This window comes from Argopecten irradians, chromosome 9 (assembly GCF_041381155.1).
Source record: "Argopecten irradians isolate NY chromosome 9, Ai_NY, whole genome shotgun sequence".
Lineage (NCBI taxonomy): Eukaryota > Metazoa > Mollusca > Bivalvia > Pectinida > Pectinidae > Argopecten > Argopecten irradians.
In genome coordinates, this window is record NC_091142.1 from 38,563,315 (window position 1) to 38,674,693 (window position 111,379).

Sequence of the window (111,379 nt, forward strand, 5' to 3'; positions counted from 1 at the left end):
TGTTTGTTAAAAACGTTTGAATGGAAATAACCGTAACAATTTGTAATAATACTTGGATTTATTTCGTCTTTTTTGTTAAACTTATACAATTTGATTTAACACAATTTTTGCGTTCCCGCACTCCAGTACTTATAAAATGCTGTGAAACCTGAATGAGAATAGAAATCAATTGTTTCCACACGAAAGTCTTACTTTTATTGTCTCTTGGACATACATGTAAGGTTTATAAAGATAAAAAAAAACTAGATATTTCTTGTTCGTTTGTGAAAAATAGAAGATGCAAAACACTCTATCGAAATCAATTGATGTGTTTTCTGTATTGTACAATAATTATTTCTTATACTTGTGCACATATCATCTTGCTAAAGTCAAGAAAACAAAGATTTCTTTCAATTTTCCTCATATACATTTTTATGGCTTCAAAAATAGTTTCTTTGCAGGAAAAACAGAGCAGGATCCCAATTTAGATAATGACTTCGACTTCATATAGGTAATTTTTAAAGATGGTTAGTTATCTATTATATAGTTACCTGTTTGATGTGTATTGAAGGGGAAATAACCGTGACAATGTAATAACACTTGATTTCATTTCATTCTCTTTGTTTTAAAAAATGTACAATTTGATTTTAAAAAAATGGAAGTTCTGTTCAGGCTTTATTAATTTTACGGCATCCCTCAGGCAGTACAATTAAACTTCTACTTTCAACGAGAATAAAATATTAATCTGGCAGCGGTGGGATTCGAACCCACGCCTCAATGAGACTTGGTGCCTAAAACCAGCGCCTTAGACCGCTCGGCCACGCTACCTGTACAGTTAATGATAATTTCCAATACGTAGAAAAATAATTTTACAATTCAAGTTTGATATTGCTTTTTTTTTCAAAATTCTGAAGAAATATTTCTCAAAATTCATTTGTAGATTTCCTCTTTTTGCCTAGTTTATTCAAGAGGCTTTTCAGGACTAATTCGAAACAAGGGCTTTGGCATTATATCTTAGAAAGAAGCGGTGGGGTATTTCTCAAACTTAATATCTCTCTTTCTTAAACTTCTTTTGAAATTACTTTCATATACAAGTAAATGTATTAGGCAATTATTTTGATTTAACAACCTTTTAATAATCTTTTTAACAATCAATTAACGGTTATTTCTTAATGCAATCCTTCAAAACGGCACCTAGACATTGTCAAAATTCAATATTGTATTTAACAATTTACATATGATTCCAACAATTAAATAGAATGCAAAGGTTATTACATGGACTTAAAGATTGTGATGCCTGTTAAAATGGCTTTAGTATATGTTGCTGGCTAGGTGGTTTCTTTCAATTTTCCCTTGTGTATAGGTTTTGGGTATATATCTATACAAGGCCACATCAAAATAGCCATTTTGCAGGAAACAGTATTGCTGCAGAATAGGAAACAGCACAGGATCTCACTTTTTAGTGATGATGACTTCGAATTGACATACGTGATGCAAGAAAGTATCTTGTTTGCAACGTTTGAATGGAAATAACCGTAACAATTTGTAATAATACTTGGATTTACTTTCGTCTTTTTGTTAAACTTATACAATTTGATTTAACACAAATTTTTGCGTCCCCGCACTCCAGTACTTATAAAATGCTGTGAAACCTGAATGAGAATAGAAATCAATTGTTTCCACACGAAAGTCTTACTTTTATTGTCTCTTGGACATACATGTAAGGTTTATAAAGATATAAAAAAAACTCTAGATATTTCTAGTTCCGTTGTGAAAAATAAGAAGATGCAAACCACTCTGTCGAAATCAATTGATGTGTTTTCTGTATTGTACAATAATTATTTCTTATACTTGTGCACATATCATCTTGCTAAAGTCAAGAAAACAAAGATTTCTTTCAATTTTCCTCATATACATTTTTATGGCTTCAAAAAATAGTTCTTTTGCAGGAAACAGAGCAGGATCCCAATTTAGATAATGACTTCGACTTCATATTAGGTAATTTTAAAAAGATGGTTAGTTATCTATTATATAGTTACCTGTTTGATGTGTTTGAAGGGAAATAACCGTGACAATGTAATAACACTTGATTTCATTTCATCTTTTGTTTTAAAAATGTACAATTTGATTTTAAAAAAATGGAAGTTCTGTTCAGGCTTTATTAATTTTACGGCATCCCTCGGCCAGTACAATTAAACTTCTACTTTCAACGAGAATAAAATATTAATCTGGCAGCGGTGGGATTCGAACCCACGCCTCAATGAGACTGGTGCCTAAAACCAGCGCCTTAGACCGCTCTGCCACGCTACCTGTACAGTTAATGATAATTTCCAATACGTAGAAAAATATTTTTACAATTCAAGTTTTATATTGCTTTTTTTTCAAAATTCTGAAGAAATATTTCTCAAAATTCATTTGTAATTTCCTCTTTTTGCCTAGTTATTCAAGAGGCTTTTCAGGACTAATTCGAAACAAGGGCTTTGGCATTATATCTTAGAAAGAAGCGGTGGGGTATTTCTCAAACTTAATATCTCTCTTTCTTAAACTTCTTTTGAAATTACTTTCATATACAAGTAAATGTATTAGACAATATTTTGATTTAACAACCTTTTAATAATCTTTTTAACAATCAATTAACGGTTATTTCTTAATGCAATCCTTCAAAACGGCACCTAGACATTGTCAAAATTCAATATTGTATTTATCAATTTACATATGATTCCAGCAATTAAATAGAATGCAAAGGTTATTACATGGACTTAAAGATTGTGATGCCTGTAAAATGGCTTTAGTATATGTCGCTGGCTAGGTGGTTTCTTTCAATTTTCCCTTGTGTATGGTTTTGGGTATATATCTATACAAGGCCACATTAAAATAGCCATTTTGCAGGAAACGGTATTGCTGCAGAATAGGAAACAGCACAGGATCTCACTTTTTAGTGATGATGACTTCGAATTGACATACGTGATGCAAGAAAGTATCTTGTTTGCAACGTTTGAATGGAAATAACCGTAAACAATTTGTAATAATACTTGGATTTATTTCGTCTTTTTGTTAAACTTATACAATTTGATTTAACACAAATTTTTTGCGTTCCCGCACTCCAGTACTTATAAAATGCTGTGAAACCTGAATGAGAATAGAAATCAATTGTTTCCACACGAAAGTCTTACTTTTATTGTCTCTTGGACATACATGTAAGGTTTATAAAGATATAAAAAAAAACTAGATATTTCTAGTTCCGTTGTGAAAAATAAGAAGATGCAAACCACTCTGTCGAAATCAATTGATGTGTTTTCTGTATTGTACAATAATTATTTCTTATACTTGTGCACATATCATCTTGCTAAAGTCAAGAAAACAAAGATTTCTTTCAATTTTCCTCATATACATTTTTATGGCTTCAAAAAATAGTTCTTTTGCAGGAAACAGAGCAGGATCCCAATTTAGATAATGACTTCGACTTCATATAGGTAATTTTAAAAGATGGTTAGTTATCTATTATGCATACGTTACCTGTTTGATGTGTTTGAAGGGAAATAACCGTGACAATGTAATAACACTTGATTTCATTTCATCTTTTGTTTTAAAAATGTACAATTTGATTTTAAAAAAATGGAAGTTCTGTTCAGGCTTTATTAATTTTACGGCATCCCTCAGCAGTACAATTAAACTTCTACTTTCAACGAGAAATAAAATATTAATCTGGCAGCGGTGGGATTCGAACCCACGCCTCAATGAGACTGGTGCCTAAAACCAGCGCCTTAGACCGCTCGGCCACGCTACCTGTACAGTTAATGATAATTTCCAATACGTAGAAAAATAATTTTTACAATTCAAGTTTGATATTGCTTTTTTTTCAAAATTCTGAAGAAATATTTCTCAAAATTCATTTGTAGTTTCCTCTTTTTGCCTAGTTATTCAAGAGGCTTTTCAGGACTAATTCGAAACAAGGGCTTTGGCATTATATCTTAGAAAGAAGCGGTGGGGTATTTCTCAAACTTAATATCTCTCTTTCTTAAACTTCTTTTGAAATTACTTTCATATACAAGTAAATGTATTAGGCAATATTTTGATTTAACAACCTTTTAATAATCTTTTTAACAATCAATTAACGGTTATTTCTTAATGCAATCCTTCAAAACGGCACCTAGACATTGTCAAAATTCAATATTGTATTTATCAATTTACATATGATTCCAACAATTAAATAGAATGCAAAGGTTATTACATGGACTTAAAGATTGTGATGCCTGTAAAATGGCTTTAGTATATGTCGCTGGCTAGGTGGTTTCTTTCAATTTTCCCTTGTGTATGGTTTTGGGTATATATCTATACAAGGCCACATCAAAATAGCCATTTTGCAGGAAACAGTATTGCTGCAGAATAGGAAACAGCACAGGATCTCACTTTTTAGTGATGATGACTTCGAATTGACATACGTGATGTAAGAAAGTATCTTGTTTGCAACGTTTGAATGGAAATAACCGTAACAATTTGTAATAATACTTGGATTTACTTTGTCTTTTTGTTAAACTTATACAATTTGATTTAACACAAATTTTTGCGTCCCCGCACTCCAGTACTTATAAAATGCTGTGAAACCTGAAAGAGAATATAAATCAATTGTTTCCACACGAAAATCTTACTTTTATTGTCTCTTGGACATACATGTAAGGTTTATAAAGATATAACAAAAACTCTACATATTTCTAGTTCCGTTGTGAAAAATAAGAAGATGCAAACCACTCTGTCGAAATCAATTGATGTGTTTTCTGTATTGTACAATAATTATTTCTTATACTTGTGCACATATCATCTTGCTAAAGTCAAGAAAACAAAGATTTCTTTCAATTTTCCTCATATACATTTTTATGGCTTCAAAAAATAGTTCTTTTGCAGGAAACAGAGCAGGATCCCAATTTAGATAATGACTTCGACTTCATATAGGTAATTTTAAAAAGATGGTTAGTTATCTATTATATAGTTACCTGTTTGATGTGTTTGAAGGGAAATAACCGTGACAATGTAATAACACTTGATTTCATTTCATCTTTTGTTTTTAAAATGTACAATTTGATTTTTAAAAAAATGGAAGTTCTGTTCAGGCTTTATTAATTTTACGGCATCCCTCGGCAGTACAATTAAACTTCTACTTTCAACGAGAATAAAATATTAATCTGGCAGCGGTGGGATTCGAACCCACGCCTCAATGAGACTGGTGCCTAAAACCAGCGCCTTAGACCGCTCTGCCACGCTACCTGTACAGTTAATGATAATTTCCAATACGTAGAAAAATATTTTTACAATTGAAGTTTGATATTGCTTTTTTTTCAAAATTCTGAAGAAATATTTCTCAAAATTCATTTGTAGTTTCCTCTTTTTGCCTAGTTATTCAAGAGGCTTTTCAGGACTAATTCGAAACAAGGGCTTTGGCATTATATCTTAGAAAGAAGCGGTGGGGTATTTCTCAAACTTAATATCTCTCTTTCTTAAACTTCTTTTGAAATTACTTTCATATACAAGTAAATGTATTAGGCAATATTTTGATTTAACAACCTTTTAATAATCTTTTTAACAATCAATTAACGGTTATTTCTTAATGCAATCCTTCAAAACGGCACCTAGACATTGTCAAAATTCAATATTGTATTTATCAATTTACATATGATTCCAACAATTAAATAGAATGCAAAGGTTATTACATGGACTTAAAGATTGTGATGCCTGTAAAATGGCTTTAGTATATGTCGCTGGCTAGGTGGTTTCTTTCAATTTTCCCTTGTGTATGGTTTTGGGTATATATCTATACAAGGCCACATCAAAATAGCCATTTTGCAGGAAACGGTATTGCTGCAGAATAGGAAACAGCACAGGATCTCACTTTTTAGTGATGATGACTTCGAATTGACATACGTGATGCAAGAAAGTATCTTGTTTGCAACGTTTGAATGGAAATAACCGTAACAATTTGTAATAATACTTGGATTTATTTCGTCTTTTTGTTAAACTTATACAATTTGATTTAACACAAATTTTTGCGTTCCCGCACTCCAGTACTTATAAAATGCTGTGAAACCTGAATGAGAATAGAAATCAATTGTTTCCACACGAAAGTCTTACTTTTATTGTCTCTTGGACATACATGTAAGGTTTATAAAGATATAAAAAAAACTAGATATTTCTAGTTCCGTTGTGAAAAATAAGAAGATGCAAACCACTCTGTCGAAATCAATTGATGTGTTTTCTGTATTGTACAATAATTATTTCTTATACTTGTGCACATATCATCTTGCTAAAGTCAAGAAAACAAAGATTTCTTTCAATTTTCCTCATATACATTTTTATGGCTTCAAAAAATAGTTCTTTTGCAGGAAACAGAGCAGGATCCCAATTTAGATAATGACTTCGACTTCATATAGGTAATTTTAAAAGATGGTTAGTTATCTATTATATAGTTACCTGTTTGATGTGTTTGAAGGGAAATAACCGTGACAATGTAATAACACTTGATTTCATTTCATCTTTTGTTTTAAAAATGTACAATTTGATTTTAAAAAAATGGAAGTTCTGTTCAGGCTTTATTAATTTTACGGCATCCCTCAGCAGTACAATTAAACTTCTACTTTCAACGAGAATAAAATATTAATCTGGCAGCGGTGGGATTCGAACCCACGCCTCAATGAGACTGGTGCCTAAAACCAGCGCCTTAGACCGCTCGGCCACGCTACCTGTACAGTTAATGATAATTTCCAATACGTAGAAAAATATTTTTACAATTCAAGTTTGATATTGCTTTTTTTTCAAAATTCTGAAGAAATATTTCTCAAAATTCATTTGTAGTTTCCTCTTTTTGCCTAGTTATTCAAGAGGCTTTTCAGGACTAATTCGAAACAAGGGCTTTGGCATTATATCTTAGAAAGAAGCGGTGGGGTATTTCTCAAACTTAATATCTCTCTTTCTTAAACTTCTTTTGAAATTACTTTCATATACAAGTAAATGTATTAGGCAATATTTTGATTTAACAACCTTTTAATAATCTTTTTAACAATCAATTAACGGTTATTTCTTAATGCAATCCTTCAAAACGGCACCTAGACATTGTCAAAATTCAATATTGTATTTATCAATTTACATATGATTCCAACAATTAAATAGAATGCAAAGGTTATTACATGGACTTAAAGATTGTGATGCCTGTAAAATGGCTTTAGTATATGTCGCTGGCTAGGTGGTTTCTTTCAATTTTCCCTTGTGTATGATTTTGGGTATATATCTATACAAGGCCACATCAAAATTGCCATTTTGCAGGAAACGGTACTGCTGCAGAATAGGAAACAGCACAGGATCTCACTTTTTAGTGATGATGATTTCGAATTGACATACGTGATGCAAGAAAGTATCTTGTTTGCAACGTTTGAATGGAAATAACCGTAACAATTTGTAATAATACTTGGATTTATTTCGTCTTTTTGTTAAACTTATACAATTTGATTTAACACAAATTTTTGCGTTCCCGCACTCCAGTACTTATAAAATGCTGTGAAACCTGAATGAGAATAGAAATCAATTGTTTCCACACGAAAGTCTTACTTTTATTGTCTCTTGGACATACATGTAAGGTTTATAAAGATATAAAAAAAAAAACTAGATATTTCTAGTTCCGTTGTGAAAAATAAGAAGATGCAAACCACTCTGTCGAAATCAATTGATGTGTTTTCTGTATTGTACAATAATTATTTCTTATACTTGTGCACATATCATCTTGCTAAAGTCAAGAAAACAAAGATTTCTTTCAATTTTCCTCATATACATTTTTATGGCTTCAAAAAATAGTTCTTTTGCAGGAAACAGAGCAGGATCCCAATTTAGATAATGACTTCGACTTCATATAGGTAATTTTAAAAGATGGTTAGTTATCTATTATATAGTTACCTGTTTGATGTGTTTGAAGGGAAATAACCGTGACAATGTAATAACACTTGATTTCATTTCATCTTTTGTTTTAAAAATGTACAATTTGATTTTAAAAAAATGGAAGTTCTGTTCAGGCTTTATTAATTTTACGGCATCCCTCAGCAGTACAATTAAACTTCTACTTTCAACGAGAATAAAATATTAATCTGGCAGCGGTGGGATTCGAACCCACGCCTCAATGAGACTGGTGCCTAAAACCAGCGCCTTAGACCGCTCGGCCACGCTACCTGTACAGTTAATGATAATTTCCAATACGTAGAAAAATATTTTTACAATTCAAGTTTGATATTGCTTTTTTTTCAAAATTCTGAAGAAATATTTCTCAAAATTCATTTGTAGTTTCCTCTTTTTGCCTAGTTATTCAAGAGGCTTTTCAGGACTAATTCGAAACAAGGGCTTTGGCATTATATCTTAGAAAGAAGCGGTGGGGTATTTCTCAAACTTAATATCTCTCTTTCTTAAACTTCTTTTGAAATTACTTTCATATACAAGTAAATGTATTAGACAATATTTTGATTTAACAACCTTTTAATAATCTTTTTAACAATCAATTAACGGTTATTTCTTAATGCAATCCTTCAAAACGGCACCTAGACATTGTCAAAATTCAATATTGTATTTATCAATTTACATATGATTCCAACAATTAAATAGAATGCAAAGGTTATTACATGGACTTAAAGATTGTGATGCCTGTAAAATGGCTTTAGTATATGTCGCTGGCTAGGTGGTTTCTTTCAATTTTCCCTTGTGTATGGTTTTGGGTATATATCTATACAAGGCCACATCAAAATAGCCATTTTGCAGGAAACGGTATTGCTGCAGAATAGGAAACAGCACAGGATCTCACTTTTTAGTGATGATGACTTCGAATTGACATACGTGATGCAAGAAAGTATCTTGTTTGCAACGTTTGAATGGAAATAACCGTAACAATTTGTAATAATACTTGGATTTATTTCGTCTTTTTGTTAAACTTATACAATTTGATTTAACACAAATTTTTGCGTTCCCGCACTCCAGTACTTATAAAATGCTGTGAAACCTGAATGAGAATAGAAATCAATTGTTTCCACACGAAAGTCTTACTTTTATTGTCTCTTGGACATACATGTAAGGTTTATAAAGATATAAAAAAAAACTAGATATTTCTAGTTCCGTTGTGAAAAATAAGAAGATGCAAACCACTCTGTCGAAATCAATTGATGTGTTTTCTGTATTGTACAATAATTATTTCTTATACTTGTGCACATATCATCTTGCTAAAGTCAAGAAAACAAAGATTTCTTTCAATTTTCCTCATATACATTTTTATGGCTTCAAAAAATAGTTCTTTTGCAGGAAACAGAGCAGGATCCCAATTTAGATAATGACTTCGACTTCATATAGGTAATTTTAAAAGATGGTTAGTTATCTATTATATAGTTACCTGTTTGATGTGTTTGAAGGGAAATAACCGTGACAATGTAATAACACTTGATTTCATTTCATCTTTTGTTTTAAAAATGTACAATTTGATTTTAAAAAAATGGAAGTTCTGTTCAGGCTTTATTAATTTTACGGCATCCCTCAGCAGTACAATTAAACTTCTACTTTCAACGAGAATAAAATATTAATCTGGCAGCGGTGGGATTCGAACCCACGCCTCAATGAGACTGGTGCCTAAAACCAGCGCCTTAGACCGCTCGGCCACGCTACCTGTACAGTTAATGATAATTTCCAATACGTAGAAAAATATTTTTACAATTGAAGTTTGATATTGCTTTTTTTTCAAAATTCTGAAGAAATATTTCTCAAAATTCATTTGTAGTTTCCTCTTTTTGCCTAGTTATTCAAGAGGCTTTTCAGGACTAATTCGAAACAAGGGCTTTGGCATTATATCTTAGAAAGAAGCGGTGGGGTATTTCTCAAACTTAATATCTCTCTTTCTTAAACTTCTTTTGAAATTACTTTCATATACAAGTAAATGTATTAGGCAATATTTTGATTTAACAACCTTTTAATAATCTTTTTAACAATCAATTAACGGTTATTTCTTAATGCAATCCTTCAAAACGGCACCTAGACATTGTCAAAATTCAATATTGTATTTATCAATTTACATATGATTCCAACAATTAAATAGAATGCAAAGGCTATTACATGGACTTAAAGATTGTGATGCCTGTAAAATGGCTTTAGTATATGTCGCTGGCTAGGTGGTTTCTTTCAATTTTCCCTTGTGTATGGTTTTGGGTATATATCTATACAAGGCCACATCAAAATTGCCATTTTGCAGGAAACGGTACTGCTGCAGAATAGGAAACAGCACAGGATCTCACTTTTTAGTGATGATGATTTCGAATTGACATACGTGATGCAAGAAAGTATCTTGTTTGCAACGTTTGAATGGAAATAACCGTAACAATTTGTAATATTACTTGGATTTATTTCGTCTTTTTGTTAAACTTATACAATTTGATTTAACACAAATTTTTGCGTTCCCGCACTCCAGTACTTATAAAATGCTGTGAAACCTGAATGAGAATAGAAATCAATTGTTTCCACACGAAAGTCTTACTTTTATTGTCTCTTGGACATACATGTAAGGTTTATAAAGATATAAAAAAAACTAGATATTTCTAGTTCCGTTGTGAAAAATAAGAAGATGCAAACCACTCTGTCGAAATCAATTGATGTGTTTTCTGTATTGTACAATAATTATTTCTTATACTTGTGCACATATCATCTTGCTAAAGTCAAGAAAACAAAGATTCCTTTCAATTTTCCTCATATACATTTTTATGGCTTCAAAAAATAGTTCTTTTGCAGGAAACAGAGCAGGATCCCAATTTAGATAATGACTTCGACTTCATATAGGTAATTTTAAAAGATGGTTAGTTATCTATTATATAGTTACTTGTTTGATGTGTTTGAAGGGAAATAACCGTGACAATGCAATAACACTTGATTTCATTTCATCTTTTGTTTTAAAAATGTACAATTTGATTTTTAAAAAAATGGAAGTTCTGTTCAGGCTTTATTAATTTTACGGCATCCCTCAGCAGTACAATTAAACTTCTACTTTCAACGAGAATAAAATATTAATCTGGCAGCGGTGGGATTCGAACCCACGCCTCAATGAGACTGGTGCCTAAAACCAGCGCCTTAGACCGCTCGGCCACGCTACCTGTACAGTTAATGATAATTTCCAATACGTAGAAAAATATTTTTACAATTCAAGTTTGATATTGCTTTTTTTTCAAAATTCTGAAGAAATATTTCTCAAAATTCATTTGTAATTTCCTCTTTTTGCCTAGTTATTCAAGAGGCTTTTCAGGACTAATTCGAAACAAGGGCTTTGGCATTATATCTTAGAAAGAAGCGGTGGGGGTATTTCTCAAACTTAATATCTCTCTTTCTTAAACTTCTTTTGAAATTACTTTCATATACAAGTAAATATATTAGGCAATATTTTGAATTAACAACCTTTTAATAATCTTTTTAACAATCAATTAACGGTTATTTCTTAATGAAATCCTTCAAAACGGCACCCAGACATTGTCAAAATTAAATATTGCATTTATCAATTTACATATGATTCCAACAATTAAATAGAATGCAAAGGCTATTACATGGACTTAAAGATTGTGATGCCTGTAAAATGGCTTTAGTATATGTCGCTGGCTAGGTGGTTTCTTTCAATTTTCCCTTGTGCATGGTTTTGGGTATATATCTATACTAGGCCACATCAAAGTAGCCATTTTGCAGGAAACGGTACTGCTGCAGAATAGGAAACAGCACAGGATCTCACTTTTTAGTGATGATGATTTTGAATTGACATACGTGATGCAAGAAAGTATCTTGTTTGCAACGTTTGAATGGAAATAACCGTAACAATTTGTAATAATACTTGGATTTATTTCGTCTTTTTGTTAAACTTATACAATTTAACTTAACACAAATTTTTGCGTCCCCGCACTCCAGTACTTATAAAATGCTGTGAAACCTGAATGAGAATAGAAATCAATTGTTTCCACACGAAAATCTTACTTTTATTGTCTCTTGGACATACATGTAAGGTTTATAAAGATATAAAAAAAACTAGATATTTCTAGTTCCGTTGTGAAAAATAAGAAGATGCAAACCACTCTGTCGAAATCAATTGATGTGTTTTCTGTATTGTACAATAATTATTTCTTATACTTGTGCACATATCATCTTGCTAAAGTCAAGAAAACAAAGATTTCTTTCAATTTTCCTCATATACATTTTTATGGCTTCAAAAAATAGTTCTTTTGCAGGAAACAGAGCAGGATCCCAATTTAGATAATGACTTCGACTTCATATAGGTAATTTTAAAAGATGGTTAGTTATCTATTATATAGTTACCTGTTTGATGTGTTTGAAGGGAAATAACCGTGACAATGTAATAACACTTGATTTCATTTCATCTTTTGTTTTAAAGATGTACAATTTGATTTTTAAAAAATGGAAGTTCTGTTCAGGCTTTATTAATTTTACGGCATCCCTCAGCAGTACAATTAAACTTCTACTTTCAACGAGAATAAATTATTAATCTGGCAGCGGTGGGATTCGAACCCACGCCTCAATGAGACTTGTGCCTAAAACCAGCGCCTTAGACCGCTCGGCCACGCTACCTGTACAGTTAATGATAATTTCCAATACGTAGAAAAATATTTTTACAATTGAAGTTTGATATTGCTTTTTTTTCAAAATTTTGAAGAAATATTTCTCAAAATTCATTTGTAGTTTCCTCTTTTTGCCTAGTTATTCAAGAGGCTTTTCAGGACTAATTCGAAACAAGGGCTTTGGCATTATATCTTAGAAAGAAGCGGTGGGGTATTTCTCAAACTTAATATCTCTCTTTCTTAAACTTCTTTTGAAATTACTTTCATATACAAGTAAATGTATTAGGCAATATTTTGATTTAACAACCTTTTAATAATCTTTTTAACAATCAATTAACGGTTATTTCTTAATGCAATCCTTCAAAACGGCACCTAGACATTGTCAAAATTCAATATTGTATTTATCAATTTACATATGATTCCAACAATTAAATAGAATGCAAAGGTTATTACATGGACTTAAAGATTGTGATGCCTGTAAAATGGCTTTAGTATATGTCGCTGGCTAGGTGGTTTCTTTCAATTTTCCCTTGTGTATAGTTTTGGGTATATATCTATACAAGGCCACATCAAAATAGCCATTTTGCAGGAAACAGTATTGCTGCAGAATAGGAAACAGCACAGGATCTCACTTTTTAGTGATGATGACTTCGAATTGACATACGTGATGCAAGAAAGTCTCTTGTTTGCAACGTTTGAATGGAAATAACCGTAACAATTTGTAATAATACTTGGATTTACTTCGTCTTTTTGTTAAACTTATACAATTTGATTTAACACAAATTTTTGCGTCCCCGCACTCCAGTACTTATAAAATGCTGTGAAACCTGAAAGAGAATATAAATCAATTGTTTCCACACGAAAATCTTACTTTTATTGTCTCTTGGACATACATGTAAGGTTTATAAAGATATAACAAAAACTCTACATATTTCTAGTTCCGTTGTGAAAAATAAGAAGATGCAAACCACTCTGTCGAAATCAATTGATGTGTTTTCTGTATTGTACAATAATTATTTCTTATACTTGTGCACATATCATCTTGCTAAAGTCAAGAAAACAAAGATTTCTTTCAATTTTCCTCATATACATTTTTATGGCTTCAAAAAATAGTTCTTTTGCAGGAAACAGAGCAGGATCCCAATTTAGATAATGACTTCGACTTCATATAGGTAATTTTAAAAGATGGTTAGTTATCTATTATATAGTTACCTGTTTGATGTGTTTGAAGGGAAATATATATATATATTGTATTTATCAAATTACATATGATTCCAACAATTAAATAGAATGCAAAGGTTATTACATGGACTTAAAGATTGTGATGCCTGTAAAATGGCTTTAGTATATGTCGCTGGCTAGGTGGTTTCTTTCAATTTTCCCTTTTGTATGGTTTCGGGTATATATATATATACAAGGCCACATAAAAAAGCCATTTTGCAGTAAATAGCAATGCTGCAGAAAAGGAAACAGCACAGGATCTCACCTTTTAGAGACGATGACTTCGAATTGACATACGTGATGCAAGAAAGTATCTTGTTTGAATCGTCTGAAGGGAAATAACCGTAACAATTTGTAATATTACTTGGTTTATTTCGTCTTTTTTTTTGTTAAACTTATACAATTTGATTTAACACGAATTTTTGCATCCCCGCACTCCAGTAATTATACAATGCTGTGAAACCTGAAAGTAGTTCATGGGTTACTATGCTCTAGTTCATAATGTTTATTCCGAGGTGGTGGTGATAAAAAATATACTTATGTCTCGTGCAATTTAAAACTTGTTGATAACCATACCTCGGTTAGATATTATGAACTAGATCACAGTATTCACATTGAATATTTATATGATAGTGTAGAAGCCTATGAAAATCCCATTGTCGTTTTTATGTTAAAATGGTACAAAAAAGCATAATGTCAATGACCTGAGAACACCATACCCGATCATAGGATAACTATTTAATATTCATTATATATCGATATAAATTTAAGGCATAGGCGTTTATAAGTAGATATAGTAACCAATTTGCATTATTTTTGTTTACATAAAGGAGTTTCATACATATCGAATATGTTAATCGGTATAAAACGGGTACAGTCTTTTTGAGTGGACGTCATGTAAGCATAACATGTAGATGTATACATATTAATTTTTCATTCGAATTATTTCAGATAATGTCATTGACCTCCATAAAAAGCAATAGTTTCACTTTTACTATTGCCACATTCTCTCAATATACTCACATACTTTACACATCGTACACTGCTTATGCGGCGTCGTTTGGTCTATTAAGTTTTCGTCCTATCAACAGTCAAGGTCACTAACGGACAACCTCCCGTGCGTAACAAATGATGCGGTATATAAATGTTTATGTTTTAGAAGCTGCGGTATTCTTGTGTTGTGTTCTTGTAACAGTACATCTCTTGCCTTTTGTATATAGAGCCAGTTACTTTATACTGACAACGAACAAACCAGGCGTTTCCTCTCCCTTTACAAACCAGGCGTTCTCTATATTTACAAACCAGTAGTTCCCTCTCCCTATACAAGCAAGGCGTTCCCTCTCCCTTTACAAATTAGGCGTTCCCTCTCCCTTTACAAACAAGGCGTTCCTTCTCCCTGTACAAACCAGGCGTTTCCACTCCCTTTACAAACCAGGAGTTCCTTGTCCATTTACAAACCAGGCGTTCCATTTCCCTTAAAAAATCAGGCGTTCCCTCTCCATTTACAAACCAGGCGTTCCCTCTTTTTTTGAAAAAACCAGGCGTTCCCTATTCCTTTACAAACTAGGCGTTCCCTCCCCCTTTACAAAAAACATTCCCTTTCAATTTACAAACCAGTCGTTCCCTCCCCCATTACAAACAAGGCGTTCCCTCTCCATTTACAAACAGACGTTTTTTCTCCATTTACAAACCATGCGTTCCCTCTTTACAAACCAGTAGTTCCCTCTCCCTTTACAGACCAGGCGTTCCTTCTTCCTTTACAAACCAGGCATTCCCTTTACAAAATGGCCGTACTTAAATGACCTTCGCTGTTAATAGGACGTTAATGTATTCCATCAATCAACAACAATCACTATCAAAATTATCATCAGCACGTCGGAGTCTACCAGAGCGTACAATACTACACCAATTAATAACAATCACTATCAAAATGAACATCAGCAATCGGAGTATACCAGAGTGTACAATCAATACTACACCAATTAATAACAATCACTATCAAAATGAACATCAGCAATCAGAGTATACCAGAGTGTACAATACTACACCAATTAATAACAATCACTATCAAAATGAACATCAGCAATCGGAGTATACCAGAGTGTACAATACTACACCAATTAATAACAATCACTATCAAAATGAACATCAGCAATCAGAGTATACCAGAGTGTACAATTAATACTACACCAATTAATAACAATCACTATCAAAATGAACATCAGCAATCGGAGTATACCAGAGTGTACAATACTACACCAATTAATAACAATCACTATCAAAATGAACATCAGCAATCGGAGTATACCAGAGTGTACAATACTACACCAATTAATAACAATCACTATCAAAATGAACATCAGCAATCGGAGTATACCAGAGCGTACAATACTACACCAATTAATAACAATCATTATCAAAATGAACACCAGCAATCGGAGTATACCAGAGCGTACAATACTACACCAATTAATAACAATCACTATCAAAATGAACATCAGCAATCGGAGTATACCAGAGTGTACAATACTACACCAATTAATAACAATCACTATCAAAAATGAACATCAGCAATCGGAGTATACCAGAGTGTACAATACTACACCAATTAATAACAATCACTATCAAAATGAACATCAGCAATTGGAGTATACCAGAGTGTACAATACTACACCAATTAATAACAATCACTATCAAAATGAACATCAGCAATCGGAGTATACCAGAGCGTACAATACTACACACCAATTAATAACAATCATTATCAAAATGAACACCAGCAATCGAAGTATACCAGAGTGTACAATACTACACCAATTAATAACAATCACTATCAAAATGAACATCAGCAATCGGAGTATACCAGAGTGTACAATACTACACCAATTAATAACAATCATTATCAAAATGAACACCAGCAATTGGAGTATACCAGAGTGTACAATACTACACCAATTAATAACAATCACTATCAAAATGAACATCAGCAATCGGAGTATACCAGAGTGTACAATACTACACCAATTAATAACAATCGCTATCAAAATGAACATCAGCAATCGGAGTATACCAGAGCGTACAATACTACACCAATTAATAACAATCACTATCAAAATGAACATCAGCAATCGGAGTATACCAGAGTGTACAATACTACACCAATTAATAACAATCACTATCAAAATGAACATCAGCAATCGGAGTATAACAGAGCGTACAATACTACACCAATTATTAACAATCATTATCAAAATGAACATCAGCAATCGGAGTATACCAGAGTGTACAATACTACACCAATTAATAACAATCACTATCAAAATGAACATCAGCAATCGGAGTATACCAGAGTGTACAATACTACACCAATTAATAACAATCACTATCAAAATGAACATCAGCAATCGGAGTATACCAGAGTGTACAAATACTACACCAATTAATAACAATCACTATCAAAATGAACATCAGCGATCGGAGTATACCAGAGCGTACAATACTGCACCAATTAATAACAATCACTATCAAAATGAACATCAGCAATCAGAGTATACCAGAGCGTACAATACTACACCTATTAATAACAATCACTATCAAAATGAACATCAGCATTCGGAGTATACCAGAGTGTACAATACTACACCTATTAATAACAATCACCACAAAATGAACATCAGCAATCGGAGTATACCAGAGCGGTAATACTACACCAATTAATAACAATCACTATCAAAATGAACATCAGCAATCGGAGTATACCAGAGCGTACAATACTACACCAATTAATAACAATCACTATCAAAATGAACATCAGCAATCGGAGTATACCAGAGCGTACAATACTACACCAATTAATAACAATCACTATCAAAATGAACATCAGCAATCGGAGTATACCAGAGCGTACAATACTACACCAATTAATAACAATCATTATCAAAATGAACATCAGCAATCGGAGTATACCAGAGCGTACAATACTACACCAATTAATAACAATCACTATCAAAATGAACATCAGCAATCGGAGTATACCAGAGCGTACAATACTACAACAATTACCACGTTCTGAACTTTTTGATTAAAACAAATCAAAAGTTATTGATTTAGTTGAGTATCTCTGCAAAAGACGATAAACAGTGAAATGTCAACATAGATTACCCATGGAATGTTACATTTGTTTGGTGTTGCAACCGTGTCTTACATCACATCAATATAGATATTCTTATGTTATTTTTTTAATTAAGAAACTTTTAATTTTAGTTTTGAAAGGTTGTAACCCTTTAATTGAAAATAGTGAAATAATGACTTCCGTGTTCAATGTGTCCCTGACTTTCATTAACGTCACTGAATGTTTTATTGTGGCCTTGACATAAGCTTTTGTTTGCGTTAAAGGTGAAGGCCACACAGAGAGGATCTTGACGACAGCGAATTCCACATGCACCAGGGTTATTTGCAATTACGGCCCAAAGGATTTGCGAGGTCATATTCACGGATGTAAATATCGGTAGCACATGCCATTTCTGTGGTATCCCTGAAACAGACAAAATGTTTGATTCACAACATAAAAATTAAAAATAAACACTTTACTTGTTTTATACATAACGTGGTAAATATCAAACAGTGCAGAACTATATACAACATCTATTTACACCAAATATGGATTAGCTAACACAACAAAACAATGTAATACGATATACAACGTCTATTTACAAGCAAAGTATTTACACCATATATGAATTAGTTAACACAACCAAACACTACAATACGATATACAGTGTCTATTTACACCTAATATGGAATAGTTAACACATCCAAACACTACAATACGATATACAGTGTCTATTTACACCAAATATGGAATAGTAAACGCAACCAAACACTACAATACGATATACAGTGTCAATGTACACCTAATATGTAATATTTAACACATCCAAACACTACAATACGATGTACAGTGTCTATTTACACCTAATATGAATTAGTTCACACAACCAATCATTAAAATACGATATACAGTGTCTATTTACACCTAATATGAATTAGTTCACACAACCAATCATCACAATACGATATACAGTGTCTATTTACACCTAATATGAATTAGTTCACACAACCAATCATTACAATACGATGTATAGTGTCTATTTACACCTAATATGAATTAGTTCACACAACCAATCATTAAAATACGATATACAGTGTCTATTTACACCTAATATGAATTAGTTCACACAACCAATCATTACAATACGATATACAGTGTCTATTTACACCTAATATGAATTAGTTCACACAACCAATCATTACAATACGATATACAGTGTCTATTTACACCTAATATGAATTAGTTCACACAACCAATCATTACAATACGATATTCAGTGTCTATTTACACCTAATATGAATTAGTTCACACAACCAAACATTACAATACGATGTACAGTGTCTATTTACACTTAATATGGAATAGTTTACACATCCAAACACTACAATACGATATATACAGTGTCTATTTACACTTAATATGGAATAGTTAACACATCCAAACACTACAATACGATATACAGTGTCTATTTACACCTAATATGGAATAGTTAACACATCCAAACACTACAATACGATATACAGTGTCTATTTACACCTAATATGGAATAGTTAACACATCCAAACACTACAATACGATATACAGTGTCTATATATACCTAATATGGAATAGTTTACACATTCAAACACTACAATACGATATACGGTGTCTATTTACACCTAATATGGAATAGTTAACACATCCAAACACTACAATACGATATACAGTGTCTATTTACACCTAATATGGAATAGTTAACACATCCAAACACTACAATACGATATACAGTGTCTATTTACACCTTATATGGAATAGTTAACACATCCAAACACTACAATACGATATACAGTGTCTATTTACACCTAATATGGAATAGTTAACACATCCAAACACTACAAGACGATATACAGTGTCTATTTACACCCAATATGGAATAGTTAACACAACCAAACACTACAACACGATATACAGTGTCTATTTACACCTAATATGGAATAGTTAACACATCCAAACATTACAATACGATATACAGTGTCTATTTACGCCTAATATAGAATAGTTAACACATCCAAACACTACAATACGATATACAGTGTCTATTTACACCTAATATGGAATAGTTAACACATCCAAACACTACAATACGATATAAAGTGTCAATGTACACCTAATATGGAATAGTTAACACATCCAAACACTACAATACGATATACAGTGTCTATTTAAGCACTAAAACACTAAATTACGATATACAGTGTCTATTTACACCTAATATGGAATAGTTAACACATCCAAACACTACAATACGATATACAGTGTCTATTTACACCAAATATGGAATAGTTAACACAACCAAACGCTGTAATACGATATACAGTGTCTATTTACACCAAATATGGAATAGTAAACGCATCCAAACACTACAATACGATATACAGTGTCTATTTACACACTAAAACACTAAATTACGATATACAGTGTCTATTTACACCTAATATGGAATAGTTAACACATCCAAACACTACAATACGATATACAGTGTCTATTTACACCAAATATGGAATAGTAAAGTAAACGCATCCAAACATTATAATACGATATACAGTCTCTATTTACACCTAATATGGAATAGTTAACAACACCAAACATTACAATACGATATACAGTGTCTATTTACGCCTAATATAGAACAGTTAACACATCCAAACACTACAATACGATATACAGTGTCTATTTACACCTAATATGGAATAGTTAACACAACCAAACGCTACAATACGATATACAACATCTATTTACACCAAATATGGAATAGTTAACACAACCAAACACTACAATACGATATACAGTGTCTATTTACACCAAATATGGAATAGTTAACACATCCAAACACTACATTACGATATACAGTGTCTATTTACACCTAATATGGAATAGTTAACACATCCAAACACTACAATACGATATACAGTGTCTATTTACGCCTAATATAGAATAGTTAACACATCCAAACACTACAATACGATATACAGTGTCTATTTACACCAAATATGGAATAGTTAACACATCCAAACATTACAATATGATATACAGTGTCTATTTACACCTAATATGGAATAGTTAACACATCCAAACACCACAATACGATATACAGTGTCTATTTACACCAAAAATGGAATAGTTAACACAACCAAACATTACAATACGATAAACAGTGTCTTTCTACACCTAATATGGAATAGTTAACACAACCAAACATTACAATACGATATACAGTGTCTATTTACACCTAATATGGAATAGTAACACAACCAAACACTACAATATGATAAACAGTGTCTATTTACACATAATATGGAATAGTTAACACCTCCAAACACTACAATACCATATACAGTGTCTATCTACACCTAATATGGAATAGTTAACACAACCAATCATTACAATACGATATACAGTGTCTATTTACACCTAATATGGAATAGTTAACACATCCAAACACTACAATACGATATACAGTGTCTATTTACACCAAATATGGAATAGTTAACACAACCAAACACTACAATACGATATACAGTGTCTATTTACACCTTATATAGAATAGTTAACACATCCAAACACTACAATACGATATACAGTGTCTATTTACATCTAATATGGAATAGTTAACACATCCAAACGCTACAATACGATATACAGTGTCTATTTACACCTAATATGGAATAGTTAACACATCCAAACACTACAATACGATATACAGTGTCTATTTACACCTAATATGGAATAGTTAACACATCCAAACACTACAATACGATATACAGTGTCTATTTACACACTAAAACACTAAATTACGATATACAGTGTCTATTTACACCTAATATGGAATAGTTAACACATCCAAACACTACAATACGATATATAGTGTCTATTTACACCAAATATGGAAAAGTTAACACAACCAAACGCTACAATACGATATACAGTGTCTATTTACACCAATTATGGAATAGTTAACACATCCAAACACTACAATACGATATACAGTGTCTATTTACACCAAATATGGAATAGTAAACGCATCCAAACACTACAATACGATATACAGTGTCTATTTACACACTAAAACATTAAATTACTATATACAGTGTCTATTTACACCTAATATGGAATAGTTAACACAACCAAACACTACAATACGATAAACAGTGTCAATGTACACCTGATATGGAATAGTTAACACATCCAAACACTACAATACGATATACAGTGTCTATTTACACCAAATATGGAATAGTAAACGCATCCAAACACTACAATACGATAAACAGTGTCTATTTACACACTAAAACATTATATTACGATATACAGTGTCTATTTACACCAAATATGGAATAGTAAGCGCATCCAAACACTACAATACGATATACAGTGTCTATTTACACACTAAAACACTAAATTACGATATACAGTGTCTATTTACACCTAATATGGAATAGTTAACACATCCAAACACTACAATACGATATACAGTGTCTATTTACACCAAATATGGAATAGTAAACGCATCCAAACACTACAATACGATAAACAGTGTCTATTTACACCAAATACGGATTAGTTAACACATCCAAATACTACAATACGATATACAGTGTCTATTTACACCTAATATGGAATAGTTAACACATTGAAACATTACAATACGATATACAGTGTCTATTTACACACTAAAACATTAAATTACGATATACAGTGTCAATGTACACCTAATGTGGAATAGTTAACACATCCAAACACTACAATACGATATACAGTGTCTATTTACACCTAATATGGAATAGTTAACACATCCAAACACTACAATACGATATACAGTGTCTATTTACACCTAATATGGAATAGTTAACACATCCAAACACTACAATACGATATACAGTGTCTATTTACACCTAATATGGAATAGTTAACACATCCAAACACTACAATACGATATACAGTGTCTATTTACACCTAATATGGAATAGTTAACACATCCAAACACTACAATATGATATACAGTGTCTACATTGAACAGTCTTTAAGAAGTTGAGAGCCTGTGGCATGCTCTATCTTTCATTTCCTTGCAATTGTGAAATCATTGACTATTTGACATTACTGAAGCATTCTGTCAAAAACCAACGTACCCTATCCGATTATGGGTTGGTCAGGTATCTTTCATTTTCATCTATAGTAAAAACGACATGTGATAATGTACGCAACATCTTGACATTGAAGTTCAAATAGCTATGGTACTCACGCAGCCTTGGAAATTTCCAAAGGCCTCTTCCCAAATGATCCGAAATACCAACATATCGTACATGGTACCTACAAACTGACTGATTCAGAGCTAAGAGAGCATTCTCAAAGTCTTCTTCGCCACGACCCAGAACTACCTCATCGTTATATCCCCACGAAATCCAAAACGGTTTGTATTCGCTACAACTCACCGGCCTATAAACATCTTTAGTCAAATAACGATCATTCTCATATCGTATTGCTACTTTAGTATTGGTTCAGCCGCCCATATAGATGATGTAACGGTTCCCCGAGACATCCTCATATAGCCAAACATGAGCTCCTACACAGCATTTGACCTTGAAGGTGAGTGACCCCTGGTTATGGTAATATCGATAGCCGTGCTGAGTAAGGAAAGTAACGCTTTTAGATGAAGCTATATCAACGTCGTCACCTGAAAAATAATTGAAACATTTAGCTGATGGCATATGATGACAATGTAAATAGTCATATTGGCTGGCTTTGTATTGGACATATAATCATCTCAGGATTAGTAGGTTACAAATTTCGGATCATTAAACAAGAAAGCGTACAAATTTCCGTCAGTTGTTTGTTTCTCTTATTATGTGACTTATTTTGTGTCGGCAAAACTGCCGATTTCAAGTTAATTTAAAAGTTACACATCTTGTGAGCTGATAGGCAACAAATGGTTGGTAAAAAGTAGTAATTATTGTATTTCGCGTAAAAAGAGTGATTTATAGTATATTATAGGCCATTGGGGTAACGGAGCACATATAGCAGGGATACACAAAAACATTTTCTTCCATGCTTGAAAGGGTTATCACGCGGTTGCTAGGGAAAAGATAACTCTGTCTTTAACCGGGGTAGGGAAAAGACAGCTCACACGCGCTAGATGGTGACGTCATCAATACATGCGGCAACCATTTTTACGCACAGCGACGTTCTTCACCATTTCTCGTTAAAGTATGAGAGAAAAAGAATCTTACATGGGCCTGTCAGGTGGACAGGGATATCTCAACCCGAGTGAAAGATTTTGGCTGGTCAACTCGAGGCTTGCCGAGGGTTGATGGTCAAAATCTTTCACGAGGGTTGACCAGCCAAAATCTTTCACTCGGGTTGAGATATCCCTGTCCCCCTGACAGGCCCATGTAAGATTCTAGTAATCAAAACCTGGCAACAGACGGTTTTAATTGAGATACAAAAACACAAGTAGGCCTATACATTTGTAAGTCTTACAATTTATAACATAATCTGTCTGATATCCAGTGATTTCGCCTGTGTTATATTTTTATATTTACATATGCCTCTATATAATTAGTGTAAACGGAACGACGTATGAATACAAACTCAGAGTAGGATCGGACTACTTCTAGTTCACGCTTCTAAATAAACTTTAATTACTTAAGTTACATTTTACTTTTTCACAGATGACAGATTTGCTTTGAATCAATAATAAACTATAAAAAAAGGATTTCGGTCTTCTATTTGTCTTAGGCGGCACAGACAATATCATGCTCGTCATTAGCCTACTCGGTTTGCCTTCTGAATGAAGTGTAAACAAAGTTTCATCGTTATCGGATTCAAAATAATAATAAAGAGTTGTTATAAGATCCAATTAAAATGTATTTGACATCAAAACAGAATATGTGATCTAGCATTGTAACGGTAATAAACAACAAAAAGAATCGCTGGTCGAGGCTACAACCGTGGGCTTTCCTCAGGAATGTTCGCGGAATTCCATAGTTACGTCAGTCACACACCATACAAACACTTGTCTATCATCCGTACAATAAAATAAAAGTCGTGACTATGAAGAATTTAGTCTATATCGCGTATGTAGACCGATACATACATTACAAACATTCAGCAGCTCAACAGTCATACCATTTGGTCAACTGACTATTTCACAGTTACTTTCCTCGGTTGAAAATCAAATGTGGCGGCTCGCTCCATTTCGGACCGCATCACTACCCTGACAACGATATATACCGGTAGTCGTTCCGCATCGGTTATCCAAATTTTTATTCGAAATGGACGTTATTGATATATTCTCAAATTGAAAAAAAAACATAATTTAAAAATAATCTAAGGTGTCATTGTTGTATTTCAAATCAAAAGGCAGCTATAACATTCAACGATCGAAACTATATCTTTGGTCATCCTGACTACCGTATTTCCATTAACTTGGAATTCGTTGTGACATCTAGACAGAGACAATGAAATGACATAACGTCAGGATTTCAAGGACGTGGGTACAAAATGGCGGCCTCCTCCGGATTATCGCTTTACTTTTTGACGTGAGATTCTTCGAATTGTAGGTTGTTGTAGCTTTGTGATAAGTATTAAAATTTGCATTTATTTGATATGAGATTCTATGACACTCGTCGGGAAATTTTATTTTTGCTCACCAAAGCTCGCAAAATTGAAAACTTAAGACTCGTTTCATGAAATTTCATATGAAAAGAACACTCATTTAATATCCTATATATATGTGTATTGTAACAACTTCAAAACCAAATATGAAGTTAGATAATCTTGTATAGTGTTACTCACAGTGGCATTCCACAATAAACAATACCCAGCAGAGAACGTTCCTCAGTGTAACCGCCATCAGCACGTCTTGGAGTGTGGCGGGGAGTCCTTGTACTGCTATTCACCTGCAAAGCTTATCCATGAAATGTCTATGCTAATGCTAAATTGATTATTTATGTCTTAATACACCAACTCAATATGGTGATCAAGGTGTTTAAAAACATTTAATGAATAAATAAGAATAATGACTATAAATTGGATATTAATTATTCAGCATTTTATTTTTGATATTTTTCAGATCAGTCTGATATCGTTTAAGTTGCTGTCATTTTGAAAATTTTCTTGACTTCTTTTTCAGTTCCATTGGTACACTTGGAATGAAAATAGGAAGGAAGCTAAGAATCCTGGATCCAAATAGTCTTACTAGTATTATATTTTAGCAATGTTTCAAAATGTTTGACCTAACAACTATGACTGCCATGCTATGATCGCGTTATAAAGACATAATACAATATCCTACGCGGTATATCATAAAAAAGAAACTGATCAAATAGATTTGAATAAAGAAATAGGTATCTAGGAATCAAATCAATTTATTTTGAAATTAACACACAGGGTTATCTAAGGTCGGCCTCCCATGTATACGGTGTGTTGCGAGAATGAGTGTGTGGTGTGTGTTTTGGGAGACTGCAGTGTATTCGTGTGGTGTCTTCTTGTATAGAAGAAATCTTGCCCTTTTTATAGACGAACAAAATACAACTAGTCAAAATAAAAAATAAAAGGCAAACCCACGAGGTCAAAGAGAGAGAGTTGAAAAAGAAAGTAATTTTTACAGTCTAGAAATTAAATACAACTTTGATAAAATTGAAAAGGCAAATGGGACAGTTCTTACGTACAAAGAAGAAGTAAATTCAGCTCTTTTACAAATATATATATATATATATATATGCCAATCATTCCGAACAATTCCGAACATCGTCGCGACAATCATAACTACTCCCACCATAATGTACCCCCACCATATTGTACCCCAACCATAATGTACCCCCACCATAATGTACCCCAACCATATAATTTACTCCCACCACAATGTACCCCACCATAATGTTCCCCCACTATAATGTACCCCAACCATAATGTACCCCCACTATCATAATGTCTTTTACAAATATATATATATATATATATATATATATATGCCAATCATTCCGAACACTTCCGAACATCGTCGCGACAATCATAACTACTCCCACCATAATGTACCCCCACCATATTGTACCCCAACCATAATGTACCCCCACCATAATGTACCCCAACCATATAATTTACTCCCACCACAATGTACCCCACCATAATGTTCCCCCACTATAATGTACCCCAACCATAATGTACCCCAACTATAATGTACCCCGACCATAATGTACCCTCACCATAATGTACCCCCACCATAATGTACCCCCACCATAATGTACCCCCACCATAATGTACCCCACCATAATGTACCCCCACCATAATGTACCCCCACCATAATGTACCCCCATCATAATGTACACGTACCCCCACAATAATGTACCCCCACCATAATGTACCCCCTCCGACCCTACCACAATGTTCCCCCACCATAATGTACCCCAACCATAATGTACCCCCACCATAATGTACCCCTATCATAATGTACACGTACTCTCACCACAATGTACCCCACTATAATGTACCCCCCTCCGACCCTACCACAATGTTCCTCCACCATAAATGGACCCCAACCATAATATACCCCCACCATAATGTACCCCCACCATAATATACCCCCACCATAATGTACCCCCACCATAATATACCCCACCATAATGTACTCCCACCACCCCCAACATAATGTACCCCCACCATAATGTACTCCCACCATAGCCTTCTTGAGGAGTTCCTGGTTAATCATAATGGTAAGTAGGTTGCCGGAAGCATTAAACAAAAACTTTTATTAGTCCTTTATGTGATCAATGATAATGCTCAAAGAAATAAGTCCTTCAACTTCCTATCGATAAGATTACATAACTATTTATATACATAGCGGGCCGAGAATTGACCATTCCCCTCCGTATAGACTCGTAGTGATCATGGCAAAGGCGTTCCTTCTGATAGTTGTGATTGGAGTTGTTCATTCAGCCGAGGTAAATATAAAATCGATGTACTGAAATATCAGCAAGATTGTCATAGTATAGTCCATTGAAACAGGTTGTAAAACCAAAGTGACTTTTAGTATTTAATAAATTTATTGTACTCGAAATGAAATTGAAATCGGAAAAAAATTAAATGTCCTTTATATCATAATACATCTCTTGTAACAAAATTGTATATAGATTATAGAAAAAAAAATATTAGGATTGCAAAAACCACCACATGTGTCCTCTAAGTGTGCATACATACGAAAACATTGTAATTTTTCTTTTAATGACAAAACCATTGTTAATACTTAGGTTACCATCCCTTATTTAATGTGCAGTACATCCTATTGTTCCCATCCCATCCCAATACTTATGTTACCATCCCTTATTTAATGTGCAGTACATCCTATTGTTCCCATCCCATCCCAATACTTATGTTACCATCCCTTATTTAATGTGCAGTACATCCTATTGTTCCCATCCCATCCCAATACTTATGTTACCATCCCTTATTTAATGTGCAGTACATCCTATTGTTCCCATCCCATCCCAATACTTATGTTACCATCCCTTATTTAATGTGCAGTACATCCTATTGTTCCCATCCCATCCCAATACTTATGTTACCATCCCTTATTTAATGTGCAGTACATCCTATTGTTCCCATCCCATCCCAATACTTATGTTACCATCCCTTATTTAATGTGCAGTACATCCTATTGTTCCCATCCCATCCCAATACTTATGTTACCATCCCTTATTTAATGTGCAGTACATCCTATTGTTCCCAAGTGTCGGTAAGTGTGTCTTTGAAAATCTCTTAAAAATCTAAAATATATCCAGAACACCAAAGTATCCTTTTAAATACTAGTTCTCCAGAGGGAGAATATATATAAACATTAAATAGTATAAATATCCCTTCCACAAATTTTCGGCCTCTTGGCCATCGTCAGGTACATAGAAACACAAGAAAAGTTAGGTGAAATCCATCTTAAACGCTTTGATATCAAAGTGTCTTCCGCTCTTTATTCCTTAACCATGACGAAAGCATGATGGATCTGAAGCCTAATTCATTGCATCTTGAAGGCCGTAGGTGACTAAGTATTGAATAAGGGAAATCATCCCGTAACCTTTCATCAGCCTAAAATAGCGACATGTATAAAGACAACCATCTTATCACTATAAGACACACATTAGTTTATTTTAGGTCCACTCCGGCCAGATAGATATAGGTAATGGAGTGCTAGAACCTATTTCGGTAAAGTACGACGAGAAGAGTCACGTGACTGTTATAACCCATTATGGATCTGACGGGAACACGGTTTTAGTCAGCGACGGAACAACGGTATCTATTTTTTTAAATACACTTAAATACTATCATATTTTGACCAACTTTTATAAATTAATACTTTTATTTGTCAGTGGTTTGGGTGCTATGAACTATGAAATAAAATTAAATGGAAATCTTAAACATTACTTTATTAAGTTTTAAGTGTGAATCGGTTGATGTAGTTTCTACTTATCATCCTTTGTATTTATTTATAGGGTGAATTCATAATCAAGGATGTTGGGATACATCGATGTTTAGTTGGGAAAGCCACATCAGACATGATCAGACAACTGGATGTTGTTTCGTCAGCTTTACTGACTCATGTAACGTAATCTTATTGTATTTCATACTGTAATTTCTGAGTAACAGACAGGTAATTTGAATATATTTTCTAATAAGGGCAACAATCTCTATTTACATTTTCACTGCAGTCCCACTACATTATATGTAACCTTACCAAGCGCAGATGGCAGTCATATTGGTTGCCGTGTTTTTGACATGCGTTGGTGTGTAGAATACATTGGGTGTTCTAGGAAAGCCAATGGAGCGTGCTTCATGGAATTTGCCTCTGTCCAGTTGGCATTCACATTTGCTATGAATGCTAACTAAAAGACGTCCAATGCTTAAATAAGTTTTTTTTCGTTTTTATATAATTGCTCTTAATAGGTACAAACCATAATTTACTGAGTTTAACATGCTAGATATATCGTTTCTTTTAAAATGATTCCGAAAAAAAACTTGTATGTTTTAACATTAATCTCAATGTTAGAGGATAGGAATATGAAGGATCACTATGGCGTGCCGAACGTTGCAAAATTCAGTAAGAAAACAAATTGATTGTGTTAATAATATATCATAATATCTGTTCAATATTTTTAATTTGTGTGTGTGAAAAATATATTTGTGTGTAAAAAAATATTCGTGTGTTTTTTTTATATTTGTGTGTGATTTTGTTTTATATTTGTGTATGAACAAAATTTCTTTGTGTGTGAAAAATATATTTGTGTGTAATTTTTGTTTGTATTTGTGTGTGAAAAAATGGTTTGTGTTTAAAAATATATATGTGTGTGATTTTGTTTTATTTTGTGTGTGAAAATCACGCAGAAATACATATTTTTTCTCACAAATACATTTTTCAAACACACAAAGAAAATATTGAACATAAATTTTATATTTACATATAAATATAAAAAATTACACAAATATTTGTTATTTACACACAAATTAAACATATTGAACACATATAACGATATATTACAAAATATTATTTTTTTACACATTATATTTTACTTATTAAATTTTGGAAGTTTTGGCACGCCATAGATCACAAACATATTTCTTTTGCTTTTGGTATTTGGTTTATCATTTTATCCAAGTGATTGAAGACAACACATACGTCATGCATGTTGATGCAAATGTAATGAGAAACTGACTTACTCTACCAGGCCATCGCCCACATGCCGGACAACACCTACACTTTTGTACCCACCCCCGGGATGACCGTCGGGTCTGTGGCCCATTCTGAGTGTGAAGGAGCCGCTTTGACTACAGGGTATTTTACAAGTGAGTTGATAGACAGTTGTTTTTAACATATTGTTTTTCGAAATTATGTCAAAACAATTTATATCGTAACAGGGCTTCTTGTTATGGTTGTATATATAGCCCTTAACCTAAAATGCGTCATAGGAAAGGACAGAAAAAGCAAATGATTTTAAATGAAGAAAACATTTATGTGACGTGTTTATTGATCCAATTAAGCATTAATGCTTATCCAATGTAATCCAATTTAGATAACTCACTCAGGTACTAATTAGGCATTCATTTTCGTGATTTCACTTACTTTTACTATAAAACAAATTCAGATGTGGCACAGTGATATCTTATCCAATTATTCAGTTTGGCCAATGACTTTTAAAATATCCCGCAAACCGTTTTGTATAATGACGTCATAATGCTTGGAGTACAATATTTTCGTTCTATGGAAAATAACCTCAAATTTCTAACCTATGAAATGAGTGTAACATATGAAATTATGTTATTAGTAAATATACTTATTTCGTTCTTATAACGTGCTCGATTTTAGGAGTCTGATAAACAAAATAACACGGGAGTGCGAAAGATATGGGTTCGCGAACACTTAAACTATGGAGACGTTTCAACGTCAATCTTATTTATAGGGAAATACTTGCAAAAAGATGCCATATTCCGAATGAGCATCCTAAAAATATTTTTGTTACATAAATGATTCTTATCTAAAATCTTTAACTCGTATGACCTTAAATTGTATGACACTCGTCGTCAAGAAAACCGGAGAACGTTTTTTCTTTTCTTTTCTTTTGAAGCACGTGGTTCTATTAACTATCTAGGACTCTGGATACAAATCTTTTGATAACGTAATCCTTATATCATAATGTAATTCTATTCGTAAATATATGTTCTTATCGATTTCAATTCGTATTACATAACAATTAAAATGCATATTTTTATGTCAGATGGCTCTCAAGTCACCCATACCCGGAAGTACTGGTGCTGGGGTTTGTCTTTCGGTAGGACGTGTGTTGGTGTCGGAGGTGCTAGATAAAATCATTGAAGTTAAACTGTCACCACATCTATCTATTAAAATTGTTACAGTCCTCTCTTTTGTATTACAATTGCTTATTTATAACAAATCAAACGCTAGAAAGGACTACTGGGTTTACTTTTATATTCTAGACGGAAAGGTCATCATTGCATGATGGAGCCATTCACGTCCATTTTCTCCGTCATCATAAACTACATAATTGCTTTTATCCATAGGGGATGAGAGCTGGCCTATATAAAATTCCAACGTCGATTATAATTAGCAGTAAGAAGGGACATACTAAATATGTTAACCTTGTAATTTAGGATTATAAATATACTGCCGGGTAGTGGAAGCATACCTTGGACTGAATGCATTAGGCTGATAAATACTTGAAATCGGTAACGACTGTTCATGTAATCCTCTTCCTAAATTTATTTGAAGAGCTGCTACAGATAGTATGAGTAAGCCTTCTATATATCGAAGAACAGTACAAGAGGGGACTTTTATAAATAAAAACTATACCTAGTCATTACTTTAGATAAAGATGAAAATCCATTATTCCTAGAACAAAGTGACAAACAAATGATATCAAAACCCAAGATGATCAAATTCAATACTACAGAACAAGTGACACTAAATTAGAAAGATAATCTTCGGTATAATTTAAAAACTAGCGATATGACTTTTGTGGGGGAAAAAAGTACATGTATTCAGCTGTACTAATTAGTGAATAGATTTAGTGGAAAAAAACCTTTCTGGTTAGTCCTAAAATGCATTTTGCATAACTAGGTAAAAAACATAGAAATGAAATTTAGTACTATGAGGAATATCGATAATTTATTAAGTTGATAACTTTATTTTTAACAATTAGAAATTATACAGGTAGCGTGGCCGAGCGGTCTAAGGCGCTGGTTTTAGACACCATCGCTGCCATCTTATTGTTTTACTTTCATTTTAAAGTAGCAGTTTAATAGCATAGTGGAGATGAAGAACGTAGAAATCACTTGATCTATTTATATTTCATTATCACTTTATTTTTATCGAATAATATTGAATATTTGAACACAAACAGCGATTTTTAAACGAAGTGTTACTACATATTGTTAGGGTTATTTCCCTTCTAACGCCAACTACCATCTGTTAGACTTAACCAGAATCCCTTAATGTATTATCTATCACCTATTTAAAGTCGGTGTTATCAACATTGAAAATTAGGTTTGCGTGCTATTTAACATTTTGCAGTAGGATTAATACGATATTTCCCTACCTTGAGAGTAGGACAGAAAATTCTCTACCCGAGGACGAGATTCACCAGAGGCTTGCCGAGGACTAGACTTTCGTGAATCCCCTCCGACTGTAGAGATGTCCCTGTCCTAGTCTCTAGGTAAAGAATTATCATTTTTCCTGCAATATTTCCAAAACAGTAATAATAAAATTAAAATACACCAATTTCAAATGCGAGATAAAACATTTATGAACTTAACCGTCATATGGATAATATCAGTTTAAGTATACGGATAATGGGTAGAATGTTACTTTATCACAGGCTGTCCGACTATCAACTGTGATAACTCTATCGGGGTACAGCTCACTTTATAATCAATATCATGACACGAATGGCAACCATTTCAAACCATTTATTCTGTATATTTGATAGTGTTTACGTTAGACATATATTGATAGCTATTTCAGGACGTGTCAGGTTTCTGCGTAAAATCCAGGGACAAACCACCAGAACGTGGCAAATGTTCAATGCTGGCCTCAAACTGTCTTATAAAAGGTGAATGATGGAACACCAGGAACTTTGGCATCATAAATGTAGTTAGAAGCAGTATCATACACCGGGACCCGTTTATATAAAAATCATTAGTGGATAAACAATCTCTTCAAAATACCCAGATATCAATATAGACAAGGAAAAAGAAATTGAATACGTTTAAGCATTTCAAATTAAGCAGTTTTTCAATATATGACATTTCAAATAAGTGGGTTCCACTTTATCTTGCAACATAAAACAAAAAGTGTAATGTTATAATGCTACCGCATTTTATTTAATGACATTTACAAAATATAATGATACTTATTCTATGTTCAGTAAACAATGAAATATGTCATATATATAAATATATACATTGTTAACAAAGGTCTTTGATTGCCAATCAGGCACAATGATAGTATTGAATTATATATACGAAATATAAAATAATAATTAAAAATAATCAATCACAGCTCACTCATTTTCATGATACTGAATTTGGATCATAATATTTTAAATTTTATTATTTGTGACCATTGCTTTAGAATTCAAGTGCATGGTTGAGAAACAAAGACGTGTCGTACAAAGGATATACATAAATACATATATACAACCATCGATAATACATATATTATATACTGATTGTATACAAATCAACGGGACTGGCTTTACGGCTCCATTATACTGAAAACATCAAGACAAAATTCTCGTTTGTCAGAATATTTATTCTAGGGGACATTTAAAAAACAAATAGCAAAACGCTTGACCATAATTTTCGTTTCAATGACAAAAATGTTATTAAGATATTAACTAGAAATCACATCAAATTAATCGTTGAGTTGCTCAATATGATTATATTGTTTACTATTGTAACAAGTGACAACAAGCTCCAGTTTATATAGTCTAAGTTACATTGAAAGTTTAATGAACCGTAAAAGAAGCCTTTCGTTATATAGAACATTCTGCTTTTGTGATACTTTTCATTTGGTCATGACCTATTTACAAGAGCAGTTAGCACTGTATAACGCCAGACAAGTATGTATGTTATTGGAGAAAACATTATGCTTTGTAAATGTTTCAGCACTATCCGTACATACGTACTAATATCTAAAAGAGCATACATTGACTGAATGTAACAAATCGTCTGTCAATATGTGATACTAATACGTGATATGAATTCAGAAAAGAGTGAAATATACGCGTTCAACGTATCTAAACATGTATTGTCCTCTAAGAAAATGTTGTAGATGTACAGGTAATGTATTACTTATTTGATGGATAAAGGACATGATTCCTGCTCAACTACAATTAAATGACCTATGACCTATGGCGGTTTCCATAGTTTCACTATAACACTAAGTATCAAACTAAACGCATTCAATAAGAGGTAGAGCATTGGATCTGAGCTAGTAGGATGCCACTTCTGAAACAAAACTTACTATCCGAGTTGACCACAGGTTCAGATACTCAACATATTTCGGAGAATGTATCTGTAACGATAACCCAGTGGACGAAGTTTTGGGGCGACTTAAGTTAGGATTGTTTTAGTCTTATCAAGGTGATTAGACTTTTGTCTGACGGTTAGATTTCGCAAATTCTAGTCACATGCGAAAAACAATTTTACATTATTCATCGTCAACTCACAGCCCAAGAATTAAAAAACGATAGTCAACTCATTACAAATGGTAAGACTTCTACTTTGACAAACTTTTTTTCTCGAATACATTTTCATCTTTATAGATGAATTTCACAGTTCCTTTAATTTCAAAAAACAATATTCGGGGCAAAACATATCAATACAATCATACATATGTACGCTTCATAAATATTTCAAATGGAATAATTTATGAAATAAGACAAACACATTCGTATTTTCAAAATTGAATATATAACTATACTGGAATGTAAGTGGTTCGCGGAATGTACTATGCAAATAAACAAAATGAATACACAATAATATATTTTTCTAGATTACGTTGTTATCTTACTAAATGAGTTTTTTTTTCTATTTGTTAAGACCCGAAATTTAAATACAATTTTAAAAGTGCTTATAAACAAATCTTTTGTTGCAACTTTTTTTTCAATCATTTATCACACAGTCTTTTCCTGTTTTGTGAACTTGCACCATTTGGTATAAAAGAGGTCGATAAAAGACTTCAAAAATATTTGCATTGATTAGATTAATACCAAAAATCGCAGAAATATGGATCTTGCTGATAGCTGTTGGTCATGCGACATTTTTTTCTGCTTGGATCTGAAAAGAATGAAAAAACACTCTTATTAATAATCATATGGAAGACTAGATGTAATATTTTAGCTTTAAACATTTTTAGGCATATAATGATATCATCCTCAAGAAACTTAATTAGTTGTCTAGCAAGTATATTCGTTAACACTAAAGGGACGTCTTCATTTGTTTATTGATATAACAACGTATTTATTAGTTTCCAGATGTTGGTATTAATCTTCATATATGATATTTCTGTGGAGAAATTTAATTTTAATATTAAAGGACAGAGCCTTACCATATATTGTTGCTTCGTACCTTAAACGTTTGGTCCAGCCTAACCTAGACGATCCAGAGAGAGTCTGAAGTTGTTGTTGTCGTCGTCATTTCCGCACACACGTGATGCTAGTTGAATGCGGATGTTCTGGAGAGCATTCAAATCATCCACCATGAACACATTATCGGATTCTGTCGCCATCATACTCAACTCGGCTTGGTCAATGGCCTCACCGACACCTGTGGAGAGAAAGTGCAAACATTTGGTTTGTTTTTATTTGGTTCTGGCCCGACAATAACGGGTATCTTTTGTAATTGGTAACTGTGGAATAATCGTATTTTTTCCTTTGGTCTCGGCCAAAATTTAGCGCTATATTTACAAGTGCAGTTGGAATATTCGGAGTTTTCGACATTTGAAGTGATTCAGCCGACTTTATGTAATTGATCTGTGTTAATAGTGAACACACAAGATGTTAAAAGCTAAATTGAATTGACGTGTGACAACATAAGTTACATACAATGTATTTTTTTATTCGGGAATTACCTCTGGAATCCTTTCATTTGATATGAACGTGTGCAATATGATCGTAAACAGAGTTACGTTTCTTTGATAATAAAATGACTGATTCATATTTGGAAAAGTCAACGCATGGAAAAATGTGTATGAAATATTTCAGAGATGCTCAAATCTAATTAATTGCGAATAGCTATAAGCTGGATCCACGTCAATCTGATAAAATACAGTGTTTTATGTACCAATGGGTAGACATGCTTTTACAGTGGTGCCATTTACAGGTCAGAACGTCATAATGACTCTACACTTCTCATTGTCGTGCGAACATAAAAATAGAAAAAAAGTCTATGCAATTCTGTGAGATAACCACTAAAATACTTTCAGTACTGGGAATTCACAAGCCTGTTTTAATATTATACTTAGCTTTAAATCACAAAATTCTAAGCAGTAAACATCGTTTTCGTGAAAAGCAAGAAAATGACAAACCAGAGATGAACAACATTTTGGAAGCTTCCCCTAAAATACCACCTGTCAGCTTAAAATAGGTACAATACTGATTTTCATTTCTTTCGATTAGGCACTGATCGTTATTTTCTGTGTTCAGAGTCAAAACACGAAAATATGACGTTGGGTAAGATCGTGACGTCATGATCATAATCAATATCTTACCACAATTAGGGCTGATGAAACCGTTATGTACTTATTCATAATAAGACCAAAGATAGCATTTGGTTTGACTTAAAATGTTAACATTAGGAATACAATTATTTATGGAACTAACCAATTGCGAAAACAGTAGTCCTCATATCGTGTAGTCTGGATGTCTGGTCGGCGAGAGAGTACGGATCAGTGGACTTTCCGTCAGTAATGATAATAACGACTTTCATTACCCCTGGACGGGCACCATTCCTGGTGGTCAGTACTTCATCGACCACAGTCTTGATGGCCCTGTCTGTGTAGGTGTTTCCGTACGTATACTTAACACCAAGCAGGCCCTGCTCCACGCCGAATCTGGAATTGTAAGTGTTCAGCTGGAATTCGATCTTCGGGTCGTCACTAAACGTCATCACGGCTACCTGTGCGGAACCGGAATCGATGTCTATTTCATCCAGGAAGTCGTTTACGAAGACAAGCTCCTTGTTGAAGTTTGTCTGGGTCTGTAGACTGGTGGACTTGTCAAGGAGGAATACAACGTCGAGATCTCGAAAACGACAATCTGAAACCAGTCGGTCAGGTCAGCATAAAACACGTGTGTACATACACAACTATAGTATAAAAGTAAAAACCAAAACGATGAACATAATAAAATGATGACAGAATGAATTGTTATAAAGCTTTTCTAGGGCGAAATGCTAGTTTCAATGCCAGTTATTGCTCGTATACATCAATAAAACATTATAACTCTTCCAAAAATATTATTTAAGAATATTTTATGGATTTCCATTTTGAAAGCAACACTTCAATACTGGTATGTAGTACTGTATGTATACGTTTGTATACGTTTGAAGAACAATGGGTGACATACCTTTGATCGGGGCTGGAGTAGGCTTTGGTCGAGGTGTCACAGCTGAAAGTATAATTAAACACAGTATAACATGATTGATCTCTATTATATTATGGAAATTGTTTGTTAGTTTCGCAACTAATGCGTATCTAACTGATACTGATATCATGTTCATTTTATAATATTGCATAACTTAACAATGAATAAAAAAACCTAAGCACAAAACCTCAGAATTTAATAGATTTGTAATTTATATCTTCATTAAACTTTTGGCGTTATCGCTTTTTTTTCGAAAAGCAATTAAGAAAAACTACTTTTTGAATACCCAATAGTTGAGTTTGTATTTGCTTCGATACCACATCTAATCCCCATATTGACTGATTTTACAGACGTTAACGGTTTTTTTCCCCGAAAAGGCAGGTAATACTTTTTGAATACCCAATAGTTTAGTTTGTATTGGCTCCAATACCACATTTACTGAGTTTACAGACATAGTGAAGACGAGTTACTATATTCTAACATATCAAAGTACCATATATACCATACATATTAAAAACTGCATATTGGAATTCATATTGCAGAAAAAGAGATAAATAATGCACATCGTTCTACTATATAGAAAAGAATGGATACTAAAAATTAACAGATTAGATCGTATGATATGGCAAGGAGACTTTCATCTTTTTTTTATACCTGATGCGTAATTCAAATGCAAAAAAAAAACATAAACACAATCAGATGTAATTCTTAGTAACGCTACACAGCTGACGTATAGTATTTTTGTGTTAAAACAGGAGCAGGCGAATTAGTATTTCTCTTCAGTTTCAAATGTTACTTACTTTATATCATTACCAACATTGACACGTTTGAGCTTCTTATTTCTACCTTAAAACAAATATTACTTAACATGATAAATTGTGTCCCGAAAAAGTCCACCACAATCAAAATAGATTATTTCATATATTTTTGTGTTATTTAGACCTGCATTTACATGAGTAAACAACAATTATTATTTAAATGATAAGTATCTTTCATGTTCTATCGGCAGTTGAGTACAGATTTTTACTCACGTCTACAGAAGCGTCCAGTAAACAGGCCTGTAATTGAGGAAAGAGCCTGGACATCCTTCACCTCAAACACGTGTTTGGACGCAGGCTTAGAAGCAATCATTGCCAGCTCGTCTTTGTTGAATGCGTCCCCAACACCTGGTGAGAAAACAACATCAAATATGAAAATACATACCAATAGTGACACATACACTTTTGGATTATCATAAACTGTATTATTTTTTATTTCCTAAACTAACGTTAGTGATCAATGAACATTAAGAACGTTTTACTATAAAAGACGGCTAGCAATTAGGCCTAGTGTAAGACCGTCATGTTCTTGGACTGCAAAAAATAAACTATGTTTCAGACTTCGTCATACCATTAAACTTCATAAATGATGTCTTTGATCAGATATTATCATTCTCAGACGTGTTCTACCATGGCCTTTCCCTAATCAATTATCTATAACTAACCGATAGCAAACATGTTGATGTTTCTAAGCCTGTGGATCCTTTCGGCCATCGCCTCTGTCTTGTAGGGGTCGGTGGAGGCACCGTCTGTCACAATCACTCCGATCTTGGCCACGCCCGGCCTGGCCCCGTTATTGGGAGAAAAGGCCAAGTCCAGCATGTCCTTCAGGGCCTTGTCAGTGTAGGTGTCACCCTTACTCCAAGGAAGACGCCTCACTGCGGCCTTCAGCTCCTCTTTGTTATTGTATCTGAATACAAAACGCATTATCGTGAAAATTGTTGTAAATGTACTTCAGCGCAGTCAAAACTTATCAAAAATAATCTTGATTAAATTAGCGTATTGATATTTTGTGCATTCGTAGTAATTGTTTTATTAACAATATACGGAATATAAAATAAACGCGGTCATACGTTTGGGCTAAATGTCGGCGCGAACACCATTAAGTATGTACGATAAAAGTAGACTTTGATTTACATGTGTATTTGATTATGTACATAGATACAAATAATAGTATTACATCTTTTATCTGATTTCTAACACTAGAGAAAAAAAAGTGACATTAAAATACTTGTATCACATAACTTACCTTCTCAGCCATGTATTACAGTTACGTCATAAATATCGTAAGACACATTAAGTAACATTATTGTAAAGTTACAAGTAATGATGACGTCATATTCAAATATGACGTTGCACGATTGTGTCGGTAGACAGAAACGTCAGATCTGAGCCTGATTTCGCTACTCATTAGAGAAACGAAATTGAAAGTTTTGTCTATGTGTCCATAAATACTATGTATTCAATAGAATTAATCGGGGAATTAAAAAAAATTCAATTGTTTGAGATTTTTTTACTTCGCCGATTAATTTTTTAGTCTTATACACGTATTATATAAATTATTTGGTTACCTATTGAGTGGGAACTCGAATTCGGACTCAGTGCTGAAGGTGATTACGGACACCTGACTGTAGGATGAACCGATAGCCAGGTTATCTATGACGCCAGTGACGAAGTTCAGCTCCTCCATGTAGTTATCCATTGTTCTCAAACTGGTCGACTTGTCCAGGATGAAGACGATGTCGGTAGGACTAGCCTCACATACTGGAACAATACAATACAGAATATAATACAATAGAACACAGACCAATCGAGGTTAAGCTGATCATAGTGATGCAAGACAAAAAATATCTTTGTATGAAACAATGTTCATTCAACAGAAAATATCTTAATCAAAACAACATTCATTTAATAATAGAAAATATCTTCGAATCAAAACAATATCATTCAATAGAAAATATCAAAACAACGTTCATGTCAAGTAATAATAGAAAATATCTTCGAATCAAAACAATATCATTCAATAGAAAATATCAAAACAACGTTCATGTCAAGTAATTAGTGAACGAAACTTTTGGACTAATGAACATCTTAATGACAAGCCAATAAAAAGGTTAGGAATACCATAATTTTCATAGAAAACTGATATACCAAAGTAAGATAAATGGCATCAAAGACAGGAAGCAAACAAAAACTATCTAAAAAATCGAATGGGTAGAAGGTTAACTTTATTCAATTATATTTATAGGTCCCGACCAATAATTTCATTAAAACAGAAGTACAGTGTACGCATGACTAGAATACGAAGCGAAGGTTTACCAACGTCGAAGTTTGAATATGTATGAGAAATTGAGATTTGACAAGTTCTTGATTAATTGAAAGCAATTACAAAATGTTACATTTCTAAAGTATGTTTATATGAAAACCGAAGGCATTTTCCAGTCATGTAATTCTAGAGATTTGCTGGTAAAGTCAGATGTACTTTTAAATCTATCACCTACCGCGGTGACATCCACACAAAAGATAAGAGCATTGTCATCCTACGGGTACAACTTTATAAGCTTTCACTCATATTAATGTGGATATATGAATCAGTTCAAAATCGAGCTAATAGGTACTAAAACAGCTGGACATTCAAAATCTAAGTTTATCAAACACGTTTAAAGTCATTTCCCGTTACAGTTCTATTAATTATGATACAAATCTTCTGTGAGGGTTTAGACTTTGGGACTGCTGTCACAGCATGATTTAAAGGTTACATATGACATCTTCACTTGGTATTAAGATATGTGTCAAATGTTAAAAACATTTTAACAGCATGTCCAAATCTCAATACAGAGGTCATACATTTAACAAAAACAGGTGTAATGGTATAAAATAGATTTAACGTGTGTAAATGACATTAAATGTCAGTAATAGATTTCACTTATTTAAATAACTATACAAAATAAGAGTTCATATTTGATTTATTTCACAATTACAGTTGTATTTGGTTTCCAGATAAAACAATCGCGAAACTCCTTTAAAACAGATATTTGATAGTTCCCTATCGATGATGCCAATACCAACATATACCATAACTTATATATCTATGTGGGTGATTTAAGAGTCATATATAACAATATTTATAGGAAAAAATGCGAAATCTTATTACGGATTTATCTTTGCAATAAAACATTCGTGAAACACTTTTAGGACTGGGTTAAATATTTCTGATTCGACATAGCCAATCATAGCATATACGTATCGGGTATTAGTAACGTGTCTAAATGGTTATCTTGTTTTTAGATATCTAATCAATTTTAAAACAATAAGAAATACTATTATATTTTTTCCCAATAAAATGTTCGTGATATCTTATCCGATGTTACCATTCATAACGTGTACGAACAATTAACAATTGTATGCCTAACTCTAAGATATGGATGATGCAAAAGTTAAATTTATGATCATTTTTAAAATACATGTCACTATGGACAAGAAAATCCCAATATTACAGATATAGATGTATATTTTCATTGATATGTTAGAGAAACACTTTTAGAACTATGTTAAATACATATTTTTTTTAGATTTTCACTCCAACCCTACTTTATAACCTTTCCAAACGCAGTTTGTATTCATCAGTCTGTAAACTAGCATCCGTTTATTATGACGTCATTATCACTGTAACGTCACAATTCACGGAAGATGGTTGTTCAAAATGGCTGTTCCATCTTTGAAGAAAATATATTTTCTATTCATTGTAGAAGCAAAATCTCTTAGGATTTCATCAAAAAATATGTTATGAAATGTAAATATAAGCATTGAACGTCTTTCAGGTGACATTCATAGCCAATATGAGTGCCAACTGGACATAGGCAAATTCCATGATGAAGTGCGCCAAATGAAAGATGTCCAATGCTTAAGTATGTCTTATCCGAAGTCGTCAGTCATAACGTATACAAACGGCTAACAGCCTAAAGCCAAGAGGTGGGTAAGACTTTTACTTATGACAGGTATACAAATGTACTCCCTAGAATCAGACACCTACTAGATTAATCATAATACCATTAGTACGTGTTATAGATGATAACACTCTTAGTGTTGCTCCTATTCTACATTCGACAAACTATAATGAGACCATTATAGATTTATATGATAACAGATGACCTATTTAGGAGGACTCCATCATACAATCACAGTAACATCATCAGTATGTGTTGATTATAATATATTTACACATGTCACACTATATTGCGACCTTCGGAGGTGGCCCATTAAAGAGAATTTGGTTTAATTGTCTGGTCCCAAACTCTCACAGTGAAGTGATTCTACAGACTTCGGCACTATATCAAATTAACCAAGAGCTCAAATATAGTTCTATGATGGAATCCCTATAAGAAGAACTTTGCGGTTTATACCGAAATGTTATGTCAATATTTAAGTATCAACACGAGTTTTATACTGTATCTTGATTATAAATAGAAGTATAGAATATAAATTGCATCTCTGGAATCTTTCTAGAAAAACGATATAACTAAATTGTGACTTTCACTGAATAAATGTAGTTGGCGTTATCCCATGCAAGGGCTTGTAACGGAACGAACTATGTAAAATCCGGTAATTCTAAAATGAAGTGTATTCTGTGAACATATAACCTCCTGGGAAGTACGGTTAGGTGGAGGATGGGATTCAATTCGAAGAATGACGTAGGATTAGGATACAAACAAGCTTTTCACTAATATAAAGCTCGTTTTATTCGGGTAACTTCAAGTTTTACCACTATCTGTGGTCATCGAGTTCACGAAGTTTTACTGTGTTGTAAGAGTCATGACCGAGAGTATTTGGTACATGTTAAAGTTTTGTAAAGATTGTCCGTATTATTTTCACGAAAATAATCTTGATAAAACCTAAGTTTATCAATACAAACATATCATTAACAGCCTGAGAGATAACCTTCTGCTGAAAGTACTCTGGGCATGACCTGGCTTTACAACAGATAAAATTATGTATGTGACAAAGGAGGCTGACCACAGCGCTGATCAGCTGACCAGTAATCTGGATTATAGGTTAATTAGTACTGTTCAGCTGTGCAATAACCTCTCTGTAATACACGTAATCCGTTTACCCTGTTAGATAGGATCAGAAAAACTTAGACTGGTGTCAGCAATATCCGTAATGGGGAGAAATCAACGAACGAAGGACCGCGCTCCGATTTCTCGAATCAAAACTGTAGACTTAGTCAAAACATCAGTTTTTCCCTTTTGTTATTTATATAAAAACCTTAGACATAAGTCAGTTTTTGACTTGAATTTGTTCCAACCAATCAGAGCCAGATATCTGACCCATTATGAACGATGCTGTACTTGATGAATTTAAGATTTAATGGTTTGTACATGATCTTATTCTTTTCTGGCATTTTTTCAATATATAGACGTATTGGTATAGTATTTGTGAAAAAGTGAGCGACAGAAGTCACTGGTAAGTGATAACTATTCAAACAGGTGTTAACGTTATGAGCCCTGTAACGCCCATGTAAGGTGACCATGACTGCTTGAGTAGGTTTCCATTTCTTATATTTCCAAACAAATTTGCTTTTACATATATCATGAATATTTGTCCACATTGTCTACTGTAACGTTGTATTATCGCCATTTGGTAAGAAGCTATAAATATCTGGTGCTTTATAGGTTGTCTAGTAGGTTCGTTGTTACCACCCGAAAATTCCAACAAGATTTTTCACATTTTTCGCCCACAGTTTACCTGTTAGTCCTTCCATATATGGGTTCAGGTATTTGGAAGCCATCGTTTATACTTAAATGTTCTTAAAACGTATAGTATATGAAGACGTTTAAGGATAAGACGAGAGTGCTTGACAGAAGAGCCGAGTAGTTTGTTCAGCCTAATTAGATAAAACGGTGGTAAATACCATATCATCTAAGGAAGAACAGCAAAGAATAGGGGTTTGTTTATTCTATAAGTTTGGAATTCTTATATAGTTCTGTTTAGTACGGTACATGGGCGACGAAAATGATATCTATCAAAGCTTGCTTTTTGGTTTAAAATTATGACAATATGCTTATTTGGGTTTTTTTTTTTTTTTTTTTTTTGTTGTTTTGTTAAGTTTTTTTTGGGTTTTTTTTAGTTATTTACGTTGGTTTTTCTAGAAAACAATGCAACGCATCATTACGATGGCCTAAAACGATTCTCGAAATATTAGTCCGCGCATACGTATGCAATAACTCTAATGACCTCTCAATTTTACTATGCACAGTTCTGCCTCTTTAATTGAAGAATTGTTCAATTGACTTTTACAAATTAGTAAAAATCAACGTAATAATGATTATATTTAGAATACAATGTTTCGAAAATCTAAATAATATAGTAAATGTTACTCGTTCATTAATTCAGCACATATTTATATCATCAGCTGACATGATAAAAAAAGAAATAAGCAAAAAAATCAGACTACTATATAAATCAAGAACTCTGTCGAATCCTCGATAGTATCTGGTGTATGTCAGTGTGTGTCATATCTGACATTGGAGTCCTATAAACCCGATAGTTAATTCAATCCAACCGTTACCATTTAGACCACCTGCTGAGGAGGCTTTCAAGTGTCAGTGACAGTTATTCAATTGCAATCAACATATTTAAGTTTATAAATCAAATTACAATAATAACAAAAAGATAATATCCTAAATACAGAAAGTCTAAGCCACAGTTTTGTCCGTTTAACAGCTTCGCGTGTTAACTGATAAGATGTTCTCTGTGATAGCTATACCATACAGAAGTGTTGGCTTTGCTGCACGAAAACTTCCTTTTGATATTAAATTTCGATGTTAAAATCAGTATTTATCCATGTCTGTCTCGCCGTGAATAAAACTTCAGTGTGGTTAAGTTGTGAGTGAAGTGATAAAGAGTGATGATGTTGTGATAGGTCCGACATTTTGATTTATTAGACAGGCTACAGCCTTGTTGCTTTGTTCCAGTCACAGATACGTAGGTGATAACGTCAATAGTGCACGCATACTCAGGTAAATACTCAGGTAAATAAACAACAATAATAACAGGACATGCACAGGTCACACACGTAATCGTACAGTGTTACCTTGTTCTTGTACAGAAATTTAAAAAAAAAGTTTAATGATGGATATCTGATGTTAATATAACATTTATGAATATATAAGCCGTTGCCTGTAAGTCTAGCCTATTAAGTATTTCTTTTAATTTGGAAAATTGAGAAATCAATTACTTGCCTCTGTTTAAAATGTGATAATATTTAATTGGTTCCAATCGTCCCGGTAAATGTTTAATTTTATAAGTTTGATTTCAATCAAATTGCTGTGTGTTTTTGTATGTATGTATGTGGGTTCCTTCGTTTACTTATCGGAGCTGATAGTACACCGATACACTGATGTCACATACATTCTACTTGGGAATTACTGGGTACGTCTGGTGTAGGGCATTGAAACAATGAAGACGTGAACATGCATGCATTGAAACAGAAATTAGAAAATAGGAATCCAATTATCAGTCCAAGCCCCAAAGAATGCGTCTGTAGTTTTCATAATAGAAAGAAATGTTTTCATCGTTTTTATATACGTTTTATTTGATATGATAAAATATCCAGTATACAATTTCAAAGATGTGTGATATCATGCAAGGTTTGTATTGAATGCAAAGTCATTTTTGTCTCGTTTAACACTCATTTTACCTATACATACATATTACCTAACACTTCCTGATACATCCTCTCGATTAATGACAGCAGGAAAGAACCACGATAAGTATCGATTACTTTAGAGGAGAACTACCTTAGGTATAAACTCACATGTACAATGAAACCTGCCGTAGCGACCACCTCTGTATAAAGACCGCCTCCTTAACAAGAAAACTTTCTTAGTATCCAAACTGATATATTTCAACACAATTTGCCGTGTGTAAAGACCACTTGGTTATACAGGCCATACTACACATGTTCAACTTTATACAAACTGTACATCCAAAAAGCTTTAATAATATTATTTCGAGCAACTGAGAATTCTTGGTCTTTCTATCATTGATGATAGCTCATTGCAAGAGTGCATAGTACCCTGATAGCTACCACACTTTCTGTATACTTACTCACTCTTAATACCAACAATACATATGAAAGTCATGCTGCCCACTTACTCACTGATACCTAGTGATACATCTATATACACCTAAGTCCAGTTTGTATACCCATAATGTCCAGTTTAATCCACTGTATCTAGTAATGGTTAAATCCACAGTGTCCAGTTGTTGAACTCTTGCTCCCTTACCCATCCCATGCACGACTAATTATAACCCACTCCATCAGCAGGAGTTGCCACCACCTACATACTAGTGTGTAATGTCACTGTTAGGTCAAATAGATGGAGTCATGTAAGTGGTAAACCAGTAACTAACTACAATTTAACTGCCATCAGAAAGTATGCAATCTGTCCACAGACTTAGTTTAATAATTCCGTTATGCCAAAATCAATCCATACAGATCTAGCTAATTACCAAACTATTTATAAAATCTTAATCATAATTACTAATATACACTTCGAAATAAATCTCTATAATTCCATTTAGAAATAATACTTTCCAATTTTTATTCGATCTCCAATAGGTTATTTAATTTTTGTACTCGTTTACGTTCCTTGTTAAAATTTCGATCTAGGTGTTAATACAAAATTTCACCATAGGCTAGTAAAATTTAAATCTAATACAAAGAAAAACTAACGACATATCCTTTACAAATGCTTAGTACTAAAAAATCTGTTTACTGATAGTGTAGATCTCTTTAATAAGATATCGATTTTGTGTGGAAAATCAATATCATTTCACATAACCAGGCTTATTATAGACTATCTTATCGAACATTTAATTGACATTTCAAACCTCAAGTCGTCAACAACTTATTTCGTTTATAACTTAACAAAATAATAAGATCTTCAATCCTATAATTGTAACGTGATGAGACTGAAGATGGAGATATATAACAAACATTAATTAAATCATGTTATACTTAAACAGTTTTATATAAATTCACTGTTTTTGTTGGATTTTTTTAAACATTTTTTTCATTAACAATTTTTGGAACTGATATAATATTTATAGTTTCCTTTGTGTTTGTCCTGATATAATGTTAAAGCTACATTGTGAAATCGTGCCTTTCGGAATGCATTTACCTTTCAACGACCCAAGGCAAACCAAGTGTATGTACATAAACACTACATATACGAAATTCCATCATGATTATATTTTTGAAAGACAACTGTGTATCTACATAAGGTTTACCATTACATCAGGTCCATCCTGAGCGCCAAAATATCAACTTTCGTAAAACCAATATAATTATACCGTACATTGATAAAATGACCGAGTGTTGACCGTTACAACACTCTTTCTTGTCCTCTAAGATACTCCAGTGAGTACTTGTATACTACTGTAATGTTGATCCACAGATATCCATTACATAGCCACGCCTGTAGAATTTCAATAGTCCTACAGCCTGGGGCTGTCAGGATTGTAGCGACTATTCATCAAAACATTCTGACAGACAACACTCTGCCAATTATCTCCCTATTTATTAGTGATTATATCAATTAATTGAAATTGAAAAAGCCATGAATTAAATGTATCGCATGACTTTTGATGTGAAATGGAGCTGATTAAATTTGGTTGTTACTTCTCAATAGAATCGCATTGACACATTTCCCCGTCTCGTGTTATATAGGTAGGTCGTAGATTAGAGAGATTATTGCGGTATATATCTGACCTTATTTATATTTCACTGTGTTAATTAGGTTGTATGGGGTAACTGCTCGAATGATGATATTTCATCTCTTTCATAAGCTGTCTCTTAGTACAGACATGAAAACGTATCACGTATTGTGTGAAATGTGTAGAGGTCACCTTGGAGTACTATTCACGTGTCTTAAAATAACTATCCGATAACAATATCAAAGAACCAAAAACGTAAAAATGAATATATATATCACATGTGATTCTCAACCAAAATAATGAAAGTTAAAACGTCGATTAGAGATTTCAACCCACGCCAAGATTAACTTACTTATAAACAAAAGTGGAAAACGGTGTTGATTTTATATGTTTTTAAAACTAACTATCCGGAAGATATTTGAGAAGTAAACAAGACATGTTTACCTTAAATGGCTACCTTTCGTAAATAACTTATTTTGGAGAAGAGGACGATAAATAAGAGTTGGAGGATTGGCCTTGAACAAACCCTCCCACCAAAAAGGGAAACAATGTAATAATAATATATTGATATATAAATTATATTACAGGAATAGTTCTAGAAAATAATATCTGTAAATAAAGAAAAGAAGTCGGAGCAAAAACATCATACCAGCACATACACATAGGAACACCTTTTGTTTGATTGGTTGTTTATAGTCAAGATTTAGGTTACAAATGTAGCTTCAGTTAATTGAAATCAATATTTCATTTTTTTTTTACACAGACATTTGTCTACCTGGTCCACGGTAATGTTTTAACCTTACGTAAATCTAGCGTGTTAACAAGGTAGGACCCGGGAAAGGTAGTGTCAAAGTTCCTACTGCACAAATACACTAAACAGGACAGGTGCCAAATATCAAACTACTGAGCTCCTGCTAAGTTTGATCGCAAATTAATCAATCTAAAATATAACATTTTTCTTCATACGGAGTTTAAACATCATTTTACATTATTCTAGTCCAATATCTACTATTCAAGTGTTGATTTATGACATAGATAACATATTCAGAAGCTGAAAAATCGTTCTTACAAATTAATCAAGTTGACTAGTTAGTGACAGAAAAAAAACCTGTGTTTTCTTAGTGACGGACGACACGACAGGTATGTCACCTGGATTTGATAAGGACGTTTGACCCGATTGTTATCTACAAACATTACAAACCTGGTTAATGTTACACCACATCTGTCCACGAAAACGAAAGTACTACTTCTGATCAGACCTAGTGGATCAGTTTTCTTTGTTTACAGATGTAGCGTGTAAAAGCTTCCTAAAAGATGCGATCCCAAAAATATATACTTGATTTTTTTCCCCACACAAATTCATCTTATTTGTGCTTAGCGTGATTATTTTTCTGGATGGAAGAGCTCGTGTAGTTTAATTGTTTCAAATTTCAATTGTTAACAGAGAAAACCCACGTTGTCGGGTATAAGAAATTCCATTTAATCGTCCGAAGGGAAACTAAATCCTGGTCGTCCTTTAGCAAAAGTGAAGTGTGTTACCACTCTGACACCAGACCTTTATGATAATTGGCTATTGATTTGACACGTAATGGTGCTTAAAACAATGAGCTTAGAGAATCAATAAATAGATTTTTAATGTACTAAGCTAGTCTTTTGTAAATACAATTTTAACATGATAGAAAATGTGAAAGTGATGAATCCTGAAACTTGAGGTCGAGCCGAAAGAAACGGGAGAAAATAACGACTATACCTTAAATCCCATTTATGGCACATTTAAAGACGGCAGTGTTATAATATAAATAGACATATTTGATTAATCCGACCATCAGATAATACTACCACCAAGCTAGCTTCGAGATCATAAAACAAATTGACTCTTTCCCTTGCTATCATGACAAGTTCAACATTAAACCGCAGGGCAAACATGCTAGGCCTAACTGCCTTGACTCTATTGGTAGAGATTCTTCTTTGTCGTGTTGTTAAAGTGCAATTAGTTCTTTTGATTTAGGGTAAGTAAATTAAACTTATGGCATTATATATTAACGAAGAGCAGAAGCGTTGACAAGTACAACTGAAATGTTTGGACTTTTCTCTTTTTTTCAAACTCATTCCACTTAAGTCATAAATCGACCCGAATTATCTTTAATTACACCAAGAAAAAAAGATAACATTTCTTCGTTTGCTTTATGATACATATATTTCCCGCATTATTTCAAATTATTTTATTAAATGAAAGATATTATACAGCTTGATGTCCAAACAAATGGACGCCCCTCAACAGTATGCGTTCCTCAAACGACCAATTTTGACGTGTATGGACATACCACACGTGTTCTGACCATGTATTGACTCAATCGCTGTCGGGGTAAAATAACCATATACGGTTACTGGAGATAGATGTATTCACTTTTAAACAGCTTGATGTATTACAAGATGTTCTTTGAAAAGACACTTTACTTCACCGCACTTGATGTGTGGTAAACAGGGTCAATGTCCACGGCGACATTGGGCGGTTATTATTATATCTATACTATCATTATTTATATATTATTTTACATAGGAAATGTGATAATCACAAGAATGACATCCCGTCAACGCATAACAAGCTTAACGTATTTCCTGTTATTATTATTTATGATTTATCTTTTATGATTTAAGATATTTTGATAATATATCCATTATAAGTTTTAATGGAGTGACTCTAAGTCTTAGTTTGATATTTTAATAATAAAATCAACTCCTAATAAGAGCAAGATGATACTTTATCAAATGACACTTTGATCACCATTTGATAGTTTCCTTCGCACTCATCCTGGTCATTTATACGGGATATTGTTTCATCTAATTTCTGTATATACCGAGACGATTTAAACGACAGAGACCTATTCCTTACAGAAATGTGACATAAAGTATGTAAGTGATTATAGTTTTTTTGTTCATGTTTTACGTGTGACATGACAGATGGCGGTAAAACCTGTTATGTTAATATTCTTTAGAAGGTTTCTGACACCCTACTTGTTTGGCAAACATATTTCTCCTCGTGTTATGTTACACCGACCAAGGGGACATACATTATATACACACTTCAGGCTTTCAGTATTTAGGTAGATGACAATCAAGATGAAATTTCGAAAAGAAATGTGATAAAATATGTATTAGTATGACCCTATATTATCATAGGTCACCGACCCTATAATAATTTGATAACAAGACTGATAAAAAAACGTCACGTTACAATCATGGACAGTGGGACATGTTAGACCGTCAAGACCGTCACGTACAGTAGTATTGATTGGCTATCGATTTAAATCGTATGAATCAATAATTTTAATCAATCAAATAAAACCGCCGACCTAATGATCAAGAGGCGCTTAACATATAATATAAACATAACCGTAATCCAAAATCAGAATCAATTTAAAGACGTTGACGAAACCACATGACATAAAACAAAGATAATTTAGTAGGACAGAAAAAAGTTTAAATATATAGTAAAGTTCTTGTCTCGAATAAGCAGATTGTATTGCTTTATATTGATAAATTATTTGTCGTCTTTCTTTTACTCGTGTTAGCTTATTGATAACCTAGTTTGCTCGATATACTTCAACTTCCTGACAAAACACCTCGACAGTATAATAAAAATAATGTGTGATCACAATAATCGCAACCAATAGCAGCAGAATAATCAATTCAACAAATACCAATACTTTAAACCTAGATCTAGACAGTAATGACCACAAAAACTTGCAAAGATACAAGCGAACCGCGAGACGTTCCACAGTGACTGCACAAAGTAACTGACTACCGAACATAAACCTGCAACATTCCATTTTAAAATCTATCCAACTGTACGGCCAAATGTATCCGTGTAGCCGAAAATAATTTCAAACGGCATTTTTCGATACAAATATGCAGCCTCAACATTATAGGTAATTGGTTTCCAGAAATAATGAATAGATCCAGACAGAAACATGAACGCAATACAAAATTAATATGAGTCAACGAAGGTAAAATATAGATTAGAAAGATCTTCAGCAGCAATAACTGCTATACGAATGTAGATAAGATCCAGATTGATAACTTACAATACGTTATTTAAACGTGTGTTTAATTTTGAAGACATTATACAGAACTACGTACAATTGTTAGTGGTATTAGTCTACCAACAGTTTAATTCCACGTACTTATTTTGATATTAAATCCTGTGTGGCCTTCAATTATTGTTTAAAAACTGATAAAATCTTGCCCAACGCCAGAGAGTTTCTGATTTGGACTTTTAACGAAATTTCACCGCGAATCCAGAACAATAACATTTGTATCAGCGACGTTGATATAAAATACCTTAGTTAAAGTAAGAAACTTGGACAATCGTCAGTAGTAACACACGATTTTATCTAACAAGGTTAGGACAACAAACCACGTGGCTGACCTATCTCTACAGACTGAGTGTGGAGAGTTATGACATCATTTAATCTTTGTTTTTATAGTATCTTAAGATAACGTTACGGTGGCCATTTAGGATTTATATCACTATTTAGAAAACACTAGCGCGGTAGTAAAATAAAACTATTGCCTAGCAAATTTCCCCGATCCTTTATCACATTTTAACGAAAGGTAAAATAACAAATTGGCTTGATATGTATGTTGCTTCTATTTTCTGGTGGCGACGCTTGAATGTAAGAAAAATTATTGTTTTGCGCAATTGTACTTAAATGTCATTAGAATATTATAGACACACATCTAAAATTCAATAAGCACTGATACTGTACAATACCCTAACATTGAATACTAGTTAGAATTGATCTGGCTACATGTATACATATATAAATGGTTAAATATCAAATAAACACAATTTAACAAAGCATGATAATTTATTGACTCGTGCCCTATCCGAGCCTCGTACTAACGATCTACGGCAGCCAATCGCCTAGCCAAACATACCTACGCCTTCTACCACTGCGCCACATCGGGATGTTGTCATGCTTTGTAAAATTGTATTTCTTTGATATTTTATTTTATATAAATGGTTATATGTACTTACATGGCTCAGGTGGAGGATCTTGAACTGTAAAAGGAAATTAAAAATTTATTTAACAAAACTGTTTGAAATTTAAAGTACAGATAGTTGATACAAAACAAAAAACATTATAGTTGCTGTATTATAACTTGTCCAAATTGCATAAAAATTCAATTAACACAGGTACGGTATGTAAATATGTCTATATATTCTCGTATATGTGCAGACATAGACAGATACAGTATATACATTGCATATATATGGTTTACACCTAAAGATAAAACAAATTAATTTTTGGAAATAGCGGATTTAGCAGATTTTCTTTGATTTGTAACACATTTACACAGCTGAATGAGCGATGGTACAAAAAAAAGACAGCATCTCGTAATACTAGAAAAATGACAAATCATTACATTTGCTTAACTGGACACCTTTTGATTTGCATTTATCCCTGTAACCTTGGAGAGTTCCTTTGAACAGTCATGTCAAATTATGGACGTGTCGGATTTTGAAGGTGGAACTAAACATGAGAGTAATCCTCGACCTATGGCAAGTTGATGGCTACTATAAATCACATAGGAATCGCCCTACAGAGGTAGACTGATATTGTTAGAGTGCCAAGCATCCTTATCCTATAAGCAAAACTAGTGGCAACTGTAACTACTTATTTCTTCTTTATATGAGAGAGTTATCTCCCTTAAGGGTAAGTATCGTTTGTGAAGTCATTATTTTTTTTGGAAACGTCGTTTCCTTCTTGAATGATATACATGTAACGTTACATTCGTGAAAATCTGACGTAACAAGACATTCCTACACGCAAGAGTAAATATATTTATAATATGCATATAGAGGGGATTACTACAAAGGTATCAATAATAGCGAATGTAAAGTTATATAATCGTATAATTTGAATATTATACAGTATTAATTAATATTTTGGTGGCAAAAATTAACGTATAATAAGATCCGAATGCCAAGCTGGATAATAGTAACTAACTAATGAATATTACCGTATATAATATTTTAAAGCAAAATAAGTTTTATGCAAACAAATTGCAGCTGTACAATCACAATTGAAATACGTGGTGTGATACTACCGGTGTTGGTATAAAAGATACATTAATCTGTCCTTGTTTGATTGCAAAGCACTGTTAATTAGCTCTGTTTTATCTACCGCGTGAGGCGTTAATTAATACCCTAAATGGAGCGATAAAGTAGATTAACATCCTCGATTGTAAGGTTTTTGTTGTTCTGTTGTTTTTAAATATGACCGAATTTAGTCATTGGCTGATATAGTTCACACTTTAAGTATGGTTTGTGTAGTGTTACGCCTGTACGCCCTTGTAAATGTACGTTAACATTTGTATTATAGTGTATTGAAAATAATAACAGGTAAATGATAGATTGATGATGTGAACAAGCTCTCTTTGCCAAATACCATTGCCAACAAAGGTACTTTTTTATTACAACGGTAGTATTTTTTAATTGGGGTAAAATTTGACTATATGTACTAAAGTTATTTATCATTTCATTGGTCTTTTAATAGCATATAATCAAAATATTAATGACCGAAATAAAAAGGCTACGGACCAATGTCCTACACTGGTGATGTCGTCCTTAATCTAGTCTCTGATATCAGATTGTAAATTTTAAGCAGTACTGCTAATAAATGGAATGTCATGTTGATACTTTCATCGGCATGAGCAGTTAGAGCATTTACTGAGAACAAACTTCTCGTCGTTGGAAATAATTGAGATAACCTGCTAACTTAAGACATATTTATAAAGCAATGAGGTAAACAAACACTTAAGAAAGCTTACGATTACCAATGTGTGTGTTTGTTCTTAATGTCTATAGTTAGCATTTTGATACCTGTAAACCTGACAAAGGTTAGCAGGTGACTGTTTATCCTAAAACATACAGCACACATTCACAATAGTCATTGTAACATAATGATGAGTGTTTGCGAGTAGGATTTGTTTTTCTAACACAGTATGAACATTACAATTTACGTTTACTCTTAAGTACTGTTTGTTTTAAAATAATAATGATAAACAAACATGACATATTTTCTGTTGATCTCATTTTGCTTGCGTTTCCTAATAGATCTACTTGAATCATATTTGTGTACATTTCAACTATTTACAGTGAGGGCCTTGAGTAGGCATCCAGGTGAAGATACTGCATTCATGTGTAAAGAACCATAGTGTTTACAAACGGAATTATATTAAATATGATTGGATTTTCGAACACTGAGTCCTTCAGAGCATGTTAAGCTTACCAAATGTTTAAATTATTGAAATTATACACCAAAAATGTATATGAATTTGTGATATTAATTTTTCTTCTGTAACCTTCTGCAGAAATTTGGGGACGTTGAAAGACCTGAACAAAAGACTGTGGTCTAAATAACCAATTCTGATCAATCTTCTTACAGACCTGTTAACAGAGTCTGCTACACCTGGAGCTTAGACATCTCTTTACAAGAGACACGTGCCCACCAACGTTTATTTTAAAAGTAAGCATTATACGAATGCAGGTGAACGACAGGTCAGTATCAGGTTTAAACTATTTCAATGGTTATCTGGACAATTGTCAAAGTACTTAGGTATTTAGACGAGTGTCATACTATGTCCTTTTCTGTTAGGAAAAATTATAATCATCCGGACTAAAATATTTTAAACATAAAAACCTATTTGCTATTTGATTGAATCCTTAGTTGGTAGTCAGTCTAGATCACGTGATCAAAAAAACGTAACAGCCATCAGAAAAAAATGCTGATTTGTCATATTTATATGACTAAGCAGAACGGGCTAAACTGACAAACATACATAAAAAGATTGTCTATAGGTTCATCTGGAATTAAGTTGTTGGCGTTTTGGGCCCGCTGACAGTGATCCTGGTATGTAAGAGATGTTTTGCCAGGTGCTCCCCTAAGGTTAGACTATCCTTAGTGACAGTCTCCATTATGATGGACAGGTGGGGATGGTGAATAGGTGGTCTTTGATACAGACGTTGAGAGTGTAAGCTTATTGAAATAGTTAGGATGCCTCAGACACACCTGTATCATAAGCGAGGGCGAAGGACGCTGGCCCATTCTACGTCTACTTATCCTTCTGTTCTTGAAAAAAACTTATATTGTATCCAATTATCGAAATTCTACATCAAAACGCACAAACACGAACCAAATCACTAGCAATAACACATTTGAATGGAGTTTACTGACACTTTTAATGTGTATTTTCGATTGATTTACAGCATTTGTATGTATTCAACGCATGTTTATGATGCTGCAAAGCATGAATATCAAATCAGCATATTTGAGGCTTAGATAATCGCTTAGCGTGTGTTATCAGTATTTCTGAAGATATTATACATTGGCTCATAATATGGTATTTTGGCGGCATGTGTTGTTTCAATGTATCGATCCAGTCATGCTTGAACTCTCTTTCAGCATGTGTTTGAGTCCTTTTTATGCAATGTTTATGATACAGTGTGAAATGGAAGCAAAGATCAAAGCTACCTATAGGGCCTTTCTTAGTCACCGGATATTAATGCTACGCACAGCAATTAAAAATTTATGACAAAATATATTCAAAAATTAAGAAAAAATGGGAGAAAAAAAATCGCATTGACATATTCTGATTGAAGTTGAATTCATATTGTCATAAAGTGTGTAAGACATGAAGTAGATCAATACTAAATCTACATTTGACAAGTTCTCTTAAATTGAAGAATGTTGCATAATTTTGTTTTATTTAATAGATTATATATTTTTAAAAACAAAACTTCAATCAGTTTGATCTGCGAACTACTTAACAACTCTGCTAGATATAAAAGCTGCATGAGCGGTGTGAACGCTTACGTTCCCGATTCGGAGCTGGAAAATATTACAAATTAATACCCATGAAGTAAACAACACAATTTTTATCAAAATCTACATAATAAAAATGATAAATATATTAAGCTGAAAACGCGATGAAACAACAAGCTTGAACCGTCTTTTTGATTTTCATCTTCACTTTCTCACGTCATATAATTGTTCATATTTTGACGTCACCATCCCTGTCAAATTTCACGGATGATCTACTCATGGCAAATCAATATTACGGCAATAAGGGACTTTTATATCCCAAACGCGAAATAAGTCGCCGGAGTATGAAAAGTATGCAAGAAATATCTGTTGTTTTACATCATCATCCCAACAGATTACAGACTAAGACAAAACATTTGTTTTCACTTTTCTCTTTCAAACTATTGACATCTATATCTGCTGTTTTTTCTAGACGGTCTATTCTTTATTTGTATATTACAGAGTTATCCCCCTTGCGGGTAGGTTTCGATTCTGATGTCATGTGTTTGGGAGCTTCCGTCATATGTTTAAGAGGAAACGACGTTAAATCCGCCCACTAAATCACGACATCATTATGGATACATACCCATAAGGGAGGTAATACTGTAATATCCAAAGACGAAGTCTTATTAAGATAAATGGTTTATAACAGACATTTGTTTTTGTTTGGTTTGAACCCTCTGAACACAACTTTGTAAAAGACAAAAGAATACAGTTCATTCCGATAACCAGAGAAAACTAACGAGTATTAGATTTCTGTAAAATATCCTGGTCCCGATTTCTCGAAACAAACTTAAGTAAAAAATTTTAAAAAAAATATAAAAAAAAACCCAATAAAGTCTAAAATTATTAACATAGATTACATAATAGAAATAACTTAAGTCATCACCATTATTTTGAGAAATCGAGGCCTGACGCGATTATGATATATGTATACATGACATTATTACGGATATTACAATTGTATAAAACATGTATTTTGACGTAAAAATGGTATAAAGGAAAATGTTTATTATGAGTATTTTCAAAATTTAGAACATCAAGGTCTGTCCAAAACTTGATTGTACCTGGAAGAAAACAAGTGGTGATATATGATTGTTAAGATATATACGTATAATTATTGCTATATATAAATATATATATAAGATTACATAGACTCACCTTCACAGGCCCTGTAAGCTACCATTTCAGTGAGAGCCCGTGTATTGAGCTTGTTAAAGCTATCCACCTGAAGGTAGTACTTCTCCTCTGGTTGACTAGCAATCCCCATAAGTTCACTGGGGTCAATATGGGGTCCTACCCCTATCGAAAACACGTGACATCCCATAACCTTTAACTCCTCCGCTTCCCCGAGGGTGAGGGCTTTCCCCACCTCTTTTGTGTAGGGGTCGACCCTTCCTGGGTTCGTACCCCCGTCGGTCACTACGATAACAACATTGGGTACGAGTGGTCGGTCCCCACCCCACGGGGTGAAAACTTCCCTCCTAGTTTGGTTGAGAGCTCTATAGGTCACTGTGGCTGGGCCTGCTGCGTACGCAATTCTCGACACTTCTCTTAAGATTTCGTCTTCATTTATATATTTGTTAAAGGAAAATTCTGTTTTTACGACATTACTAAATGAAACTATGGCCACGCGTGTTTTGTCGGGACCTAGTTCGAATTCTTGTAGCACTTGTCTCACAAAATTGAGTTCTTTGTTGAATTCAGGTTCCCCTATGCTTCGCGAAGAGTCTATTACAAATGCTAAGTCAGCTATCTTCCCACAGACTAAAAACAAAAGAAAAATTATTACCGTTCTAAATACGCGCAACAAACAGATTTGTATGAAAATTCAATTAGAAAAAAAAAACATCAGTAGCTAAAACCGTCATGAAAATATGCCAAACACGCATCCCCAACTGGTCCCTGGGGGTGAGGTAGCTGTATCCTCCCATCGTAGTGTCAAAATAGTCTGCTAAGATAATATAATATAGTTATGACCAAGTAAGTTAACCTACTTTCTCAGCGGAACCTCGCTAGTTTTATATCGTTTTAGCCATCCTCTATGTGACATAGCTTGCTCGAAGAAAAAAATCCGATATTTGGTACGATAGCAACATCATAGTTTGTGAGAAAATAGCGTTTACCTTCCAATGAATTAATGGTATTGCTTTTTCTGCAAAGCGGAGAGAATCCTATCTGAGATACAGAAAAAATGACCGAATACTACATTGTTATTTAACCTTTACTATAGAAAGTAGTGACTTTAAAATATTGCACAATTGTGTTCGCTATAATCGCGGTGAAGTAAATGTCTGGAACGACGGTTGATAAGAATGATAGTATTTATGGCATGCCACTGTTAAAATTGACAATGCTCGAGAATCGCTAACTGTAAATAGGTTTACAAGAGAAAGTCACGATTATTTCTCCCCACGAAATTTAACAATTACACAGTAAGATTCCGTTAAACCAAATATAAAATCTCCGTATGTATGACATTTTATCACCAATATCTTCAAGAGTTGAAATTATAGGAAACACTTATATCACCAAAACTTACAAACAGTCACTACAACATATCAATAATGTATCTTCAATTAATCATGTCATATAAAACGTTAATAATATCATATATCGATGTCGAATGCGTTACAATCTCTTTATTGTTACAGTTAAATACGACCTCCATGAAATTAAGTAATGCAAAGTGTTGTGCCCTATGTCCCGATAAAATACTAGATACACTTTTCCATTTACCTTTCGGTATCAGCACAAATATCGTTTGAATGTAATGACTACGGAAGAGGTAATGAAATACTAACTATATCGAGGTTTTTTTTTCTTGCAAAGAGCAATATAGATTTGCGGTAAAATTGAGTGTCTACTTGACCATTAGAACAGACTCTGGAACAAAATAGAAGGTCTTTCATCCGTATTTTCAACATTGAAAAACACTGTTCATGAAAGCTGTATAAAAGTCTTCTATACTGTAACATTCTAACGAGGTTCCACTACGTGTATAAGTCAAGCAGACATTTTGGGTGTATATGCATGCATACGTTGTACTTGTGGTTAGGTAAGCGAGGAAGGGTTTCGCGGGGAGCTAAGTTAGACTGGATAAGGAAGGAGTTAGAAGGTGGGCAGGTGGGGATGGCTGTCATAATGACATATTTGGCATCTTCTATGAACGTATAGTCTGTCTTTGCATATTATAGTTATCTGCCCTTGATGGTTAGTACCGATTGTTCCGTCATCAGTTTATATCCAATAATTTACATTTTTTAAAAGATGACGTTATGCTCACAAATACATGAAGTAACAATTACATGTCTTACCTAATAAAGGCAGATAACTAAGCAATATGCAAATCAGAATTGACAAAATAATCAAATGCAAGTTTTTTAGCTAATATATAAGTTTTACTATGCAATATTATAGCATTCAAAATGGAAGAGAAATATCTTCTCAACTTAATTTTTATCTCAAGTAAATACTTTTTTATGATATATGTTGTTTTCATATTCATTAATTTAATTCAATGCTTTATTTTCAAATAGCGAAAATTGTTAGAAAAAAATACATACCACGAGGTCTCCTAAAAGCGGAGTCTTCCTGACGCTTGACTCGGGGTAATCCTGCAAAGTATATTTCATTTATGTTTCATATATTTGTAATCTAATAACGTTAACATTCGGTTGTTATAGATTACGAGAGCACATCAGTCAAACACTTAACTAAATTTGCATTACATCGTTGGTATCAAGTTTTAATCTATAAATAAGAAATCTACTTTTTTTCAGTACAGTGCATAGTTGATACTCTGAAGTTAATCGAAAGTTCCCTTTCATTAAGTCCAAAACATATTTAAGATTGAATCGAAGTATAATAGTCTGTATAATATGTGTCTATATTACATACATTGCCTATTCCACTCTTTAACGATTATTCACTAGTAGACATGTCAAGCGTGTAATTTACTTTCTACAGTAGGTTTCATTTAAGCATTATTTTTTAATTTTATCGGGGTATGAAAAAAAAATGTTTGCAAACTGTGTGAATCCGCGTTTTTTTCCATAACCCTATGAAATTAAAGAATAGTGCCATTAATACTTATCATTAAGTTCATACTCTATTTGATAAAATGAATTATGTTTAAATGGAACATTATAGTGGTTTTTCAAGGGATTATTTTTCCGAATCAATACGCAACATCAATGTTTTTATTATGACGTCACGATAATGTCGATGTTTCGCGCCATTCTCGGATTTTTTTCATAGTGTTATGCAAAGAAAATATTGGCCAATCAGAAAGCCAGATTTGGTATGAAAATAAAGAAAAATCAATTATTTTCATATGAATGCAAAACAATAGATTAATACTACATTTTGACGCGACAAGCGTCAGGGCGCTAGCAAGCTAACATTTAGGTGCTAAAGATATGCTTAAATTAATCTTTCGAAACTCTGCCGAAAAATCAACTATGCTGGGTATATTTATTGATATATGTCTTGCACTGTGCGTGAGATGTATGATTCATACCAATATATTTGCACGCATCAGCTACCAAATGTGTATAAATGTCTGATTCAATCTAGTGCTTTAACTGCACTTAACTAAATCAATAGATCAAAAGATTTCTATAGGTTTCGCTAGAGTTTATTTTGCTTCCCAATCTCAGTCGTTTTCTTTCATCTCCCCTCGCATTGAGACTCATTTCTGGAACATTACAAATTGTTGTCAACAATGACAGACGACTACACATGCGTATTGCAACTGCACTAGTAGATCGTGTTGTCTGGATTAGAGATAAAAATCTTCATATCTTCAACAGAGGATCCAATTAGCATTGGCTGCCATAACATTCCGTCTGACATCAAAATGGGAACGCTTTATTTCTTAAATGTTAAATACAAACTATCGGAGTATGGAGTGGATAATCTATGAAACACCGACGTCTGGTTGACAGATTTAACTGCATGTGAATGTCACGGGATAGCGATTTTATTTAGGTATATTACGTAGGCTGGATTCATAAAGCGGTGGGTGCATTTAGTGTTAAAACATAAAATTGACATGCCAGATTTATTGTGAAATTTCCAATAAAAGGAAAGAGCACAAGTTCTTTAAAACTACTGTAGTATATCTTCATTCGTTTCGACAGAACGAAAGAGCACAAGATTTTTAAAACTACTTTAGTATGTCTTAATTCGTTTTGACAGAACGCTGTTGTAGAGCGAGCATGTACTACCGTGATAAAAGTGTGATGTACTGGGTCATTATAACACATAACATTACTACAACTTTTCAAATAGATATATTGTCTGATAACATACAATTTTATCGATTATGTATAATCGGGAAAGATACATAAATAACCTTATCTAAAGCCACCAATCTCCAATTTATCAAACAATACAAAACATTGACTTCAAAAACGTAATGTCACTTGTACACTTTGGTTTAATTATGTCAATTCATTTTATTCTAGCGTAATCAAGATTATAACTGATTCTAGGGTAATGCCAAATGAATGACACATTAAGTGAACGGAAATAAGAAATAAGATATACTTACCAAAGCTGTTTCCTATCTGTAAAATAGAACGAATACTATTAGCAAAAAATGTAATTCGTAAGGGCATTTCAAAAATAAGAAATATCGACAGTATAGACAGATTCTAGTCCTACTTGAATATCGATAAAGCGTACATAAAAAACTAGATCTTGACACTCTAGATGACTCGTGACAAAAGAGAACGAGATGTTTCAGAAGAGTAACCGTTCTATGTTTTATTCAAAGCATGAAGCATACAAATCTGCATTGTAGGTCATATCCGGATCAGGTAACGATTACTAGTTAGAATTGAATAAAACAAAAGAAAACAAAAGGTGAACAAAAAGACATGTTAAGGAACATGCATAATGTCAATAAACAAAACCTGGTCTTGCAAGAGCATAACAATAAGTAAGAAACTAAGAAAATTATGTTTATAGGTATAAAATAATTAAATGCCTTTGACGACGATAGGTATTTTTTGTTTTATGACAGTGTGGGTCGAGAATGCTTTGGGGTCACTAGCCTTAAAGTTAAGGTCAACAGTAGCGATCATTAGGGCATCTCTGTAGGGGGGTTTGAACAGTAGGGCACGCGTCGGCGATATCTCCCGAAAACCTTGTACAAATATGACGGCTATCTAAGCAGACGATAGCACACCAAATATTAACAGTGAGGTAAGGCCTTATTCTGGCGTAACACCAATACCTACTGACAATATGGTACCAAATACAGATAAAACAAGGATAAAACGTCTTAACAATGGCGGCATACTGATACACACTGCCCAATATCGGTACGAAACCCAGGTAAACCATCTTAAAATTGTAAAATGGCGACATACATTGTACCAATATACATCATATTACTTTTTAATAATGCCATTTCATGAACGAATGTTTAAGCCAGTGATTTTATGGATCTATAGCTCAACTGTTTTATGTACATACTAAATCGTTTGGGTGAAATAAATCCTACTTTCTAATTGTTCCCAATTATATCCCCAACGATAAGAAGATAATGGATTACATCAGTCGATGTATCTATCTATTTGATTGAATTGGATCATCGACAGTTATTCTTTGTTTGTATTGTACATAGCCCTTTTCTCATGAGAGACTGACATAGCTTTCATTGTCATTATGTATGCCATTGTTGAAGGGAATACATATTGTTTCTAGATATTCAGGGTTTCATGCGCAAAACTGTTATCAGTATTTTACATATCCTCTGCCCTTATTTGGTAAATATTTAGCTAGGTCATCAATTTGCAAAGGTTTTTGGGTTTTTATTGTTTTATATAATCTTTATCTTTATTTTGTATTGCAGTGCTAAAAAAGCTAATGACAAACACCAACGAGTAGATTTTGAAATTCGTCATATTAAACATATGGTTTTTATCTGTGTTGATAACAAACTTTTAGCATGTCTTTCCAACGGAAACTGCGACCCCATATTCAGAAAGGGAAAAGCCAAATTACACGAAGGTTAATAACATGTAAAATGTGTATAATATATCAAAAGTATGTGAGGTACAAATTCACATAAAGTTCATTTTGATAAAGGAACTAATGTTTAAATCACCAATTTAGATGTACCATTCTCATTACATTACGTAACATCATTGGGTGGCGCCTGATATTTCTAATGTTATATCTAGTTAATAGCAGATAAGTACTCAAAAAGCATGGGTGGCATTTCAGATATAATGTATGCATTGGTCAAATAAATTATCGGCACAAGCCATGTCAGTAACAGTAATAGCATCCTATCCCCAGACCCCCAATACATCACAATAACAGATAGATATCATATCCTTTCAGCGTACCTTTAAATGGAATACGGAAACACGATACCGAGCGGATTATGATCATTTAATGTTGAACTATTACGTGAGTTGGTCATGAATAAATCCTAAAAAGGCAGAAATGAGGCATAAAGTGTTTTAAGTTTACCAGTGGTATCACTTCATACAAATTCTGAATTTTCCAGGGCCAGCTTATCAGACATCAGACAAAGATATTTAAATAGTAGAGCATTCATTGGGCCTTCTGTATAAAGTGACATCATCAGTTCATGTGGCAATCTACACTAACATGTAGTTTACGTACGGAGCACGGCGACGGACGGAGCACGATGGCTATAGGTCATCACAGCTATTCGGGTCAGATGACTTTACAATCGATATATAAATCCATTAATGTCTAAAATTTAAAAACAATTTGAGATAATGATATATTAAAATAAAACGTCTTTATATAACATACAAAGTTTGTGTGAGGATCAGGAGATTTTGTGGAAACACTTTAACTGTGATACGTATATTCTCATATTTAATGACAAACTGTCAGATATGTATCACGTTATTCATGTTTTTAAATGAATATGTTTTGAAATCAATGTGAATATTCATACTTTATTCCAAAAATAATCCTCTACAAGTACATCGAGAAGTCAAGTACGAGAATCCGGATTTAGGAATTATCTAACACCATAATTAGATTTTCATAGTATATATTTAGATGATTGATGATTCTAGGATCAGGAATAATTTTCTCGAGATGCTTTATATTACATAATTCAAACGATTTACGAGACACCTAACGTTATCGACATTTTTTATCTGTTTACCATTGATACCAAACACCTGTGTTATCTTACACAGGTAAGAAAGGTGCAGCATTTCCCCTGCCACCTGACTAGACTATAGAGATCGATATCCCTATTTGCTGTTACTGAACTGAGGTCAAAACCAACCGTGATTAGACTAGTGAACTTCAAATGAAACCATCAATCAATTCCACTTTCGCCTATAAGGATGCTAAGAGCAAACTGTCTTTAATTTCCCTAAACTGTATTGAATTTCATAAATTGTCAGGCATTAAATACTGCTTCCTAAATGATAAAAATAGTTTAGTAAATAGATTCTACTGTTTTAACATTACTGTACAGGAAACAGTGTAGACAATGTTATTCTGTGGGAAGGTCAGAGTGAAGGTCACCATCAGTTCTGTGTAAAAATGTCACCAGGCAATGTTATACAGTAATGTAACGTACTCAGTCACAGTAGGGCTGGCGGGGTTCTCACGCTAATGTAAACAATTTAACACCTGAAAGTCACCGCTTTACATTCGATTGATTTTTTTTTCTTGCGATAAAATTTATACTACATATGTATTTCTGAATGGAATTATTTTTGCTGATTTCAATATTTTAACTTTAACAATTTGTGTACTTGTTCCACACTTACTTCAAGTCTATAAAAATAATAAATGTATATATCAAAATGATATGTAAGAGTTTGCTAATATATAGCCACGAGTTTCGTTAGTGTTGACTGGGCCATAATTTCTGATTCAAATGTAATATTCATTTGATGAAATTAGCGAAAATGTTTTTTTAGAAATTAATTACAAAATTGTTTTAACAAATATCAGGTAATTAATCACCTTTGTCATTGAACAGCCTATCAATGCAAACAATTCAATTGATAAAATCTTATTACTTATGTGACATATTTGAGTTTTTATATGGCACATTATTTATTTATACATTTTTTATAAACAGTAGCTCTAATGTCGGGGATATAAAGGTGTTACAATGCATTGTTTCTCTAACCGGCTGGTGGTTTGTACTCACTGAGAATGACAACTATGTGCAGAGGTCGTAAATCAGCGCTTGGATTCGACATATACACAAATTTATGTTAAAGTGATGACACGAGGGTTGTCACCTTAAAATTGCCGTGACGGCGTTAACTTAGACATGACATGAAGTCAGTTTAAACTGGCCTACGAGATACACGTCCTGCTTTAACTGACACAATGAAGTACTAAATTCGTCTGTTCTCCATACTACACGGGTTTAGAAGTGTATTTAAACCAATTAGCGTTTGACTTTCGCAATCATCTTAATATTTTGATAATATTATACTACAAACTGCATAACAAAACTTTTCCGTTGAGTAGAAACTGTCGTTATAGTCGTAGTTGCTGTGGAAACATGAACTTAAAATAGTGCTTTGTTTAATGTAATAAACCATTCTTAAAAGGAGAAAAACATATATTTATCTGTTTGCGTTCAGGGAAGGAAGGGTTAGGATAATTGTAGTCAAGTTATGTGATGAAACGTACATACCATGAAGACACAATCATTACATAGAATATCACGTAAGACATATCCGTATCAAGTGCCCCCCTTTTCCGTCCTGTTTCATTTCCACTCACGTATCGAAACATTTTCTCTGTTTTCTATCATACTTTAAATATGTTTTAGCTGGAAAAATGTATAAATGCAACGTTCGTGCAAATGTAACTGTTTATAGAATAATGAAGTGCTTAAAACGGGAAATCATGTCAAAGTTCAACGAGGATTGGTTTCCAAAAACAGGCACTCGCCCATTTCTTATAAAACTGCGTTACATTTTCCTATAATGAAATGAAAAGTATACAGGTCCTGAAATTTACTTTACACTAGATATTTTATACATATACTAACATCTATTACATAAATGGCGCATCTAAAATGTAATATATCTATTTTGATATTGGATTAGAAACTCATTAGTCATTCTGGAACCTCAATGACCACACCATTATGTTCCGTTACCATCATTTAAACTCATGTCTATAAAGTCATTATGTAGTAATATCAGATAAAAAGGAAAGGAGAAGGTACGTTAGGACTCAAATATGGCCCCAAAATTAATTCTCCAGTAAAGAACAACATATTTTGCCATATAACAGTTGAATACGTTTGCTAACACATTACATTCCAAAAATATCCCGCATGTGCCAATTATGTTCACTATGACGTCATCAACATGCAGTTTCCCGCCATTTTTCACAAAAATCCTTGAAAATCATACTTTTTGAATGGTTTTCTCTAAAAATGAATGTGGCCGCTTTCGTGGAGCAGAAAGAGATTTTCACACGTTGTGTATTGTGTATTTACGCATATCCATGCAAAATATAAAGTTGCTCCAAGGTGGCGGCCAAATTCATTTCAAGCCTTTTCTAACCTAAAGATGATGAATTTCTAGCAAAATTTGGCGATAAGAGGAAAATCCTCAATTTGATGACGTCATAGGTGGAGTATATCGTGTACATGGTTATAAAAAGTTATGTTTTGATGAATGGCAAGTATGAGAGAATTTATTGATGTGAAATTGATGTGGATCAGAGTTAATATTTTTTGGCCTGAAAAAGTAAGGCCAAATTCTGGTCCTATCATATCTACTTCTTTGTATAAATTGTATCAAACTAGTTTTCTTTTATCAAAGTAAATAACAAAACCATATAATAATTGTAGAATCACTACTGAATATACAACTTTGTAATTAAACTAGACTGGCAGCAATAAACAGTTAATGTACGTTGCTGTCATGCTATTCAGGAAAACAAAGGTTTAAAGCTATAGTTTTATGAAGTGAGCACCTTGGTTCCTTGGTTACTTTGGTTACCAGCGTATTAGAGTAAGGCTGTAAATAGTCTGTACAGGGGCGTGAAAACACGTGACAGCATTGACAGCATTACCATTTACAACCTTGTGACACCAGAGGTCGCTCAAGATCCTTTTGTTATAAATTTTTAATGTCATAAGTGTCTGGAGTCCTAATTTTTAATGTCATAAGCGATTCATTGTTAGATTATTCATACTTGCATTCCTTTTTATTTATCGCTGTAAAATATGCAGACCATATAAAGGTTGGAATGAAGCAGGTAACCTGTAGTATCATGTTCTCTAGACATAAAGTACAAGTACACAGTCTACTGTTTTCATAATAAATTAGATTTACTATCGTGTTGCTCATTATCAGATGCCTTTATCTAGTAAACTTATTTAATCTAAGACATTGTGACACAGAAAAAATCGCTTGTGGTTTACTTGTTCATATTCGTCAAACTTAGTGTTATCACTAAAATTAAAAAAGTAAAACTTTTTTTTATTTTCAAGAATTTTGGTAAAATAATAAATTTGAGAACATACCCGATACATGGTTTAATCAAACCTGTTGAATAATAAATTTTATATATCAATGAGTTGCAACTACGGAAGGGAGAAAGGAAAGAGATACACGTACCAACAGAAGATAGGAGATCAGCTAGGAAGCAAACTAAGAGGGCCCCATGTTGTATTGAACACTAACTTCGATATGTTCTAATGGTTATATATAACTGTTTAGTACATGCATGGCTTTAGCTTCTTCGGTGTATCGAAAAAGAATCATTAAGGTAAATCCAGTCAACACATTGAAGGATTTGACCAGGCATATCTTTACATCCCTCTTTGAAGAGATCAGAAAAGCTAGAGTAATGATTAATTAATACAGTGTTCATTGCCACTCAGGGCAAATAATTATAGCGAAAAACACATTCTTCATTGTGATCACGTACATATGTTTTAATTGTCTTAATTTTGATTCTAACATGAGAAGGAAGCATTGATATTCTAAAGTTTAAGAATATTTTAGATCCTGGCACTTACATAAAGCAACAACAATATCATTTTAATGTTGATACACCAATTCATGCTGAAAAGCAATGTTCATTCTACTGGTACGTTCCTTTCTCTCATTTACATTTATAATTTCATTAAAATTAAACATAAGCGCGGAAAATGTAACAAATGAAAACATGTCACATTCATCATTGTTAATGTATACATGCACTGCATAGTTGGACAGTGCCCACCGATGCATTTTCTATTTATGGTACAAATGTTTATGCTCAAAATACTGCACACGTGGTATTATTTAGAGACCCAGTTAAACATCATATGTTCCAGGATTTTAATTCAACATCATGTAGACTCGAAAAAGTCATCTCCGTATATTAATTCAAAACATTTATGATAAATTCATATGTTTTAGGCGTTTTGTACTATTTATTTATGAATGAAAAGGCTATGCAAATTGATGGAAAATGAATTTCAGTAGAATGTAGAATTTCATTATTTATCAGTTTCATTATTATGTCGTATTTAGAATTTCTTTTCATGAAGGGCTTTGTTTCAATTTTCTTTTTAACTTTTGGTTTTAACTTTTGCTGCGGCGTTTTGAGATGTGATCCAGTGCTAGAAAATGTTTTCAGGTAACTTTTAAGATAATGAATATTTACAAAATCTTCCGGTGTCGAACATTAAAATAGATAACTTGAAGTTTGATGTAGCTATGCTCACCACAATCATAAACAACTTAAGCAAAAACAAATATTCAACTATGTCAAATGCGACGTCATTCTCTCGATAATGTGTTCATATTATGCTAGATACATTTTACTTAGATATACTTCTTCGTAAACAGATAGCGATCTGAAAGCACATTACCTTGAATTGGGATATTTACGCATCGCAATGCTATTATTTGTTTACACATGTGGAAAAATACATCACCTTGATGACATCATCCTGATCTCAATTAGACGCTTTGGTGCATTTCGCATGTTTATTTTTGTAGATGTTTAAAAACATGTAGACAAATTATGCAGAAATTCAAAAAACATATTTGCAATGTGCTAGAAGATTTGTTTAAAACACATAAGTTTCATTCGGGTACACAGACAGGTATTTATAATGTAATGATTCATAATGCATGTGGGCGTTACATATAGGATGTACAATTCATAATACGGATGCTAAAACTCAAACCCATCCACTATACAATTTGTTATTTTTTCGTTTTCTCTAAGTATGGTTCCATCATTTTATTAGTTAATTAGTTAAGACGCAACAAATAGAGACGCAATTTTACTGTGAAGTGTAATCCTAAAAAATATCTTTTAGTGCCAAAATGAAATTGCGTTACCTTAACTGAGGTAGTATATATACAACAGTGGTGTGCATTCTTACTGCCTGCTTACGTTTATATTTATAACATCCAGGATCATTACGTTGATAGTAACAATATAAATTACATGAAACATCAACGCTTCTTACTTGATTACTGTAATTTTATCTATTTGATTTCCCAACCACAATAATTAAAGAGCTGGTTAAATACAGTGTATAAACTCCTAGCTGTTATCAAATCACTTTTTCCATACATTTCGGACTTTTGAACTTTAGGGCTACTATAACCATAATATGGACAAAACGATATCATACGTTTTAATTCATGAGTCCAGTGAAGAGGGACCATTTAGATCCTTGCCCCGATTTCTCAAAACGAACTTCAGTCAAAAACTGACTTGAGTCATACATTTTCATAAGTTAAATAAGGAAATTTTTGACATCAGTCTGCACTTTTGTTTCGAGAAATCGGGGCTTGTACTGGAAATTTCCTATTTTCTATTTAATACATTGAATTATTGTTGTACTACTTTACTTTCAATCGAATGATTGCTTTTATAATGTTTAGAGCAGTCTGCCAAACATCAATGCCATGGAAGATAGAGTTGTGTAATTGTTTTCATTTAACCTCCAGTGACCTGTATGTGATGTAAGTGCCAAACAACTTGTTTCACACCAGCTATTGTGGCTAGTCCTGTAAACGTCCCGTAAGTAGGGCAATAGATTTAAATGACCAGTACTAGTAGGTGACCAATTACGGGGCATTCAATTGATTCTCTTTAAATAGCTATCGTAAATATAAATCATCTGACTCTATCAACGTAAGCTGTGAAAGATGTCGGATATCTCTGTTTCTCTTACTCAAAATAGAATAATAGGCTTTAAAATCTCGTAATAAGGTTCACTAAGGGTGTTGACTTTAAGAGTGAATGAATGGAAATGGCGGGAAGTTGTAATTGGGTTAACACGTGACATGTGTGGCACAATAGACACGCGGCAATATGATATCTATATACAATATTGACGTAAATTCATGGAATGGCCCTAGATGTTAGTGGGGCGGAAAACAAAATAACATCAAACATGGAATGTGATGGAATAGTTTCGTTTTATGAATTCACATTTTAAAAATTCCATTGCATATAAATCATTCTGTAACAGGCCAAATTCCGACAAAAATATACATAATTCAAATCTAGAATAAGATGTTTCTTGCTTCATTGAGAAAAAATGATGCAAAGCCAACAAACGCTATGTATTAACTCAGTTAGTCATTTAGACTAGAACATTTCTGATAGACATATCATTGTATGATATAATGTTTTGGGAACATAGTAATATATCTCTATACAAAGATAAATGTAAAGAATAGAATTATATATAAGGATACTTCTATAAGCGCACCGAATCATTAAACCCAGAAGATCCGAAGTAATGAGCGTTATATTCAACTTCTTCGGCGTCACCCTCGTAAAAAATGTGTTAACTCCATGACATAATACATTATCATGTTACATATCACTTTCCTTGTGTTCCGTTTTCAAAATCATCACGATACTATAGCAGATTATATATGTATAAGAACAACCTCATGCATTTATGCATAAAAGCAAAACGAAAACTGAAAATAAGTTAATACCATGCACATGTTAACGATAGGTCTTAGCATCTACATACACATATCACTTCTAAGCTGTCAGAACAGTCAGGGAAGTAAGCACGGTTTCCGTCAGTGTGCTAAAAACATCATGAAAACGTAATTCTTATTTGGGTCAACAGATAATCCATTACATATTAGAAAGTAGTAATGTTTCTAGATTTGTTTCTGGCCTTGAAATTACTTGTTAGGTATGTGTTGTTTGTAAGCTAGTATTTGTTCCCTGCCCAGGACACACTAGATTTAATTGGAGACATAGAATGCTTACCTTGGCAGCATTTTACAATTAACAGATTGATGTTTGCTATTATGTAAAGACTGTAAAATCATATAGAACAGTTATAAATATTCATCCTCTATCCATTTTTTGTGTTGATGAAGTCTACAGTGTAACATAGAGAACTAATTCAGTTTATACTACTCAATTCTATCATATCTTACCCATAGTTGTAAGGATATATATAACCTCAGGTAAAAATCAATTAATTGTATTAACCTATGTATCACTCATATGATCATCAATACAAACAAAGAAAGCATTCATAACTAAGGTAAATAATAAAGGTATAGAAAAGACAATCAATTATGTCATTGTATAGAAGTAAACTCATTTAATTACATGACTGTATCATTTTACCTGTGGATTAGTTTTCCACACGCATGATGTAGGACATTGAGTGGAATCACTTGGAATGTTTTCTTGACAAATGACACAGATTGCCACAACAATGTATGCTAGCTAATTCCAAACCAAAATTTTCTTGCAAGATATAACTTTCCGTGTACTAAATGTTACTTATTGGTCCTAATGTTATTTGTATATTCTCCTGCTGATGTATGACGGACTCTTCAGTGTCCACGAGAAAATATTGTTCTGTTTGGATTGAATGATAAGTAAGAAGTTTGAGCATAAGACAAAATTAACAAATCTGTTTCTTACATTAAGTATGTCTCTTACAAAATGTAATTTTGTGACGCACTATGAAAACATGTTGTTCTCTAAGCTTGCTTCAGCTTTTATCGTCGGGGAAATTCGAAGTTCCTAGAAAATCTATATCTATAACCCGACACTGGATGTATTTCCATATAAGTTTATATTAATGACAAAGAAGGTAAGTGTTAGTGGTCCCATGTCTTCTTGACCGTTTTAACATCCAAACATTGGGTGAAAGGTTAACATATATTCATATATTTTCAATTGTTTTCAAATATTTTAGAATAAAATGAGAGGTTTTGCATTACAAAGTCCATATATCAATCAATTTGGTAGGTTAATCACCTTAACTGTCAAGACACAACTAAAACTCGCTGTTTACAAATGATAATTAATTAACATTCCTCATTATAACATAAATTATGGATTAACTGAGATTTCTCACGAAGGTTAGAATTTAATGTTAATGACATGATAATAATGTAATTTCAATTATGAAAATTTGAATTTTTAATAATGTTCGCATTTCATAGCTACATGTATGTCACGTTCAAAATTCTTTAACGAAACCTTGTGAACTCTATCTTGATATCTATATGCTTATGGTGGAATGAACCATTTTAATATGGTCTTCATTAATTATGTCAGAAAATAGCAAAGGAAGACACATCATATGCATGGCTAATTTAACCCGTCATATGTATAGTTACGCGAGAGCTATAGCTTCTTTGAGTAGTTGACATTATGGTACTTAGATTAGGCTTTCCTGCGCGTATCCCTACTTTCTGACATCATCCTAAATGAATAGCTTTTAATGATTGTACGTAAAAAAGCATCAAACTTAATGTCAACTACTAACTCACTTAAAGTCTGTGGTTTAAAGCGTAAGAGCACAATTCATTTTCCATCGTGCTACATACAATGTATAAAATATATTTTCCGGGAAATAGGTCAAACGCAAAAACAATGTTGAATTCATTGGTTGATTGGCGGAGCAATATTTTATCCACTACATAGATACATGTAGTCTTCATTGACAAGCCCAGATCGTTATAAATCGTCCCCGGGTCAAGCATTGCCTTTCTCTAAATCTGCATGATTTAGACACCTGTCTTCCCTTTAAATCCTGGTTATTACCCGGATTTAGACAGCTCGTTTATATAACCTAAAAATCACTATAACTCTCTCTGAATGAAAACTGTTTCTATAGATGAATAGGTTAGCAGTTGCGATATAAGTCGAAAAATAAGCTGATCGCCGCGCTATAGTGACCGTCGTCCTTTAATGGTCATTCCGGACAATCAGAATCACCTTCTGGTTTAATTTTGGTTTGGCCTCCCCCGGGGCGGTGGTGTGAATGTCGCCCCTTACCTGTCTGCCTTATTATGTCTACACTAACAGAAGTCACAGCTGGTGTAGACCTCCGGGACCTGGGGGATTACTTATAACGTCCGTTTATTTAGACTATCATAGTGAACATATATAGGTTTAAGTTGTCGTAAGGATTTTAGACTAAACACATAACTACAGAGATATGTTTTGCCGATTGTTTTTAAAGATTTCGGCTCTTAAACATAAAAATTGTTTTTAATATGTTCGTTTATATAAGCCACTAAAACCACACTAACATGTAACCACAATCTAATTTCCGTGTCCCTGTAACGAAGATAACTCCATGTGCGCCTAGGCGTGACGTTTATGTGTTGTGTACTCAAACATTAGTGACGTTTTAAGTAGTCCGAGACATAATATGTTTACAGGTTAATTTATTTACGACGATTACAGTTTTACGGTGATTTAACGAGGCGATTGTGACCGTGTCCGAGATGACACTGACCAATGATGACATTGACCAGTCCGATGGCTGTAGGGGATAACAGGTGCGATATCACCTGGTGGTGGTCACTAATTAATGCTGGATCGCTTACTGATCGATCGAGGGCATCAACAACTAATTATCACCTGTCTGATCTCTATGGTAACTTATCTGGATATAACCATGTCAATACAAACCAATTATCTATATTTCCATAGGATATCCCGCAACTCCTTATTTGAGATCAAGGCACCCAAATGTTCCTCTATTATGTTGTCATTGAAGATTGTGATATTTCAAATCAAAGACATCCATATGTTACAACAACTGACAAAGTTTGGAAAAAAATGAACCAAAAAGGTTTTTTTTCTGTTTTTTATATGACTGTGTAAAATGAAATATTCGTGAGTAATTTCTTTCGTGGTTGAGGCCTTCGTGGATCGACGTTTTCATGGGTAGCCGATGGAGCAATAGTGGCAATACTATATAAACAAAATTATCTGCTTCTATATTCGTTTCTTAATAACAATCCCGAAAACAAGGATGATTTCTACACAACTAATATTCTATGTTATACAGTAGATGTATATAGAATTACTAAATTATTTATTAGTAGGAAGGCTAGATAGGAGGGCAAGGCTAAATGTAACTCAACAAAGATGGTATCTCTTAATGCCTACTACGACTATGTCGTTGGGAGGTTTCATTTTTTATACACAGTCGTTAACTGTTCTTCAGTTATTTGATTCCTGTCTAGATCTTCCAGATTTTAAACTTCGTGAACCTGATACATGTAAACTGTACTAGCATTGTAACATTTATTGAAGCATTCATCAAAATTTCTTAGCCCCTATATTACAGCTGAAGTAAAACAAAAGTATGACAATTTACCGATGGCTTTACGGCAGCTGGTGTATGAGCCTGGCCCCCAGCCAACACTTAGGTGTTTAATATAAAAAGCAGAGGATCACATACTCAAGTGGGTTATATTTTATATCTCTACAACATATGCAGCCTTCAAGTCTAGGTATATCTGATGTACATATGTATTTCAATAATTCAACGTGGGTGAAATTATCTTTATTGGGTTATACATTGTAAATTACTCTAACATAACAAGTAGGTTTTTATCAGCTGTAGTTTATGATGAAACTATGTGTTTAATGTGGTTTCAGAGAAGTTTCCAGGAATTTACCGTAGATTTTTTTTCTTTCCACGACAAGTTAGCTTTACCTTCACAAAGACCTGATACACTCATACAACATACTTGTTCTTGATAAACATAAAAAATCAAGGTCAACATTCAAACGGAGACGATGTCTTATCATAGCTGGGCATTCAAGGCCATCGACTCTACCTCTGAAGTTTCACACTCATCACAGCAAAACTTCTTTTTTTTTAAATATAATTAGATCTATTGATCGGTAATCCGAAAACCGCGGCTATCGAAGAACAGTTTGCGTGCTTATCCGACAACACCAATGTTCTAAAAAAATTTAGGTCACACCCAGGTTACGTCATAGCCTCAAAACGAAAGTAAGATAAGTGATAACTAGGTCAAGGTATCTAGATAATTATGGTTTATAAAATGGTCGGTTCTTAATCATGAAAAAATAAAATATGTCCTAATAAGTTCGTGATATGCGCTATGTATTTTTGAATATCTAAAAGTAATGTTAGCGTTGAAACCCGCGCTTGCGTCCCACCATGATAGCATGCTGACATAACCCGTCCAATACTATAACCTCAATATTGTCATATGATGCAATATCAGCATCCGCAATTACAATACGGAAATTATTTGAGATATCAAAAAAACCGTGAAACTTTTACAAATTCCCAAACAATGAAAACTTTTAGGCTTCCACAAGATAAATATGACGATAACATTGCACTGTCAGTAAAACGTTAACGCTCAAGGACGGTACGTAGGAACGGTTTCCATGTACTTCACACACGAAAAGAGCATTTGTTTAGTGAGTGTCACGTATCCATGGACAATCAAACCTTACATTTGGTCATGGTCAGGCATGTTGGGAGAGGGGAATAAAAATAGCATTTAATGAAAATGTGTATAAAGTGACCTTTCTGTACTAAAGACATTAATGTCACAAAAGTCATTCATTTTTATGCGCCACTTGTCCAGATATTATAAGGAAAATCGGATCAGGCGCTGAGTTTTTATCACGTAAATCTAGCATATAGAATTAACAGGCGCGTCTTTGTTAGAAACCTATATCATAGTAATGATAGATAGTTGTCTATACAGAAAACTGTGCGGACTTTGTGTACGGGCTCGGTTTGTCGAGGTAGTAACAGAACTGCGAAAGATTGGGGATGACACAAGCAATTTATTATCATTGTAAGATTAATTAATCAAGTCTTAAACGAGATTGTATCGATATTCTTGGATTGTAATCTTCACTTAAGTACAATATGACTTACCGTGTACTAACACGAAAATCTGACTGTTTTCAAGCGTGTGAAATATATATGATATAAATTCAGAGTAGAAAAGTTTAATTGTTATTGTGTGGTGCGATTTTGTCATTATAGACTGTATACCTTATATGAAGATGTGACGTATATGACTGATTTGGTGTTCCATAAAAAACCTGTATACAGGTGTGACATCGCATCTTAACACATGTACGGAACATAGTAGGTAAGGTGTATATGTGAATGACTGTTGTTTTCTATACGAAGAAAAACTCATTCAGAATGACATTCAATGGATTTGTGATCGCGATACAAATTGTATTTCATTGAAATCGTTGAACGAATCTGTTATGATAAACATATCGACTGAAGGTGACAGTCTGCCATGCAATACCTACCACGGTTTCCTATTCGCTGTATACAATTGTGTATGTACTTTCCCAATTAAAGAAATATATTAGGCAAATGAGCAGGTTTAGATTTGTTATCTAGAAATAGATCTGAGTGCAGTGGTTGGTGACGGGCTCACATAAACACCTGGGAGCGTGGTGACAAGTTTATTTTCAATAAAACTAGTAACTCAGTTTAAGCTGCTGAATCTGTCTACGACTGAGAAAGTCATACAGCTGGCTAAATATGATTCTTTCCACGATTATGAAAGTCACACAACTGACTAAATATGAATCTTTCTACGATTATGAAAGTCACACAACTGACTAAATATGAATCTTTCCACGATTGTGAAAGTCATACAGTTGACTAAATATGACTTTTTCCACGATTGTGAAAGTCATACAGTTGACTAAATATGACTTTTTCCACGATTGTGAAAGTCATACAACTTACTAAATATAAATTCTTCGTTGACTTAAAGTTGTATATTTTGTAATTTTCACCATCACAAACTGTCGTAAAACATACAATGTTTGAATATGGATGGTAGTATATGATGGTTCAGATCCATAAAAGCACCAATTTATTATTGACATAGCGGTAAATGTCGCATGAAATATCACACGTTTTGAAAGAACCGCCACAGTCAACGCCATGTTTCAAACTTTCGGGTAATATCGGAAAACCGAGTTGTCACGTGGTCAATATCGGCAATACCCGTACAGATCGGAATAGATCGGACCAGTTCGGATACTTCCGAGCTGTTTTAAACGTGTACACGTTAAAAATCAATATTTTAATTTAATTGTTTAATAACTGTGCTAATACGAACTTTACAAAAATCGGTAAATATCGAAAGTTTAAAACTTAGAGAGGCAGAGAAAAATATGTAGAACACTTTAAATACTTTTTCTATGCCAAAAAGTCAACAAGTCGCAGACCATACAACTTTAATTAACCTGTGATGTGAATAGCAACTTATGACATTGGCTCCCAGAGATAGGTAAAATTGCAAAGAAACGACCTAACAGGGGAATACCAATAGCCTATGCCCAATAGGCAAGAATGGAGTCCCTGTCCTCATGTCGAGACCCTGTTCCCAACACTTAGGGGGCCAATCGACGATTACGCCGTTTGGATTGTGTCCCAATAAAGTATCTCAAATGTAAGAATCCTTCATGATGAAGTACCAGTCGTCTGCAGACATTGTCAATATTGACTTAGCTATTGAATTCAATGTAAAAAACTGTTTACACGCCAATACTAAGATAGATAGCAGTACAGACTGTTATAACGCAGAGAACAACATAGATAAGGCGACCTATATATAGGGTCAGTCTCTTTACAGCTGTACTGGGCCCGTCTCTATCTAATTATATAACTCAATCTAAAAGATAAATTACATTGCGTAACTGAGCTAAAAATAATGTAACTGTACCCATATTTGACGAAATTAAATGAAAACTTCCGCTTGATAAGGAAGTCCTTGAGGCAGTAAACATTTCATTCTTTATACTACCCTCTTATATTTCTATACGTTATCGAGGCACGATATATCCTAAACTTCATATATACTTGAACTGTTGGTATTTTTATGATCAGATCGATGACGCCACAGCAGCCTACACTATCAATATGACTGTCATTTAGCACTGGTGCACCAAACGTAGATCGGTGGTCTATCTCAGAGTACTCTGGCTTTCATTAATCATTACAACATGATTGGTCTTTCATTAATTGGCCAATATCGGTCCATAGGACGCCAGATTAATATACAAATCACAACACAGTATAGAATCCGGTAAAGTAGATAAAATAGGGTTGATTCGTCTTATCGACCTCAGATGATAACAGTGACACTTTACTATGTAAGTGCATCAGTGCTTCTTAATTGAAGAAATGATAATAATTGTTTTGAAGTAGAAACAGTTACTTGTATAAAGACAATTTAAGCAATGATAAAGCACCATTAAATTTTTTTTTTCAGAATTTTTTCAGCTTCATGTAATTTTATGTAAAAGATTAATTATATAATTTAGTTTAAAACACACACATAAAAAGAATACAGATCTTATAAACTCAAAACGGCCATAAACATTATATATAATGATGCAGATATACCTCAATTGAATGTCAAAACTTTTTGAAGTTTCAAAGGATGCTTAAAGAATATAGATCTATAAAGTTTATCGAAAGGTCACAGGCATGTTACCAACGCTAAAATTAGCATCTCAATCAGAGTTCTACTGACACACATTTAGTAGATAATTTAAACAGATCGGCTATCTCTGTTGGTCTATACATTCATGCACGCTACTGATAGATTATACCATCTGACGATCTCTGCTCAATCCGTATGTCATTTTACCATCTGACGATCTCTGCTCAATCCGTATGTCATTTTATCATCTGACGATCTCTGCTCAATCCGTATGACATTTTACCATCTGACGATCTCTGCTCAATCCGTATGACATTTTACCGTCTGACGATCTCTGCTCAATCCGTATGGCATTTTATCAATTTCAGAATAGAAGATACGTCTCCAATTTCATTATCAATTCAAAGTAATTAATTTCAGAACATGAACTATACAATGAGCCAATCACTGCCGTCGATTTAGTTGTCTAGACCATATGGGACCTCAGCCGCTTGGTAAAAATTGTCAGATGAACAAAACGTTGTTTTTCATAATTGTCTAAGTATTTGAAGCAAAGGTTTCGAATCCGAAAAAACCCAGATTATAAGCCAAATTCAACATAAACAATGCTCGCTCGAATTTCCACCGACCTTTATACCATATTTAGACATTTTGCCAGAAATATGAATAATTTCTACATACAATCATATCTGTATAAGGGGCCTATAGACTAGAGCAAATCAACGCCGGACATTCATTGTCATGGTACACATTGATTCATAAATATGTTATTTGCCATAAAATCTGTTTTATCTTATCTAGTAGCTGTGTCCATATTGACACATCATAAGGGTATTGTTTGATGTAAATGATCTCGCTATCTACGTGGACGATTAAAGACGACTAATGTTGATTTAAACGAGTTATAAATAGGACAATTACGTTATAGATGCGCGATCATATATTGGTATTGCAAAAACGTTCCACGAGAAAAGCCATCGCCCTACGGTTAGTATCTGACAATTACTAAAGAATACTAGAGAAAGTACACTTTAGGTTGATATTGTTTGGAAAAAACTGAATGCAGCTGGTCATGCAACATGTGACTTTTGACTTATTTTTTTAGTGTTTCCAGTACGATAATAAACAATTTACAAAATGGCATTAAATGCGTACAAGTGAACATCAATTTTATATAATAATTATTCAAACTCAATAGTACATGTCTTGGTTTGTTCATGAAAGCATTGTACTGGCAAAATTCGCAATACTACTCCAATACCGAATACAATAGTTAGAGCAACTCATCTACATGTTGTCTGGAGTAAAATCTACAAATCTATGGTGTCACGTGTATGCCCGGGGATGGGGCAGTGTTATCATTAATTACAGTATATCTCCGTCGTTACAAAAATAGCCGAGGGTAATGAGTTACGTCACTGACGTCACACCCTGCCACCTGACCCAATGAGTCTTCAGTACAGTACAGTATAGTCACATACAACAATGGTTTCCATTCGTGATCTATCGGATGCTTTCGACGGCACCCTTTCGACAAGTATCGATTAAAATCAGAGTTCAAGGTTATCAGAGGTCACACGCTCATTTGTCTTCTGAAATGGCCTGAAAAGGTGTCAAATTAACTTGCATAATTGAGGAAAGTCTCTGTAATAGAAGATTTTACGATAATCCCTGTGTACCATGTAAGAAATAGAGGTTCCTCAACAAATGACTGTTGTTCATCATGTTTATCAAACTCGAGTTAGTTGATTTTAAATTTTTTTAAAGACACGAGTTTTAGCGAGTGTCTCTTGAAATTTTGAAAATTTACTAACGAGAGTTAAGGTTAACATGATAAAGAACAGTCACATAACTTTCACTCTATACCGTGGTGATCATTTTCTCGTCTTCATTCAGGGAAACTTACCACCATACAATGTGTAGTGATAACTTCCCGCCATAAAATATAGTGCATAAATAGAGAGCCAATATCTATTTTTTAATACTTTGAATAAGTAACTACCTGTTAAACAGTAAATACTATGATATTTAAAAGAAAATGCGCTGTGAAAAGTAGCCCGAAGTTGAGAGCCAATCGGAATCAAGATATCTTGGAGTTGACCAATCAGAGGCGCCGTAGGTGTTTATACACTGGAGTGTGTAAACATAAACGATAACCAACTGCTATGGAATTTATCACATTGGTTTTTCATTGTGAAACATTCATAGTTATGGGATAAAAGGAATTGACTAATTTCCACGTCCCAATTCCCTTTGTCCGAGGGAAGGCCAAGAAGTATCAGGCTCCTGTATGGAAGATCGGTTTGGGATTAGTTTGGTTTGGGTAATTAGATTATAGTCGTATAATAGTCAGGGTTATTTAATTAATATGTCATACGCCGTGTGAGAAAAAAGGGTCGACATTTCACGCCTCTCGCGTCCCCTATGTAAGAAATAGGAGGGAAAACACATTTGTGTGCATGTAAGGCATGGAATAGGGAATAGGACGTATCTAATCCCTGTGCGAATGAGAGACAGTGAATAATGAATAAAAAAGAAAAGAACTATGTAACCCTTTGTAAGTGATAATTAGCAATTCTCGTATCCCTAAATTTTGTTTGCAAACTTTTGTGAGAATCCACTACGCAGATTCACACAGTTTACAAACAAATTTTCTTTCATACCCGAATGAAGTTAAAAAGAGTGACATCAATGCTTAAATATCTCTCATATTGCCTATGTTACAGGAAGTATAACATCTCGTGGTGAGAAACGGAACCAAGCTGGTATTTAGATAGCACGAAAACTACATGGTCAATTCAAATAGGAAACCAAGCTTGATTTTTCCGATAAAGATAAATATTGTAGAGTACACAGGTCCGGACGAGAACAACTAGAACGTTCCAAGGAAATATTTCTGCTCCAGAAAATCGCTAAGTGTTAGTTTCGTGTACACATATATATTTACTTTTTCACTTAGATATTTAAATTTCTCACGGTGGTACTAAAACCTCAGTAAATATAATATTCAATGCATAAGAATTCATTTCAACTCGTGTGTGTTTTACGTTCGTTTCCTTAACGTATCTTACGTCACGTTACGTCATTTATTTCGGAATTTTAAAGTTATAGGTTTGGTTATGTAAGCACTTTAAACGGAAACATTATTTCCGATATATACTTACTTGGCGAGATTATATGTTATTCCATATTCTATTTTAGGGATAAATCCATTGTACACGTAAATATACTCTAAATGTGATGTGTATCATGTGTGTCGAATATTTTAGAAGACAGTCCACATACTCATTGTTATCACCTGGTAATAACGACTATGTAGGGTCTGATTATTTTGTAGTACTATCCCAGTGAACAATACTATCCAAGACGCAATGCCCCGACGAACGGCGAAATCAATCGCCTTCCACAAAATATTAAGCAGTGATAGAAATCCAAAATACATTTTCCCCCGTTCAACAAAACCCAAAAACTCCAAAAACCCAAGGTGGTTCATGATAGATGTATTCGTTAATAGTTTGTTTCCTGAATGAATACGAAATGTACTTACACAATGAACATTATAAACTCACTTCAATCTTAAACATAACCTATATTATACAAATTCGGAATACCTGTTTTTAATGCATACATTTCAATATTCGACCTCTCTTCACAGCCCATATAACAATAACCGTATCTATCTTTCTAACCATTTCACAGTCCATATTGCATTAACCGTATATTTCTTTCTAACCATTTTCACAGCTCATATTACAGCAACCGTATCAATCTTTCTAACCATTTCACAACCCATATTACAATAACTGTATCTTTCTTTCTAACCATTTTCACAGCCCATATTACAATAACTGTATCTTTCTTTCTAACCATTTTCACAGCCCATATTACAATAACCGTCTCTCTTTTTAACCATGTTCACAGTCCAAATAGACTGGCCACCAGAACCTAAGTTGTTGATAAGACTTTCTCAGAAGTTCTTTACTAGATTATCTCCCCCTAGTTTGAAACTTAGAATCAGGCATGTAGTAGTGACAAAAATGATCCAGCCAAATTTTAGTGGTTTGTTTTAATATTCTAGAGACTGGTGGCCAGCCTACAATCCAAATTACAATAACTGTATTTGCCTGGCTATCTACACAAATCATTTTATGTTTAATATAACCGCCCATCTATCCGCGCATATATGACAATAACCATACCTTTCTAACTACTTTCACATAGTACATACACAATAACCTATCTAAATCCTCTTAGTATGCTTCACCATTTAATTTGGTACAAACAGGAAACAATTATACTAAAAACACTATTCACCAGATCACATATAGCATTGACACCGTTTCTTCCTGGTTTACTCCTCTGTCATTCAATAGCCAGATAATCTAATATTATCTGCATCACAATGCTAAAGTTTCCATACCAGTATATGTCTCATCATATATAGCACATCGTTGCGCAACTACCGTGAATACATCTCGTGACATCAATTCAATTTGTCAAAATTTGCATTAAATATTTCAAATTAAGATGATAAATTACTTGATTTTATCTCTGCCTTTTCCTGTAGCAATCTGTTTTAAAGCATACATCTATGTCTAAACGTTTGTTTTATCTTAACACCGACCAGGTGTTAACATGGCTCAGTGTGACTCTAGACGACTCGCCCCGACAGCTAGTGTAATCGTATAAAACAAATCATAACGAGATAAAATATCCATAAGTAGTCCACACATGCGTGTTAAATACGTGTACTCCACATAAATTAAACCTTGGCTCGTGCGATTTTACAGGTAACACATATATTGTACATCTATAAATATAGACTATATTAATTACTTTAAATCCTTTTGAGGACTAAGAGCGTTTGTTTACTTATTTTATTTATCTATTGAATAGCAGGCTAATGCACATAGATCATGTACATTGTATGTGCAGTTAAATATATGATATTCTATATGCATTGTGCCTTTCTTAACATGTCATAAAATTAAAATTTAAAAACCATATTTTTAAATTTGATTGTACTGTATCGATAAACGGCGATCGCTTTAATTTCTTTGTGTAGACAAAGTATCCGCAAAAGTAATTACTATTCAAATTGAAATCACGGTGTATATAAGAAGGGTAATCTACATGTGGGTGGGTTGTATAGCGAGGAATATCAAATAACTTCTAAGAGGATAGAAAAAAAAAATGAAAAAATATGCATGCTGTTACTTTTTTTATATTTTCTTTAAAAAAAAAAGAAAAAAAAGTGCACTTACCAGGCATAGGAGACATATATAAGTGACTGGCGACATTTTCCCTGGAGATCGTCAGTAAATTAAGATAATCTTAATGAAGTCTCCAGGCGTTGGTTCTCTTTATGAGTCCTGGCTCTGATTGGTAGCACAATAGCGAAAATCCCTCTCGATCGGCACTATGTCATCTCAAAAAAAAAAAAAAAAAAAATCACCTTTTTACTTCCAAATCAATAGATAATATGATATCTATATATTTTTTCAGTGATATATAAAATATACGTAGATCCCACTTATATATATGTGTTGTGGTTCCAAGTCCTAACAGAGTAAGAATGTAAATGGGCCTACTGTATAAACATAGTGTCCATTTCAGTACTGTTTGCCTGTGTCTGTCATATCGGTGTTCATACCAACCCTGTCACTCATACACTGACTGTCAAACCCACTCTACCTACTGTTTGTATGTAACACGGCGGCGCTGTCACACCGCTTCAACTAACCTCCACATAATCATTGCTTCTCTTACACTCGGACATTTCTATCAGATATGACGGAACTGCGAACTTTAGTATGCGGTTTGATGTCCGCCAGGTCATGTTGACCAGTAGTTTCTGTTTGCAATTCATTTACAGAGTATGTATTATTATACTGTTCATTTGATATATTTACAGTCTATATTAAATTTTCAATATACCTTTTCTGTATATTGTATATTAACAGTCTATGTTAAATTTTCACTATATACCTTTTCTGTATGTTGTATATTGACAGAGTATATTTTACTGTTCGTGTTTACTTTGTTCGCGAATTAAATCAATATTTGTTCTGTTTCAAAGGTTTGAAATAAAATGGATTATTTATGGTTTAATGAAATAGAACTTTGGACACAATCACGTGAACATGATTGATGCAGCTTGAACTGGTTGTGTGTTGTATCGTAATATATACACATTCTTAAAGCAGAGATCACGTTCATTCAATATCATCGAGTCACAAGATTGAACAATATGTTAGTGAAATGTATTAATTAAAAAGCAGACGGCCTTTGTACAGAGGCGGTCGCTATAGACAGGTTTTACTGTAACTGGTAGGTCGGAGGTTGCACAGGGTTAATTATGTTGATATTGGTGATTTTGGATCCTGGAAAAGTAGTCTTTTGTAAAAGCAGACGGTCTTTGTACAGAGGTGGTCGCTATAGACAGGTTTTACTGTAATTGGTAGGTTGGACACCTTAACCATTAAGCCACTACACATCAAATCTAACATTGATAATTTTACGTGATCTCATTTTTTTATTTTGTGTGTTAGGTGCCCTTGTGTATTGATGTGTTATATAGGTGAGGAGAGTGTCTGACTTGTGTGTATAACATGTATATTATGTATTATACTCACGTAGGTTTAGAGATAGTATCTCAATACAAAAATATACAAGTCGTTTAAGATAAATTACCTACCCCAGTTAAAGTAAGAAACTGATGAAATCAATCGTCTGAAACCATTTTATTGTGTTTGTGACCATACATGTTTGTTAAAAGATTCATTGAAGTATAGAGATGTAGTTTTATTAACATCACAAAAATCAAATCTTATCAGGCACATCTCTATAAATTAATCGTACACATACTGTAATGTTCTGTTCAGTTCTTTATTACTTTGAATCATTTGGTTCATCAGAGGTATAAATATATGAAAACATTCTCTCCCACTACTTCAGTAAGTTGATATTATATTTTGTGTCCTTTCCAGGTCAAATTCCTCTAAATATTCGCCTGGTGACTGGTTAAAATGATGAACTCGAGCGTATGTCGCTTGGAGATACAGCCAAAACAATTCCGGACCCGCCTACGTTTTATATATTAGTCCGAGACAAACGCATCATGTCCCTCATAAATTACGTTTTAGAGCATTGTGCGACATTCCAAGGGCGACAACTCACGTCTGGGAGTAATGATAAAAGCTTAAAATCACATTTTCAATGTTAGTAATTTACCACAAGTAGGCTTTGGTGTATCTTTATTTATAGTAAAACGTGTTTCCAGTGCTGAGGATTGGTTCGCTTTGATGTATCTGGTAAAGGAATTTAAGCTTTGAGCTTATTTCAAATCCGAAACGTTCAATATTGTGTATGTACATACCTATATATCGAAAGATGAATAAAAAACTGTTTACACTTTACGTAAAATACATTTTACTATTGATTCATTTTAATGTGAAGAGTGCGAGCACCTGCAAAATTGCACAGATATCAAAAATGATGATATGGTTGAGTTTCTTGAAAATTTATATGCATTACGAAAGCATAGAAAACATACTATACTATACTAGGTTTTTACGTTGAAGGAAATGCTAAGCTCAGGAAGAAAACTACAGATTTAAGTACCGGAATACCAGCTTATCGTGGGCTTCGAACCTTGACTAGCGGAGGGTTGATGTTAAACGTTGACGCTCATTTTGTTGCATAAACAATACAGTTTTATGGGAAAATATAATGATTAGTAATGTGAATAGTGCAATGAAAATATGGCAACGATTTTCGATGGGATTAATTCAAATACAGCTGTGTACTTTTAGATTAAGGATAATTGATTCAAATACCCTGCCGTCTGAAAGTTGAGAGTAACGTATGTTGACAATTTATATTTCATTAGTAACCCTATTGAACAAAGCTCTGTTCATAGGTTTGGGTTTCCGTTTACTGAGATTTAACTATATAAGTAAACAGCCATCGTTCAGTCCCTTTCAACAACATCAGAATATGCGATATCCAATGTCATGATATTAGCTCAACACTCCGTCGAAAGAAGAATCCGTGTCATTTGACGAAATTGTTAAGTTTGACTTCAAAACATGGTTTATTCTACAACAAAAGAAAAGAATACAATAATTTCGAGATGTTGGACATTGTTTAACTTGTCCAGTCTTCTGGTGACTATTAGGTCTTGGTGGGATTAAATATCTCACAGGGTTCATTGCGGTCCCCACATTCATTGAAATCAGAAGACCGCAGTGACCTCTGGTAGAGATTTGGTGACACCGGATAAACTCAGAGAGAGATTGATATAAGGTGTCTATTTCCGGAGCAAGGCAAAGAGAAGAGCAATCACGTTTATCTCCTTATCGTCATATTGTACTATAAGGAAACAACACTAAAAGTTGTTTTAAGGTGAAATGTTCTGGCACATGCTCAATTAGAATATAGATAGAGAATATCTTGTAACTTAATAGAGTCGTGTGACGAAGGACCAGAATTTCTGTCTTATTTAACGTAAAACGGAAATTGCTCAAATTTCAATGCATTCTTAGAACCAACTTTTGTTCAGCAATATCGGTCTTGGAGGCGCTTGGTTGTCCCTGGATGGCACTAAAGTTAACCATATATGGATCGTATATCTATTGGCTTCCAAACGAGTGTCTATCAGACTGTGTTGTTAGTCTTTTATAACTTAAATAGCTGTATTGTAGCCATGTTCAGTACACAATCGATGGGGATCGCGTTTCAACAGGATATTATAGAACCACAATTTGTATATACACCAATGATTTCACGTTTCTTAGCTAATGGTGGGTCGTATATTGTCTATTCGTTGCATACTGTTTAAAAATCCATTGACTTTGTCAGAAATAAATATATTCGTTAGATTGACACAAAACTATGTTGATGAAGAAGCACAAAGACGTATGGCGCAAAATGGACGGTATGCCAAATCACAAACATAACCATTTGCAATTCTTTTAAAGCATTACTAATATTTGTGTAGATATATATGTGAGTGATTCTGGCAAAATATTTTCAGTTTTCATTATATAACTTCGTATGATATCCATCTGCAAGTTTCAATGATGCCTTCTAGAAAACGTTTTGGCATTGAACATTAACTCACAAACAATTTCAATACTACTCTGAAATATCTCTGACGTAGACCAAAATTTTGATACATAACTACAAGTGTAAACTTTCTTGAACACCCCATCCTGAAATCAGAAATAAACATTAGAATATTTACGAGGATACCAATAGTCGATAATTTCCCATTGGCTCGCTGTCCTGCCTAACACGCAGCAATCGTGCTAATGATGACACCATTGGTAAGGGAGATTTCAATAGTGTAGACAGCAGTGATGAACAACGTTATGGAGTATCCAGAGGGCTGCACACCTTACAGGCTACCGCACAGATTACAGATGTTTGGCCACGAACATTATAATAGTTCTTTTTCTTGTATCGAATACGTGTTATGCTATACATAAATGTGATTAACTTAATAGTAATCAATGCTATATAGTAGCATTTTTACCCATTTTGGAAGCAATTGATTATGTTTTCACATAGAAAATGCGGAAGTACAAAGTCCAGAACAATTTTAACAAGTCATAATGTTTATTTTCCCTTGATAACAATAATGGTCACTGCCAAATTTACAGAAATTAACGTCATGTTTTCACGTCAATTTCCGCTGTCCACTCTTGTCAAAACACGACCTAGTATGTCAGCGTTGTGGTGTGTAGAGGTTATTGTAATGTAGGTTAACAATCCGAATCATGTAAGTGTTTGTCCAACATCACTCTGGCGCTTGGAGAATGTGAATCCGACGTTACCACTAAGGCTATTTCAACATTTTAGCGGCAGAGCATCGTCACATTGAAGGAGCGTAACAGGGAAGAAATGTGTAATAGACTGTCTGTCGGGCCTTTTATAAATCAATTTGACCTTCTAGTGTTGAAAAATGATAAGCGAACGTTTTGTATTTGTGTTGTTCTTTAGTTATTGAATATAAATCAAATTATCCCTTTATTAGGTTTAATATTTTATTCTACATAAACACGGATTGAGCATTCCTATCCAACTCTGTAAATCCAATTTGTTTTTATTTTTCATTTTTTTTACAAAAACAACGGTCATTTTGGGTTTAAGAGGGAATTTCCTGCTGAAATGGGGAAATATGGTCAATATACACTGTACTTAAAAGCTGTCAATGTACGTCAAGCTCTGAGAGAATGTGAAAATTTTCAGAATCTAATTTTTTCATGAAAACACACATACATGTATGCTCCGTTTAAAGTTTTGACATAATGAACAGACAGACTAAAAAGTTGGAGGTCTAAAAGAACACTGGTCGAATGATAACTTTGGTTTCCCAGTGAAATGTAAAAGACGTGGGCTCTACCATACAATGGTGTATACCCGTTTGTACAAAGGAGATGCGAATATATGTTTGTTTTCGGAATTACCCGCGTCTGTCGGAAAGGCTCGAATAAGTTACACTACTTTTTAACGTTGATCAACAGTAGAGCTTACATATGGAACAACCTTTAATCAAATATGATACATTTCAAAGTGACCTTAAAATATTATCTGATAACCTTTGACCTAATGGACAAACCAATCCCTTGACACGTCGCGGATGCTCTAGCATCTAAACCTTTTGATGACTCGATTACCACACGGCAGGTATCTCGAGGGATTAGTTTTGTGGACAGACGGATTACTCGTGAACTTTAACCTCGGCAAAACATGTTGACCTCGACCTTACCATGATATGCCTGTTTCATCAATATCGTTATCACATCGTCAGTATACAAAGACTATTATAATTCAAACAATCGGCTCTGAAATCTCGAGTGCGCTCTCGGCGCGTCTATATTTCGTAGATGCCGATGATACATTTTACAAACAAAACACACATATACAAAATTAGAGAGCAAATACTGTCCCGAAATCATTGACATTGGATGAGTGTCAATATAGTGAGCACGTGCTGCATTCATTGGCGTCAAAATACTGATACACATCTGTGTAGCACTACTTGACAGCAAAATGGTGCACAAGCACCACATCCTTTGGCGTCAAAACAATGAATATGTATCACAATTTTTGTATCAAAACAATGGATATGTTGTACAATTTTGGCGTCAAAACAACAGGCATGTGCCACTAATTGTCGTCAAACAGAGGCCATGTATCACAACATATCTACCAAGATTTGCGATCCAGTATCCCGAAAAGGAGAGTACCGTAATGAAACCATTGGCAAGCGAAGATGGTATCACAATGGCGTCAAAACCTTCATATTACAATCGGTTTCACAGATGACAAAGCAATGAACATGTATCACAATCTGTGACAATAATGGGAAAATGTATGAATTACATGTGATTAGTAATCATTCTAAAACCTGTGAAGATAAATATTCATGACATTTTGCACAGCATTGACAGTGAAATTATCATTTTGATTGTTACGTCATTAGTTTGTGCGCGATAATGACGTGATTTTATGCTAACAAAAATACGACGTAATTATCATAAGGGCAAATAACTGTAAAATACAATGGCGGAATTACCTTTGTTGGAACTAGAAGTGATTGTCTTCTGTAAATGGAAGAGAGAAAACAAATGTAATAAATAGAATATTCCTTGTTTCTTGATGAATACCAGCGATTTTCATCGCGTGAGATGGAAACTTTTATATGTTTCACTCGTGCTTTGCACCTCCCTCCCAAACAAAGAATATCCTCTAAGTCTAAAGCAAACTGTTCTTTCGTTGTTTTCTTTTGTTGTCTAGGCAGAACGAGTTTCATATCCTCTGTCAAAATGCATTGCCTATTGAAATATAATTATCAACGACCAGAGTATATAGCATATCATGAAAATAATACAAATATGCAAGACAAATTATAAATCTATAAAGACAAATAAATCCAATTTCTACATCATTGTCCTTGATGATGGAAAATATAGAAAAAATGGATGTGGAACAATACTTTAATGGATGGTTGTACATAATTACATAGTTTTCATAATTTTATCTCAATATCAATACAGTTAATGTATTCCTGTCACGTTGTGCTGTGTTTCTAAATATTATAAATCGATTTAGATATGGGTACACATATTTCATATGGCATTTCTAAGGTAAGCGCTGAATGACTAGAAACTATGACTGTGACGTTTCTGTGAAAAGTCTATTTAAATATGGGTACACACATTTCATATGAAATTTCTAAGACTAAAGGCAGAATGTCTGTAAGCTGGGTCTGTGATGTTTCTTTGAAAAGTCTATTTATGAATGGGTACACACATTTCATATGGCATTTTTTAAGACAAAGCGCAGAATGTCTGTAATCTAGGATTGTGGCGTTTCAGTGAAAAGTCGATTTAGATACATGTATGGATACACACATTTCATATTGCATTTTTAAGACAAAGCGCAGAATGTCTGTAATCTAGGATTGTGGCGTTTCAATGAAAAGTACATTACGTTGTACGATGAATGCACTCTACAAGGACAGATCTGGCTATATTTGATTAATTAATGGACTTAGATAATCAACAGACGGTGGTCTGTACTAATAGTGGCCGGACGCTGAACGGCCCCAATGGAGCTAATATTGACACGGACTTCCGGGCACGAGTTTCGCGTTAATTAAACTGACCAGAATGTTAATTGGTAAATGGGTTTGTGACATAGGTCATAGACTCACACGGTAATTATAATTACTGTAGACCAGATATATATACACTATTCAGCCAAATATCGACCTGTATCAGGTCACGGGTGGCGTCTGGCCTTATGCTTATAAGGCCAGTTTGGCGTTTTTTTCGCTCACATTTGCTAATCTTTTTCAAGAAATTTCAAATGATATTTCCTTATGATAATAAATCTGTTAAAATTTTTCCCTCTATATCAGGTGTATGCCAAGATTTAAGAGCCATCCTATTGGTTAGTGTTTATTTCATAAAAAAGTTAAGCAAACAAAGCTCAGGTATGGACCAAGAAGCGTTACTGAATTGAATATCGATATGTATATAATTTGAATCTTTAGCAGGACAAAAGTAACCCTCCTGCGACCAAATGTACATGTCTTTTTCCTGTTTTGGATTTGTTATAATTTCAAAACAACATAATGAAAGGATATATTTTAGACATATATCATTTGAATTGTATTATGTAATTACATATTGCATTATGATGTGTAAAAGTTACACTTATGGGCTGTAAGTCTTAAAGTAAATATATGTACGTAATATTACTTCAATTTTTACATTGATTTAAAAAGCATTCATTTTTTATAATTATCCAAGCGTAAATTCAAGAATAAAGAACATTGGCGGTCTGAAACATTATCAAGAAGTATCCAAGCTTAAATGTGTCTAGCTCAAATATATGTATAAAATGGTTTACAAAATCCCCATTGTGAATGCGATCACATTTACAATTTGTTTTATATTCAATTGTTTATTTCGTATTCTAGTTTTCAAATATTACGTTTCGGTCGATTACAGTATTCAGTGCCATCAGGTACATTTGTTCACTAAACATATTAATAACATGTGAGATTAAAGTGAACATTTTAAAGGGATTTTGGTTAGTATAATTGGCTTCATTTCTTAGTGCACTTAAACAATAAAATATTGTATAATGTTATGATTTAAAAGCATTCCATTGTGTAATGCTTTTAAATTGTTCACATTGTCAATAGCATCTTGAAAGTGAAAAATGGTGCATCAATTAAGAAATATTTCCTCTGAATACTTAAATCAACTTCAATTATCTAGACATTTTATTAATCTTTCCCTGTCAAGCCTGTCAACGCTTCACCGACATAAACTCACACACTTAAATACAAACACAGAAAAAACTGTACTGACAATCACACACGTGAAATTTGGCAAAAATATAATTGTAATGCCGTGGTTGAAATTTAGTTAGAATTATGGATAATTCCTCCACTAACCTTCTCTAAACGACAAGCGCTCTTTAAAATTCGCCACAAATTTGTTAAGGCAGGTTATTAACATTTCACGTGTGTCGTATTCTGTGGACGTTTTCTATTAAAGCTTGATTGTAATGTTCGTGAAATGTCGTTCTAACAATCAGTGGACGAAATAGACGAGTAAAGAGAGGAAGGGAATCTTTTAGTCTACCTGACTAGAGTCACGGTCCAAAGTCTACTTTAAAATATTTTCACGGAATCTTTATTAGCTGTCTTGATCTCCATCAAACTTAGTTTTTAACATAAACATAAGTTATAATTAAGTTGGTATATAAAGAAAACACACAGAAATATCTGTCAAAGTAACCGTCATCATTGTGTATCAAGTTACATTAGTATTTACAGATGTCTATATTATCAATACCACACTGGCTACTGCCCCCCTAGTAGATGCACTATCCTGTTAAATTTTTGTAAATGTTTGATAAATTATTGTTATGTAAATGTGCATTTTGGGATATACTGGCTATGTTTGATATTAATTAATTTATTTGTTTTTAGAGAATATCTGTGTTTAAATGAATGCGTATTTGAGTATGGAACAAATGAAAGATTACAATTTTTGTTCTCTTTTTGGAGTTATATACCAACACAACCCGGCGTTGCTGATAACATGTGTGAATATTTTAAAACGCGTTCCTTTTTTTTGAGTTTTCACTCGACATGAGGAATATATAGTTTTTATCACAAATATACAATATCACCCTCCTAAACCCAAGGAGAGCAGAATCGTCTTTATAGTGTTAACACTCGCTTCCTCATATACTTTTATACATCTTTAATTTTCACTTTAAAATTTGAAAGGCAACTATGCGCAGAAACTACAATTTGATCAACAAATAAATTAAAATGAATGAATTCTCAACTTTATCATTACCGTAATGTGGGACATCTCTTGACATTGGGTATATATAGCAACTTCATAACACCCGACATCAAGCCTTAAATTCTACTTAAATAAATGGATGTCTGTCATATAGAGCATTAAAACTGGGTTTTAAAATGACGAATACGATATCTTCTCATCATATTGAAGTCATTACCCAACTCAACACGACATGTAATATTTATACAATAGCTTGGCGTGTGTAGTCGTATTACGTATATAAAAATCTCTCAAACCATCCGATTATTTTAATGCTACCATTGTGTGTGACACGGCGATGCGACATCACACAGTCCGACTTCTGACCCAGTCATCATATATCATCTTCGCTGACCGATATATATTCAGACGCGGATCCTATTTCCTTCCAGGGACTCGTGTAACTAAATCACCAATGGTAAAGATGTTGTGTAACTCCAATGTTGTGAATAGGAATATATTATTTAAGGATCCTACTGTGCATTATCCCGCCCAAACACCCACACATACGTAATGAAAACTGGAATTCAGTCCAAATCGGCAGAACGTCCAAATACAAGGTATGCAGTGATTAACTGGGCGGCGAAATCTTAATACATTTTTCTTTTTTCCATTCAATTGACAGGTGTGACCCAATTTTCTGAATCGCAATTCATAAATAATCTTAACTGATACAATCGTTGATCACGTTGTTATATAAGTGAACTAATTATGTAACAGTAGGATGCTACCCCCACCCCCAACGAACGATTTCTAACACCTGATTACTTTGTAACCTACTCGAACTTTGTCCTCTTTCAGACTTACTACAAATACACACTCAGGTGTCTAATGTCTAGGTATTCTTAAAAAACTTAGAAACCTTTTTAATTAAACAACAAAAATGTTGATTTTTAATGATGTTTTACAGAGAAGTGGTTGTTGAACTTAACAATATATCCGTCAACTTCCGGTACATGTGTATGACGTAATGAAACTATGTATGCTATCTGATTACAACGATTGGGGTCGTTATTGCATTGACTCTCATGCGCAAGATACAGATATTGTACTGATTGGCAGATAAAAGTCTCGCGCGAACGGTACCGGTTTACGTATACTTGCACCTTATAGTTATGCAATAGGTCAGCTCACTGTAGATGTCTACTTAGCTGGAGACAACTTGTAAAAAAATGATTATTTCGGTAACTGAGCAGTCACGCCGTGCAGGAGCTGCCGATAAAGTTATCCGAGGTTTGGATCCCAATCTATTAGTGATTGACTGCCTGTGATATAGTGTGATGATGGGATTGCCCAACTGTTTAATGATACCCGAGTAATGACGTGACAAAGGTCACTAATACAATACTGCGACAGAATCCGGACAATGGTCACTCTGTCCCGTGTGTGGTCAATGTGTATCGCTTGTCTCTGATAATCAGATAGCCTGGTCAATCGCGCGAGGTCATCTTTCAGATTGGTCAGTCACGTGGAAGTTGAGCTTCATTCATTTAGACAAGGACACGGTATCTGACACCAGATCATGGCAAACTTGACCTGTGGTCAGTGGGGCCAGATTTACGCGACAAATGCATTGTTTAATATATTCTTGGAGGAGTGAAATGTAAACAAATCATTACGGCGAAGGTCTGTCAACTACAGATTTGTTTGCACGATCAGAAAAGTGTCGCCTCCGTACCAGAAACTTTTTCGTTCGAAAGGACGTTGGGATAGATTTTAACGGGATATATTATGGCCGTAAAAAAGAAAGTTAAAAGAAAACTTTAAATCATCATAAATGTTTGATGTTTAATGGGTTTTTTTTAATTCCTGGCAGCAACCAAAGTATAACTAATTACCATAGCTATCCACTATAACAACAACGTTTGTTTAGTCTTTATCCATTCGGCAATGTATTATCAACAATAGAGTATGTGTAATAAATATTTTAGTACAGGTATTTTTTAAGACTTCTCACACTTCTCATGATATAAGAAAGTGGGATTTTTTTAAATTAGTTAAAGGTGTGACATGAAGTCGCTATTATATATTTTCTGACCTTTAACCTTGTGTCATACTCGGATAAAGTCACTATGATGACATCAAAAAGCAGTTTAATATTAGTCTATACGTACGTGACAAAGGTGCAAAGATTTAAAGCGTTCATTGCTCCATAAATGTCATACGTATTACGAAGTCATGGAAAGAGATATGATATGCCTGCTTAAATGTTTTTAATAGAGTAAGAATTCATAATGAAAACTAAATTGTCAAATTTTTTTTCCGTAACATGTAAGAAACATCTATTTGTATTCTACCAGTTGTTAATACTGAAAAAAACCTATTCCGTCTTTGCATATTATGGAGTTAGCTTCCTTGCGGGTTGGTATCCATTGTAACGTCATTATTATGTGCTTTACTTTTTTTTCTCACATTCAATTTCAGTTTAACATTTTATTTTACATAGTCAGAAACATGATATGATATGCATTTCTCTCCAATTGAAAATGAAAACACCACATGAGCAAAAGTTACAACATATTATTATTGTGTTTTGATTATATTTTGAAGAGTTGACAAGTACATGTACGTTATATATTATGTAATTTGCATATATTAGGAATTTGAGCAAATGCACTTACATTTTTGTAAAAACGTGTCCTCAAATATACATTGTCACGATATCATAGTGAAAATACAACGCAAAGAAACATTTTATCTGTTTTGAAGATTGTTTTTGCAGTATGTGTTTAATGAATTGTTGTGTTCCATGTTGTTGTTTGTTAGAAATAAATTCTCTTTAATCTTAGAACCTATAACGAATAAATTTACTAGAAATTTTAATAGGCTGTACTTGAACTGTATTTATTTTAAAACACAAACACAACACTACCACACCGTACCCTCGATCCCCTCTGTCATGGGTGAGCTGTTCAGATACCTCTCCGGAGATACGTCTATCTGCAGTGTCGGTTTCAGTGTTAGATTCAACTATTCAAATATCAAATAACTTTAGTGAAATTTCCGGACATTGGCCTGGATTAAAAAACATTATCTTTTTGGTGAAAGAGAAAGATATGTGACACAGGAAATAACTTAAGATACTGTAAACCTCTTTATTTCCGAGTTTTCAACATGTCCGCTAATATATAACTTCGCCATCAATGACTCTTGCTCACAATCGTGAATCCATAAAACTACATACGTTCGACGATTATTCGCAAAACATTTAAATTCGCAGTCGATATTTCGCTAAATTTCGCGAAAAAATTTGAATCCCGTGAAAATAAAGCGGTTTACAGTAGTCTTATATGTAGTAATAACTTTCTCTTAATATTACTGGATTGCTTAATGAAAATGTATTCATTTTTATTTTGTGCCATTTATGTAGATTTGAAAGCCTATAATATGGCCATAAATTACATCTTAGACATTTTTTAAATAATTGCTCAAAGTTAAGTTGCAATGGACATTGTCCTTAAGTGATTACAAGGTATATTGTCCTATGGTAAACGATCTAAAATCTAACAATCGTAGAAGAATTAGTATTAAAAATTGAATTAATTTGACAAGAGTGCCTAAGGATGTATTCTTGTTTCTCATTAATGCCTCGTCATAGCGTCTGAGTAATGAGAGATTACACTATCCGAGTTTAACATTCATTCAAGAGTAAATGTGTTGTTAGCCTTGATGTGATTTATATGATGTCGACGTGTCATTTTCAATGATGTTCATTCTTACACTGTAATATATGGATTGCTACTTTTAATGTGAATACATATATGCACACAACACTTAACGATAATGTAGCATTTGGTTCACATTCCGTGGTATAACTACAACTTAAACTGTCCTGTCATCATGATGCCGTGATCTAAGGGGAAACTTGTCACACGGGCGAGCTAAGACGGCAGGGCTCCTAGGTAATAGTTACCATAGCGAATGAGATTAAACATGATAAAGACTATATAGACACAATAGAGTAGTGACAGTCGGCGAGGACGAAAGGATTGGATTTGCACTGAAAGAACGAAATAACAATTTATATGGGTCGTTCGTTTCAATAACAGACTCCATGACTTCCCCTACCAAGAGTGCTCACATTCTTTATGGGCAAAAAGTGGGATGGATACATATTTCCTACAGATAAACCAAAGATAGCAATGTAAGTTCATTGACACAAACCAAAGATAGCAATGTATGTTCATTGACACAAACCAATAAAGCAATGCATGTTCATTGACACAAACCAATAAAGCAATGTATGTTCATTGACACAAACCAATAAAGCAATGCATGTTCATTGACACAAACCAATAAAGCAATGCATGTTCATTGACACAAACCAATAAAGCAATGCATGTTCATTGACACAAACCAATAAAGCAATGCATGTTCATTGACACAAACCAAAGACAGAAATGCATGTTAAATGACACAAACCAAAGATAGCAATGTATGTTCATTGACACAAACCAAGGTAGCGATTTATGTTCATTTACACAAACCAAGAAAGCGATGTATGTTCATTGACACAAACCAAGGTAGCGATGTATTTTCATTGACACAAATCAAGGTAGCAATTGTGAACATTTTTACAAACCAAGATGGTGATGAATGTTAATTGAAACAAACCAAGAAAGCAATGCATGTTAATTGACACAAACCAAAGATAGCAATGCATGTTCATTGACACAAACCAAAGATAGCAATGCATGTTCATTGACACAAACCAAGATAGCAATGCATGTTCATTGACACAAACCAAGAAAGCAATGCATGTTCATTGACACAAACCAAAGATAGCAATGTATGTTCATTGACACAAACCAAGGTAGCAATGCATGTTCATTGACACAAACCAAGAAAGCAATGCATGTTCATTGACACAAACCAAGAAAGCAATGCATGTTAATTGACACAAACCAAGGTAGCAATGCATGTTCATTGACACAAACCAAGGTAGCAATGCATGTTAATTGACACAAACCAAGAAAGCGATGTATGTTCCTTGGCACAAACCAAGATAGCGATGTATGTTAATTGACAAAAACCAAGGTAGCGATGCTTGTTCATTGACACAAACCACGTAAGCGATGTATTTTCATTGACACAAATCAAGGTAGCAATTATGAACATTATTACAAACCAAGATGGTGATGAATGTTCATTGACACAAACCAAGATGGTGATGAATGTTCATTGACACAAACCAAGATAGCATTGCATGTTCATTGACACAAACCAAGAAAGCAATGCATGTTAATTGACACAAACCAAAGATAGCAATGCATGTTAATTGACACAAACCAAGATAGCAATGCATGTTAATTGACACAAACCAATAAAGCAATGCATGTTCATTGACACACAAACCAAGAAAACAATGCGTGTTAATTGACACAAACCAAGGTAGCAATGCATGTTAATTGACACAAACCAAGGTAGCAATGCATGTTAATTGACACAAACCAAGGTAGCAATTGTGAACATTATTACAAACCAAGATGGTGATGAATGTTCATTGACACAAACCAAGATAGCAATGTATGTTAATTGACACAAACCAAGGTAGAGATGTATGTTCATTGACACAAACCAAGATAGCAATGTATGTTAATTGACACAAACCAAGGTAGCGATTTATGTTCATTGACACAAACCAAGGTAGCGATTTATGTTCATTGACACAAACCAAGATAGCGATGTATGTTCATTGACACAAACCAAGATAGCAATGTATGTTAATTGACACAAACCAAGGTAGCGATGTATGTTCATTGACACAAACCAAGATAGCGATGTATGTTCATTGACACAAACCAAGGTAGCGATGTATGTTCATTGACACAAACCAAGGTAGCGATGTATGTTCATTGACACAAACCAAGATAGCGATGTATGTTCATTGACACAAACCAAGGTAGCGATGTATGTTCATTGACACAAACCAAGATAGCGATGTATGTTCATTGACACAAACCAAGGTAGCGATGTATGTTCATTGACACAAACCATGATAGCGATGTATGTTCATTGACACAAACCAAGGTAGCGATGTATGTTCATTGACACAAACAATGATTAATAGTGGTTCTGTAAGAAACTTGGATGTACTCCTCAAATTAGCAATACATTGTATACGTGAGATTATTGCCAATGAGAGTTAACATTATCGTTGTTTTCCACTGTTTCAAATCTATTTGTACTCCATCAACATTTGCATTGTGAAAAAAAATCCAATAAATCCATCAATCTTAGAAAAAGGATTCAATCACACCCTTCTAATGAGTAGCAGTATTTTATAAAATGCAGATAAATATAATAACCAATTTAAACACCAAAGTTAATGTTTACATGTCAAACTTCGTTATTACGAAGTCGATGTAACCATGCTATAAAATGCGAATTAAAATACTGTATAATACGAAATTGTCGTGTGGTATTTGTTTTTGTGGTTTGAACCTTTTTTAAGTATTTCGTGGGTAAAAATGTTCATGGTTGGTCCACTGGGCAGCATTTCAATATCGTATATAACAAAACTTATTGGGGGTTTTTATACTCGTGGTTCAACAGTTACCACGAAAAGGAAAGCTTCTACATAATGAACAGTAATAATTACTACAGTATTCGAGTTACGGGAGATATGTATTTTTGAGGAAAGCTACGTTAGGGCCATTGATAACTTTCAATGTAAATCACACAAGAAACACCTTTTTAATACAGATTCAATGTTAATTATTGTATTAGGTTCAATGATTGATTATGTTTGTATAAATAGGCACTTACCTTTTATAGAGTCTTCAGAAATCTTACAAATGTTCGCAGCTTTTTTGGTCAAACTTCCCAGAATGGTAGGTATTGAGACTCCCGAGTCGGCTTCACGGTACAGTGGCCAAAATAAACTATCTATTTCATCCTCCTAATAAAGCCTGGATTAGGACGCCTGACCAACCGGACACTAAGACGTCCTGAAGTGGTCACTACGGGTGCTAGATAGTTTCAATTCGGCGTGAAATCCTTCCCTCACTAAATACCAAGACAAGGCTAACAGGCGGTACTACTTCGGGACAGTCTTTCATGTACGGAGCATTCTCAACTTAAACATAAGAAACATGTCCTAAACTTTGCAATAAAATTTATACACATTTACACAACAAATATACTTGTATTTCGGGATATAAATAAATCGTGAACAAAATATAAAAGGTTTGCTTTCAGTTCTTTCTAATATAGCCTTGTTTCACTTGTAGTATATTTGAAATTTATCCTATCAAGTTGACAAATTTTATCTTCTTTTTTTCCAGACAGGTGACATACTGTTCTATGTTATTCACAATATTTCACGCTCTTGATAAACATACTCAAATCTACATGTTACTGAATTCGTTTTGATATTTAAAAGTTCTACCAATGTGAGAAAAATCCGACTTTTACACGATTATTTTAAGAAATGTCTAAATGAGTCGAGCCAAACTTCGTACGTGCCTGTTCCAAAGAATAGGTTGGACACCTTTCAAAAGAATCTCGTATTGTATAATGTTATATATATCATTGTTCTTTAATTAACGCCAATGACACGAATATCGGATCATAATGTACACCTATACATAACTACACAGTTAATTACACATTATTAGACATTGTCAGTAAAACACGGGTTATTAATTGAACAGGTGAGATAATTACTATAATACTATAAACGTGGAGATTTATGCGGGGTGGGGGGTCGCTGGTCGCTAATTACTTTATTTTGAATAGTCACAAATGTTATGTCACGTTATTCCGAAATATGGGTTTACAAAAAAGACATTGATGTTATCGCATTGTCTTAGTTTAATATAACGCGATTCTGAACAATCAGCGTTTACATGTTCAGTAAAACTTCCTTAGCGACCACCTCGGTATAAAAACCACCTGATGAATAACACAACTTTTTAAAGTCCTAATGGACAATTTCAACACTTGACCTTTGTACAAAGACCACTTAATGATGCTCCACCGCCGACGAATGGCACTTTTTCTCTATCAAAAACATGAGCAGTATTTTTCTTCAGTTACAAAAGTTACTTACTTTACACCATTACCACCATTGAAAAGTTCGAGCTTCTAATTTTACGTCAAGATAAAAATGTTAAAAGCAATTAATTGCATTCCAAACAATTCCGTGGCTTTTTCCTATATGGAATGAAGTACTGATCGATCATGCACCAAAATCATAATAAATTATTCTATATTATTTTTTGTGTTAATTAGAAATATAATCATTCATGGTAAACACCAATTATTGTTCAAATGATGAGTATAATTTATGTTCTGTCGGCAGTGGAGCATTGTTTTTTTTTTTTGTTTTTTTGTTTTTTTTTTTTTATTATTATTATTAATTAACGTCCTATCAACAGCCAGGTCATGTAAGGACGGCCTCCCATGTAAGCGGCGTTTTGCGTGTATGTGGTGCGTGTGTTGGGAGACTGCGGTATATTCATGTTGTGTCTTCTTATATAGTGAAACTCTTCCCCTTTTTATAGTGCTATATCACTGAAGCATGCCGCCGAAGATATCGAGCATCACACCTCAACCGGTCACGTTATACTGACAACGGACGAACCAGTCGTCCCACTCCCGTTATGCTGAGCACTAAGCAGGAACAGAAACTGCCACTTTTATAAACTTTGGTGTGTATCGGACAGGGGACAGAACCCAGGGCCTTCCTCACGGGGGCGAGTGTTCAACTAAAGGTTAAAAGTGAGGTGTTGTCAAGGGAGACGTTGGGAAGAATGAAGTTATTTAGGAAGAAAGAAAAGATAATATCCTAGATTTAGTCGCCTCTTACGATCATGCAATAGGGGCAGCAGGTACAATTCTATCGCCCTATTTGCAGGGCCACAGTGGAGTGTCTTTAACTATAAAAATCACATTTTATTTTGTCTTTCTGAAGGTCTTTATTGACAGGTTTGACTGTATACGCTATGACAGATTGATTAAAAGTTTGTTCAGTCAAACAACAAGATCTTCGTCGCTTTTACTTAAAAAGAAAATACAATTCTCTCAAGCATGTCCATGTCATTTTTTTCAATTTGTCAAATCTGTTCAGAGAACAATACATTTACTTTATATAGTTTCACGTTTGAAATCAAAATAGGAATGAGATCAAGTTACCGCAAGAGTCAGGACCTTGCTCATCATTGTTTCAAACATATACATTTTCACTACAATAATGTTTTGTGGTCCTTGAAATTCCCTCGAGAAGCCAAACAAATGACATAGAAAACTATATCTATTAACACGAAGCCACATAATACCTTATTTATAAGATTTAACACATCGTCAACTCAAGAGCAAAACCAATGTTGTAATGAAAAGACTATAATCTGAAACACATTCGAATGGCCAAGCATGAAGTACATGTTGACAAAATCAATAATAAACAAATAAGAATAAATGGATAGTCCTAAAAATAACTTACGGAGTGTTATAATGATGTCAGTGAACTTGACATTACGCTGCCTTTGGTTTGTCTCAGAATTCCTCTCATTGTCACTAAAATTGACTAAATACACTTTTCCAAACAACGGTGAAAATGAGTAAGAATACATTATGAAGCATTAGTGAATACTGACGTCACCTTAGCCTTCACCATTGGATTTTATAGATTATCGTTTTGTAGTACAATTGTATTTTCAACCCAAAACATTTTACTAAAGTTTGAAAGTAGAACACTTGTGTTGTCAACGCGTCAATTACGATCACAATGTACAGGAGAATTGGGGGGAAAACGTTGAATATATATCACATTACTATCACTATGAATATGAAGTAATATTTTTAACAGCTTTTTATTTTTAATGAGCATTTCTTATTATTTTTCTAAGAATACATCAATATATTGCAATGTTCCACCTGCCATTCATCATACTTAGTTTTCTTTTCGGTTCATTTACAAGACCAGAGAAGGTAATCTGTAAGAAAGTCAAAGCTACATGATCGAGACACAGCGCAAACTACTATCAGCATGTTAGAGTCTTCATCTTGGTATCTTTCTCATACGAAATTCATGTCTAAATTCAAAAGTGCCGCCATGTATCCAAGGAGAGTATGGACGCTACACTTCTTAAGCTATACCTTCAGATAGTAGCCACTGTTAAAATTCACCGTGAAACATGATTTGCCGTTCACAGTTAACCACTATCGTTTTCAACTAACCGAATAGCACATTGCCGGAGATGCCATTTCGGCACTAAAAAACTACTCCCAACCCGTAACTTTTATTCGAACACAGCTCAGCTTTAACACGTCTTGTTCAAGAACAACCGTCATCGATGTCATGAGGTTTCTGATGTTCACTTCTTCAGAAGCTTCTTCATTAAGTCGCAGTGATTAAAAACGTAATGTGTCTAGTTCAAAACAGATTTCTTACGATAACAGAAAGGTCAGCGAATGTCATTGTGATAAAACCATGTAAACATTCGGGTCAGTTAAATGATCGTGGTTCGATTAAGACACCACAAATGGCCATTATGTTAGAGGTAGGCGCTCTGAATAGTTGGACACAAACTCATTTCATGTCCAGAGATTTAATCAGTGTCATGGAAAGGTTGACACTAGACAACACATAGGAAAACAGTCGACTTATTGGGGGAAATAACAACAACTGTTGGCGATGTTGTTGACAGAGGGTCTTCTCCCAGTTGTTAACGACCATCAAGACTTTATAATGCAAATAGAACGTTTCAGACATTTAAATGCATTCGAAATTGAGAGTAAATGATATTAAAGAGGTACTTTGTTGAAAACGAGCATTTCAAATATGAACCGAATGTTTTGGCCGATTTGGCATAAAAACGCCACAAAATGTGTGCATTTCTCTGCCGATTTGGCATAAAAACGCCACAAAATGTGTGCATTTCTCTGTATAACGTTTATGAACCTTAGAAGACACTAATGCATAATAATATTTGTGAAAAGCTGTCTATTTTTCTCAAATTTAACTGGTTTGGCACCTCGTCGGGAGACACAAAATGTATTTATAAAAATAATTTATTTCGCAAGGACAGTACCTGGAATTTCTTTTGTTCTTGTATCAGGTATTACCTACTAGCTAGTCTGGCGGATATACATGTATGTCCGACTTTCCTTGAATCTTTACCAGATATTAGAAAGCTTTACAGTTTGTCAGATTTGTAGACTTTGTTACTTTTTCATTAGTTTGACACATGATATACATGTATAAATATATACCAGGTGTACTGTATTCCGAGTTTCTCATTGCCTCATTACCAGACTTGGACAATTTGGCAGCAAAAATCTCTGTATAACCTGATACATACTATAGAATAAACAGGTGTTTTATTTACCAAACAGCCACAGACTACCTCCTACTCATATTAAATTGTAACCGCTAGATATATGGTGGGTTAAACTCGCTTACTCAGTTACAAGGCTTGTTCTCGTATTGAAAAACACGAAGTCCGCCACCCGATCAGTTACACACCTCTTTGATACACCTGCCTGGGGACATTTCTCTCACTTCATTAACCCTTAACAGGGTGCTAACAATTTGAAGTAGTGATCATATATATTTTAAAAGTTAAACACAACTCAGTCTTGTCAATTTTATCCATATATAATTGTATACACAAAGCCGGAGACTTGATATGTTTAATTGATTTTATTCATAATGAGAATTAAGTAATTGTGCTATATACGAGAAACGATTTGCTTACGGAACCAAAACGTTCAGGCCGATATGTTTATTATGAAGATCCATATAAAGCCAGTGTTGAGTAGGGGTATGGTTCGTGGCATTTGTACATCTATGTGAAACACCCAATCTGGTGTAAATTACGACGAGAACTTCTATACCGTGGTATCTAGTGTAAGGACCAGTGATTTTCATACCACATTCATTCAGTCAGTGATGACATTCCATGGGTAGGCCTATATTGGAAGTTTTCCAGTAAAAGGGAACTGCATGCAAACTATTGGAACCAAATATAAATCGATTTAATTCTGTCAAACTTTCATCATACAATGCAGACCTTTTCGCCGGATTGCACAGGTTATTCAAATGTAAATTGTTCAAATATTACAGAAGATGAGTCTGGAACATGTATTTTGTAGAATACTGAGGCACTCACTATAAAGTAGTTCGCTAAACCTGCCTATATTATTAGGCTTTTTAATTTTATTTTTTGCCTTATATATATTAGGCAAAATCTTTTTTTAAACAGAGTAATAATAAAGGCAGGTTTAGCTAACTAACTATGTACATAAAGTAGACAGTCAAAACGCAGGCGTCGGTAGGCATCTAGTGATGAATATAACGGACGACAGATATTGACCTAGTGACAGAGAAAAATGGAAGGCGGGAACAGATGACAACGGATGATTCTTCTGATGACGGATTCAAACAGCATTCCCCTTGTGACAGACACAGATATAGCGATGAAAACATCCGATATATATAGTAGGCAAAAAAAATGAAAAAAGACTAATAATATAGGCAGGATTATCGGATTAATGAAGATTGTGGCGTTTTTTTTTTCGAAATCTTTTGACTTCAGGACTGTATTAGATGGTTGGTGGAGCATAATATTTCCACGATACGTCTCTGAGAACTGTGTCGTAACCTCTTCTTTAGCAAATTTTGCCATGAAATGTCTTTATTCTCTTAAAGATGCTCCACCGCCGACAGAGCATAAATGATATTCACCATTTGAACAATAATTGGTGTTTATTCGTATAGATATATGTCTAATTAACACAAAAAAAATAATATAAAATAATTTGTTTCGCCTTTGGTGCATGCGCAATCAGTACTTCATTCTATATAGGATATAAAAGTGACACGGTATTTTTTCGGGATGCAATTAATTATTTTTTCAATATTTTTAACTTGAAGTAAAATTAGAAGCTCAATCTTTTCAATGGTGGTAATGGTGTAAAGTAAGTAACTTTTGTAACTCAAGAAAAATAATAAATCGTCTGCTTCTGTTTTTTATAGTGAACAAATACCATTTGTCAGCGGAGGAGCATCTTTAAACTAATTTTGTTAATTGTGAAATTCCTCGGTTGACCAGTTCGTCTTCCTTCTTTTAAAAGTTTCTTTCCTGTATAGCCATATGAAGTGGCCGTTTGTGCAAAACTTGTAGAAGGCGACTACCAATAATGCATGCATGACTGTATCCGTGCGCTTTTGTTCGCAAACAAAAACTCGCCATGTCATTGGCCAATCGGAAAATCTCTCGGGCCTTTCCTTCAAGTTCGGAAAACCACTTCGGCACTTACAGTGGCTGACATCGAAATGGTATACATATAATTAGTGAATTGAACTCAATCGGAAACTCCCTACAAAGGGCCTTTCATGCAATTATGGTTTTCTGATTGACCATCGCGACAACTAGATTGCTATCTAACAGTTATAATGATTTACAAAGACAAAGGGGTTTTTTAACCAAAGTTTATTAAAGACTTAGTTTAGTATAAAAGAATACGATTTCATGTATACGACTCATGCTCTCCATGCACGTATCACAATTAGCGTCCCGAGGATGCGATATCATTGCTCATATACCATGAAAACTGATTCCCGCGTAATTTACTGGACTATTTTGATCTATCAGAGTTACTTGCCGTCGAGGAGGGCAAGGTAAGGTGAACACAATGTCGTGTAAGTTTCCTATTTCACACGCAACAGAAATATAGTTTGTGGGTAAGCTATGATACTCAGTACACTTGGCTAGCGCTGTTGGGTTTGACGTACGCCATATGTTTGCGAGCTTAACGTCATACATTTTTTAGATTGTTTTTGCACCCAAACTTCTTATGTAATAATCAATACCTCGATCTGCAGGAGCATCTTTATCCTGTGATATGCAAATAAGGAATATGCATACTGTTAGGGGGCCTAAGTTATACAGTCCAGATCCTCCTCGATCCTCCAGGGGTTACTATCACTGACATCATTTCCAAACCTTGACTATTTCATACTAAAACTGGAAGCAGATCATGAGAAAAAAACTGATCAATATTAGGCCTGCAGAAACAACATTTTAATTGAAGCTTACAGAGAGAGCGTTTTTAACAAAGCCACACAGTCCGAACCACAGTGTACCGTTAATTGATTCTTTTGGTGTACATCAAAGGACCAAATTCTGCCTTCAGTTTTACTATGACACAGTCCAGGGGTGGATATAACGACAGTGCTAGTTACCCCTTGAGTATCGAGGATAATTTGGACTGTAAAACGCAATCTAGACTCTGTTTATGTGTCGAGTTCTTCAGTTAGATAACGTTTACATAAATTCGTGCCCCCGACCTAAAAACACGGCCCACGCAGTATATGACATAATGCATTACAGGTAATCATTTAGATAGATGTCTAGACGATATATTTTATATATCATTATAATATTCAATACAGGTAATTATCATAAATATTCTTCATCAGACAGCGGGTCCCATTCATTGAAGAAATCAAACGCGGAAAAGTATATTAAAGTCCCTACACGACACTTCCACATCAAATGTAGCTTGATAATTCAATTTAGTACAACAAGGTTTTATCTCCGCGTATATCCGGCACTGGATTGTACAAATCGAAACTACACCTACTTGTATTCGTATGTTTTTCGTTTTTGACATGGAAAGTCGATTACATGTATCTGTTGTATTTTTGGGTCTATCGCCTTTCACCAATTTAGTTGAGCTTTATTTGGATACCCTAGACCTATTTCAATAGAATGCAAGAGCAATGCATGTGTGCCTACATTTTACAAAACCTGATGTTGGAGAAGTTAATCATTTCACATCGCTTCTGAAGTGATGCAAGCTTTCTATGGTCTGGATGTGAGCGCCATGTCAACGATGGGGACGACAATAACGAAGATAATGGATTTACATTTTGTATACTGCGAATAATTGTAATTGTACTGGACAAGAAAGATAACTCGTACATGTACAGCACATACTAGCTCACACTGAAGAAGGTATTGTGGATCTGAACACAGGGGCGAAGGAAGCGGGGGTGGGGAGTATTGCCCCCTGTTCCCGTTCCCCGGAGGGGGGGGGGGGGGGGGGGGCAAACATGTCAATTCATCAATACACACGAATCGAACTAGACTAAAATGTCCATCAAGGGATTATACGTATGTTCAGATCACAGGGACCTGGCACGATTTTTTTAAACCAACTATATACATATAATATATATATATGTTTACTGTTGGTTAAACATTTTCGTGCCAGGTCCCAGTGGTTCAGATCGAGCTGGGTTGCCTAATGGTATGACGATACTCACAATTATCATTTCTAATTTCATGTAACTTTAAAAGAAAAATTACCGTGTCAAGAACGCTTTGAAATTATCAAATTACATCGTAAAACTCATCTCTGCAATTCTAAATCGTATTTTTTTTCCGGGAGATCACCTGGATCCCCCAAACATCAAAATCACGCGCCTTCGTCGCTCCCAAATTCAACAAAATACATCGTAAAACTCATCTTTACCATTCTAAATCGTACAATTATTTCGGGGGAGACCCCCGGATCCCCCAAACTCCAAAATCTCACGCCTCCGGTAGTCGCAAAATCATCAAAATACATCGTAAAACTCATCTCAGTCATTCTAAATCGTTATGTTTTTCCAGGGGATACCCCTGACCCCTAGAATTCGCACGCTAATTTGTGTATTCATTAATTTCCTGTTATCGACGCCACTGTCTAACAATGTGTACAAGGATTATATGTAATGATATATGAAAAAGGTATATCAAGTATCTCCTGTGAGCGCGGGACGCGCGAGGGAGAGGGGGGGGGGGGTGTGTTACGAAATATTGAGGACCTTTGCCCCCAATTTCGTTTCATCTTCCTACGCCACTGGAACAGATATCAATTGTCTGTATTTATAGAAAGTTAAGCAACTGAACGCTCTTACTCATTGTGTCAGATGATCTACAAACAATTTTTTTTGTTGAGAACAGCTAAGCTCACCTCTGGCAGCAGCCATCCTCGATATTCCAGAGGTTACAATCACTGACATCATATCCACCCCTGGACTATATTAAAGTAAAACCGGAGGCATTCAGGAGAAAAAACTGACCAATCTCAGGTCCACAGAGACTTCCTTTAAAAATTACAGAGAGAGCGACGCCCAACACCAAAGCCACACGGTCATGCAACTACAATTGAACTGTTCTATGATTCTTTTGATGTACAGCCAAGGTCCACATTACCTGAGTGTGTGTTCTGTTACCTCCAGTTTAAGTATGATATAGTCCACAGGTGGATATA

At 33.9% G+C, this 111,379-nt stretch overlaps 2 protein-coding genes and 9 non-coding genes across 13 annotated transcripts; 1 reads left to right on the top strand and 10 right to left on the bottom strand.

Moving 5' to 3' along the window:
- Nucleotides 1-725: 725 nt before the first annotated feature.
- Trnal-uag (transfer RNA leucine (anticodon UAG)) lies at nucleotides 726-807 on the bottom strand. Its single transcript has one exon. It is a non-coding gene; the product is annotated as a tRNA-Leu (tRNA).
- Nucleotides 808-2,208: 1,401 nt separating this feature from the next.
- On the bottom strand, nucleotides 2,209-2,289 carry Trnal-uag (transfer RNA leucine (anticodon UAG)). Its single transcript has one exon. It is a non-coding gene; the product is annotated as a tRNA-Leu (tRNA).
- Nucleotides 2,290-3,685: 1,396 nt separating this feature from the next.
- Nucleotides 3,686-3,766, bottom strand: Trnal-uag (transfer RNA leucine (anticodon UAG)). Its single transcript has one exon. It is a non-coding gene; the product is annotated as a tRNA-Leu (tRNA).
- A 1,394-nt stretch (nucleotides 3,767-5,160) lies between these two features.
- Nucleotides 5,161-5,241, bottom strand: Trnal-uag (transfer RNA leucine (anticodon UAG)). The gene has a single exon. It is a non-coding gene; the product is annotated as a tRNA-Leu (tRNA).
- A 1,389-nt stretch (nucleotides 5,242-6,630) lies between these two features.
- Trnal-uag (transfer RNA leucine (anticodon UAG)) lies at nucleotides 6,631-6,711 on the bottom strand. The gene has a single exon. It is a non-coding gene; the product is annotated as a tRNA-Leu (tRNA).
- Nucleotides 6,712-8,103: 1,392 nt separating this feature from the next.
- On the bottom strand, nucleotides 8,104-8,184 carry Trnal-uag (transfer RNA leucine (anticodon UAG)). Its single transcript has one exon. It is a non-coding gene; the product is annotated as a tRNA-Leu (tRNA).
- A 1,390-nt stretch (nucleotides 8,185-9,574) lies between these two features.
- Nucleotides 9,575-9,655, bottom strand: Trnal-uag (transfer RNA leucine (anticodon UAG)). The gene has a single exon. It is a non-coding gene; the product is annotated as a tRNA-Leu (tRNA).
- A 1,390-nt stretch (nucleotides 9,656-11,045) lies between these two features.
- On the bottom strand, nucleotides 11,046-11,126 carry Trnal-uag (transfer RNA leucine (anticodon UAG)). The gene has a single exon. It is a non-coding gene; the product is annotated as a tRNA-Leu (tRNA).
- Nucleotides 11,127-12,516: 1,390 nt separating this feature from the next.
- Trnal-uag (transfer RNA leucine (anticodon UAG)) lies at nucleotides 12,517-12,597 on the bottom strand. The gene has a single exon. It is a non-coding gene; the product is annotated as a tRNA-Leu (tRNA).
- A 15,202-nt stretch (nucleotides 12,598-27,799) lies between these two features.
- On the top strand, nucleotides 27,800-31,855 carry LOC138332279 (uncharacterized). Its single transcript, XM_069280304.1, has 5 exons — nucleotides 27,800-27,893; nucleotides 29,095-29,232; nucleotides 29,433-29,540; nucleotides 30,663-30,780; nucleotides 31,710-31,855. The coding sequence occupies exons 1-5, from the start codon at nucleotides 27,840-27,842 to the stop codon at nucleotides 31,796-31,798; spliced, it is 507 nt and encodes a 168-aa protein (XP_069136405.1). The 5' UTR covers nucleotides 27,800-27,839; the 3' UTR covers nucleotides 31,799-31,855.
- A 1,954-nt stretch (nucleotides 31,856-33,809) lies between these two features.
- LOC138332278 (cartilage matrix protein-like) lies at nucleotides 33,810-85,941 on the bottom strand. 3 transcript variants are annotated; one of them, XM_069280301.1, is made up of 14 exons: nucleotides 85,820-85,941; nucleotides 85,493-85,656; nucleotides 63,062-63,077; nucleotides 61,071-61,121; nucleotides 58,666-59,271; nucleotides 57,517-57,531; nucleotides 53,676-53,699; nucleotides 40,486-40,678; nucleotides 39,580-39,824; nucleotides 39,128-39,262; nucleotides 38,079-38,120; nucleotides 37,335-37,769; nucleotides 36,082-36,279; nucleotides 33,810-35,790 (listed from the first exon to the last, which is right to left on the bottom strand). In XM_069280301.1, exons 2-13 carry the CDS (start codon nucleotides 85,526-85,528, stop codon nucleotides 36,101-36,103), a joined length of 1,977 nt encoding a protein of 658 aa, XP_069136402.1. In that variant the 5' UTR covers nucleotides 85,529-85,656; nucleotides 85,820-85,941; the 3' UTR covers nucleotides 33,810-35,790; nucleotides 36,082-36,100. The 3 variants fall into 3 exon arrangements, with proteins under 3 accessions (XP_069136402.1, XP_069136404.1, XP_069136403.1); XM_069280303.1 differs by lacking the exon at nucleotides 57,517-57,531; XM_069280302.1 differs by having other exon boundaries at nucleotides 85,493-85,911.
- Nucleotides 85,942-111,379: the final 25,438 nt, after the last annotated feature.

Bases quoted from the DNA above. Each gene is read 5' to 3' on its own strand.
- LOC138332279 (XM_069280304.1), top strand. From the start codon at position 27,840: ATGGCAAAGGCGTTCCTTCTGATAGTTGTGATTGGAGTTGTTCATTCA. The intron at 29,233-29,432 runs GTATCTATTTTT...ATTTATTTATAG, and splicing joins TAGTCAGCGACGGAACAACG to GGTGAATTCATAATCAAGGA. The intron at 29,541-30,662 runs GTAACGTAATCT...TTACTCTACCAG, and splicing joins CGTCAGCTTTACTGACTCAT to GCCATCGCCCACATGCCGGA.
- LOC138332278 (XM_069280301.1), bottom strand. From the start codon at position 85,528: ATGTCGCCAGTCACTTATATATGTCTCCTATGCCTG. The intron at 39,825-40,485 runs GTAACCAAATAA...TTTTGTATTCAG, and splicing joins TTCGAGTTCCCACTCAATAG to ATACAATAACAAAGAGGAGC. The intron at 39,263-39,579 runs GTTAGTTATAGA...TTTTCTCACCAG, and splicing joins CATCAACATGTTTGCTATCG to GTGTTGGGGACGCATTCAAC.